Source organism: Leiobunum rupestre, chromosome 1 (assembly GCF_980474605.1).
Source record: "Leiobunum rupestre chromosome 1, qqLeiRupe1.1.hap1, whole genome shotgun sequence".
Taxonomy (NCBI): Eukaryota; Metazoa; Arthropoda; class Arachnida; order Opiliones; family Sclerosomatidae; genus Leiobunum; species Leiobunum rupestre.
In genome coordinates, this window is record NC_143384.1 from 13,548,314 (window position 1) to 13,670,209 (window position 121,896).

At 37.5% G+C, this 121,896-nt stretch overlaps 5 protein-coding genes and 2 long non-coding RNA genes across 11 annotated transcripts; 6 read left to right on the forward strand and 1 right to left on the reverse strand.

The window, feature by feature from the left end:
• The first annotated feature begins 24,528 nt into the window (after window positions 1-24,528).
• On the forward strand, window positions 24,529-25,821 carry LOC149961132 (uncharacterized protein F54H12.2-like). Its single transcript, XM_090158945.1, has one exon. It carries the CDS (start codon window positions 24,529-24,531, stop codon window positions 25,819-25,821), a length of 1,293 nt encoding a protein of 430 aa, XP_090015071.1.
• A 10,944-nt stretch (window positions 25,822-36,765) lies between these two features.
• Window positions 36,766-42,342, forward strand: LOC149961133 (uncharacterized). Of its 2 annotated transcripts, XR_016479876.1 has the most exons (4): window positions 36,766-36,881; window positions 37,518-37,639; window positions 37,699-37,806; window positions 42,300-42,342. It is a non-coding gene; the product is annotated as an uncharacterized LOC149961133 (long non-coding RNA). The 2 variants fall into 2 exon arrangements; XR_016479874.1 differs by lacking the exon at window positions 42,300-42,342 and having other exon boundaries at window positions 36,778-36,881; window positions 37,699-38,079.
• A 2,966-nt stretch (window positions 42,343-45,308) lies between these two features.
• Window positions 45,309-65,686, reverse strand: LOC149961134 (uncharacterized). Of its 2 annotated transcripts, none has more exons than XR_016480868.1 (7): window positions 65,436-65,686; window positions 53,803-53,943; window positions 53,486-53,725; window positions 48,411-48,475; window positions 47,653-47,774; window positions 47,486-47,593; window positions 45,309-45,362 (listed from the first exon to the last, which is right to left on the reverse strand). It is a non-coding gene; the product is annotated as an uncharacterized LOC149961134 (long non-coding RNA). The 2 variants fall into 2 exon arrangements; XR_016480870.1 differs by lacking the exon at window positions 45,309-45,362 and adding an exon at window positions 45,855-45,913.
• LOC149961135 (uncharacterized) lies at window positions 54,385-62,974 on the forward strand. 3 transcript variants are annotated; one of them, XR_016480866.1, is made up of 6 exons: window positions 54,387-54,484; window positions 56,657-56,724; window positions 58,449-58,556; window positions 60,388-60,483; window positions 60,692-60,793; window positions 62,825-62,974. XR_016480866.1 is itself a non-coding variant. In XM_090175032.1 (5 exons), exons 1-4 carry the CDS (start codon window positions 54,451-54,453, stop codon window positions 60,451-60,453), a joined length of 333 nt encoding a protein of 110 aa, XP_090031158.1. In that variant the 5' UTR covers window positions 54,385-54,450; the 3' UTR covers window positions 60,454-60,483; window positions 60,560-60,666. The 3 variants fall into 3 exon arrangements, 1 of the variants encoding a protein (XP_090031158.1); XR_016480865.1 differs by having other exon boundaries at window positions 54,390-54,484; window positions 56,600-56,724; XM_090175032.1 differs by lacking the exons at window positions 60,692-60,793; window positions 62,825-62,974 and adding an exon at window positions 60,560-60,666 and having other exon boundaries at window positions 54,385-54,484; window positions 56,600-56,724.
• Window positions 65,687-77,246: 11,560 nt separating the features above from the next.
• Window positions 77,247-82,178, forward strand: LOC149961136 (uncharacterized). Its single transcript, XM_090168414.1, has 6 exons — window positions 77,247-77,392; window positions 78,800-78,924; window positions 79,545-79,652; window positions 80,845-80,940; window positions 81,247-81,348; window positions 81,980-82,178. The coding sequence occupies exons 1-6, from the start codon at window positions 77,359-77,361 to the stop codon at window positions 82,025-82,027; spliced, it is 513 nt and encodes a 170-aa protein (XP_090024540.1). The 5' UTR covers window positions 77,247-77,358; the 3' UTR covers window positions 82,028-82,178.
• Window positions 82,179-108,424: 26,246 nt separating this feature from the next.
• LOC149961137 (uncharacterized) lies at window positions 108,425-113,179 on the forward strand. The gene is made up of 6 exons (XM_090168534.1): window positions 108,425-108,503; window positions 110,362-110,486; window positions 111,138-111,245; window positions 111,953-112,048; window positions 112,361-112,462; window positions 113,011-113,179. Exons 1-6 carry the CDS (start codon window positions 108,470-108,472, stop codon window positions 113,056-113,058), a joined length of 513 nt encoding a protein of 170 aa, XP_090024660.1. The 5' UTR covers window positions 108,425-108,469; the 3' UTR covers window positions 113,059-113,179.
• A 2,982-nt stretch (window positions 113,180-116,161) lies between these two features.
• LOC149961138 (uncharacterized) lies at window positions 116,162-119,652 on the forward strand. Its single transcript, XM_090168653.1, has 5 exons — window positions 116,162-116,268; window positions 117,064-117,188; window positions 117,707-117,820; window positions 117,876-118,071; window positions 119,470-119,652. Exons 1-4 carry the CDS (start codon window positions 116,211-116,213, stop codon window positions 117,978-117,980), a joined length of 402 nt encoding a protein of 133 aa, XP_090024779.1. The 5' UTR covers window positions 116,162-116,210; the 3' UTR covers window positions 117,981-118,071; window positions 119,470-119,652.
• Window positions 119,653-121,896: the final 2,244 nt, after the last annotated feature.

Here is a 121,896-nt window from a genome sequence, read left to right on the forward strand (position 1 = left end):
ATATATCTCGCGTTCAATAATACCTAGCTTCAAAAACATTATCGCCCCCCCCCTTTTTATTTTTATGGCGCTTAGCGACAATTACCCCTTTTGATCCTTTATTCGAACCTGACATGGATTGTGCAAATGTTTAAACTCTTGTATAAACCTAGATGATAACAACATTTCTTTCGTAATGCATATTAACCCCTTGATGACTTAGGCCTAAGGTGGTGACTTGGGTATTAACCTAGCTGATTATAATTATTATTAGTTTTTTATCGTAAACAGCGATGACCACGACAATTATATCTCAAGTTTTTACCATAATTACCACCATGATTTATCTCGTAACCCGCAATAACCTTGATGTTTTCTCGTGTAAAAATACGGTGACCAGGACTATAACATCTCGTAAACCTCTATGAACAAAATGTATTGTAAACTATGGGATGAACACAATGTTTTCTGTCGTAAATCAAGCTTGCCACGATGCGTTTTCTCGTAGACCATGAAGAACACGATGTTTTCCTCTGAAACATCACTGGCTAACAATGATTTTACGCAAAAATTTCAAAGGTTGCGATGCCATCTTTTGGAAAACAGGATCAAATCGACATTTTCAAAGCTGGGTTGAGTCAAATACCATCTGAATAACAAACAGGGACGCATCTCAAACGTTTTAAGAACACATTGATATCAACACCGTTCCAAAGACCCTACCAGAGAAGCATTTTTTCCCTACGCCCTTATCGCTATACCAAAACAACCCTCGGTTGCTCTAAATTATAGCGTTATCTAACGTTCAGGACTATTGCAGAGTTTCGTAGATTTTATGTCACCGACACATGAATCATTAACTATACGACAAGGAACAAATGCAGTTAACGTTTCGGCTAAATAATCAAATCCGTTCAAGCTGAGATTCATAGAGAAAAATCACATTCGTAAAACGAGTTAGAAATCAAATTCCGTAACTAACCAAAGAATCTTTTTATTCGGATATAGTAGTCCGTATTCCTACAAATTTAATTGTTTTTATCTTCAGATTGGACGATTTGAATTAAATTCATTTATTGCATCCAAAATGAACGAACCTCGGACGGATTGAATTTTGGAAACCCGAATCCGTCCAGGGTCGGATTAATCCAATCAAAATCCAATCCAAAAATTTTTAAGAGGTGAAAATCCGTAACCGACCACTTCGTCCAATTATTCGGATACATTTATCCGTAATCCTACGGATTGGATTTTTTCACAAACTGTATTATATTAATTGTTCAATCAGACGGTTCGGATTAAATTTCTTACGGTTTGAACGCTTACGGATTATATCCGAAGAGAACGGGTCACAGACGGATTGGATTTTGATAATCCGAATCCGTTTAGGATCGGATTAATCCAAACAAAATCCAATCCGTAAAATTTTAAGATGTAAAAATCCATGACCGACCTATTTATCTATTGTTATGGATTACTAACCCATAACCGTACGAATTGGACAGATCGGATTTTTCACGGAGTATCCGCAATCCGTTCAGGCTCTAACTGCTTTGTCTGCCGTAAAAATTATTTTTACATTTAAAGCAAACGTCTTTCGATTGGGCCATGAGAATGTAGGAAGACTAGGGCGCGGTACGATAGAGTATCCTAGTCGGATAAAAACTCGCCGGGGAAAGACACATCCGAATAGTATATACACTTCCTATGGTAAATGATAATTAAGATAGGGGAGTAGTAGATCTGCAAATAAAATTAAAATAGTAAATTTAGTCACATCTAGAGATATGACTTTTGAAAGTTAGCAGTTCACCGTCACCAAGGAAGATATCTATAGCTATAGTTATAGAATATATAAATAAGCTTAGGAGTGATTGAGAAAAATGTCTTCGCGAAAATATTTTAAATGATAATAGATATATTTCTTTGGAAGATGTAAATATCAAACTTAAAAATTCCAAGCTCAAATTTAAAAGTTGATGGAATCAGTTAAGAAATCAATGCCACTTCTAGAAATTTCATCTGCATTTTCCAGTACATATATGAAAATCTATTTCGAGAAAATGACGGTAATAATTCTTACCAACAAATAAGTTGGACTTTAGTTTCTATACACATTTTAGTAGGCTTAATTTGTCAGCATATTTCAATAAACTAGTTAAAGTGGTAATCAGTTATTACTAAGTAAGCAGAAAAATCATTTTTCTATTTTAAGTAGGTAATTAATTGGTTTTTAGTAGTCAGATAATTACATGTTGGTTTTCAGTTTGGTTTTAATAAATATTTTGGCTGTCCCAAATACAAACTTAAAACCAAGTTTAAGTAGTTCCTAGATAACGTTTTTTTTTGGTAAATGAAAATTGTCTTCGCGAAAACATTTTAAATGGCAATAGATATTTTTCTTTCGGATATGTAAATATCAAAATTAAAAATTCTAATTGGAAATTTAAAAGTTGATGTAAATCAGTCTTCATCCCCTGTAGCACATGAAGTCGTTTTAGAGTCGGGGTACGGTCGAAAAGTCGCTTTATAGTCGACAAAAAAATGGCGACCTTAAAACGTCCGAACCTTTTTCGACACTAAAACCGTGAATCCTTTTTTGGGACCATTTATGGTCGGTATGCCAACCATTATCGGACTTAAAATAGACCTTACATTTAATTATTGGATTCGACATTAACTTTAGGAAACACATCATATATGTATTTAGGAAAAGGGGATATTTTAATTATTATCTGACTTTTTGATGATTTTCTGAGATAATTTTTAATTCACTTTCATTTTTTCTTCAAACTAGTTTGTATTCGAAAAACGCGGCATCAAATAATTCGATCAGTTTTGTGTCGGAAATAAGCATTAATATAAAGTCGGCCCGATGTCGTTTCGGAGTCGGTTTATAGCTCTATTAAAAGGCGGTAATGAGTCCAGTGCCGTATTTCCGCCTAGGCCAACCTAGGCCGTGTCCTAGGGGCCCTCCAGTGACCGTTATTACTGTATTCAAAGGCATACATCTATAAAATCAATCGTAATTTATATTGGAGAAATTCCTAGGTAGAAGATTTTGTTTTAAAATTACCAAACTTTCTGCCTGGCAGTTTACGGACGCAGCCTTAAATCGCAATGTTGCATAATTATCGCATATTTAGTCGACGATTGTTAAGAGCTTTTATTTAGTAATACAACCTTAGAGCTCAGACTTCTACGCTGATGCAGGGGAACTCCGGCACAGCCTAGTTCCAGGGAAAAGAGTAAATGCAGCGCGTGGAAAGGGGGCCCAGACTCCTTATATGCCTATGGGCCCAGGACCTCTAAGTCCGGCCATGAATGAGTCTACGTTTTGTAGACGGCCGACGATCGGCCGACCCTTTTACCCCTAGGACATTTCGACCCTAAATCCAAAGGTCGGCCGAATTTAGTGTTTTAGTACCTTTTGCCGACGTCGGACGGACTATAATTTGCTTCAGGGGAAAGTTAAGAAATGAATGCCACTTCTAAAAATTTCCTCTGAATTTTCTTATGCATATGTAAAAATCTACTAACAGTAAAATCAGATACTGCCTAATGTGTACAAACCAACTGATTAGTTAATGTGAAACCATAGTTATAGAATAAACAAATAAGCATATATTATTGTTGTTAAAAGTGTTATAGACTACGTTCAGTAGCTTGCAAAAAATGAAACGTTGCAGGATTTCGGAACCGGTTTTCTACTGTACGCTTTTTTTTCCATTTCCGGTGTGACGTAAAGTTGCTGAAACATTTGAACCTGCTCTTCTAGCTCTTTTACTTGTTTATTATCATGGCGTCTAGTCAGTCGACTTATTTTCCAATGAACTTTACAAACATTTATTTAAGAGATTCAAAGGGCAATATTTATTCTATTGAGGTGTCAAGCGAGGATTACGATAGAATAATCAATGGTAAGTCGAATTATGTTAATTTAATTATATTCCTTAGGCTTATAAGTTTTAAAACTTAAAAATTCATTAAGCCTTTGCCTTCACGTGTATGAAAGCAAAGCTATTGATAACACAAAAGAGTAAGTAATAAAGCGCTATTTTATAATTAGAACCATATTTCGCTACTATGTGCCTTAATAAGGCTAAAGAACTTAGAATAGCTCCCGAATCTTCAAAACAACCAGAGTTAAATCAGTCTATGGAAAGTATTTCTATTACTGCAGCAAGCCCTAATGTTGTTTCAGAATACCTTTCTGATAATGAAGCTCTTAACGAAGATTCCAGTAAGTTTAATTAACTTGTGTTCAATATTTATAAGTAACTTTTATTTTCTCAATTAGATAATGGAAAGAGTTCAAACCTACAAAGAGGAATTTGAGTCAAGCAGGAGAAAAAATATTTGGGTTAAAATAAGTACAGAATTAAAAGATAAAGGCTATATATTTAGTGCAGATCACTCTGACAATAAGTGGAGAAATTTAAAAAATAGGTCTGAATACTATATTAATCTAGTACTTATTAAGGTTATAATGTTTGCTATTTCAGTTACAAGCGTGTGAAGGACAAAAGTAATAAAACTGAGAGATGGAAGAAAAATTGGGAGTTTTATGAGAATATGGATGAAGTTCTTTGTACAGAACATTCAATTAATCCCGTTAACTTCCGGTTCTCCTCCAAATCTCCTTCAGGTAATATATTTTAGGTTTAAAAGTTGTGGTAAGTTCAATATGCCGAACAGTATAAGTAAAAATAATGATTAACTTCGTTAAATTTGCATATTGAAAAAGATCAATGTTTATTTACAATGATGTGTCTAACCGGTTTCGAAACGCTTCGCATTTCATCCTCATTATTTTTACTTATACATTAGGCAGTATCTGATTTTACTGTTAGTAGATTTTTACATATGCTTAAGAAAATTCAGAGGAAATTTTTAGAAGTGGCATTCATTTCTTAACTTTCCCCTGAAGCAAATTATAGTCCGTCCGACGTCGGCAAAAGGTACTAAAACACTAAATTCGGCCGACCTTTGGATTTAGGGTCGAAATGTCCTAGGGGTAAAAGGGTCGGCCGATCGTCGGCCGTCTACAAAACGTAGACTCATTCATGGCCGGACTTAGAGATGCTGGGCCCATAGGCATATAAGGAGTCTGGGCCCCCTTTCCACGCGCTGCATTTACTCTTTTCCCTGGAACTAGGCTGTGCCGAAGTTCCCCTGCATCAGCGTAGAAGTCTGAGCTCTAAGGTTGTATTACTAAATAAAAGCTCTTAACAATCGTCGACTAAATATGCGATAATTATGCAACATTGCGATTTAAGGCTGCGTCCGTAAACTGCCAGGCAGAAAGTTTGGTAATTTTAAAACAAAATCTTCTACCTAGGAATTTCTCCAATATAAATTACGATTGATTTTATAGATGTATGCCTTTGAATACAGTAATAACGGTCACTGGAGGGCCCCTAGGACACGGCCTAGGTTGGCCTAGGCGGAAATACGGCACTGGACTCATTACCGCCTTTTAATAGAGCTATGAACCGACTCCGAAACGACATCGGGCCGACTTTATATTAATGCTTATTTCCGACACAAAACTGATCGAATTATTAGATGCCACGTTTTTCGAATACAAACTAGTTTGAAGAAAAAATGAAAGTGAATTAAAAATTATCTCAGAAAATCATCAAAAAGTCAGATAATAATTAAAATATCCCCTGTTCCTAAATACATATATGATGTGTTTCATAAAGTTAATGTCGAATCCAATAATTAAATGTAAGGTCTATTTTAAGTCCGATAATGGTCGGCATAAATGTATCCGAATAATTGGACGAAGTGGTCGGTTACGGATTTTCAGATGGTATTTGACTCAACCCAGCTTTGAAAATGTCGATTTGATCCTGTTTTCCAAAAGATGGCATCGCAACCTTTGAAATTTTTGCGTAAAATCATTGTTAGCCAGTGATGTTTCAGAGGAAAACATCGTGTTCTTCATGGTCTACGAGAAAACGCATCGTGGCAAGCTTGATTTACGACAGAAAACATTGTGTTCATCCCATAGTTTACAATACATTTTGTTCATAGAGGTTTACGAGATGTTATAATCCTGGTCACCGTATCAAGGTTATTGCGGGTTACGAGATAAATCATGGTGGTAATTATGGTAAAAACTTGAGATATAATTGTCGTGGTCATCGCTGTTTACGATAAAAAACTAATAATAATTATAATCAGCTAGGTTAATACCCAAGTCACCACCTTAGGCCTAAGTCATCAAGGGGTTAATATGCATTACGAAAGAAATGTTGTTATCATCTAGGTTTATACAAGAAAATATCGTGGTACCATGATTAAGGAGAATATACATAATAGTAATCGTGGTTATGGTCACCGTGGATTACGAGACTAAACATTTGCACATTCCATGTCAGGTTCGAATAAAGGATCAAAAGGGGTAATTGTCGATAAGCGCCATAAAAATAAAAAAGGGGGGGGGGGGGTTACTTTTTTTTAATAAAAATTCCGAAATTTAAAATAAAGGTTTTGTAACCTCTTTTAATTATCGATAATGTTTTTGAAGCTAGGTATTATTGAACGCGAGATATATGTTTCGGCCGTGAGAGGGGAGCGCGAAGTGGTGTTACTTTCTATCGAGTCGCATCGTCGCCATTTGTGTCTTTCTTCGGGTTATATTGTTGCAGGAATGTCCTCTGCCATCCGCGGCAAAATTTGGTAATCGACGTTGCAGTTACATTGTCGGTGTGATAAATATTAAACGATCGTGCCTCGAATGCTAGAGTTTTGTTAAAAGTAATTTGGTTGATTACAGATTGCCGTGATTTGTTTTAGTAAGTTAACTTTATATTATAATTCATCAAGGTTTCATTTTACTGTTAGGAAGTAGACCCTTTTTTAGATCAAATTTTCGATTTTTGTTATTTTTTTTTGGCTATTTGCTAAATTGGTGACGGTCATTACTCATTGCGATGTGTAATAACATCAGTAACATAATACCACTAAGTATAACTATGGGTAAATGTTTCAGAACCTCCTTCGCTCACGGCAACTTCCAGGAATTCGGCGCTAAATTTTAAATACCGCTATTTTAAAGCTTAATGCGTATTTATCCGCTTTAACTTTACAGCCAGAATATTAACTTCAATTATTACTATTAATTTAAACTTATAGCCATTGTATTTTAAAAACAAGTACGCTTGGTTATGAGGGGAGGAGGATTTCAAAAAGTTTATTTTTTGCGTTACGTTATTTGTGAACCGCCCCAAATTAGAAAAAATAAAACCTAAGTATTTCAATTAACTGGCATAAGACTGAGGTAACCCTGACCCTCTACGAATGTGATGTGTAATATTAAGACTGTGGTGCATAATTCGTCGCCGTTAAAACAAAACCACGTATTAATTCGGTGGCCTTTTTGAGAAAAATATCTTTTTAATTTTGCATAGACTTGTGAAATCGCGTGTGAGGTTTTTACACGCGAGTTAATTTTAGAGTTAAATAATTTCGTTTCAATATTGAATTTATGAGGATTTTAATTTAAAAATATTTTGCTAAAGGGGAATTTTTAGAGATACGTGGTTTCGCGTCATGAAGTGAGATAGGAGCTGTAAATAAGCAAGATAAGTTGTGAATATCAAAGATACGTTTAAAAGTTTTCTCGATTTATAATAAGAAATTCAATTGCAACCTATTAATGTTGTGAATGTTATATACGTAAATTGGGGTGTAGAATCTAAATATGTCAATTTTTACAAAACCACGTATCTCAAGTTACGTGGTTTGGTTTTAACGGCGACGAATTGTGCGTAAATGGTGCGTTTGATTGGTTTACAAATTAATGTGAAAAAAAAAGGAATTGGAGAAGCTAGGGTTACCCCCTTAAAGTTGTTAACTCTATCCGAACCCCACGCGTGCGTAATGAGGGTACTGGTGGTGCGTAATGTGTGTCTTTCAATTAACTAGTTAATTCGTCAAAATGACGATGGGGGGGTGGTGCAACTAAGCGATCATCCTTTGAAATGAGAAGTGATGCAAGCACTGGTTTTAGAAAGCTTTTCACACTTGGGGAAACAACTCTTAAAAATGCATCATCAACGAATTAAACTAAATTTACGATATTTGCATGCGGTATGATATTGAAAACACCGATGCATAATTAAAATACAACTTGAGTGTGTCGTGTATTCACATTTTATTTCTTCCTGATACAAAATTGTGATTTAGATTCCTCGTTTTGAGGTCCCAGTTTTTAACTATGGATACGGGAAGTAACTCGGCAGGTCCTGAAGAGGAAATGTTGGATAGACAATCAGAAAATTCATTCGCATTAAATAAAAATATTCTGGAAAAAAGTTTCTTGCAGTCACCAAGTGATTTTGAATTTACTCAGAAGCAAGCCAATGGAAGCAGCCGGCCTTCTAAGTGTTGGGAAAATTTTAAACTTGTGCACTACAAGGGAAAAGAAATCAATTACGCTAAGTGCAATTACTGTTCATCGTTTTATCAATGGACCTCTGTTGGTGGAAAAACAACTTTAACTCAACACACCACAAAATGTAAAGGAAAATCAAGTTTATCTAAAAGTACCGGTACGAATGATATTTTCAAGACATCAATTGCTCTGAAAAAGCAAATGATTAGTGCCGCATCCAATAAGACTATTCCAAAAGAGGTAGTAGATAATTTAAATAAAACCATTGTTGTGGGTCTAGCCAAAGACGTTAAACCTCTCAATACGGTAGAGGAATGTGAGTGAAATCCTTATATACAGGTTCGGAGGAAAACTCAAGTGTTTTCCATTAACAATTGTATATTTTACGAGCTTAATAAAATGGTTCTGATTAATATGAGATTATCTTTTGAAGCTATTTAAAATACTTAATATTCTTTAAAAAGAAATCCACTTTCATATTTAAAAAAGAAATCCACTTAAACCGCGATTCCACCATTCGACGAAGACATTGGAGCTATTTAAAATACTTAATATTCTTTAAAAAAGATGCTTCAAAAACATTATCTTAAACTCGAAATAAAAAAAAATGATTATGGTGAAATACATTTATTTGTTAAGTGGTGGTTTAATTAAAAGAAGATTAAATATTATCGGTATATAAGGCTCATACAAATTCTCCGTTTTCTAGATTTGAGGTTTGCTTTTAAACATCACTGTAATTAAGAAAGAAATATAAAAACATAATGCAACTAATTTTTTTTTAGCTGAGTGTAATACCATGAGGATTGAGTTCTTTTATTTATCTGTACACCCACCGTATGCGGAAAACGCGCTCATATGCGGAAAATATCGCAGAAAACGCGTTCGCATGCGGAAAATATCGCGGAAAATGCGTACGCATGCGGAAAACGCGTTGGTACTCGGAAAAATCTCCCGTCAAAATCATAAGCTCAGTCCCACCTCAATCCTACCTCCACCATGGAAGAAAAGACTTAACATATCGTTTTAAGGAATTGGTCGCGTCAAATATAACGTAATCCCTTTGATCATTGTATATAGGTAAATGTAAATTTTTTCTGAATATCTGAGAGAAAATTAAGTAACAGTCTTCGTTCTCCATTGTTGGACTAGATCTTTAAGAGTTGTTACGTGGAGCCATGTTTCCCACTGAACTTTGAATTATTTGACGCTATACAATCGGGACGGTTAGAGTAGAAATTCTTTTCTTTTCTTGCTCCATGTTTTTCTGTACTATTTCAATCTTCTGCAGCGTTCATTGTACATACAAAGTAAGTATTTTTCATTAATGTTTATTGTATTAGTCAGTATTTGAACTTTAAGGCATATTATACTAAGTATGCTTAATTTAGGCCTACCCGATAGGAATATGAATTAGGGTTAAAAATTAATTTTAATATTTTGTTTTAGGCAAATTAATGAAATAATTATCGTATAGAAGAAGTGAGTAAGACAAACTAGCTGATTACACATTAGGTAAATTTAGGACTAGGGTGAAACATTAAGATTTCCTCCCGTGGGAACCCCGAAACAGGATTAATTTTTATCAAAGTTGTATCAGAAGTAAATTAGGGCGAAGTAAGCGCAATGTATTTTCAGCTATTCTAATTTGCCTAATTTAACACGTGACGAATTTTTTATCGCTAACCGATGAGCAGTAACCTCTATTTTTGGTTATGCTTTACAATCTCCCGTGACGTCAATTTGTTTCAGCCAAGGAGAAATCAGGATTTACTTGTAGTTTCGAGTGTTATTTGATCTCTAGATATACGACACAGCGTTCTTTTAGTTCCTGGACCCCCTCGAGAAAAGACACGTAGATTTTTGTGCTCCGTACGCTGACCTCTCGACTCTATTTACAGGCAAAGGCTTAAGGATTTCCGTAAAAGTAAGTGACTTTATTATTTTACTGTAGAGGGAAATTAGGCCTTGTTTAAATTGAAAATGTAGCGTATTTGAAGTAAATAGACTTAGATTCTAGTCAAATAGTCTTAGAGTCTAACCAAAATAAATAGAAAAACATAATTTATTGAAATTTAGGCTCAACCAATTAGGCTTAAGAATGTCTGCAATAGCTTATAGAAACTATCAGTTTTACAGTATGGACATCGAAGCGTATCGACTTGAAACTTTTTGTCACTGGAGAAATCCACACGTCACTAACGAACAACTAGCGAAGGCTGGATTCTACTATATTCAACGGGGCGATGAAGTACGATGTTACAAATGCCATGGAATCTTAGAACACTGGAAATCAGGAGACGTACCAGAACTTGAACACGCTAGATGCTTTCCAAACTGTTCGTCGAGGGATAATTTACCAACGGAAAAAAAGTACCAGAGAATTAAGCCTCACTTTGGGATCCCCCCCATTCCCTGACACCCCCCTTTAATTTATGGGATTAAAAAAAAATTAATTTATGGGATTTTTTTGAAAATTTTTTTTAAATTTTTTTAAATTTTTTTTCAACTTTTTTTATGACGTTTCATGGGACTTTTTTCATGGACTCGATTTACGGGATTTTTTTTTTTATGACGTACTATGGGACTTTTTCGTGCACTCAATTTACAGGATTTTATTTTTTATGGACTCGATTTACGTCTGTTCCCGGGTAACTAACGCCAACGTATTAGACTTATGGCATTTTGTATACGATGTAAGCTTGACCGAACTATGATATGTGAAATAAGAATTTGATTTTAAAAAAGTTATGCATTTTTATTGACAGCTAAATTGATTTACTAATAATAATAAGAAATAAATAAAAATATGAAATAAAAATATGAAATAAAAATATGAAATAAATTATTTTAATTAATAATACACGCGAAGAACTTCGTCGATGCTATAAACCTCCTCTGGGAAATCCCAATAATATTGGACCCTCTTTAGAAAGGCCACTCGCCCAACGAAGGTAGAATTAGGCGGTGCCACCCTGTAGAGACAACAATAACGTACTTATAAAATAATAATAATAATAAATAAGTAACCAAATGGGAATTTACACAGGAAGCCAAAACCGTTGCCCATCTTCCAAGGCGATTCTAGTTCTATTAAGAAGAAAAAATTAAATAAAATGTAGGAAACTAATAGCTAAATGGTAATTTACGTAGGGAGGTAAACTCTTTCTCCGATTGCCAGGGAGAATATGGATCTATAAAAAAAAGGTATAAAATGTAGAAACAAAACGTCAAACGGGAATTCAAAAAATTTACCCAAGCACCCAGAAATACTCGCCCGCAGCACAACCTTCCGGGAGAGTTGTAAAGCTAATGTATTAAAATAATTGTTTAGACCATATAACTAATAAACTTAAAGCATGATATTATTTAAATAAAATAACTTACTTGTTATATAGATAATCCATGCCGTAATAATAATAAATTTTTTGGAATAGATAGAAAATACTACAACCGGAGCGAATAACAGTCTGATCTAAATTGCGGGGAGTGTTTCGCCAACAGCCGCTAATGGGACCTATCATATGGGGGGTGGACACGGGGAAACATCTGCGTCAAGCATATCCCTCGATATTAGGTTACACCTCACCCAGACCCGCCATATGTTAAAGAAAGAATCTTAAAGATGAGCGGGCAGACCCCCAATCCTCTTAGAAGAAATCGTTTTTGTGAAAACAGAACCAAATGTTTATTAATAAAAAAATATATTTATTATCATTATTATATATAAAAAGTAGGTAAAAATATTTTTTAAAGTATTTAAAGTATTTGAAGAGAAAAACGATGAATGGTGGCGATTAATTCCTGGGTAATCAACCTGGTCCAGTCTTCTAATTCGGGCCTCTCTCGAATAAAGTCTCGAGCCTGATGGTAAAGCTCGGCTGTGAGACTGAATATTTAAAACCACAAATTAGTCGTTTGTTACGGATATTTTAGAATAAACATTTATTACCCCGCAATTAGACACTGCATACAAGTACCAGGTTGAAGAGGAATACGTGGACAGAATTGAGGTCTTTTTAAAGTTAAGGGAAAAAAGCTTTAAATATATACGAATACCGAAAAAATAAAATATTTAAACTTTTACAATTGATAGCGGAACGGTTGATTTTCCCGGTAATACGGCGGGTTCCGGTGCCCGGGATAATGGCGCTGATGATGATGGTGGTGATGGTGGTGTTGGTCGGGGTCTGGCATTGGTGGGCTACGAATAACGTTTGTTTGATATATTTTTTCGTGCAAACGGGCCATATAAATTCAAAAATGGATTAAAAATAAGTACTGACCTCGCGGTACCCAACCGTTCGGGTATTTCCTCGACGGAAGGAGCCGGTGAAGGAGTCGCGGGGATAGGAGAAGGAGAGCGTGGAGCGTACATCTTTCGAGTGTTGATAGTATTAATGAAATGAGGCACTGATCATGGGTAGACTGAGCTGTTGGGGTCTGTATAGGTTTTTTTTTTAATGAGGGCGTTCTTAATATTGAGAAAACCATTCCCACAAGTTTAAGACATTTTTTGCCTAGCCATGTTTTTCGGTCTTGACGGCGTTAGGATGTTCATATCCAATTTCATTTGACAGATGTTGGCAGATGCTGACCAAGATCACCTCCTCTTAACGTAATTTGAAGAAAAAAGTCAAGCACTTGGAGGATTTTTAGAATAGGCGTTTATTATACGCAATATAGTTGCCATGGTAAAGTTAAATGAGGGCCGTAGAATTTTGGAAAACCATTTTTCCCACGGAAAAGTTGTTTACGAAACATTATTTAGTCAAGATGTTCTCTGAGTAACTTCCCCCCGACATTTGCTTATATACAAGCCTAAAACCAAAATTATTTAAGTTCATTGGAAAGGACAAAATTCCTAGTGGGCCCCCGCGAGTCAGTGGGGAAATCATTCCCACGCTAGAATTGTCGAGGAAAATAGTTTCAAGACACTATTTACACTGTCTCTTGTGCTAGCCTAAAAAAAAATCATAAGTATTTAGTTTCAAAAACCTAATGCGAAAAAAACATACATAGGCCTAAAATGACTCATAAAATATAGACAAGAATGACACGTGCTATATTTCATACGCCATATGTGATTTTTTTTTTTGAGAATTTGCATTAACAGGCCCAGGACGCGTTTGGGGATAAAAAGGCCAGCCAAAATCATGGCAACCATCACTTGGAAACTAGAGTTCCGAGAGTCTTAAACTTTTCTAATTTGTTCCAGAAAAAAAAGTACTAGAATGTCGGCAGAACAGCTCTTAGCAGATTTGCGATACTTTATTCGGATTCGCCCCGTAAGTTTATTTTATTTGTACAATTTCTATTTTAATCTGGCGTCTCTAACGCGTTGTTACGATGATTTGACCAATTGCGTACCGAACTGCGTTACTGATAGTAATTTAGTTGAAACGTTTCGAGAAATAATTGAGTACCTTGGCCAGATCCCTTTAACACCTTTTAAATGCAATAATCGTAGCGAGTTAAATAATTTAATTCAAAACACCCCGACCTATGCTTTAACACCCGAATTCGAAATACAATGTCGGGACAGGAATGATATTTTATCTGAATTGGGAGATGATTTTGAATTACCGATTGATTATAACACGGCTGATTATTTCGCGGAATCAAACGCTAGGAACGAACAACATAACAGCCCGGGTTTAGATTTGCTTGCCAATGATTTTGAGTTACCAACCTTATACAACACTGATATTAACAAGGATATGAGTCCACGCCTCGCCCCGGACGATTCCAACGGAATTTATTCTATTGATCAATTCCCGTTTTCAGACCATAACTGGTTGACACCCGCTCGCGAAATATCTGACACGGGCGAGTCAGACTTATCGCGACACTGGGTAGTTACGCCTGATAATACGCGACTAGAATCCAACGCGGTAGAGAGAATAAATCTGGAAAATAACTCGGCCAGGAGCGAAGAGGAAACTTCAAAATTCTCTACGAGCGCTCCGGAGGACTTTGATATTTTAAACTCGTTTACGGAGAGCCTATCGCCATCTATCGGCCGAAAGAGAAAGCGCGCACGCGAGATTTTTGACACAAGCGAGTCAGACTTATCGCGACACTGGGTAGTTACGCCTGATAATACGCGACTAGAATCCAACGCGGGAGAGAGAATAAATCTGGAAAATAACTCGGCTAGGAGCGAAAAAGAGGAAATTTCAAAGTTGTCTACGAGCGCTCCGGAGGACTTTGATATTTTAAACTCGTTTACGGAGAGCCTATCGCCATCTATCGGTCGAAAGAGAAAGATGGATGATTTTAACGTTAAATCAAACGAGTCTGATACAGGTTCTAGCAATGATACATCTCCGGGAAGCAAATCAATTCGATTAGAGCCTATAGGTTCGCCAAATAACGCGAAACGGGAAACAATATGGTCAGGACATGATACTGGTTTCACATCGAACGCCGATACATTGTCAATAAGCGAATTCGTTAGTATAAACGCGTGTAACAATGTTTATATGGACCATAACGCGTCTCAGCCTGTTAGTATTCAGGGCTCAGCCGCATCGACTGTATACCCTGATGAGGATGATAATTCTCAATCCGTACGGGCCGTAAGGGGTTCAACACCATCTCTCATACTGTCCGCTATGTTTGAAAATTCGAGTACCTCGCCTAGTAGTTCTTCGGGCTCTAATGAAAGTATATCTAGTGATAGTTCGAATCATACACCATCACCACCGGCGCAGCAGCAGCCCCAACATGGTGGTGGTGGTATGGCCGTAAACGATGCTGTTGTGCAGCTGGAATTACCAGCCCAATTTGAAATTATAGACGATGGTGAGAAAGCTTATCCAAAATTTAATTTCACGGGTAGATATCTCACGGTACGTTTCGTTGGTGATGTAGAGTTAGGTATAACGCAATTTGTTACGTACATTTTCGAGCAATTAATGGACGACGACCAGGTTCAAATAACTTGTACGTCAGAAGCGTTTCCGAGTAAAGTCTTGGAAATTTCTTTCCGTAAAAAGTCCCAACTTGAGCCCGGTACCGTATACGATCTTTTAGACGGGGAGATTTACGAAGATGAGAAAGAAGATTTCTGGGGCGCTCCCGTTTTTTTCACTCTGAACGTTGTCCGATTACCCCACGGTGGGGCCCGCCTAAGAAATCGCGGCTTGAAACAACACGTTCGATATATTCGCGATAAACGTTGTTTCATTTCGATTAAAAATAGAGATAAATTATGTCTAGCACGAGCGCTCGTAGTCGCGATGGCTAAACTCAAAGTAACTCAAAATCCGGGCGTCAAGAACTTTTATAACGAATATAAAAACATTTATAAGACCAACTCGGTTCATCAAACGACCAGGGCTGAATCATTATGCCAGGAAGCGGGTGTTCTTAGGCAAGAGTGCGGGAGCTATAATAGCCTAGTGCAGTTTCAATTTATTCTTTCCGATTTTCAAATAATTGTCTTCGAAATAAGAAACGACAAACCCGAAGTCCTCTTTAAGGGGGAAGATGGGAACCTTGGTAACCCGCTTTATTTGATATGTGAAAATAACCATTACGATGTTATATCAAAATTAACGCCCTTTTTTAGTACTAACTATTCGTGCCCCATTTGCTTAGTGGGATTCGATAAAAAATCACGGCATTCCTGCGCTGTTTATTGTAAATTATGTTGCCGGGCTATAAATTGTCAGGGTGACTTAATTCCGTGCCCACAATGTTTGCGATCGTTCCGTGGTCAGGATTGCTTCGACGCCCACTTGCAGTCCACGTCCACTAGCGAGCCTCTTTGCGCTAAAATTATGTTTTGCAAAAAATGTCACAAATACTTGGATTACCGGTATAGGAATACTTTACATCAATGTTACGAAGTCTACTGCGTTATTTGCAAAGCTTACAACCCATACCCTCATCTTTGCTACGTCCAGCCTATAAAGGAATCTCATACCGACGTGACAATTCCGAGAGCCAGGGGGACATTTCAAAAGCCGAAATATATATTTATATATTATGATATCGAGAGTATTCAAAACAAACGCAGCAAGAACAACACTATGGCATACGAGCATGAGCCGTTTCTACTGGTTTCGCAAATGGTCTGCGGAGAATGTATCGATGAGAAAGATTCGAGCTACGTTTGCCCCGTGTGTGTTCGGTATAGCTCTCGGCAGCGAATCTTTTTAGGCGAAGGCGTAGTGAACCGATTCGTAGAATACCTACAGACATTAGCCGATATAAAAACGATTTATTTACTAGCGCACGCGGCCAAATGTTACGATCTGCAATTTGTTTTTAGATCTATTCTGAAAGTGGATAAAAAGGTCTCTCCGTTTAGCATTATAAACGGGACAAAAATTATATTTCTCAAATGTTTTAATTTTAATTTTTTAGATTCTTACTCGTTCTTGCCAATGGCTTTATCTAAATTTAACAAGACCTTTGGTTTAGGGGCCTCATCGACAAAAGGGCGGTTCCCTCATCTATTGTTTAACTGCGTCGAAAACAATTTCAACCCTGAGAAACCCGAGCAGACCAACTATACTACCGCCAAGGGTGACCCTTTCCCGCCTTTGGAAGCGTACGGTGTTAATCAACTCGGTTTAAACGAGCGAAAAGAGTTAATGCAATGGCACGCAGACTGTATCGCTAATGGGCGTGGATTTGACTTTGTAAAAGACGCTATAGAATACTGTAAGAGCGATTGCAACATTCTTAGGCTCGGCTGTAGCGTTTTCCGGAAAGAGTTTATGGAAATATGTAACGCCGACCCCTTTAGGATCGCCATTACTCTACCCGGCGCTTGTAATTACATTTTTAGGAAAATTTTTCTAAAACCAGATACAATAGGCATTATACCTTCAAATGGCTATAGACTAACCGATCGACAGTCGGTTAAAGGATATAAATGGTTAGCGTGGGAGGAGAAGAGACAGGGAATAAGAATAGAAACCGGTATGCGTGCTAAAGAATTAAAAGTCGGTGGTATTAAAGTTGACGGTGTTTACGGCAATGAAATTTATTTTTTCCAAGGCTGCTTTTTTCACGGTTGTCCAACGTGTAAGAAAATAGGTCGTGATGCCCCGATACACAGTGACCCTAATGTCACGTATAATCACCGTTATCTACAGACTCTCAAATCCGTCGAAATTCTAAGAAAAATGAACAAAACAGTGACGGAAATGTGGGAATGCCAGTTCGATTGTATAGCCAATGACCCAAAAAACAAGACATTTTTCGAGGCCGTTACCAGGAAAATCGTTTCACCGCTCAATCCGCGGGACGCGTTTTACGGCGGTCGGACTAACGCTACGCGGCTTTACCTGAAAATTACCGGGCTTGATCGTATATTTTTCGGAGACTTTATTTCATTGTACCCATCGGTAAATCTTTACGCTAAAGTCCCAGTTGGGCACCCGAAAGTGCTGATCGATCCGGAAGATTTACAATCTCTAGATTCTATAGAGGGTTTGGTTAAATGCCGAGTTCTGCCGCCCCCTAAACTATTCCACCCTGTTCTCCCTATGCACGTGAATGGTAAGCTGGTGTTTTCGCTCTGCCAGCGTTGTAGCGTAGAAATGAATCAGGAGACTTGTCGCCACGACGACCCCGATAGAGCTTATATCGGTACTTTCGTTTCGGACGAATTAAAACTGGCCGTCAAAATGGGCTACAGAGTTTTGGAGATATACGAAGCGTGGCATTACGAGACTACGACTTGTTACGACGTAAAAACGGGCGAGGGGGGACTATTCGCGGCTTACATCAAAACGATGTATAAAATTAAAGCGGAAGCTAGTGGTTTTCCACCGGGTGTTAATACCGACGAGGAAAAGCGGAAATACGTCGAAGATTTTGAAAAGGTCGAAGGTATCAAACTAGACTTTGACAAAATTCAATACAATGCCGGTCGGAGAAGCGTAGGAAAACTCATGGCTACATCGTTTTGGGGTAAGTTAGGCCAACGTAACAATTTGGTCAAGACAGAAGAAATTCGCGATAGAGAAAATTTTTTAGAATTTTTCAACGACCCCAATATTGAGCGTAAAAGTGTATTGCCGATTGATGACGACACTATTTTACTCAAATGGGAACACTTAAAAGAAATTGATCCGGCTCTGAAACACGTAAATGTCGTTTTGGCTTGTTACACCACCGCCTTCGCCAGGATGAAATTGTACGAGGTCCTGGATAAGCTCGGAGAGCACGTAATTTATATGGATACGGATTCAATCATGTATCACAGCCCTGGCGGTCATAAACTATTAGAGGAGGGACCCTACTTAGGTCAAATAGCCGATCAATTATCGGAATACGGCCCAAATTGCTATATAACCGAGTACTGTAGCGGGGGTCCTAAGAACTACGCGTATAAAGTATTAAACCCCGACACCGGAGAAACCCACGAGGTTATTAAGGCTAAAGGACTCCGTCAGAATTATTCTACTAAAAATAAAATATCTATGAACTCCTTTAAGGGAATGATGGGGGTAGATGTTGACGCTCCTACTCTACCGATCGAAATTGAAATCCCACATCACATTTGTCGGTTAAGAGATCACACGGTAGTAACCGTTAAACAAGTAAAAAAGTATAGACCAGTCGTTAACAAATTACGAGTAATCGATAACTTTAAAACTCTACCCTTTGGCTACCAAGAATGGAGAGAATGAACTATCAAAAAAAAAGGTCATACGCGAAGGTCATACGCGAAGGGTCATACGCGAAGGGTCATACGCGAAGGGTCATACGCGAGGGGTCATACGCGAGAATCGCGATCGCGCTAGACTTTTTACGCGATCGCGATATTAAATTTTCGCGGCGGCGGCGGCGGGGGGCTGCCCTTAATTTTTTTTTAAATAATAATAATAATATCAGTTAATGAATAATAATAATAATAATAATAATAATAATAATAATAATAATGGGTTGATAAAAAATGTTAGGGGGGACGCTGGCACTATGATGAAAGAACTCCGGTGGTGTGGTCTCTGTTACTAGTTACACCGGGTTATAAATTCTGAGTGTCTATGCGACAGTTTAAAAAAAAAAAAAAAAAAAACTGGGGGTTAACTATAGAAATTTAAAAAAAAAAATTAAAAAAAAATTAAAATTAAAATAAAAAATTAAAATTAAAATTAAAAAAAAAAAATTTAATTAAAAAAAAATAAAAATTAAAATAAAAAAATTAAAATTAAAATTAAAAAAAAATTATATTAAAAAAAAAATAAAAAATAAAAAAATTAAAAATTTAAATTAAAAAAAAAATTAAAAAAAAAAAAAAAATGGGGAAGTAGTTGAGCTACAACCAGTGTCATTCGGTGTTGAATATCGTTAAACGATGTAAGTGGAAATGGCAGCATCAGTAAGTGGAAATGGCAGTATCAGTATACGGGACAACGACTTGACGCGATAGAAGGGTAATAGGGTGTAGACGCGAAAACGATTATACCTTTAAACTAGATCGTAAATGGTTATAAGAAAAATCGCGCACCAAAATTTTTACGTTAAAAAGCAATGACCTTTCGCGCGCTATTTCATTTAGTATTTAATCTTTAGTCATGTTACCTCTATAAGGTCCGTTCTCTCTAATTATTAGTGGCCCTTCGGCTTCTGGGAAGACTTATCTGGTAGAGCGCTTGATCAAACATCGTTATCAAATGATATCACCGCCTCCATCAAAAATATTCTGGCATTATAACGAATGGCAGCCTCTTTATGACGGCATGAAAGACTTTGTGATTTTCCGAGAAGGGGCTCCGGAACTAGACGATTACCATGGTAATGAAAACGAACACATTCTTTTGATCGCGGACGATCTTATGCACGAAAACAACGGGCAAATCGGCGCGTTCTTCACGAAAGGAGTGCACCACAGAAACCTAAGTTTCATCTTCATTACACAGAATATTTTCCCGAAAAATAGAGAATCTAGGGAGATTTCCATCAACGCGCAATATATTATATTATTGAAGAATCCGCGGGATCAGCTTCAACCTCAAATATTATTCCGTCAAATCAAAGGGTATAATTCAAAATATGCCATTGAAGCGTATTTGGACGCTACCAAAAAACCCCACGGGTATATTCTTATAGACAATAGGCAACAGTGTCCTGACGAACTCAGGTTACGAACGGATATTTTCCCTGGTGAAACGGAAATAGTCTACGTACCCAAGAAAAAGAAAAACGTATAAAACTCGGTGCAAAAAGATAACCCCGTACCATTTAGTTAAAATGCCTAAACTGGTTGCGACGCATAAAGATTTTCTCTCCGCTCTCGCGAAATCGAATCGTAAACAACGACGAGCGTTCCTTCAACACGCTTCTAAGCCTCTTATAGACGCCATCTCCGAGTGTTGTTACAATACGTTAATTGGTAACTTAAAATTAACCCCGGCGCAGAAACGACAACTCTGTAAACATAGAAAATCTCTTCGACAAATAGCGTCCAAGAAATTAGCTTGGCGTAGAAAGAAATCTATTTTAGTTCAACAGGGCAACGGAATCTTAAGTTTTTTAATCCCCACTGTTTTATCTGCTTTAAGTGGTATTCTAGGTTGAATACATTTTTAAATAAAAATGTACTCGCAAAAATTAGCGTTAGTCCCCGCTGACACTTTAGGTGTAAATTCGAGTGTCAGGGATTCACCCGTTTTCCCCCACCCTCTCGGTTCATCCATCGGAGGGTTAAATACTGATATGTACGAGGTACTCAATTCTAATAGCGACGATCGTGATAAAGTTAAACTTTTTACACAAATGTTTCAACGTTATCAAAACATTCACCATCTCTCGACTAAGCCAGAAAATAAAATAAAAATTGGACAAGATAGCGCGTTTTTAAACGTCATTCCGATAGAGTTTAGGGCTAGCGCGAAACAGCTACTGAAACAATTGGTAAGTTTAAATCGAGTTTCGTGGTCTTCCGACGGTGAGTTGTTCATTGACGATAAACCGATTCCCGGGTCAGACATTGCCACTTTGGTAAGCTACGGCGTTGGAGCCATAAACAACAATCAGGGAACGCGCCCTCCTATTGGCTGGTCGGAGTTCTCGTCTTTAATACCCTCGCCGCTAGTGCAAATATCGTCGTCCGCTAATCCAGTTAGCGTTAAAAAGAAAAAACTGTCGCCGATAATAAAACGATTTAAAAGAGCTTCGATCGTCAAATCACCCATCAGTATAAAACCTAGAACCTTATCAAGCGGTTTCATCGAGAGAACTCTTAAATCTTACGCTAAGAAGAATACGAAGAAGAAGAAGTCAGCCCCCGTAAAACAACAATGGGCAGAATTCGGAACACCGTAGCTAGTCTTCAATAAGATTTACTACGATTCTAAGCACCCTGCCAGCCACGACTAATCTGTATTACAACTTGGTGTCTAACCCCCCCAGGACTCTCGCGCTATACATCAAGGTGCGTATCGATATTTCCAAATTTTGTGTCTTGTTATTGTTATTATTATTATTATTATTATTATTATTATTATTATTATTATTATTATTATTATTATTATTATTATTATTATTATTATTATTATTATTATTATTATTATTATTATTATTATTATTATTATTATTATTATTATTATTAATATCCGGTATCATTTCTTGGTGTGGTAAACAACCATGGAACGAATTCGGAATCACGAGCTCGTCTTGAAGAAAATTTACTACGATCCAAAGCATCCGGCCAGCTACGACGGGGTGGCTAAGCTATACAACGCCGTTAAAGAAAAGGGGATTTCCAGAGAACAAGTCGTAAACTGGTTGTCTACTCAAGACTCTTACACGATACATAAAGGTGCGTATCGAAATTTTAAAAGAGATAGAGTCTTTGTTACTAATATCGGGGATCAATTCCAGATGGATTTGGCTGATATGCGAGATATTGCAAAATTCAACTCTGGTTTCAACTATCTACTCGTGTGCATCGATACGTTTAGCCGAAGAGCCTGGGCTATCCCCATAAAGTCCAAAAAAGGGGAAGACATCGTAGAAGCCACCAAGAAAATTTTCGCCGATCTTACGCCGCTAAAAATTCAGACTGATAAAGGAACCGAGTTTCTTAACAAAAATTTTCAAGACTTCCTTAAAAGTAAAAACGTTAAATTTTTCACGAGCGAGAACGACGATATTAAGGCTTGTATGGTTGAGAGATTTAATCGAACCCTGAAATCGAAGATGTACAAATATTTCACGGGTAACAATACGTATCGGTATTTGGACGTCCTACCTGATTTGCTCCAGAGCTATAACACCACTATCCACTCAACTATTAAGATGGCCCCCTTAGATGTCAACCCCGACAACGTACTGAAAGTTTTTAAAACGATATATATGAAACAGGGGAAAAAACGACCCAAAAGGCGACGGCCTAAATTCAAAACCGGAGATCATTGTCGAATGAGTAAAAACAAGGGGAAGTTCGAGAAATCTTACCCTGGTAATTGGTCGAAAGAAGTTTTGAAAATTGTCCGGGTGGTGAAGGCCGACCCACCTCTTTATATACTCGAAGATCTCGCGGGTGAACCGATAAAAGGAAGATTCTACGAGGAAGAATTACAATCTGTGGCGAAACCCGAAGCGTACCACATCGATAAAATACTAAAGACGAGAAAACGAGGAAGCCAGACAGAATACCTAGTTAGTTATATTGGATATCCACCGAGTGCTAATTCTTGGGTAAAGAAGCAAGATGTATTTGACATTGCCGTCTAACGCGAGTATGAAGATATACAAGGACAATACCATGGCCTCGTATACGACCAGGTTAGCGAAACCGGTGTCCGTTGTTGTTCCGATAAACACGGCGATAGATAACAAACCGGTCACGGTTGATACGACGGAATCAGGCATACCCGTTAAATCAGTCGCGAACGAACCAACCAGTAACGCGCCCGTAGACGATCAAACAAGTGAAACGATCGAGATCGATAAAAAACGTGTAAAGCTTGATTTCGCAGAATACCAAGACGAGGCGCCTTTTGGGACTATCAATACACGTGTTAATCAAGGTGGTATTCAACGTAAAAAGAAACCGCCAGAGAAGACGGAACTTACTATTGACAATTCTATAAAATTATCAGAAGTAAATAAATGTGCACCTAAATTGACGGGTTCGTATCATACATTCAAGATACCTTACGGTCACTACACTTCCATGGGACATTTAGTGGAGAAGATTAACGGGAGATGCCAAAGCGTGTTAAAAGAATTGAAAACGTCTTTTCAATACAACGAGGTTACAAGATTCGTCACGCTGAAACCCACGAAAGTTCCGAATACAATTATTCAAATACATAGGAGTCTCGAAGCGATCCTCGGGTTTAAACAGGGGGCCTTCGATCTTAAATATGGGCAACGCGGTAATAGACCCTCACGGATCACGGTGAATGAGCCCAAACAGTTGTTCGTGTATACTGACGTGGTTGAAGATCAGATAATTGGTGATACGCTAGCCCCACTCGTCAGAATAGTTCCCGTAGAGGGTTCTTTTGGTAACAATGTTGGCAAGATATTCGATATGCCGCATTATGTACGAGTTTCAAAGAGGTATTTCGATACAATTAGCGTGCATATAATGACGTCGCGGGGTAAACCGGCGCCATTCGCATTCGGATCTTTGACTGTTAAACTACACTTTAGAAGGAGAAGAAATGCCTAAACCAGATATTCTACAAGAATTATTATCTCGATCAGGCTCAATCCGGAGGGGCCGTGTCTCATTTCTTTCAAGGAACCCCCTATCAAAAAGGACACGGTCTCGGTAGTTTGTTTTCGGGGTTGTTTCGATGGGCATCACCCTTCCTAGTTAAAGGCGCTAAGTATGTTGGAAGACAAGCGCTGGGCGTAGGGAGTAAAATTCTAAACGACGCCGTCGCGGGGGAAAACATCACAACTTCCGCTAAAAGACGTTTCGGCGAGGCTATACAAGGCATTACTGGCCAGAGTGGTTCGGGTCGAAGACGAATTAAAAGAAGAAAGAAAACTACTACCAGCCGAAAAAAAAAATCTACAACCAGTCGACGAAAAGCCACGCCTCGACGAAAAACTAGAAAAAGGGTGACTAACCGGAAACGTGGCTCATTAGCTCGAAAGACTCGTAGACTACAAGTGCGCGATATTTTTTCCGTAACCTAAAATAACAAAAAAAAATGTATAAAGTAGAAGCTCTAAAATCAGAATTGGATCTATTTGCGACGAAACCAGTTCAAACCGGTGTTGAAAGCGCGACTACGACGTTTTATAGACCAATCTCGACTCTTAAAAACGATTCTCAAATCGAATTCTGTATTCCAAAATCGGCTAAATATACCGATTTGGCATTGACTCTACTTCATATCAAATGTAAAGTCACGAGAGAAAACGATGCGAATATAGACCCCAACGCCCGAATAACGATATGTAACAACTTTATGCATAGCCTATTCGACCAGATCGAAATTTTTCTGAACGATCACTTGATTACCCCCTCCGCCAGTCGATATTGTTACAGAGCCTATCTGGAATCGCTTTTGAATTACTCCAACGTGGCGAAGGAATCGCATCTTACTAGCTGTATTTACGCTAAAGACACCGCTGGCAAGTTTGACGAAGTACTAAATAACCATGGAAATAGAGACAGACAAGCGTTTATGAAGGAATCAAAGGAAATGAGTTTAACCGGAGCAATATACGCCGACCTTTTCAATATACCCAAATATCTTTTAAGCGGGGTGGAAATTAAAGTGAGATTCTCCCGAACCAAACCATCCTTTGCTCTTATCGGGGAACCACCACTGAATGTCGATAATTTCAGAATCTCCATAACCGACGCGGCTTTAGAAGTAAGAAAATGCAAAATTAGCCCGAAAATAATAATCGCCCACGAACTCGCTCTACAAAAAGCCACCGCCAAATACCATTTCACCAGAACAGAGGTTAAAACGCACGTTTTATTGAATGGGGTATCAAATACGAGCTTGGATAACGTGTGGCTCGGAACTCTTCCTCAACGTGTTATTATCGGTTTAGTTTCCCACCAAGCGTGTTCCGGAGATCTAAGTAAAAACCCGTATAATTTTCAACCGTTTGGGTTAAACTTTTTGTCGTTATACGTCGACTCGGAAGCGGTTCCATCCAAACCCTTCCAACCCAAGTTTTCAAGAGGTCAATTTGCACGTGAATATTATTCTCTATTTACCGGTACTAACATCCATTTTAAAGACGACGGAAACAATATATCGTTATCCGAATACGATAAGGGCTATACGCTATACGCCTTCGACATAACACCCGATCTCTCGGCCAGTGACAACTCGCATTGGAACCCTGTAAAAAGAGGTCAGCTTCGTTTAGAGCTAGGATTCGAGACCCCATTGACCCAATCAGTCTCGGTCATTGTTTACGGAGAGTTTCACAGTTTAATGGAAATTGACAAAGATCGCAACGTTGTCGTTGATTATTAAAAAAAAAAAAAAAATGAACCCTATCGAAATTAATAACGCGCTTGGGCATGTCCCCGGCTATAGGGGGGCATTTCCCTGCGATAGACTACCAGATCGTATTTCTACATATCCCGCTTCGTTAATTATCAACCTCGACCCGCATAACGGTCCGGGCTCTCACTGGGTCGCTATATATCTCGACGGTTTCGGTCGGGGGGTATATTTTGACAGTTATGGTATACCTCCTACCCTCCCAGAGATTAAACGCTTCCTCGCCGAAAATTCTACGAGATGGAAGTACAGCAGGCGTCGATTACAAGCCCTGACAAGTCAAGTTTGCGGGCAATATTGCGTTCTTTACGTATTGCATAGATACAGAGGGAGGAGTCTCGAATCCTTCACGGATAGGTTCACGAGGAACCAATTGAAAAACGACGCCCACGTGGTGTACCTCTTTAAAAAAGGAAGTAAAACCAGAATCAAGAGTCGTTGAGAGAGTCATATTAAACATGGACACATCAGCGGTGGTTGTGGACTTTGAATTTTTGCTCGGAACGAGAAAAGAATTAGTAGTAAAAGAACTCGCCGTAGCCACCGTCGCTGAAACACCGATCGTAAAAAGTTTCGTTATTAAAGCCCCCTATCGCTACCGCGATCTACCTGACATAAGTATATGTAGTTGTACCCCGCTGCTCCGCCTTAAGCACTACAGCGGCCACCTAAAACAACCAGCCCCGGACAAAAGTGCGCTTTGCGAAACAACGTTCGGCCAGTGAGACAGCCATTTTGACCGCCTCACATATAGCAAACAAACGCCCTCATCACGGCCCAACAAAAGGCGACACCATGGGCTGCCCGAGACCCACCCTCGCACAGCTGAGGACTAGAGTGACTTCCTCTTCCACTGCAAACTACCCTCCTTAGTAGGTCACAGAATGACGAGTGTGGAACACCCATGAGGTTCCAGTGACCCAGCGCCCCGATCACATGACCTTGAGAGCCGGGTATGGAGCCCCCCACAGGCTCCAGTGACCCCATCACACCACTAGATAGGGACAGTGTAATACGCCAGAATTGGTGGGTGATAGACAATTTACACGGTCTCCAGTGGAATCACGGGGAACTGAACTATACCGAACTGTTGCCGCATCTAAGTGTTCTCCTAGAAGGAGTCGAGCGCGTGTATCTTAAAGGAGAGGAGAAATGCCTCTTTCTAGGGAGACTTACGCGTACTCGCGCTTCGGTTTTCGAACTAGGAGAGAGAGGATGTCCGAAGGCCAAGGACATAGCCACGGAGCAGAACTATCGATGCCAACGACATCGAACGGGCAACCAAGGACTTCTTTGCGCCCGCGAAAAGGCTGGCAGGTTGGCCGTCTGGATGCACTCACGATCGATCGCGGAGAACCAGGCGGCGGAGAACCCGGTGGATGCGGACGAGGGTATAGTGATGGTCATTTAAATTTTTTTTATGTAAAAAGACTTTATATTTTTCGTGTTATATATAAATATTATACTAACATTAGTTTTCGTATTATAATTTCTTACCGTCATATTTTTTATATTGCATTAATCACCATTATTTTTAAGTCTTTTTTTTAAAAAATGTTATAACGTATTTTTTTGCGCCATGTATTACCATTATATCATTTTAAAAAAATAAACGTTTTTAACATATACACTGTATTTTTTTATTTCTTACATACTCGCCTGGGCTTGCCTTTCAAAAAAAAGAGGCCTCTTTAAGAGGTGGTGGGGGTTTCTTTCTCTAAGACGTAGAAAACATTTTAGCAGTCAGTCGACTAGTCGAATACGTATGCGTAAGAAGTGCTATCTCTTTAGCTCCTAGAAAAATGAATTTCGAGAGAAATAGGGTAGAGAGTTTCAACTATAAGTTTCCGGCAACGTTTTTAAATAAAGCTGAGTTAGCAAAAGCCGGGTTTTTTTACACCGGACATAGAGATTATGTAATGTGTTTTTCTTGCAATGGTTTAGTTGAAGGATGGACGAAGGGTGATGTGCCATTACTCGTTCATATTGCTCGCTACCCGGCTTGTAAATTTGTTAACGATGAAAATACTAACAATATTCCCATGTATCGCCAAAAGAAACCCGATGACCCGTTCAACTTGGGACCGATGCGTTTCGAGCTAGCACGGAAAAGAACTTTTACGGCAGGATTCCCGGTAAAGTTTATACCAGTGGAGGAATTTACATCTGCCGGTTTTTTCTACACCAATCATAAAGATTGCGTGAAATGCTTCTATTGTGGTGGTGAATTACTAGCTTGGGAGAAGCACGATCGTCCTCGCGAAGAACACGCTAAACATTATCCTAGATGTAGATTCATCTCTAATACAAAGTATGATTGCGGTAATGTACCCTGCTCCCCCGTTTTTCAAGACGTTTATATTGATAGCGATGGAGACGTCGTCGATTCACCTTCAACTCCTGCATCGTCGAATGAATCACCATCAAATCAAGTACCGTCAAATCAATTGTCATCAAATCAAACTCCATATTCCAGCACGAACGAAAAAGCGCTGGTATATTGCTATGTTACCGATTTAATTCAGGGTTTGGAAAAGGAGCAAAAGGAAAGACAATCGAAAGGATTTTGTACTATACTCTGATGAAGAAACAAGTTAAATTCGACGAAATACCGGTAATTTTTTTTATTGAATACGAAGACAGAATAAATTATCATTTACTTAACAAATTACATTTTAAATTTCGTATCCACATCGCTAGTTTAATTTTAGAGCCCGTATTAAAAAAACACCTAGAACATCTGAATAAAAAAAATATCCTGTTGAGACCAGTTTCATCCCGCTCTTTTTTTAAAAAAAAAAATAACAAACCCCCCTCCAAGTAATCTAAATTTTTTAACTCCCCAACAGAAAAAAAATATTATTTAAATCGGTCGTTTGCTCGTTAGCTCTTAGGGGGTAGGTGGCTGAGCATCAAGAGTGTCATACTCCAGATTCAACGGTCCATGGTTCGATTCCCGGCGACGGTAAGTATAAAACATTTCACTTAAAACCTTCTCGTTATAGGTCCACCTAAAGCCAAATCAACCACTCTACATCTTCCCCCTATTTTCTTTTTAAACTCAGCATTAACTCCATATCAACTCCGCATTAACCACGTAGATGGCGCCACGTGTAACGGCTGGCACGTTATTTAAACTCTAATATTTTATGATGCAATATAGCAACACATTTCAATAAACCCCCCGCCCACGATGTAACACGAAGCTAGAATCCCCTTTTCGAACTTGTTTGGGCAAGAATATTCTCCCCCTCTTTCACCAGTTCCGAGTAAAACGCCACGATATGAGAGCGACGCTTCTCCGTCATTGCCACTTGAGATTTTCAACCATCAAGATGTCTGACGAAGTAGGAAAACGAAAAGCCGATGGAGCCACCGCCTTCCATAGAAAAATTAACTACAAGTGGAAACTAGGTGTGAATTCTACTCTAGGTTTCGGCCTCAAAGGAGAAGACATCGAAATTTGTTTCTACAACGATGTTACGTTTCATTCCACATTCGGTATGCGACCCGCTGCGTGGAAACGCTTGTACGATAACTGGAATCTCGTCGAATCCCACACGAAAAAAGAGGTTAAAGACAAATATTCGCTGGAACTAGACAAGGCCTTTGGAAAAACGTACGAAGTCGTCGCCGCGAAAGGAGGGCTGACTTTTCTAGCCTACAAACCATACGGTAACAAAGAAGAATTCCAACTGGGTGAACAAGAAATTGCATCTTTAAAAGCCTGTATTCACGCCGCCAATAACCACTTTATCGAACTTGAAAAACAGAAACCGTGTATCGAGGCCATGTACGAAATTCTTAAACAACATATTAAGCGAATGACTGGTAATTCCGAAAATGACGATTTCGAAGAATTAAATTTCGGGATTGATAACACCGAGGTTATAGAGGATATACTCCGCAAATTCGGTAACTATGGAAATCCATTTCACGTCATTCAAGAATTTAATAATTTAATCGAACGACGGAATTTAACTTGCACGCTACAAACTTATAATCTTTTCTTTGTATGTTTTACGCAACTGCCATATTTAGTGTACTATCGACAATAAAAAATGAATAACTTTTTTTTAAATCAAATTCTTATTTCACATATCATAGTTCGGTCAAGCTTACATCGTATACAAAATGCCATAAGTCTAATATTACGGCATGGATTATCTATATAACAAGTAAGTTATTTTAATAATATCATGCTTTAAGTTTATTAGTTATATGGTCTAAACAATTATTTTAATACATTAGCTTTACAACTCTCCCGGAAGGTTGTGCTGCGGGCGAGTATTTCTGGGTGCTTGGGTAAATTTTTTGAATTCCCGTTTGACGTTTTGTTTCTACATTTTATACCTTTTTTTTATAGATCCATATTCTCCCTGGCAATCGGAGAAAGAGTTTACCTCCCTACGTAAATTACCATTTAGCTATTAGTTTCCTACATTTTATTTAATTTTTTCTTCTTAATAGAACTAGAATCGCCTTGGAAGATGGGCAACGGTTTTGGCTTCCTGTGTAAATTCCCATTTGGTTACTTATTTATTATTATTATTATTTTATAAGTACGTTATTGTTGTCTCTACAGGGTGGCACCGCCTAATTCTACCTTCGTTGGGCGAGTGGCCTTTCTAAAGAGGGTCCAATATTATTGGGATTTCCCAGAGGAGGTTTATAGCATCGACGAAGTTCTTCGCGTGTATTATTAATTAAAATAATTTATTTCATATTTTTATTTCATATTTTTATTTCATATTTTTATTTTATATTTTTATTTCATATTTTTATTTATTTCTTATTATTATTAGTAAATCAATTTAGCTGTCAATAAAAATGCATAACTTTTTTAAAATCAAATTCTTATTTCACATATCATAGTTCGGTCAAGCTTACATCGTATACAAAATGCCATAAGTCTAATACGTTGGCGTTAGTTACCCGGGAACAGACGTAAATCGAGTCCATAAAAAATAAAATCCTGTAAATTGAGTGCACGAAAAAGTCCCATAGTACGTCATAAAAAAAAATCCCGTAAATCGAGTCCATGAAAAAAGTCCCATGAAACGTCATAAAAAAAGTTGAAAAAAAATTTAAAAAAATTTAAAAAAAATTTTCAAAAAAAACCCATAAATTATTTTTTTTTTTTTTTAATCCCATAAATTAAAGGGGGGTGTCAGGGAATGGGGGGGATCCCAAAGTGAGGCTTAATTCATTAGTACCTTTCGCTAGAATGGAACATTCCACCGACGCCAAAAGTAACTACGGTCTCTGACAAATGCATCTCACCTGTACCTGAAGAAGACGACGTTTGTGACTGTCCCTCGTATGTCAGACGATACTGCTGCTAAACACTACAAATACGTGAGTTAGAACTTTTAATTAAATTAAGTTGCAGGAGATCGTTTCACCCCTTTAAATGAAATTGTTTATATCCGTTTCGAATTAATTAATTACGATTTAAACGGATTATATATAATATCGGATTAGTCATAGAAACAATTTTACGTAATCATGTAATTAAAAGTAAAATAAAATTGGAAATGTATATTTCTTGTTTTTATTGCCTATAGATTAGAAATTAAGGGGTTCGGAAGCGATAGTTTATATTATGGTTAACTCGGTGGGGCTAAGAGTAGAGAGGTGTAAATTCCATCCTCCATAAATCTGCACGAGGAAAAATCTTGGCGATTATATTTCGGCGAATGGGGGGAGGAAGCAGAGAGAGGAAATCTTGCTGTTACCGTTGGGGGATTGTGATAACTCGGAGGGAAGCAGAGAGAAAATCTTGCGATTACCAATGGGGGGATTGGGGGAAAGCAGAGAGAGAGAAAATCTTGTTGTTACCGCTGGGGGATTGTGATAACTCGGAGGGAAGCAGAGAGAAAATCTTGTGGTTACCGCTGGGGGATTGTGATAACTCGGAGGGAAGCAGAGAGAAAATCTTGCGATTACCATTGGGGGAATGGGGGAAGAAAGGGGGGAAAGCAGAGAGAGAAAATCTTGTTGTTACCGCTGGGGGATTGTGAAAAGATATCAGATTCATTATCTCAATCCCCCAGGGCTAACCCTTCTCTCTACCGTCGATGATGGTACTTGGACCGTCGATGATGGTACTTGAACTGTCGATGATCGAACTTGGAATGTCGATGATGTAACTCACACCGTGGGTGATGTACTTGCACCGTCGGTGATGTACTTGCACCGTCGGTGATGGTACTTGAACCGTCGAGGATCGTACTTGGAATGTCGATGATGGTACTCACACCGTCGATGATCTTACTTGAACCGTCGATGATCTTACTTGGACCGTCGATGATGGTTGTTGGAATGTCGATGATGGTACTTGGACCATCGATGATGGTACTTGAATCGTCGATGATGGTACTCACACCCTCGGTGATGTACTTGCACCGTCGGTGATGTACTTGCACCGTCGGTGATGTACTTGCATCGTCGGTGATGGTACTTGAACCGTCGATGATCGTACTTGGAATGTCGATGATGGTACTTGGACCGTCGATGATGGTACTTGAACCATGAATGATCGTACTTGGACCGTCGATGATGGTACTTGAACCATGAATGATCGTACTTGGAATGTCGATGATGGTACTTGAACCGTCGATGATGGTACTTGAACCGTCGATGATGGTACTTGGACCGTCGATGATGGTACTTGGACCGTCGATGATGGTACTTGGACCGTCGATGATGGTACTTGGACCGTCGATGATGGTACTTGGACCGTCGATGATGGTACTTGGACCGTCGATGATGGTACTTGGACCGTCGATGATGGTACTTGGACCGTCGGTGATGGTACTTGAACCCTCGATGATCGAACTTGGAATGTCGATGATGGTACTCACACCGTCGGTGATGTACTTGCACCGTCGGTGATGGTACTTGAACCGTCGATGATCGTACTTGGAATGTCGATGATGGTACTTGGACCGTCGATGATGGTACTTGGACCGTCGATGATGGTACTTGGACCGTCGATGATGGTACTTGGACCGTCGATGATGGTACTTGAACCATGAATGATCGTACTTGGAATGTCGATGATGGTACTTGAACCGTCGATGATGGTACTTGGACCGTCAATGATGGTACTTGGACCGTCAATGATGGTACTTGGACCGTCGATGATGGTACTTGGACCGTCGATGATGGTACTTGGACCGTCGGTGATGTACTTGCACCGTCGATGATGGTACTTGGACCGTCGGTGATGTACTTGCACCGTTGGTGATGGTACTTGAACCCTCGATGATTGAACTTGGAATGTCGATGATTGAACTTGGAATGTCGATGATGGTACTCACACCGTCGGTGATGTACTTGCACCGTCGGTGATGGTACTTGAACCGTCGATGATGGTACTTGGACCGTCGATGATGGTACTTGGACCGTCGATTATGGTACTTGGACCGTCGATTATGGTACTTGAACCGTCGGTGATGGTACTTGAACCTTCGATGATCGAACTTGGAATGTCGATGATGGTACTCACACCGTCGGTGATGTACTTGCACCGTCGGTGATGTACTTGCACCGTCGGTGATTTTACTTGAACCGTGGATGATCGTACTTGGAATGTCGATGGTGGTACTCACACCGTCGGTGATGTAGTTGCACCGTCGTTGATGGTACTTGAACTGTCGTTGATGTTACTTGAACCATCAATGATGGTACTAAGACCGTCGATGATGGTACTTGAACTTTCATCAGAATTATGCTTTTCGAGTTTCGCTCAGAAAATTACAGGGAATAGTTACTTTGAAGTTGTTTTCTATAATAAATAGGAAACTCACTCGTTAGTGTGGTGTATTTTAGATAACATGATACTACCATGAAACCAAAATCTACTTTTGAAACAACAGTCGAAATGATTCACCGTACCCACGGTGTTGACCGTGCGCGAGATGGTAGTCGGTCATGGCCGTATAGGCCTATCTCGCGCACGGTTGTCCAGGTAAATCATTTCTACTACCGCCTTAAAATTCGCTCAGTGGTTCATAGTTTTACCATGCCATCCAAAATACGCCATAACAACGAGCTAGCTGCCTATTAATTATAAAAAAACCACCTTAAAAGTCACTATTTCCTATACGTTTTAGCGCGAAACCCGAACGGCAGAACTATCGCCGGGAGTGAGGTTTTTATTGCTTTTTCAAATCGCGCTCTGACTTGTTATTTATTAAATACATATAAGGCGTTAAACCGAAACAAAATCTAAATAAAATTTCTAGAAATATTTAAAATTTTCCTATCAATATTTTTCGGCATCCCGTGAGAAAGAGAGAGAAAAGAACGTTATTATTTGCAAGTTTTGTCTCGAAATATACCTCATGGAGTAAATGAACAAGGTGTCACGGACATTTCCGTACACACAATCCCGCTGACTTTTTAAGAAAACAGTCTTAGATAATACATTTACTCTGTACAAAAAGTCACACCAAAAAATACCAAACATAATAAATAATTACAGCCGGATATAGAAAATTCACTTAGTTCAAAAAAATCGTATCAAAAGAGACTACTCAATTGCAATACAGTTCAACACAAACAATTTACCCTGTATATAAATTCGCATTAAAAGTCTCACACATTGTTAATAATCACAGACCGATATAAAAAATGAACCCTGTCCCAAAATTTGCGGTTGGAAGTACTCATCATAGAATACAGTCCAACTTTAAACATTCACCCTGTATAAAATTTCATAGCAAAGAGTCCCAAACAGAGTTTATAATCACAGCCCAAATATAATACATTCACGTGATTCACTAATTGCGTAACCACGCGTGATCTTCGTGAATATTCTTGTAATCTTTGTAGGCAAACGACGTTTCAATAAATTTCTTATCGAGTGCCGTTGACGAGCACTTCCCGACCTCGACGTAGCTTTTGCTTTTGGAGGACGAAAACTACTACGATTAATAACAACGGCACTGCTTTGGCGTAGTTATACAGAGGAAAATAATACCAATCGAAGGACGTTTAAATTACATTTTTATTGAGTGCCGTTGAGGTGCAATCGACTTTTCACTAACGACGTAAGTCCTTTCGGAGCTAGCTCACCGCTAACGACACCGTAAATTACACTGAACACCGTAAGAGTGAAAATATCTGATTAAATTCCTCTATAACAAGTGAAACTAACAATCCCTCATTACCAGAATGGGTGAGGCTAACAATTCCTCTATTACAAGAGTGGTGAGGCTAACAAGTCCTCTATTACAAGAGGGGTGAGGCTAACAATTCCTCTATAACAAGAGGGGTGAGGCTAACAATTCCTCTATTACAAGAGGGGTGAGGCTAACAATCCCTCTATAACAAGAGTGGTGAGGCTAACAATTCCTCTATTACAAGAGTGGTGAGGCTAACAAGTCCTCTATTACAAGAGGGGTGAGGCTAACAAGTCCTCTATTACAAGATGGGTGAGGCTAACAATTCCTCTATAACAAGAGGGGTGAGGCTAACAATTCCTCTATAACAAGAGGGGTGCGGCTAACAATCCCTCTATTACAAGAGGGGTGCGGCTAACAATCCCTCTATCACAAGAGGGGTGAGGCTAACAATCCCTCTATAACAAGGGGGCCGAGGCTAACAATCCCACTATAACCAGAGTGGTGAGGCTAAAAATGGATATAGGTATAACCATAAGTGTATAATATTGTTTTTACATAAGTGTGACACTTCCTATTCTTCACCAGCAAAGGTTTTGCTGAGAGCTATTCACAAGACAGACTGCATAAAGGGCTTCGTCGGCGTTTTGCGTCCGCTTACTAACGCGTCACACGTAACCTTTGACAGCGCCTCGATAGAGGAAGATTTTCTTCTTGTGATGACGTCACTCGGTTAGTAACTCTCAGTAAAATATTCTCCAAAGGGACAAATTTATGGACCAATATTATAGACTTATGGTATTACGACTAAAGTTTCCCGAAGTGAGCTGACCAGTAGTTAGTAGAAGAATTGTGGTCTGCCAATATGAAACCGTTAAAAAATAAAGATTGAAATGCTATTAGAGATCTCGCACAATCTTTCCTAAAGTAATTCGAACACTAAAGACGTAATATGTGGTATGAAGATGACAAGATTGAAGAATGACCCATTTTCAGGACACCAAAATAAACTAGCGAGGATAGCACTGTCCACTAATTGGTTAGTTATAATAGTTGGTTAGGCTTTATTTTATTTTTTAAACGTTTATCTCGTCAACACTATGTAGCCGTGTGAGTTAACTTTGTTCGCCGTGACGTCGGCAGCTGCATGCGACCCTGACGCCTATTTAATCCGTAGCGACATAATCCAGCTCAGAGAACAATAGGAGAGAACAACATTTCCCTCTGTTCGCGAAAAACACTCGTCGTTCGAAAGAGGTAGCTCATGAACGCCACGTCGAAATGATCGGAATAGACCCCTCTCGGCGCGGAAAGTGCTAAATGTAAAAAATAAGCCCTCCGCTCGCGCTAAGCTCGCTCGTCGCGCCGTAAGTCAAGCTGAGGTTAGAGAAAACACGCTCTGGGTAACGAGAGCGACCCGCCTCAGAGCGACATGCCTCTCAGTCGCGTTAAAAACGCTCTCTTAAAAATCGGCTACTCATGTTCACGCGAAAATTTAGGAGTATTGTAGTTTTCGCTGTTACCAAGCTTAGTAAAATATATTTATGTTTGCTTACTTTTTGAGTAAACGTGATAAGGATAAGATTTTTTTATCTTAATCTTTAAGCTACATTATTTATTTATGAACACTCACATCTTTTGCCCACCTCTGGAAATGAACGCGTACACGCTGAACGATCTTATTCAAAGCGGGAAATGTCGGTTTTCTGTTCGTCAACTGAAAAAAATTGCTTAATGATTATTAAAAGAACGTTTAATTTTTAACAAAAAAGGTGTAAATTATTTTACGGCACTTTGAATTGACATTAATATTCACTTTTTGTTTCGTTTTTAGGGAAAGATAAAGGCACTAAGGAAATTAAACGGTTCGTAGATTGCGTTTCGTCTAAAATGCCTGAAGTGAGTTTGAGAGTGCGGAAAAATACTCGTTGCAGACCGGTTGAGTTAAGCAAATGTTAAAAAACACAGTGCGTTCCGCAGCAATCATGTCTATCCTCAGTTTGTAAAAGACTGCGCTCAATCTTCTGCCTAATAATAGTTATTGAAGGGAGCTGTTGGCTCGACTGCCACGAAAAGCTTGCCACCAACCTCCTACGCGGTATAACCATGCCACCTGAATTAATGGTATTAAAACTCGGTAAATGACTTAGGCCTAAGGTGTTGCATTGGATATTACCCTGACATAGATACAATTTTAAGCTTTACCTCGAGCGAAAGATATTTATTTTGTTGTTTGCCTCAAAGGATAATTCGGTCATACGTTTACCGAAATAGTTGGATTTTATCTAACTTTTAAAATGCCACCATTATTTGAAACAGTTTAATTTATTAAAATATATCTATTACAATTTATTTAAACTGTAAATTAACGTACAATTACTATTTTTACAGGTTTTTTAAGCTTATAAAGTTCTTTTAGATAAGCAATTTTAAAATCTAACAGCTTTTATCTTTTTATTTTACGATAGTTTTTAAAAATTGTAAATTTGAAATGGTCTTTGTATTCCTTAACTAATGTCTTTTTTTTCCATTCAGATGGATAAACAGATATATGAATGCGCGAAAAAGACCAAATATCCTTTGAAAAATAAATCGCAAAAAGAAGATGGTCTTAAAGGCAATCACTCGGGGCTAACAGTGAATATGATAAGAAACTAGTAAGTTTAAAATCAGCAAGAAAAATGGACTAACGAAAATAACGACATTGTTTTCATAGATCAAGCTATTTGTTTGTTTCATTAATACGAGATTAGGAAGAGCGATATATAGCCGAAAAATTATAAACAGCAAGTCGCCGTATTGGGGTGATTTATTCAGCATTCGGGTAAGAGTTTAATTAACGCTGCATTTTATTATTTCATAATTCTTTAAAATAAGCGATTAAGAATTCAAACTGCGAAATTGTACAGTGGATTACTGATCTTACGACTGAAATTTAATTGATGTTTAATTGTTAACTAGCCGAGAAGCCCACGAGAATTTCCGTGACAACTTTTCCCCCATAGTCGAACCACCACATAAAAGCCCCCTCACCCCTTTTTTCCCTTGCCATAATATCCGTGGTACCCTTTTCTCCATAGTTGAACCACCGCAGTAAGCCACCCCTGCCCTTTTTCCCATGTGAGAATATCTGTTGTACCACCATTTCCCTTTTTCCCATACGAAAATTTCCGTTGTAATCCCTCCCCTTTTTTCCCATTCAAGAATTTCACGGTACCCTTCCCCCCGACAAAAAAACTCAACTCACCTTTCTCTCTCGTCCCAATTCCACAACCCCAGTACGGCACCCCATCGTCCTTTTTCCCATGCGAGAATTTCCGTTGTACTATTTCCCCCTTTTTCCCATTCAAGAAATTCATGGTACCCTTTTCTCCATAGTCGAACCACCGCAGTAAGACCTGCCATCTCCCCCTATCTCCCCATGCTATAATTTCCGTGGTACATTTTTCCAAATAGGTGAACCACTCCAGTAAGGCCCGCCTATCCCCCTTTTTCCAATGCGAGAACTTTGGTAACCTTTCCCCCCGCCAAAATAACTCAAAACTCGCCTTTCTCTCTCGTTCCAAACCCCCTTGTACCCCTTTAAATCCCCTGTATCCAATGGCTGATTAGTTCCACATTCATGACGAACAGAGAAATACGCCCCGAGAGAGCCGCGTAGAGAGAGATTTACCTCCTTTTCGCCTTGGGCCAACGTGACCTAGTATTAAGGCGAAGCGCGAGGACGGCGGCTTATAGACGAATAAAGTATCAGTAGAAATTATTCGGCGATGCCACGTTAGACGGCAGGGGAAATCCCCGACGAAAGGGTCTTTTAGTTTTATAATATAGATATTTCACCGTCCCGGAATTTTTAAGACTTGGTAAAAGAAAATTTACCGTCGTTGATGTATTGCGCCTAGCGATACATGTTTTAGTATCATTGTGTGTGAATTTGTAGACCCCTGCACCGTTGATTAAAAACATAACAGGGGTTTAAAGAGCCCACTTAAGGGCGAAAAGATATAGAGAAAGCGAATGTCGGAGCGGGAAAAACACCAGTCGCGTACATGCGCTAGGGCAAAATGAATAAAAGAGAAATAAATAAATAAATAAAATAAATAAATAAATAAATATTACAATAAATAGGACGAATAAATTAAGACAAGATAAGTTATTGGGAAGGTGGGGGAACCAGGCTGCATAAGTAAGATTACGAATCGGGAAAGATAAGATCAGTATGGCTACAAATAAAGAGCCCAAGTTCCCGAAGAGAAGACAGTCCCATTGGAGTGGAGACTAAAGATGAAAGACTGGGAATTGCACGATCGACTATGCCTTCAGTGAGAGGACAGTAGCGAACATAATGGAGGGAGTCAGCGAACTCGGCCCCGCAGGCGCAAGAGTGGGTCGGGAAGTGGCCGAGCCCGTGAAGATAATTGGGAAATTTACCATGGTTGGATAGAATTTGTGATAGATAAAAATCGGTGCCAGGGCCGTCGGTAGCGACCGTGGGAAAGAAAGAATGGGTGAGACGGCCGGTAAGCCCAGAGTCCCAAAGCCTCTGCCACTCGCGTATAGACGAGAGCGCGAGAGAAGTGGTGAGGGACTGACGAGTTTGAAGGAGAGGTACGATAGGCGCGTCGGTATTGGTCGAGGCCAGTTTGGCGAGGAAGTCGGCCCGCTCATTGCCAAAGGTGCCAACATGAGCTTTGGTCCAAGAGATAGTAATGGAGGGGTTGCGGAACAGATGGTGCTTTACCTGCACGATGGAGGGATGAGTAGCGGATCGATTACGCAGAGACATCACAGTGGAGAGACTGTCAGTGTAAACGCAGATAGGATTGGAGAATTGCTGGGCTAATAGCCAGTCTAAGGCTTGAACTAGAGCCAAGACCTCCGCGTCAAAGATGGAACAGTAGGTGGGTAGTCGAAACTGAGCTGAGTATAGCTCAACGTTGTTACGGAAGACCACGAAAGCGCACCCGCCCGCGTCAGCAGTCTTGGAGCCGTCTGTGAAAACTTCAAGACCAGTACCCGTCGGGGCGACCGTAGGACAAAGCAGATAAATCTTAAGGGCAGGATGGATTGCATGTTTTAATGTGTCGTAATGATAAGGGAAGCCCTGAAGGGCAGTATCGAAGTGGGTGGAGGGCTGACGCAGGGTATAACTGCGGAATATTAACGCCTCTTTGCTAATCGTGATGTTTAGTGGCAAGACGCCCGTTAAGACCTGAAGGGCGGCCGTAGAAGTGGTGCGGTACGACCTTGCGATGCGGAGCAAAGCGATCCGCTGTATTGAGGAGAGCTTTCGAATCATAGCGGAGTTGTTCGTCTCGCGGAACCAAACGCCACACCCGTAAATTATGACGCGTTCGACCCCGGACTTGTATAGAGCTTTGAGGGCCATGCCCTTGACCCCCCAGGTGTTTCGAGCGATTAGGGCCATCTGCTGAGTAAGGCTCACAACTTTGGTGCGTATCATGTCGAGGTGGGGTAGAAAAGAACGGTCGCTGTCAAAAATGACACCGAGAAGCTGTAGAGAAGAGACGTTTCGGACGTTTTGGCCAGACAGGTGAAAAATAGGTGGCCGATCCTTGTTGCAGCCAGGCCGAACAAAAGTAAGGGCATTAGTTTTTTCAGGCGAAAATTTTAGTTTATTTTTAGAGCTCCAGTCTACGAGAGAGCGGTCCCAAGGGCCTCTAACTGACGACGGGATTTGGCCCAAAGAATCCCGAGTAGGTCATCCGCGAAGCCCTGAATGTCCGTCTGATGGTGAAGCGGTAGGTCGAACACTGAGTCACAAGTGACATTCCAGAGAATCGGGCCGAGGCAAGACCCTTGAGGGACGCCCCGCTCAAGACCCTTGGAGAAAGAACAATTTGGGGTGGAGCAAGCTATTTGACGATTAGAGACATAGCTCTGAATAATCTGGTAAATATTTTTAGGGCAACCCTTGAGTCGAAGAGAGTGGAGTATCGACGGAATCCAGACATTATCGAAGGCTCCTTCGATGTCAAGAGATATGAATGAGGTGTGAAACCCCTCACGTTTATTGGCAGGTATGAAAGAGTCGGCGCGTGATAGGGCGTGAGTAGTGGACTTCCCCTGGCGGAAGCCGAACTGACGCGAGTCCAAAAGATGGTTGGATTCGAGGAAGTATGTAAGACGTTCCGTTACAAGCTTGTCAAGAATCTAACCCAAGGATTCAGGAAGACAGATAGGCCTATAGGAACGAGGATTGGTAGGATCGCGACCAGGCTTGTTAAGCAAGAGAAGCCTGGATGACTTCCACTGGGCAGGGAAGTAGTGGGTGCGCAAACAACTATTGTATAGGTGAAGAAGAATTTCTGGGAGAGCCATGTGGATCTGTTTGATGACCTCTATTTGAATAGCCGACAAGCCCACAGCCCGGTTGGAGGGCATGAGGTTGAGAACTTCAGAGATTTCGTCAGAGGTGAACGAGCGGTCGTCCAGAGTATTGGGAGGGTGCAAGACTGAGTCGCGAACCAAGGTATGGTAAGGCAGATCGTCCGCAGGATCGTCAGAAGTGAATATTGTGTCCATAATTACCTGAACGGTTTCAGTAATGTTAGACGTTGTGCTACCGTCGGAACGACGAACCGTGGACAAAGAAGTTGGACCGCGAATTCAATGGGTGCAGATTTTGTAGGGGATGGTGAACGGGTTAGCCACATCAACCTCAGAGCAGAAGGACTGCCAAGAGGCCAGTTTAGCTTGTTTGATAGCAAGCTTGAAGCAAGCAGCCTCGCGCTTGTAAGTCGACTTGTAAGTGGCGCGTTGGGCAGGGTCAGAGCAACTTACGTGGTCTTCGCTAACCGTCCGTACAAGTTCCATACATTTAAAGAGCTTCAAACTAGATTTTATTGAAGAATTGGTTTAATTGCAATTCATAAGTTAGAGTAAAGCCATTTGGAACAGCAACGGCACTGATTCAGATTGAGAATAAGGGAAGGTAACGACGACCACCACACAAACACTTTGGCTAGCGCGATGGCTCCGCTGGAAATATATTTCGATGTGAAACTAACATTTTGATTAATGATCCGGTTTCTGCCGACGCTGCCGTTTACATTTCTGTACCTTTCTTGGTTATCTCCTTTTTAACACAAAGCTGCAAATATTTAAATTAAAAGTTATAAAACCGAATACAAAACATTTAGTTCCACAAATCAATTTATTGGATACAAATTTATTTATTTGACAACTTTTAATAAACTTAAATTAAACCATGGTATTTTTAAGTTTATTTCTTAGTTATCTGTTGATATTATAAGATGTTACAATATTAAACATTATTATTTTATGTTTTTACAGAAATTCGATCCAGATTATTAACAATGTATCGAAGGCAGAAACAATTTAAAAATAAATAAACAAAAATTATTTAACATTTAACCCACTTAAATCGTGATTTATCAATATAATAGTAATTAATTCGATCTTCGTAAGGGATATAAACAATTTCATTTAAAGGGTTCAAACAACCTTCTGCAAGTACGACTTCTATTAATTATTAAAAGTTCTACCTCACGTATTTGTAGTAGCGTCTGCCAAGTGAGATGCAGTCGCGGACTACAACAGTAGCCCTTGGTGGTGCTGGAATGTCACATTCTTGTGACGGGTACTTTTCAGGAGGGGAATTATCCCTCGATGGACAGTTTTGAAAGCATCTGGCGTGTTAAATTTCTGGTACATCTCCTGATTCCCAATCATGTAAGACGCCGTGGCACTTGAATCATCGTACATCATCCCTACGTTGTATAGGTTTAGTAAAATCCGGCGGCTGCAATTTATTCTTTGGTGACGTGTTGGTTTTTCCAGCGACGAAAGGTTTCTAGTCAAGTTTCCCCTAAATTTCAAGATTCGAGATATATTAATTTTACGTTAGTTAGAGATATTGCACAACGACACTCAATTCGACTGGAATTTCCCTAAAGTGTTTCTACATACGATCAAAGGTTATAGCATATCGAGATTAAAACCAAAACAAAAATACGCGTTTTAACTTGAATATGGTTACCCATATCGTGAAATTTGGGTACTAAGAAAGTTTACGTGTACTTTGTGCTTAATGTAAATCCGTTTAATGTTATCACCCGTTTTTTATGATCAAAACGGCGGGAACCGATTCACTCCTATCTTTGAACATTGGAATCCGCCCCCTTACTGTGATCATCGTCCCGCCTATTGTTATCTCGCGATTTTTTTATCTAATGAAATTGAGATTGCTTAGAAAATGTAAACAAGGACAGAAAAAGAAAGAGAGGTGGGAAAGACGGAGACGTAGATGGTGCGCTAAAAGAATGGTTTATAAACATAAGAGAAAAAGATGGTCGGGTTAACGGACCGTTGTTAAAGCAAAAAGCTGAAGATTTTGCAAAACGGATGGGGAAAGAAGACTTTTGCGCGACTAACGGGTGGCTCTACAGGTGGCAAAAGCGACATAATCTAACTTACTGTAAACCACACCGATCAACCCGCCGCAGATCGTTGGATGCGAGAGGAATGGCCACTTTTAATGTCTGAATTTTCTCCTGCTTATGTCTATAACGCGGATGAAACTGGACTGTATTACCGCGCGTTACCCGAGCATACTTACATTTTAAAACATGAAAGCGCAAGTTGCTAACTCTGAAACGGAAGATGACGCCGATGACAACCCTCCATCCCATAACGAAATTACAGCTGCAATGCGAGTTTTCCGAAGAGGTGTTCAACATTATAGTGATGACTTCGATTTACATTATAAATACGAGGACTTTATTAAGTCTATTTTACTAAAATCGAAACGTCAAACAAAAATCGTAAACTTTTTCCAACAACAATAAATTGACTTTTATTTGACCAAACAAATTTTGATTTTTTTCAATCCCGTATACTGTTATCACCCGCCTATTCTTATCATTTTTACCAGGTCCCAAAGTGATCACCAAAAGCGGGGCCTACTGTAATAAAATGACCTATTATCTGCTCTTCCTTCAAGGGTTTAGTAAATTACTTTTTATTTTGTGGCTTTATTTTAGATTCAATTGGATTTTTGACTACGTTACTTAAATTTAATGATCAATTCATGATTTACTACATTAAAAAAAGCTCCACGCAGTGGTTTGTCACTACATCATGGGATTGAAGTTCCAGCAGGTGTAGTTGAAATGGACTATACTGGACCAGTTGGCATTATTTGAATCAATCACGGGAAAGACGATTATAAAATTTCAAGGACTGATAAAGTAACGCAACTGATTTGTGAGAAGAAAATCTATCCATCAGCCGTGATATGTAACGTAAGTTTAACTACCCTCCTAACTAAATTGAATATCCACATAATCTTATACCCTATTTTGTTACTCAACAGAAACTAAAAGAAACTGTAAAAAGATGTCATGGATTTGGTTTTAGCGACTAACACATATCAATGTTCAATTATAATCTAATTTTAATACATTGTTTGTTTCTTTAAATGGTTTGATTTTTCTCAAAATATTTTGTTTAGTGATTTACCTTTAGGGAAATGGTAGTTTATTGGTAATGAACCTTATCATTTTCTACCCTTTCTTATCGCGCATGATAAAAATAAGATTTAAAATAATCCCACTTATGTTAAGGTCCAAGGAATATATTTGACACAAAGTACACGTAAACTTTCTTAGTACCCAAATTTCACGATATGGGTAACCATATTCAAGTTAAAACGCGTATTTTTGTTTTGGTTTTAATCTCGATAAGCTATAACCTTTGATCGTATGTAGAAACACTTTAGGGAAATTCCAGTCGAATTGAGTGTCGTTGTGCAATATCTCTAACTAACGTAAAATTAATATATCTCGAATCTTGAAATTTAGGGGAAACTTGACTAGAAACCTTCCGTCGCTGGAAAAACCAACACGTCACCAAAGAATAAATTGCAGCCGCCGGATTTTACTAAACCTATACAACGTAGGGATGATGTACGATGATTCAAGTGCCACGGCGTCTTACATGATTGGGAATCAGGAGATGTACCAGAAATTTAACACGCCAGATGCTTTCAAAACTGTCCATCGAGGGATAATTCCCCTCCTGAAAAGTACCCGTCACAAGAATGTGACATTCCAGCACCACCAAGGGCTACTGTTGTAGTCCGCGACTGCATCTCACTTGGCAGACGCTACTACAAATACGTGAGGTAGAACTTTTAATAATTAATAGAAGTCGTACTTGCAGAAGGTTGTTTGAACCCTTTAAATGAAATTGTTTATATCCCTTACGAAGATCGAATTAATTACTATTATATTGATAAATCACGATTTAAGTGGGTTAAATGTTAAATGATTTTTGTTTATTTATTTTTAAATTGTTTCTGCCTTCGATACATTGTTAATAATCTGGATCGAATTTCTGTAAAAACATAAAATAATAATGTTTAATATGTAACATCTTATAATATCAACAGATAACTATGAAATAAACTTAAAAATACCATGGTTTAATTTAAGTTTATTAAAAGTTGTCAAATAAATAAATTTGTACACAATAAATTGATTTGTGGAACTAAATGTTTTGTATTCGGTTTTATAACTTTTAATTTAAATATTTGCAGCTTTGTGTTAAAAAGGAGATAACCAAGAAAGGTACAGAAATGTAAACGGCAGCGTCGGCAGAAGCCGGATCATTAATCAAAATGTTAGTTTCACATCGAAATATATTTCCAGCGGAGCCATCGCGCGAGCCAAAGTGTTTGTGTGGTGGTCGTCGTTACCTTCCCTTATTCTCAATCTGAATCAGTGCCGTTGCTGTTCCAAATGGCTTTACTCTAACTTATGAATTGCAATTAAACCAATTCTTCAATAAAATCTAGTTTGAAGCTCTTTAAATGTTTGGAACTTGTACGGACGGTTAACGAAGACCACGTAAGTGTTAAATTTGAAGTGAAAATGATTTTAGCGGCCCTATTGGAAAACGATTCAAGTCTCCATGAAAATAGAATGTCTGCGCGGTGACTTCCTTCGGGCCCGGGCCCTCATTTTTTTATTCAAACGTTTATATACTTTAAAATAAAGCGAAAAAATTAACGATTCTAAATCTTAATAATTTTATTTTCTAAAAAAGCTGTCTCTAATCTAATTTATCCGGCAGTAAAAATAAATCAATAAATTTCTTGTTTCGCATTAAACATTAGATTTCGGTAAAAACAATGTTACGGGGAATATGATCGAGCCCGTTTCTTTCACCGTTTAAAAACACAGTTTCAACTGTCATATATGCTGCAGGCTGTCGGGGCGCTTGTCCGTAAAATGGCGCGTATTCGAATTTATCTCCTTACATGCTAATGTTTTTCTTGAACCATTTACCCCAACAAGCTCGAGCAACTATTTTAAAATTCGTGATACTAAAACATGTATCGCTAGGCGCAATACATCAACGACGGTAAATTTTCTTTTACCAAGTCTTAAAAATTCCGGGACGGTGAAATATCTATATTATAAAACTAAAAGACCCTTTCGTCGGGGATTTCCCCTGCCGTCTAACGTGGCATCGCCGAATAATTTCTACTGATACTTTATTCGTCTATAAGCCGCCGTCCTCGCGCTTCGCCTTAATACTAGGTCACGTTGGCCCAAGGCGAAAAGGAGGTAAATCTCTCTCTACGCGGCTCTCTCGGGGCGTATTTCTCTGTTCGTCATGAATGTGGAACTAATCAGCCATTGGATACAGGGGATTTAAAGGGGTACAAGGGGGTTTGGAACGAGAGAGAAAGGCGAGTTTTGAGTTATTTTGGCGGGGGGAAAGGTTACCAAAGTTCTCGCATTGGAAAAAGGGGGATGGGCGGGCCTTACTGGAGTGGTTCACCTATTTGGAAAAATGTACCACGGAAATTATAGCATGGGGAGATAGGGGGAGATGGCAGGTCTTACTGCGGTGGTTCGACTATGGAGAAAAGGGTACCATGAATTTCTTGAATGGGAAAAAGGGGGAAATAGTACAACGGAAATTCTCGCATGGGAAAAAGGACGATGGGGTGCCGTACTGGGGTTGTGGAATTGGGACGAGAGAGAAAGGTGAGTTGAGTTTTTTTGTCGGGGGGAAGGGTACCGTGAAATTCTTGAATGGGAAAAAGGGGGAGGGAGTACAACGAAAATTCTTGAATGGGAAAAAAGGGGAGGGATTACAACGGAAATTTTCGTATGGGAAAAAGGGAAATGGTGGTACAACAGATATTCTCACATGGGAAAAAGGGCAGGGGTGGCTTACTGCGGTGGTTCAACTATGAAGAAAAGGGTACCACGGATATTATGGCAAGGGAAAAAAGGGGTGTGGGGGCTTTTATGGGGTGGTTCGACTATGGGGGAAAATTTGTCACGGAAATTCTCGCGGGCTTCTCAGCTAGTTAACAATTAAACATCAATTAAATTTCCGTCGTAAGATCAGTAATCCACTGTACAATTTCGCAGTTTGAATTCTTAATCGCTTATTTTAAAGAATTATGAAATAATAAAATGCAGCGTTAATTAAACTCTTACCCGAATGCTGAATAAATCACCCCAATACGGCGACTTGCTGTTTATAATTTGTCGGCTATCTATCGCTCTTCCTAATCTCGTATTAATGAAACAAACAAACAGCTTGATCTATGAAAACAATGTCGTTATTTTCGTTTGTCCATTTTTCTTCCTGATTTTAAACTTACTAGTTTCTTATCATATTCACTGTTAGCCGCGAGTGATTGCCTTTAAGACCATCTTCTTTTTGCGATTTATTTTTCAAAGGATATTTGGTCTTTTTCGCGCATTCATATATCTGTTTATCCATCTGAATGGAAAAAAAAGACATTAGTTAAGGAATACAAAGACCATTTCAAATTTACAATTTTTAAAAACTATCGTAAAATAAAAAGATAAAAGCTGTTAGATTTTAAAATTGCTTATCTAAAAGAACTTTATAAGCTTAAAAAACCTGTAAAAATAGTAATTGTACGTTAATTTACAGTTTAAATAAATTGTAATAGATATATTTTAATAAATTAAACTGTTTCAAATAATGGTGGCATTTTAAAAGTTAGATAAAATCCAACTATTTCGGTAAACGTATGACCGAATTATCCTTTGAGGCAAACAACAAAATAAATATCTTTCGCTCGAGGTAAAGCTTAAAATTGTATCTATGTCAGGGTAATATCCAATGCAACACCTTAGGCCTAAGTCATTTACCGAGTTTTAATACCATTAATTCAGGTGGCATGGTTATACCGCGTAGGAGGTTGGTGGCAAGCTTTTCGTGGCAGTCGAGCCAACAGCTCCCTTCAATAACTATTATTAGGCAGAAGATTGAGCGCAGTCTTTTACAAACTGAGGATAGACATGATTGCTGCGGAACGCACTGTGTTTTTTAACATTTGCTTAACTCAACCGGTCTGCAACGAGTATTTTTCCGCACTCTCAAACTCACTTCAGGCATTTTAGACGAAACGCAATCTACGAACCGTTTAATTTCCTTAGTGCCTTTATCTTTCCCTAAAAACGAAACAAAAAGTGAATATTAATGTCAATTCAAAGTGCCGTAAAATAATTTACACCTTTTTTGTTAAAAATTAAACGTTCTTTTAATAATCATTAAGCAATTTTTTTCAGTTGACGAACAGAAAACCGACATTTCCCGCTTTGAATAAGATCGTTCAGCGTGTACGCGTTCATTTCCAGAGGTGGGCAAAAGATGTGAGTGTTCATAAATAAATAATGTAGCTTAAAGATTAAGATAAAAAAATCTTATCCTTATCACGTTTACTCAAAAAGTAAGCAAACATAAATATATTTTACTAAGCTTGGTAACAGCGAAAACTACAATACTCCTAAAATTTCGCGTGAACATGAGTAGCCGATTTTTAAGAGAGCGTTTTTAACGCGACTGAGAGGCATGTCGCTCTGAGGCGGGTCGCTCTGAGGCGGGTCGCTCTCGTTACCCAGAGCGTGTTTTCTCTAACCTCAGCTTGACTTACGGCGCGACGAGCGAGCTTAGCGCGAGCGGAGGGCTTATTTTTTACATTTAGCACTTTCCGCGCCGAGATTGGTCTATTCCGATCATTTCGACGTGGCGTTCATGAGCTACCTCTTTCGAACGACGAGTGTTTTTCGCGAACAGAGGGAAATGTTGTTCTCTCCTATTGTTCTCTGAGCTGGATTATGTCGCTACGGATTAAATAGGCGTCAGGGTCGCATGCAGCTGCCGACGTCACGGCGAACAAAGTTAACTCACACGGCTACATAGTGTTGACGAGATAAACGTTTAAAAAATAAAATAAAGCTTAACCAACTATTATAACTAACCAATTAGTGGACAGTGCTATCCTCGCTAGTATATTTCGGTGTCCTGAAATATATATCAAACGGAAAATGGGTCATTCTTCAATCTTGTCATCTTCATACCACATATTACCTCTTTAGTGTTCGAATTACGTTAGGAAAGATTGTGAGAGATCTCTAATAGCATTTCAAGCTTTATTTTTTAACGGTTTCATATTGGCAGACCACAATTCATCTACTAACTACTGGTCAGTTCACTTCGGGAAACTTTAGTCGTAATACCATAAGTCTATAATATTGGTCCATAAATTTGTCACTTTGGGGAATATTTTACTGAGAGTTACTAACCGAGTGACGTCATCACAAGAAGAAAATCTTTCCCTATCGAGGCGCTGTCAAAGGCTACGTGTGACGCGTTAGTAAGCGGACGCAAAATGTCGACAAAGCCCTTTATGCAGTCTGTCTTGTGAATAGCTCTCAGCAAAACCTTTGCTGGTGAAGAATAGGAAGTGTTACACTTATGTAACAACAATATTATACACTTATGGTTATACCTATATCCATTGTTAGCCTCAACCCCCTTGTTATAGAGGGATTGTTAGCCTCACCCCTCTTGTAACAGAGGGATTGTTAGCCGCACCCCTCTTGTAATAGAGGGATTGTTAGCCTCACCCCTCTTGTTGTAGAGGGATTGTTAGCCTCACCCCTCTTGTAATAGAGGAATTGTTAGCCTCACCCCTCTTGTTATAGAGGAATTGTTAGCCTCACACCTCTTGTAATAGAGGACTTGTTAGCCTCACCCCTTTTGGTAATGAGGGATTGTTAGCCGTATCCCTCTTGTAATAGAGGAATTGTTAGCCTCACCCCTCTTGTTATAGAGGAATTGTTAGCCGCACCCCTCTTGTAATAGAGGAATTGTTAGCCTCACCCCTCTTGTTATAGAGGGATTGTTAGCCTCACCCCTCTTGTAATAGAGGAATTGTTAGCCTCACCCCTCTTGTTATAGCATTTTATGCTTTCCTTACATAGTCCCCCATCAAAAGCTGCTTAGAGCACCAACTTCAGTAAATCCAGTACTGGTGTGACGGCCACTTTTGAGGCGCTTGTTAGATTAGGGGAACAAGGTATTTTAAAGTAACTTTTATTTAAATCGTAAAAATCTTAAATAATTTTAGTTTAATCGCAAATAAATTTTTGTACAGGCTGTGGGCTCGACCTATTAAAATTCCTTCTCTGTTAAATTATCCCCGTGTGTCATTCGTTTCGGTCGTTGCCTCTACATCCCTTTGGCGCTGGCCGCCGAGGTTTGGGTTGGAATAGGTTTTTTAATTATAACTAGATAGTTAACAGCTTCAAGAAGTTGTTTTAACCATGGGATAACTCAGACAAAAGCTCAAATATTTCCAAGGAATAACATGTTATGTGGTAGATAGTATGTTTTACCAATTTAAAATTGGTAATTTTAAATGGTAAAGCCTTTTATGGAGAGTATAGAATGTTTTATTAATTACATCAATAAAAAATATTAAATTTTCGTAACATGAATATCTTTATTATTTAAATTTTTTAAAAATTGTAATTTTTTCTAAACTAAATTTGTACTAAAAGCTCATTTAATTGTTATAGCCATAGTTATATTTGGACTATATAACCTTCTCACTAATTATTTAGTTAATTGTACAAAATTGCTTTGGTACATTTAATTGAAATTTGAGACTCCTTGAGAAATACAAGTGAGAGTATTAATTGAAATTTTGGATTAAGGTCCTTTAGAGTATATTGAATAGCTCATGTAATAATTAAAAAAATGTTCTAAATTTTATGAGATTTTAAAAGTAAAAGTTTAGGCAGCGACATAATACTATAGTTAGTATTTTATTAATACTGCTATAAGCATCGCCTATTACTCCGATAAGTGTCACACTTATTTGTTACTTCAGGTCATACGTTGTTAGCATCGCATATTTTTCCGATAAGTGTCAAACTTATTTGTGACACACTTATTTGTTACTTCAGTTCATACGTTGTAAGCATCGCGTATTACTCCGATAAGTGTCAGACTTATTTGTTACATTTGGTCATATTAGAACGGCCTCCGATAAGTGTCACACTTATTTGTTACTTCAGGTCATACGTTGTAAGCATCGCGTATTACTCCGATAAGTGTCACATTTATTTGTTACTTTTGGTCATATTAGAATGGCCTCCGATAAGTGTCACACTTATTTGTTACTTCAGGTCATACGTTGTAAGCATCGCGTATTACTCCGGTAAGTGTCACACTTATTTGTTACTTTTGGTCATATTAGAATGGGTCACACTTCTTTGTTACTTCAGGTCATACGTTGTAAGCATCGCGTATTAGTCCGGTAAGTGTCACACTTATTTGTTACTTTTGGTCACATTAGGATGGCCTCTGATAAGTGTCACACTTATTTATTACTTCAGGTCATACGTTGTAAGCATCGCCTATTACTCCGATAAGTGTCACACTTATTTGTTACATCAGGTCATACGTTGTTAGCATCGCGTATTACTCCGATAAGTGTCAAACTTATTTGTGTCACACTTATTTGTTACTTCAGGTCATACGTTGAAAGCATTGCGTATTACTCCGAAAAGTGTCACACTTATTTGTACTTTTGGTCATACGTTGTAAGCATCGCGTATTACTCCGATAAGTGTCACACTTATTTGTTACATTTGGTCATGTTAGAACGGCCTCCGATAAGTGTCACGCTTATTTGTTACTTCAGGTCATACGTTGTAAGCATCGCGTATTAGTCCGGTAAGTGTCACATTTATTTTTTATTTTTGGTCATATTAGAATGGCCTCTGATAAGTGTCACACTTATTTGTTACTTCAGGTTATATTAGAACGGCCTTGGAAAATGCCAAAGATAAATTCACGACCTCCGATAAATGTCACACTTATTTGTTACTTCAGCTCATACGTTGTAAGCATCGCCTATTACTCCGATAAGTGTCACACTTATTTGTTACTTCAGGTCATATTAGAATGGCTAACAATGGCGAGATATGTACACTCGATATTTAAATTTTCAGGATGTTATTTCGCAAGACTAAAAATAATACATGATATTTAAATTTTCGCGGTCAAGATGGTATTTCGCGCCACCTATCAATTAGGTCTTCCAATCTATATCAATTTGACACTAGAAGGTTTTTAAATAACGCACCATATTATATGGGATTTAAATTTTCGCGGTCAGGATGGTATTTCGCAAGACTAAAAATATTACATGGTATTTAAATTTTCGCGGTCAAGATGGCATTTCGCGCCACCTATCAATTAGTTCTTCCAATATATATCAATTTGACACTAGAAGGTTTTTAAATAACGCACCATATTATATGGGATTTAAATGTTCACGGTCAGGATGGTATTTCGCAAGACTAAAAATATTACAGGGTATTTAAATTTTCGCGGTCAAGATGGCATTTCGCGCCACCTATCAATTAGGTCTTCCAATCTATAACAATTTTACACTAGAAATTTGAAAGCATGTTTTACGAGCTAGAGGATGGCGTAGATCATAAAGGTATTTTCGAAGCGGGGGGCGTGAGTTCGAATCTCGGTGACGACGGTTTTTTTAAAATTGCCTCTTCTGGTAAAATCCGGTAAGGGATCTTCCCTTGTGGTCCACCTTTCCCCTTCCTGCCCCAAAATCGGTCCTACAGCTGGGAGCGGCGGCGGCGGCGTGACCCTCTCTAATATTTCACTACCATATATATGAGGCAATGAAATAAAAATACGATAAAAAAATTAAAAATTCTTTGGTAGTAGTACGTTTCACCTTGGGGTATTGATTAATCACGGTAAAACCTGTTATAAAATAAACTTAAAAGGTTTTACCATGGGATGTTGAAAAGTTTTATTGCTTATTTTTAATGATATTATTTTTTTCATTAATAAAATATTTGTAAAAGGTGTAAAGTAAGTTATTAGAATCTAGAAATAAAAAAAATTAAAATGAACCTTAATAGGTTCTGTTAAGAGGAACCACCTATGGACTGCATTGTAAAGGATTATATAATTAGCGAATAAGTGGATAGGATAGGTTCTACCATGGGACAGCCGAATAGTACATATAGGCCTAAAATATTTTTGTGAAACTAAAGAATGTTTAATAACAAAATTTAAAAATATAGATCAATAATATCGCCGTCTGCTGCGATGCACATCTGTGCGATAAAGCATACTTTGATAGAATTCCGGTATCACAAAGATGGCATGCTTCTTCGATCCTCAATCGGAACTGATTCAATCTCACAACAGGCGTCTGGTACACGTGCTACTTGGTGAAGTCGGAGTGGAAAACTTCCATTGCCTTTGAGTCCGTAGAGCGTTAAGATTGGACCATTCCTTCTAATTCAACGATGATGAAACTCCGTGAAAAGATACAACACAACGTCTCGAAGTTGATGAGCTGGCGCATCATCCTGATGAAAACAAAAGTGTCAGAAAAACCGCAGTCGTAGCTTGCAATCACGAAAAAACATCATATAAGTAGAATTACGATATTATTATTCTTAGACCATTTAGTTGACTTCTATTTAATTACAGCCCACAACACACGCTAGGTGGTGGGTCTTAATTGGAACGTTCATCAAGCACCGCTAAAAAATAGAAGCAGGAAAGCCCTCTAGTGCACCGTCGTCTGTAAAAAGAAGTTCGAATTGTTTAGCTATAAAAGTGCTAAGCGAAGTGAGGTACATACTCCAGTTAAAAAAAAAATCGTGTATTAAAATTATCAGCTATGAAACTCGTATATGTCATCCGACCACCTGCTTCGACGTATAACGACGTCAGAATTCCGTAATCCTCCTACTGACTTATTTACCATTGAATTATCAATCCAAGGACAGGTTGAAATAACCATAACAGTTTCAGTTTTTTTACTTCTTATAATGATAAACAGCCCACATTAAAATTGTGAAGTTCCGTCCATTTCACCCACAAGGTGAACTAGAACATTGTTTCCTGCGACAGCTTCTTTGATATTAAATCAATGTGATTTTATTGACGCAAAGGTAAACAATGCTAGTTCCCCGTTTCAAAGACAGAAAGAAAATGCAGTTTCCTTATATATATAGGGTACTATGTGAAGCACATTTATCACGTAGACTATAACGACGTTGAAACAAAATTTGAAACTTAAGCAGAAATGAGAGCTACAATCACATCAACTTTTCTTTTGGGTATGTTTTATAATTTAATTTTATTCACGAATCATGTGATTGGTCATTTCTTAAATAACGGGATTTAAAATCGCTATCTTATTTTTAAGAACTGAGATTTATTTAATGATTTTTAATATTATTTTAAATATTATTTAGTAAATATTTCTCTCTTATCAACCGTCTTCGTAAATTTTTATCTAGGCATCCCTAGAACTAGCCTTCGTAACCTTGTTAAATATTAGTAGACTGATTCCGTCTCACCTTGCCTTTCATATAAATTTTATTTCTTCGGTTCTAAATAAGACTGCGTCAAATTGAGTGCCAACCTCTAATGCTAACGTCTTTCAAACCTATGCAATAAAAAAGCTCTTTTTTATCGTCTTTAATACAGGGCCTTATTAAGGCATGTGCCAAGTGTGCTTTGGCACAGGGGCCGTCGAGGTCAGGGGGCCCCCACCTTCGAAATAAATGTTTTCCATTTGTCTTATATTATTATTTCAAGTGAAAAAGTAATCTCTGAAATTTTTTAGAAGCCCCAAATTCTACTTTGCACAGGGCGCCCAATAGTGTTAATCCGGCTCAGTTTTAACTATTTTCCCCGCTGTTAAATAAATTTTTAACGAGCCCATCAATTTTGGAAATCTGTGCCCAATATTCCCTAGTTGACATTGGAAACTTGTAGGCAAAATAAATATAAATTCATTGTCGGCATCATGGCCTTCGTATCTACAAACGTCTCGTCCTTTTGAGTTTTAATTTCAACACTAGTCTGGGAGGCTATTCTGTGAAAATCCAAAATGACAAAATTGACAACAAAATCATTATCCATCCAAAATGACAATGCGCGTGTGCAGAAGAGGCTGCTATTGAATTCGAAATGTCAAACTATTGATAGTATTGGTCAAATTCAAAATCGTGGCTGTCTGTAATGCCGACGTTAGTGATTTTAATGAAGCGCTTCGACATACGGGCCAAGGGTTCCAATTTCAGTCTTCGGCACCAAAAATAAACAGATATTTGTCGTCCGCTTAAGCATTTAGTTAAGTTAGAAGAAACCACCTATGGACTGTGAGAAGGATGATAAAATACTCGAAAAAGTAGATTAGTCCATAATTAAAAGGGATAATATAGCTAAATCCTAAACAAATTTGAAGAAATTTAAAAACTTATTAATAAATCCTACCGATAGGTCTTCGAGCAAACAAAAAACGCGAAACTCGGATCAAATAGATCTTCGAGTAATAAACTAAATTAAAAATAAATGAAATAGCCAGAAATCTGACTAAAATACCGGTTATAGCCTAATATATTGCCACTACTGAAAATTGAACTTACACAATCGCTAGTTTGATATTTCGATATCCGGCCCTTCTCCACACGCGCATTGCAATTTTTGACGGATCGATTGTGTAAGTTCAATATTAAGTAGTGGCAAATTGTTATAATATATCCGGTATTTAAGTCAAATCATAAACTAAATGCTTAAGCGCACATAAAATATGTCGAAGCATTTCATTAAATTAACTTACGTCAGCATTACGGACCTCCACAATTTTTCATTTCACCAATACTATCGATAGTTGGATATTTCGATAGCAGTTTCTTCGACACACGCGCATTGTCATTTTTGATAAATCATGATTTTTTTTAATTTTTAATTGAAATCCCCCGACTGCATAAACGATACGGCTTATCTATGACTCATTATACACCCGACTTATATTAATTTATCCCCGTAGCCAATGTAGTAGTAGTAGTAGATACGGAACTAAACGACTTGTATTTTACTCTGCCCTCGTTTTATTAAAACAAGTTCGCCAGGAAGGCGATAATATTATGTCATTGCGCAATATAAAGTGTTCTTTCACACAGAGTTTTCCGCATAATCCAATACAAATACGAGGCAAAGACACAAACTTAACTTAAGTAACATAATAACTTTAAGTATAACAATTAATTCAATGTAATCAAAAGGATAAAGCTGAACTACCTGAAACACCAATATGGCACGGATAGCAAAATTGTTTCCTCCCCAAAACACAAAAAGTGTCAAAACAACTCGTTTTGAGCTCTATTTTATTAAATTTATATTTGATTTTATTACTTTAGTTAATGTGAATTACATTTCCAAAGGTTTCTTTTTGGTAATTCATCAAATATGGGCTCAGAGTTTGTTTGTTGCACCTACAGACGCAGCCACCGATATCGATGCATTGTGCAAGGAATTAACTCAAGACGATTCGGCCGTGGGAAATTTGGTAGGAAACTTCTAACTTTTGGGTAGAATATGATGAAGCACTAATGGATTTTCTAATAATTATATTATGTTATATTATTAGGTAGCGCCAAAACTAGACGGTTTTATTGTTTTAATAAACCAGCATGTCCTTCGTGTTTTTATTTATTATTTTGAAATATTATTAATTACTACTAATCAATAAATTATTAGTTATTATAATTAATCGGAGCTAAACGGAGAAACTATCAAAATTATTTAATACATTTATATAATAAAATATAATATACAGGGTGTTACGGATAAGAGTACCGAAACTTTCTATATGCATTCTATGGGTCTCTTTAAGTAAGAAATGTCTAATAAACATGGGTCCTAAAGTGCTTCGTTTCAGAGATATGGGCACCCAAAAAACTACCCCAAAAACCCGGACACAGCCTTAAAACTGGCAAACAATATTCTTCCTTGGACCAAATTGTTTTCATTAAACTATCAATTGTTTTTTATCTGTGAGGCGAAAATCCATAATAACAAGTGGCAAAAGTTCATTAATGTCCTTTTAGAAGTAAAATGAGTTTGAAGACAAATACAAGCCATTTTAATTTATTGATACGATTTTAATAATTAAATTTAAATATACAAATTTATTGTATTTATCTTAGCCGTCTATCTACAGACTCAAACGGCAGTCGATCTGACACCAGTCTTTTGGGAATCTACTGCTGGTTGAATCTTTGACCTTCTAACCCATTTTTCTCGAGCCCGTCCGTGCAATAAGCGTTCTTGGACCAATGTGCCATTTTAGCTACAATATTAGACAATTTCAAAACCATTCCTTTAGAATTTTTATGACATTTGTATCTTTAAATTTAATTATTAAAATCGTATCAATAAATTAAAATGGCTTGTACTTGTCTTCAAACTCAATTTACTTCTAAAAGGACATTAATGAATTTTTGCCACTTGTTATTAAAGTTTCTCGCCTCACGGATAGTGAGGCGAGGGCACTAACAATTGATAGTGTAATGAAAACAATTTGGTTCAAGGAAGAATATTAATTGCCAGATTTAAGGCACCACCTTAGGCCTAAGTCATCAAGCGAGTTATTTATGAGCCCATATCTCTGAAACGAAGCACTTTAGGACCCATGTTTATTAGACATTTTTACTCATAGAGACCCATAGAATGCATATAGAAAGTTTCGGTTCTCTTATCCGTAACACCCTGTATTAAAATAATGACTGATATTGTATTGAAATTTATGTAATAAAGTTATGACGGGTATTGTATTAGATAATAATATTAAACCAAAGTCAACACATTGAAAACCATGGTTACCATACGTAACACCATCTTTATCCATTTGACTAGTGACTTCGATCAGTGACATCAAAACTCGATACGCGTAAAACCGTTCAGTAAGTCATGTGAACTCAACGGTGAATTCGTTGAGCGTTACTGAACACAGCCCTTATTACTAAACAGGTTTAACACATATACCATTCAAAAATTCATACTTATCAAAAAACCCCTCAAATGATTTTAAAGGGAATTTTAAAGAAAATAGAGGTTAAGAGCTTTCCAGAAAAGGCGTGTTTGGATCATGTAGCGTAAACAGTCGACGCGCAATTCAAACTCAGTGACTAAAATCCTGAAAACCTTCGACGCCTGTCAAAAATCCGAAAGAAATGTATTTCAAAATGACGTACATTTTATCCCTCGTATCATTATGTGGTGTAATTACAGACGGTGGGCAGCCCTTGCAAGATTACCTGTCTGAGCGGTGCAGTTCAAACCACGACCAATCAAACGGACGGAGAATACTGTGCAGGTACCAGTGACGCCCCCACCTCGGTAAGAACTATCTCTACCGGTAATAAACACACTCTTCTGTAGACTCTGCGTTGCCGGCAAGGGTGCCTATTAGAAATTGGCCTCGTCAGTTTAGATAATAATAATAATAATTATCAGGTAGGCTAATACCGAAGGCACGACCTTAGGCCTAAGTCATCAAGCGACTTTTAAAGCCATTAATTCAGGTGGCCGGGTTACAATGCATAGGAGGGTGGTGGCAAGCCGTTCATGCCACGCGAGCCAACAGCTCCCTACATGAAACCACTATACTCAGTTGCCGGTTAAGAAGGCAATATATCTAGTACATTTTCCGGTAAGATACTAGAACGAATTTATATTAAATTCGCGGTGGGAATTTCGAATTTCGCCTATTTTCTGTTGAATTCCTAAAGGTTCCTGCTAAATGAGTTAGAGTGTGCAATAGCTGGTGGCTTTACCGGGTAGTCGGGGTTCGGCTCTTGTAACCCATAAGGGTGGTGGTGCACTGATCAAATGGTCCTATCTCCACCTCCGACTTCGGTCAGGTTTTGGCTGGAAACTGAGCTTCGGCTCAGGCTAACGGAGAGGGTCCGTGCAAACTGGCCACCTCGGCGGATTGGGTAGCCTGCTGTGGGGTGGCGGGCCTCTATATGAGGGCACGATGGTCCTGTTTCCCGGCCTTTTTGGCAGCCCACCGGGATCTCCAGTGCCACCTGTGCCGGGTTATGTGGACCACTGTGTGCCCGTCGTTCCCCTTTAGGAGCTCTCTCCAAATGGTTTGCCTATTTACCTACGTAGGTAGGGTGTCGGCTGGAGATGCTACAGCATCCACTCTTAATCCCACTGCTGTGTGCGAAGTGGGGATTGGTCGTCACATTGCTGCACCTTCTGCTGGGTTGAGTGGCTTGCGTCAAAGGTGCGACCATCAGTTGTAGGGTTCTACTTTCCATGCTGGATTTGTCACCTGTCCGGGCTTGTGGACGCTGGCGTAGGGCACTATGATCATAGACCTCCGGTGGTATGGTCTCTGTTACTAGGTACACCAGCCTATAAATTCTGACACACTGCACTTGTTATATTAATTCATTTTATAAATGACTATTGCGTAAATTTCAAAATGTTCAATAAATATTTAATATAGATTATTATTTTTAAGCTTTATTATGGCGTATTTTTATTATTACGCTCCTAAACAATCATAAAATCGCGCGTTTATGTACGTCAACGTGATAGTCTCGGTTTTACCTGTTCTATACTTACCCTGGAATCACCAAACGGAATTTTTTTATGTATGCCTCACTTTTAGTACTAAAAATAAATGATTACAATGGTTTTTAAATCTTATCTATGTCAATAATTTCGGTAATTATCACATGGAAATATAACGCAATAGATGGTATTTACCAAAATTAATGCGCGCAGGTATATTTAGAAATTCAACCGTAAAAAGGTCAAATTCGGAATTCCCGCTGCCGATTTACCGGAAATTCGTTCTTATACCTTTCTGCCAAGTGTACTAGATATTTTGCCTGTTATGGCAAAACACTGTGCACCTGTTTAACAGACGAAAAACCACCAGTTTATGAGAATCTCGTGATGGCGCTACGTGGCACTTTTTCAAATTGAAAAGGCTTATTAAACACGGTCTAATTTTTAAAGAAAGTATGAAGTAGAACGTTCAAAGCTGGATCAATCGGCCAAAACAACTTTCATACTGTAAGAAGTGCGTTTTACGCGGAGTGTGAAATGGGGATTAGAATGTCACTTCCACCCCCCATTTACACTCCCCAATTTTAAAACACTTTATACTCCCTTTAAAATGAATTCATTTTAATGATGGCTTACATTTTAGTTTTGTTACAACGGTAAATGTCTAAGGAAATTTGGTGACGAAAATTCAGACCAAGGGAAGATCTGAGTGGCCCTCGGACTGAAATGGCCGGTTGTGGTAAGGAAGTGGCGTCTTGGACAAATAAACTAATAAACTCGAGTCGTAATCAGATCTTTCCAATATCGGACACCAGGGTGATACAAATGGCACTTCTCTAAAAGAAACAAACGCTCCATCTATATGCGGCTCCAGTAGTTTGTTTGTCCACGGTGTAATATCATTATTTTAAGACGAGATAGAGCTAACCCGTTAATTCTAAACTCAGAAGCCGAATAAACCGTGCACTATCCTGTGCATACCGGAAACTCGAACCAAAGGCGCAATTCAAGAGGCGCCGAACAAACAAGGAGCCACTTGTGTACAAGGGGTAAGACTCATATCCCATAACTTGAGTTCTCTAAGGCCGCCTTCACACTAGACACTTTGAAAACGTTTTAAAACGCTATCTTAAGATCAAATTGTAAACTTTAATGTCGAATGTATTTATCGTAAGCCTATTAATACATTTGACACCGAAAATGTTTAATTTTATCTTTCGAAACCATTTTAAAACGATTACAAAGTGTCTAGTGTGAACGAGGGTTAAGATACCAGTATTCAATGCGTGTGGTTGCGACAACTGATTTCGTTACTGTCCCGTTTGTTTGAAGGCCAAAATGAAGTGGCACTGATAAAATGTTTACAGCGTAATAGTCGCCCTGACTTGTTTATCGTTGAATAATTTTCTTAATTTTCATTGGCCATTCGTTTTCCACGCACCCATTTAGTTTCACCTTTGCTGTATAGCGCTTCTGCATAGCTTACCAATGGTCACTCTAGTTATAGTCATAGTTCCTATTTTTGTAATAGTGAAAACCTTAAACGACTCTTTTAATGGTCAAAATTTTAACAAACCGGAGCTGTCCGGTGTCCATTGTAATTCTGTATTTTATCGCTAAAATCATTGAGGCGACGCAAAAAACTTTCCGATAGGCCTAAAGTATTTTTTGCGACCAAGCTCTCCCTCGTTGCGTTTTTGCTTTAAGGCTCATAGGCATATAATCTATCGAATGTTTTGTCGAGATTTACACGAACGTAAGCCAATGAGTATTTCTAAAAAGCAGTTTTTTCACGAAACAGGAGTGTTATTGGGGAACGTGTCCATGTTGCGGTTGCGGTCCCCGATTGACATTATTGTCGGTATCCACCCAGTATCGGATTTACTGAAGGTTGGGCCCGGGGCCTAGGCAGATTTTGGTGGGGGCGTATGTAAAGAAAGCATAAAAACGCAAAAATCCATTGATTTAATCAGTGGTTCCGGACTTCTGTTGGTAGGGTCCCATGGGCCAGTGCCTAGTAGACCTAGTCCTTAATCCGGCACTGTGTCCGTCCCTCTCGTGTTATCCCGCTTTCGGTCTTTCTGAATAAATATAAAAATATATTCGTGTATTTTAATAGTGTCAGCTTGCGTGTTGATTCTAGTTTCCGCCATGGATTGTCCATCGTCAACAGCGCTCACGCACCTCGTATACTTAATAATCCTAAATACATTACTCGTATTCTCTCTATTAGCACTCCTCGAATTAAAGCTCGGGTTTTTATTAAGAATTATTATTCATTTTATTTTATTTTATCCAATACCAAAATTGATCCGAATTAATTTTTTTTGCATATTTCATCGATTTATAACCGCGGATAATATCCACAAATAAACAGTTAAATGAAATTGTTATGAATAATCGAAATTTTGGCGGTTAATTTATTTGTTCGGCCGAGCTCTACCTCGAATACGTAGCATTTTGGTTTAAGAACTAAAATATGAAAGTATCCTTAGAACCCCATAACCTCACGAAATATAATGACGTATTGAAATAGTTATTCCATTCGTATATGACATCATTAAAAATTATCTACAAGAGCATCTTCTCAATAGGCTTTAAACTGCCAGAGGGTGCTGACCGTGCACTCTCCTTCCGATGTCCCAACTTTTATTAAAAAGTCAATGAACTAAAACGACACCTTCACTGAAGAAGATTAATCAGAGATATTATTCCAACCATTTTCAGTAGCGGTTAGCCTTAAAAATTATCTATCATTTAATTAGGCCTTTCTATAGAGTATCAATGGCCTTCTTGTTTAGATGTTGCTGCTGCGTCACGGGTGACGTATCGATGACGTTTTAATTGGAAAACCATGTTTTAACTGAACTTATACGTGACGAATGAGCTATAGTTGAAAACTTCCAGTTGATGAGCTCCTACCCTTATAGGCTGGTAGTTCAATGTATGGCATTTCGAACCTGATTAACAGACCCTCTTTGTAGCTTTGTATAGGTTCGTCTACGACTAGGCTGTAGTTGATAACAAATGGTCCTTAATACGTTTCAGGACCCTGACCCTATATCTTTACATTTTTGCAGACCAGTAGAGGACAATGCGTCGGAACCAGGTGCTTTAGTAGTGCTTAACGACTCGGCTCACAACAATGAGAAAGAGATAGTTTCCATTACTCCATGTAACATTGTAACGGATAAATGAATAAATAGAAATAAAAAATCACCAGAATAAAATCTGCATACAAGTTTATTAACAATTTTTTTTAATTGCCAATGGAAGGCGCATTTGGCATCGCTGTCACAGAGGCCGTAAGAGCTCTAATCCTTCGCAGTTTTCATTAGTTTAAAATTAACGAAACGTATTTTTTAAGCAAAAGACCATAGGATTTAAATAGTGTGCCCTAATTTTAAACTTAACCTAACTTAAACCTAAATTAACCAAACCACGGAAAAACTGAGCCTAGCCATCGCTTCACGTAATCCAAAGAAAAATCTTTCTTCTAAATTTCGAATAATTTTTGTGGGAGTTCATTTTTTTTAAACGTGCTGTCGCGGATTTCATATTGGTTGGGTCCAGTGGCGTAAATTACGAACCCACGTGGCCCCTGAAGAAGAGTAGCCCCCGACAGATTTTGTTAAAGACTGATGCGCATGATAGAAAGGGGCTCTTCCTCTTCAAGGAATTACTTGGGCAGGACCCATAAACCTTTTAGTTGCGCAACTTGGGCCCTAATGAGAAACCTAATAAAAATTAATGATGAGCACACATGGAAAACAAGCAGAACCTTTAAAAAAAACCCACATGACCGACGTGACGTCAATAACGTGTTGCTATGTGCCAATAATGGCACGTGAGTTCCTTTGGAGTTTCGGCGGGTTTATTAGCTCTAGCTTATTGAGCTTTATGTAATTGACCTCTCGGTCGGTGGTGCCTTCTCACTATAATGACTGTTTCTTCTATGAAAGGGTGAACAGTTCGAATGATCCTTTACCTGTCCTATCAAAACTCGCTCGCTCCTTCCGCATCACTTTCTTACCACGGATGATCCATTCACCACCTCCGTTCCTCTTTTCGATCAATTATTTGCGAAGAGCTTGGTCTTCCCGCTTTTCTAATTTTCTGAGGTCTCTGGAGATAAAATTCGGTGGCCCTTGTAATACTCGTAAGTTCTTTGACGCGGCGAGGACCTTGTTTCGGCTGTGAGTGCCGTTAAGATTCAATATTAACGGACGCGTTGTCCCGTTTCTTTTCTCTCCTTGACGATAAGTTCGAACTACCGTTACATCTACAACTTTAACTTTAATTTCTAACCATTGCTGTATAACGGAGTTCTCAGCCGGGATGTCTTCAGGCAACTTAAAAACAACAACATTTGCTTTTCTCTCACGTCGATTATTAAACTTATGTCGACGTCCTCTTTCTTAGTTTTGTGGCCTGGCAGTCTAGCGACATCTTTCAAAAATTTCTTCTGAAACTCTATCAACATCCGTTCTCCGTTACTCTCCACAGCATCTATCTTCTTCGTCATACGGTTTTCGCCCTCCAGTACCGCCTGGTCAATTTTTTTTAATGACTGTTGGTGCTCTTCGAGCTTCTAACCAAAAATAGCTTCCATCCGTAAAAGCAATGCCTCCTCCATCTGCGGTTTTTGTCGACACCCCGACACTGCCGAACCCTGGCCGACAAAAACACAACCTCCCAGTGACAGAACCATTTCATTCTTTAATCCTCTTCGAGTGCTCAGTATAGGGACTCAGATACTTTGACACATTTTAAATTAAACTGAGAATCACCCTCCGCATACTTTATTTTCTTGGCCCTCTGCGTAAACTGAATCTCACAACAACGGCGCTTCATCATCACCGCTAGTAATTCGTTTTCCAGAATCTTGACTCATATTTCAAAAGCACGCCACGCACCACTTTTTAAAAATTAAGCTTAAATCTTCTTTGCAACGATTCCAAGTTTCGGTAATTGACGAGTAACTAAATAAAATAATTCTTCAAAAACGGGGAAATACCTTCCAAAAAAACTCTCTCCACCATCCAAAGAACATTTCAACAAATAACTTTTATCGGAAAGCAGAAAAATTCACTATTAATTTATCTTTATAGCACGGCGGTCTCTTAGACCTGTTTATTTCGTAGTGGGGGGGGCCAAATATGGCTTATTGTGACGCGCGGAGAAGGGGTTCGGGCGGATGACCCCTGCTTGTTTCCGGTCAAAATCCGGCCAGGCCTCTTGGGGGGGGCTATAAATACTCCAAATAATTTTTATGTTTTTTTATCATCTTGGGGTCTTCTGAAAGACCAAAATTTTGTCGAATCCGAAAGGGAACAATATTAGTTCACTCCGAATGATCCAAGGTGGAGGGAAATTGTATTGTAAATAAATGTTTTTAAGTTTTCAACTGCAGAGTTTTATTCCTTACAATCAAGTTCAGTTCAGTTCGTTCGCGGAAATATGTAGTCGGTCCGTAGAAAGTTAACTTTAGAACTTTAACGTTTTTTCAGTCGGGTGTTAGGGTAAGTGTCCACCGAAATTAGCTCTACCGATTATGGTTAATGTTTAATTTAGTGTCAACCCGAGCTACATCCCGCAACAGGGGCCAATATAACCGAGATTCGTGGCGACCATAGTTACACCACTACTACCATAATGGAAAACTTAATAAAAATGAAATGATAAGCCTACCCTTTTAGAGATATTAGTTGACCATCATGACGTCAATAACGTTCGCTATTCTCTAAAAATGGCACGTGATTTTCTGCCTGAGGCCGAGGTATTGAACCGGACTACATTGGAATTGAACGTCGTAATTCCGCTCGTCTTTAGGAATTTTCGTTCTCTTGTGAACCTTCTGCCAGTGATGGGCATTTTTAACAATACAATCTAAACTCACAAAAGGATCTCCTTAACCTGACATATGTGTATCTTACGCTCTTCTCAAGAGAGGTTCAAATAATTACTCTCTACAATATTCATCGAATTGATTGTAAAGAATTGATATGCGTAGAGGCATAAATTCGTATGCAAATTATCTTATCATAGTTTTTTAGTACTTAAGATAAAATATATAAATACAACAGCAATGGATATATTATGTATCATATCGACCAGATTTACATGTAACTACGAACGTAAATAAACTTGTATTATTATGTCTTAAATAAGTTTCTAGTATCTCGAGTTCTAATCTGAACAATGGCGACACGCCTGGGAAAATCCGAATAACGCTACGAAACAACGAATTAAGCAATTCAATACAGATTAAATTTTCAATCCACGAAATTGTCGTCCACCCAACTGTCGTATCCACCAAATTGTCGTCCACCCAATTGTCGTCCAACCAATTGTCGCCCTCCCAATTGTCACTCTCCCATTTGTCGCCCTCCCATTTGTCGTCCAACCAATTGTCGCCCTCCCAATTGTCGTCCAGCCAACTGTCGTCCACCCAATTGTCGCCCTCCCAATTGTCACCCTCCCAATTGTCGCCCTCCCAATTGTTGCCCTCCCAATTGTCGCCCTCCCAATTGTCGCCCTCCCAATTGTCGTCCTCCCAATTGTCGTCCTCCCAATTGTCGCCCTCCCAATTGTCGTCCAACCAATTGTCGCCCTCCCAATTGTCGTCCAGCCAACTGTCGTCCACCCAATTGTCGCCCTCCCAATTGTCACCCTCCCAATTGTCGCCCTCCCAATTGTCGCCCTCCCAATTGTCACCCTCCCAATTGTCGCCCTCCCAATTGTCGTCCTCCCAATTGTCGCCCTCCCAATTGTCGTCCAACCAATTGTCGCCCTCCCAATTGTCGTCCAGCCAACTGTCGTCCAGCCAACTGTCGTCCACCCAATTGTCGCCCTCCCAATTGTCGCCCTCCCAATTGTCGCCCTCCCAATTGTCGCCCTCCCAATTGTCGCCCTCCCAATTGTCGCCCTCCCAATTGTCGCCCTCCCAATTGTCGCCCTCCCAATTGTCGTCCAACCAATTGTCGTCCAGCCAACTGTCGTCCAGCCAACTGTCGTCCACCCAATTGTCGTCCACCCAATTGTCGCCCTCCCAATTGTCGCCTTCCCAATTGTCGCCTTCCCAATTGTCGCCCTCCCAATTGTCGCCCTCCCAATTGTCGCCCTCCCAATTGTCGCCCTCCCAATTGTCGCCCTCCCAATTGTCGCCCTCCCAATTGTCGCCCTCCCAATTGTCGCCCTCCCAATTGTCGCCCTCCCAATTGTCGCCCTCCCAATTGTCGCCCTCCCAATTGTCGTAGACCCGTACAGATCAATGGACGATATACGTCGAGCGTCTCGATTTGTTCTTCATCGGCCACGGAATAAAGGAAGTCACAGGAGCAACTGCAGGAAACAACGAGGCCGTCACAGAAAAGAAGCGAGCCGTGCTTCTTACAGGCTTGGGAACATCGACGTACTGTCACTTTCACGTTGTTGTGGACACTCATCACTCCAAAAAAAAACCCAACGAAAAGACGTATGTTGAAATTAAAGAAATACTAACGAAATATTTCGAACTAATTCTTTCAGAAATAGTGGAACGTTGCAAATTTTACAAATGGGTTCGGAAAGCCAAAGAATCTGTGATCGATTATGTGGCCACTCTATGGAAGGAAACGGAATTTAGCAATTTCGGAACCACTTTGGACGAATGTTACGAGACCGAATACTGTGTGGCATCAATAAGGAACACATCCCAAAACAACTATTCGCCGTAAAGGACATAGATCTCCAGAAGGTGATTATCACAGCGCAGGCGTTGGAGACCGCGGAACACGATGCCAAAGCGATCAAAGGGCAGGAACAAGAAGATGTATCAGTAAATCAACTAGGTCACAGCCGATATCCGAGACACGACGGAACAAGCCGGGAAGCAACATCTCAAAGGAACGATCGAACGGATATTCCACAGACACCTTGCAGTCTTTGCCATAACACGCAACATGTCGAATGGAAATGTCCATACTCTAACTATAATTGTCGCAAATGAGGAACGAAAGGTCATTTGGCAAGAGCTTGCCGTAAGAAATCAAACGACCCGCGCAAAAATGAAGGGAGACCATCAATAAGTTATGAACTGAGTAAATTCCAGCCGAACTATATTCGAGACGACGACCAGAACAGCGTTAAACATTACAACATAAGTGACGATGCCTACTCCAATTGGATGGAATAGACCTCACGCAATCTACCTCCTCGGAAACCGTGATCAAGTGTCTCCGATCACACATGGCTCGTTTCGGAAGAATTACAAAGCTGGTTTCTGACAACGCCACGTGTTTCACCAGTGAAGAATTCGAAACATTCGTAACAACGAATGGAATAGAGCACTTAATATCGGCTCCAAACCACCCAACACCAAACGATCAGGCTTAAAGATCAGTGAGTACGGTCAAGACGACATAAAAAAATTACTGGTTGATTCACTCCTGAACTGGAAATCATCAACACTGGATTAGTCAAGTACGTAGAAGGCTCATTGGACTTACGTATAGCTAGAGCTCTTATGAATTACAGAAGAACACTTATCAATGGCGTACCAACTCCGACAAAAAGGATGCTAAATCGAACCATCATCACCAAGTTGGATTTATTCAATCCAAAGAAGCGAGACACAGACGGTCGAACACAGCCAGTATATATTTTCAACTAAATCTGTCTGTTAAGAAGAGTTATATTCGAGTTAAAAAAAACTCACTTTAGTCAATCTTAGGAAAATTGTATTAAGAAGAGTAACATATACTAATTTTTGTAAAGATATACCGAGCCGGGGAATAATACAATCATTTGCATTTCATTATCTTTATAACCAAAGGTACAACTACAGGGTATCAAGAACCTGTTAGAATCCAGTGGAATAAAAATTATTTCACAGTAAAATAATTGATCAGTCATTTTAGCCGAAAATTGGGCTTACCTTAGAACAAACACATTTTAGATTTGGAGACGCTCTTTGACGTGGAGAATTGTTCCCCACCCGGGGCTACCGCCACCATCTTAGAAAATGGCGGCTCAAATTAATAGAAACTGCTATAAAGTTTATCGTATCAATGATACGAGCTCCATTTCATTTCCGGCCACCTGTTTAAGGCATAATAAGTCACTAGATGACTTGGGCCTAGCTGATTATTATTTATTATTTTATTTATTCTTTGGGTTTTTGAAACACATTCCTGATGTTTGTGTAAAGAATTATTTAAGTATCAGTGATATTAGTAATTTGCACCGAAATATATTTAAAACGTCAGTTTTCATAAATATTCATTAATTTAAGGTATAAAATTATTACTTTTGGTCATTTCCACTCTAAGTTATCACGTGCTTCAATTGAATCTTCCCAAAAAAATGTACTTTGTTAAAGATTCAGCTAATTCTCGTTAGCTGTCGCCACTTACCACTTTTGAAAAATTAAATTATCGGCTGTACCCATATTGGTGCATCCCTACTTTCTGCGAAAAGTCTGCGGGAGATAAATTATCAGCAGCCACCCTATTCAATTCATCGGCTTATTCGTTTGCTGTAATTTAAAAACTTTCGAAACTAGTCTCCTTGAACTCGATTAAAAATTCAATCATCAAAGTTGATCGATCTCAGTAAAATTATTGTACCATATGCATAAAGTTGCGGAGAATTTAAAGCTTCTAATTTCCTTCGCAAGACCATGGTTTATACATTATTTTTTATTTAAAAAATAATCATTTTTGATAATGAAACAGGTACATCAAATGCTGATTTGGGATTTCGTTGAACTAGAAGTTTGTTATGACAAATCTATGCGGGTATGGGTGTAATTAAGTCATTTCTAAAATTTAAATAAAATTTTACTGTTTATTGTGGTTTGCTTAATTCCATAGCGGCCCAGGGGGCATCAAAATGTTTAAGATTGCTTAGGGCAGCTAAAGGGATTAATCCGCCTCTATTGTTTATTATAGGTGAAGTGCATTGTCCTCGGGAGTTTTTTATTGTAGCTAATACCTTCATAATTTTTATGATAAACCAAAACAGGTATACTACCAGTCCACCAGGTAGGGATGCAACGGTTCCACTTTTTTGGACTATCTCGGTTCCGGATCCGGTTCCGGTTCCTAAATTTTTGTTTTATCGGTTCCGGTTACGGTTCCGGTTCTTAAAATTTTAATTTATCGAATCCGGTACTCAAAATTTAGAACCGATCGGTTCTGGTTCCTAGACGGTTCCTATACGGTTCCAGTGTGTTTAGTATTACTTAAAGTTAAATACACAAGCAATTCAAAAGAAGTTAAAGAGAAATAAAATCCACCACATTTATTTATTTAGAACATAAAATTTGTTTTTGATGAATTTTATTTTAAAAATAGTAGCTTTCTCAGTGACGTAGCTATGGGTTCGGGGTCCTCCAGAGAAACTGTTTTTGGGGTCCCTTATAATCATAAAGGCCGAGTCGTGATTATCGCCATCTAGAGTTAGGGCTAACATGTATCGCCTTCTAGAATTAGATTTAAAAAGCACTTGCATGTTAAATATATAAAACGCTTAAAAATGGCTTTAAGCCCTAAGTGAAACGATTAAGATAAATCACGGCAATCAGCGTATGCAGTATTAAAAACAAATGTTCTGGTAGAACTTGGAAGTCTGGAGTTCTGACTCCCAAGTCCGACCAGAATCACGATCTAGATGATTAATGCAAAATAATTATAAAAAATTATTGCTACTATTCTCTCGTAGGGAACTCATGTAAGCGCGTTATTTGTTTATTCAAAAAAGTAGGGTAAAAATTAAATCTTCGATTTGAAAATTCCCACGCTTTCATCGTTTCAAGATGGAGGGGGGGGGCGAAACGATGTACTTTCAAGTTTTGGGGAGACATTGCCTTCCCTTCCGCTCTTCATTTCAGGGGCGTAGGAACGTTTTCAAAGTTGGAGGGGCAAAGAGAAACGAAACGGGGGTCTAGGAGCTTAGTCCCCGATGTAGAGTGAGTAATCGGTCGCGAATGTCATTAAGGCATTAACAGTAACAACAGTTATCATACGAAGTGTATTTTAGTCTTTAGAGTCGTTTATTAATTTAAGATACACAAATCCACAATAATAAAATGAGAATGGTTTTGAATTTTTAAAGGAGTCAAACAGTAACACATGCACACGGTGAACCGTGTGCATGTGTTACTGTTTAACTCTTATGTACAATTTATAAATTGGCGGGAAAAGACACGGTTGAGCTTCTATAAGCTTTATATGCTTTTAAATTGAGAATTTGAGCTTTTGAAGATTTCAACTGACCAAAAAGTTGAAGGGGCAATAACATTAGTTGCCCCCAGCAAAATTCTAGGGAGAGGCATTGCCCCCCTGGTTCCTACGCCCCTGCCTCATTTCATTGAAAAATATAAAGACGGGATTTCTATGACTCGTTTTTAGTTCAATTGAGTATATCGTTCTAAATGGAGTTGATATTATTTCGTTCAATAAGCATTGTCATTTGTGAAATGTAAGCAAATCCATAAGTTGAAATTTTAGATTTTCTAGACAAAAACTACCCAGGCCAGCGATTATATTATGCAAATGAATTAGCCTTACCTTTAAAACTTTAAATTCAGAAACACAACTTAGTTATTAATTTACAAGGTTTAACGATCTGCTATGCATAAAACACGTGTCTCGATACTTTTCAAACTTCAGTATGTTACTTTCATTATGTACGTTGTTTGGATATTTATGCGATGGTTATTGTGGTTGTATTTATAAAGTTTTGGGCGCGCCTGTTGAAACAGAAATATTTGAAGCAAGTAAATCATTAACTTGAGCTGACAAGAGAAAAAAGTAGACGAGGCCTCGCGTGGTTGGACTGTACACCGTTCCATAGGCAATTAGGGGGCCCCTCGATGGAAGCATCCCCCCCCCCGCATTGCGGAGTCTGCCGGGGCGTTATTTTTCCGAAGATGTGATTTTCTTATGACTTTGCTTACGCCCCAAGTCTCAGTGATGTAAAAGATATATACTCCAAATTTCAAGAAAATTGGATAATATTTAGGGGTTGCATACATTGATCACTTTTATCACTAGTTGGGGCTCATCAGTACTGTGTAGGTATCTTGAGAGTGACTTACATCGCGATCTTGAAGCTTAGCCTAATATTAAATAAATATCAGTCCATCGGTGGTTAGTATTCACTTTTACTATCCTATATTCTCATCTACACCCCCTCCTTCTTTCGACTATCTGTTGCTTCGGCGCGTGTTTTGAAATTTGTTTAATGTTAGGCCTAACTTCAAGATCGGTTCGTAAGTCGTTCATCAGATACACAGCACTGATGAGCCCCAACTAGGGCGAAACCGGTCTACTGTTTTATTTTCTGACATTTTAAGTATTTTTTTATAGTTTTTCACTTGAAGGCCTATGTGATCCGAGTTCCGCGCTTTTGATTTTTGCTTGCAGACCTATCGGCCCGAGTGTTTCGCCTAGTTTTTTAATGTTTCCAAATTTGTTAGGGTTTAGCTTTCTTGTACTCTTTTTGATGGACTTTTTATAATTTGACGTCTTGTTATACCAAATTTTAGTCCATCGGTGGTTCGCAGTGGCGTAGCGTGGGGTGCGGTGGGGTTGCAATGGGGCCATAGGGGCCATGGCCCCGGCCGGCTTAGAACAAGAGGTACAAATTACTATTGACCATTTACATTAAAGAGTTCGCGTTGCAAAAAAAACACGCAGAATAAATTTTTAATTTTTAAACGTCTTAAATCGTTTGGGCAATTAACGGATAAACAGAGTCTCACAGAATTTTGACCGAATTTTTGCCGACATGTAGTTGCAAAGAAAGCAGTCGGCGAATTTAGGGTTGGCCCCGGGTGGAATAAATGCACGCTACGCCACTGGTTGTTCATATTCACTTTGATTAATATAACACATGTTTTGCCTATCATACTATCTATTAATCTTAGTGTCTAGTTTTAATATTTTTTTAAGTTTGTAATTTCTAGTTTTCCCAATAAAAGTAATTAACATTGAAAAATAGTATTTTTTGCCTACTTTTATAAAACTGATCAAAGTGTGCAACCCCTAAATATTATCCAATCTTCTTGAAATTTGGCATATATATCTTTTACCTCACTAAGACTAGGAGCATAAGCAAAGTCTGCAAAAATTTTACATTTTATTTTTTGACTCACAAAATGAAACACCCTACAATATACCCTTTAAAAGCTTTTGAAATCATGAAAACGACAAACAAAATGTTTCTAGCTTGATTTCTTCGCTTGAGCCCGTCTGCTACCAAATCGATGGAAAACGTCACAGGCAAGTGTTGAATGAAAACGACACGAAATAAAATGTCGCTTCTGAAAATTTTAAATATTGCACGCACGGGCCTTGATAAATAAAGGAGGCTATGGTTTATAGAATCTACACAGGCTGGAGCTCGTGGAACCTTCGTACTTGCTAGCGATTAGATCTCCTTATTTTTTACTGCCTGCCAACCCTGTTCCAGACTAATCTTTATAACATACAGGAGGGGCATATATAGCTAACTAATTTATTTCATATATAAATAAATTGGTTAAAAATAATTTGAAATCTAAATACAACAAAGTTTCACCTTTTTTTATTTAATTTATATATTTCCAGAAGGACATTTAAAAACTGAGAAATAAATCCTAATAAAAACAAAGTAATTAAGATTATAGAGAAAAACAATCCACATGTGCAGTGTTGGGCACCGCTCATCTCATTGTGAGCGGATTTGTTATTATGAGCGAAAATGAGCGGTAAAATATCTTTTTAAAAGAGCGTAAAACAAAAATGAGAGGAGCGCCAATTTTACCGCTCAAAAAAGAGCGGAAAGAGAGGAGCGAAAATTTTGCCGCTCAAAAAAGAGCGGAAAGAGAGGAGCGAAAATTTTTCCGCTTAAACTTCTGTCTCCTGTATGTCCGATTTCAAAATAATTAACAATGGTGAAGAGGGTTTTCGATACGTGAAACTAGTACACGATAATCCCTATACAGTGGCGTAACTAAACTTACGGTCACCCGGGGCAAAAAAAAACTTTAGCCCCCTCTCATACAATTAATATTAATTAATTAATAATTATTTGAATAACTTCAAGTATTAATTAATTAATTGACGAATTAATTCATTATTATGGCAAATGAACTACAAATATTATTTGCTTTGGTAATAAACATTGAAATTAAACTTAAGACTTTACTGAAAGTCTGAAATACAAGGAATAAAAATGATGTGATAATCTGCGACCGACCATTCAAAACCAGTGATGGGCACCGCTCATCTCATTGTGAGCGGATTTGTTATTATGAGCGGTAAAATATCTTTTTAAAAGAGCGCAAAACAGAAATGAGAGGAGCGCCAATTTTACCGCTCAAAAAAAAAGAGCGGAAAGAGAGGAGCGAAAGTTTTACCGCTCAAAAAAGAGCGGAAAGTGAGAAGCGACAATTTTACCGCTCAAAAAAAGAGCGGAAAGAGAGGAGCGAAAGTTTTACCGCTCAAAAAAGAGCGGAAAAAGAAGAGCGACAATTTTACAGCTCAAAAAAAGAGCGGAAAGAGAGGAGTGAAAGTTTTACCGCTCAAAAAAGAGCGGAAAAAGAAGAGCGACAATTTTACCGCTCAAAAAAAGAGCGGAAAGAGAGGAGCGACAATTTTACCGCTCAAAAAAGAGCGGAAAAAGAAGAGCGACAATTTTACCGCTCAAAAAAAGAGCGGAAAAAGAAGAGCGACAATTTTACCGCTCAAAAAAGAGCGGAAAAAGAAGAGCGACAATTTTACCGCTCAAAAAAAGAGCGGAAAAAGAAGAGCGACAATTTTACCGCTCAAAAAAGAGCGGAAAAAGAAGAGCGACAATTTTACAGCTCAAAAAAAGAGCGGAAAGAGAGGAGCGAAAGTTTTACCGCTCAAAAAAGAGCGGAAAAAGAAGAGCGACAATTTTACCGCTCAAAAAAGAGCGGAAAAAGAAGAGCGACAATTTTACCGCTCAAAAAAGAGCGGAAAAAGAAGAGCGACAATTTTACAGCTCAAAAAAAGAGCGGAAAGAGAGGAGCGAAAGTTTTACCGCTCAAAAAAGAGCGGAAAAAGAAGAGCGACAATTTTACCGCTCAAAAAAGAGCGGAAAAAGAAGAGCGACAATTTTACAGCTCAAAAAAAGAGCGGAAAGAGAGGAGCGAAAATTTTACCGCACTGCACATGTGTATCTAGGCTACGGCCTAATAATAATATTTTTAAAACGGAAGCTTAAGACACATTCCAAAATACAATTTTTTTAAATTTTAATAGTGCTTTAGGCATTAAATAATTTGGAAAAATAAAGAATTAGTATAAACAATATATTTACCTAAGGTAAAAATGGAGGTACAAATTTTCGACTTCACACAATAAAATTTTATTTATATATTTGTAAATAAAATTTTAAAAATTTTATTGTGGAAAGTCGAAATTTGTACCTTCATTTTTACATAGAATATGCACAAGGCAAAAAACGTTTATTTTTACTTAAAGGAAAAGTCCAGGTTGGGTAAAACTTGGATCTATTTGAAAGATCATGTTAAAATATACTCAATATCAGTCGTAAAATTGTATCTTTTTTTTATGATGATAAATTAATTTTTAAACGAGCGAAATTTACCCGCCAAGCGATCTGCCATTTTCTTTCGCGGTGACGTTTTAGGACTTTAATCACGGGCTGTTCGCGCTATACCAGCGCTCTGTTCCCTACGCGTGCTTGCTCCGCGTGCGGTCTGCGGAGGGAAGACGGAAGAAAATGACAGCTCACTTGGCGGGTAGATTTCAATCGTTTAAAAATTAATTTCTTGTCATTAAAAAAAGATACAATTTTACGACTGATATTTTTGAGTATATTTATACATGATTTTTCAAATAGACCCAAGTTTTACCAAACCTGGACTTTTTCTTTAATATTTACCTTAGTTAAATATAAAATTCAGAATATCTTCGCACGAATAATAAACCACCGGAGTCGGAGTCCCGAAATAATTTAGTGGAATTGTATCACTAGTTTCCGCCAGATGGCGCTTCCGGCGCCAGAGTCTGATTTCAATTTTCTAAACGCGGAAGTAGCGAGTAATGGACCCTCCTGCTACTCACTAAAATGCATAGGTGACATAGTTGGCATAGTTCCGGCATAGGTCGATTTACTACCGTAAACGTTGCTACTATAGCAAGTAAATCAGGGAGCGAAATCACTATTTATAAGGCGTTTTGTTTTGTATCAGGCATAGCTCTTTTTGTCGAGATTCGTAGGGATAAATACATTCCACGCCCGACTTTACCTGGTGCGTAAGGCTTGGTGCTGTCCTCTAGGTTGCGTTATAGATGGCCCATAGCATTTTTTAGTATGGGGTTGGAGGGTGTCGTGCGCCCCCGGCGCTCGAGCGAAGTGAGTGCACGTCGCCGTCAGGCGACATTCCTCGGCGAAGACTTATAAACCGTGGCTAAACCAGTTGCTTCAGTTTTCCATTTCGGGTCATTTGAAGTTACGGAAACGTCAACTAAAGCATCGTAAGCGTCACCCAGTTGAAACCGGTTAACATCAACGCTTTCAACTCTACGTTTATATCTTATGTCAAATAAAGCCAAAACAGTAAAAGTGTTAAGATATTTCAATGTCACATTAAAATTTTCTTATCTTTAAACGAACGGGTACATTTTCAACAATGAGTTTCCGTTGCCAGAAAGCAATAGCACAAACATTATATTTGCTACCAATAATTAGAATTTGTGTGCCACTCTCCGAAAGGTACTGACCCTTAAATATCATCTACATTCAATACTCAATCGCCATCGGTAATTAAAATCGTCAGAAACTGTACAGTTTTCCTCCACCGTAATCTCATCCTTTCATTTTCAGAAAGTGAAAATGTTCCTGAGATAGTGCTTAAAAAAACGACCTCCAAAACCAGTAGACAGCCTTGAGACTAATAACATTTATTTTTCCCGGAACTGTTTCATAAAATGAGCAGTTGTTTTTTTATCAGTGAAACGATAAAATTAATAAAGAGTGGCAAAAGTTCATTTTGGCGCTTTAAGAAGTAAACAGGCTAATCTCGAATTAAGCAGGTGTCATTTTACCCAATATATATTGACTCTTTGTACTATATTAAGATTTCCATATATACAGGGTGTTACGGTTAAGTGTGTATAGAGTACTATGGTATAAAAAAAACGATAAATTGTGTTTGGCTTCTTGTGCCAAACTCAAACTACTCTATTTATTGAATACAATATATAAAAAGTATAAAAAGCGACTTACGCCCAGTTCGCCAATATTGTGAATAAATGAAATTATCTCCTATTCAAGGAGATACTCGTGACACCAGAACTACACCAAATCCTAAAACAGCCAAATGACGAATCTCTCATCGATTTTAAAACATCCTACTTTTTAATTGTCTGACTCCGTTCGGTTCTCCAACAAGCTGCTATTTCCTACATGGCGGATTAATTATTATTAGATCGAACTGATTTGCTTGACGCGAGGGCAAATAACTGCTATAGTTCCCCGTTACAATGGAAGGAAATTTTCCCTATATATACTCAGCAAAGCGCCTGAAACGAGAAAATACATTTCTTACGTAAACTTTTACGACGTTCAAACGAAATTCAACAGAAAAACAGAAATGAAAGCTATAATCGCACCAGCTCTTCTTCTGGGTATGTTTTTAACATAGTTTGTTGAATATATTTTGATATTTTAAAATACGTTTACAGTTTTAAACTACGATTAAGACTCAGATTTTTATATTTTTTAAAGACGGGTTTTGATATTTATAAGCAGGATTTATAGATTTTGGGTCGATATTTAGTTTGAAATTATTTTCGACTGATATTTAGTTGGTTTTTAAGTCACCTTTGTCTGTTTAAAATTTTTTTAAAGCTTTGTTCAACCATTGTTAAAAATGAATGTTGAAGGAAAAAGGTATAGCTAGCGTATGTGCACAACCTGAAAAGGCCGAAAAATGGTTAAACCGTAGTGCGTTGATAAACGCTCATTTTACATTTTCTCAACGCGTGCGATACTACACAATTCCAGAAGGCAATGACTGCGAAATCACGAAATCCAAAGTCAACAAAGACCATATTACGCCAGTGTTGATCATCGGTCCTCCTGAAGAACTTTCTTTAGTCCCTATGCCATTTCTAACCTAGGAATTTAATCTTCTGCTTATGGCCTGCGTTCAGCCGAAGCACCGGAGCTGTACGGAAGGTAATGAAAAGTTCGGTACGCCGTTGAATGACATTTTTCCCTTTCGGTTTCTAAAGTCCGGTCCGTGCCCGGTACGCACCGAAGAGACCAAAATTAAAAGCAGGTTCGCTCAGTTTAGTTCCGGTACATTCTCAGTTCGGTTTCCCAACGAACCAAACGACGTGGAGCCGTTTCTCGCTGAACGCAGCCATGGTTAAATTAAAAACTATTATAATAGGCTAGGCTAATACCCAAGGCACCACCTTAGGCCCAAGTGATCTAGCGACTTATAATGCCTTTAAACAGGTAGCCAGGTTACAATGCGTAGGAGGGTGGTGGCAAGCCCTTCATGCAACGCGAGGCAACAGCTCCCTACACTAACTATTACCGTTAACCTCGACAAGTTTTTATGGAAGGGGAAAACCCCTTTAACCAATGGGGATAGAACTTGCCAACTCAACCCAGTGCCACAAGTGCTGCGAGACGAAAGCGCTAACCACTCCTCCACCCCACTTATTCTGATCCCCTTTTAAACTAGGAGTTCAACTCTGATACATTATTATAGAAAGTAATTAAACCATTTTTCAAACCGTGAGGTCGAACATTTCGTTAAATTTCCGGATTAAATTAAAATCCTTGGAGTTTGTATTGTTTCTTAAAAATCCTTAAATTTGGGAATTATCTTAAAAATAAGATTTAAAATTTTTTAAATTAAAAGTACTTTAAAAAAACTAATTCTAAATCTCGTACGGAACAAGGCAAGTATCCGAACCACTCGTTTTGATAATTCTGTATTAAATTTAATTTTTATTTAATTCTTTAATATCAGACATTATTTATCCTTCTAAAATTATACGTGAATTATATTTTCTAAGGTTTCATAGCGGTTATTCAACAAGTACGGGCTCAGCACTTGTACGTGGCACCCACGGATTCAGCCGATGACATAAACAAATTGTGCCGGGAAAGAACGCAAGACGATTCGGCTGTAGGAAATTTGGTAGATAACTTTTTACTTTATGTGCGTTCAGTTCCAATAAGTATGTATTCAGGGTAGGTGAGTGAAACAAGAAAATTAAAATACTTATTATGGTCAAATTATGAAAACGATATTATGCAATTATTCTGAAATAAACTGAAATTAATCTAATTTTTATTTAAATAAAATAATGATGGGAAAATAATATTAGGGTCAAGATAATCGACTAAACTTCACAAGAACGTCCCTCAACCTGATCTTGCTCTAAACAGTCAGAGTGGAAAGCAGCTATAGTTTTTACTACTGTACAATCCTCAACTCGTTTTCTAGCTCATGCTTAACCTCGTTTTAAATCCAATATTCAACGAAACAAGCTAAACAGTTAACAATTCCCAAAATGTTTGACGAATCCAGTCAAATAAAGTTCATAAATTCAAGAAACCCGAAAAAACAAAAATCAACATATTCACAAATTTAGCAAAAAATTTCGAATTCAAGAAAATAGGTTCAGTAGAATTATCAACTGAAAAAAAATTCAAAATATAATAAAATTTTTTAATCCTGAAACTCCAGATCTATTGAAAAACCCAAAGAAAAAGTACTTCTATATTTCGTTCTTTTAAAACTTCGTATCGTTACAGAGTCCAGCCAACCCTTGCAAGATTACCTGTCTGAGCGGCTCAAGGCAAACCACGACCAACCAACCGGACGGGGAATACTGCGCACGTACCAACAATGCCCCCACCTCGGTAAGAACCGAATTGACGTGACATAATCATGGTGCCATTCTACAAACTTCTTAGTCGTTTCAGTTAACATAGAACCACCAAAGAAGTGCAAACACGATTTGTGATTACAAAACACAAAGTACCTGTCTAGCTGACAAAATACCTTCAGTTTACTCGTGGCTCTATTTAAATTGAAAAGGCTAAAGGGTGAAGGAATGGTTTCGTCGGATAAAAAATGATACTTTTTGAAGGTCTAGTCTTTAAAGGGAATGTAAAGTAGAGTTTTCAAAATGGATCAATGGTCCAAAACTCCTGTCATACTGTACGGAGTGCATGTTACGGGGAGTGCGAAACGGGGATTAGCATTTTAAGTCACTCTCCCCCAATTATTATCCCTAATCTTAAAAACACTTTATACTCCCATTAAAATGAATAAATAATAAACTTCGGCCGCTAGTATAGTACTTCCAACTAATTCTTAGAGAAACGTTGTGTTGTCTGATCTGAGCTAATAATTTTGACAAATCAGATCTAATTTACGATATTGTCAAATCAGATATATCATTCTAGAGTAAAAGCGTGCATTTCGTAGCGTCCTCCAATGCGCATTTTCGAGGGGGAAGAAATGATAACGCGACGATGTACTTTCGACGGAAGTCGTTTGAAATCTGTTTCCTTTTGTAACGGTTGCTGTTCTTACGATAGGGATTTTGAAAATGACGGTGATTAGTCTTAACGACTTGGATCTTCCAACTGATTTTAGGAAGACAGTTACGACCTGAGCTTATAATTATGACAAATCAGATATCAGACTACCTGTATTTAAGTTCAGAAAATATCAGATCACAAAAGTAGGGTGGTGGAGTGGCTAGCTCTTTCGCCACGCAACAAGAGGAGCCGGGTTCGATCGCAGATGGTGGCACTGGGTGAAAGCACGGAAAAACTCTTACTGCGTTAAGTTTGCAAGTTCTCTCACCGCTGGATGAAGGTGTTTTAGTTCGAGTCCTTGGTTTCCTCTTTCTATAAAAGCTTGCAGAGGTTAACGATAATAGTAAGTGTAGGGAGCTGTTGGCTCGCGTGGCATGAAGGGCTTACTAAGACCCTCCTACGCATTGTAACCTGACCACCTGAATTAAAGGCCATAAATGTCGCTAGATGATTTGAGTATTAGCCTAGCTGATTATTATTATTAATAAAATGGCGTATATTTCAGTTTTGTTTCAACGGTGAATGTCTAAGGAGATTTTCTGATGAAAATACGGACCAAGGAAAGGTCTGCTGGTTCCTAGGTCTGAAATGGCCTGTTGCGGTAAGGAAGTGTCGTCTTGGACATTTAAACTAATAAAGTCAATTATTGGAAACGCATCGCCCACCAGCACTTCTATCAAATTCAACGCGCGTGAGTAAAATGTCAATCTAAAATATATTAGACCTAACTTCCTTCGCTTAGTATACCACGCACGGATTCAATATTTGAGTGGTCATCTTTCCAATATCGTGCACGGTGGCACTTCTTTTAAAGAACCAAACGCGCAATCTAATTCTGAGTTAAATAGTTTGTTTGTCCATTGCGTAATTTCGTTGTTGCAAGCACTAAACTAAGTCTTTAATTCAGAAACCAAATCAACCGTGCACTATCCTGTGCATGCCGGAAACTCGGACCAAAGGCTCAATTCTGGAGGTGCCGAACAAACAAGGAGAAGCATGTTTCCTAGGGGTAAGACATCAGCCCAACAGCAGTTTGTTAAGAAAGCAGTGTTCAATTTTGGACGGAATCTATAGCGGATACGCGTTTACCAACGCGACATTTTTCTGTAAAGATTTTAAATTTACGAATCTAAAGGGAACCTACTTTTTTCGGTCAATTTAAAGGGTCACCGATAACATTTTTAAGGCGTTATAGTAGCCCTGACTTGTTTATTTATATATTTGACTTAATTTTCATTGACTACGCTCATTTAGTTTCGCCTTGCAGGCTCCCACCTCTAATCCAGTTGATAAGTTTCTTAATCTTACTTTCGAGTGGGTCTTCATACGTTCGAATTTGAACATATTTGAACCTAGAGCTCGGCGTTTAGATAAGAAATAATCACTTAGTTTATTTTATCCACAAACGAAAATTATCCAAAAAAATCCGATTATTTTAAATGTTAAATTGCTATATGGCCGTGGATAATATCTATGGATAAACAGTTAATCGTAATTTTTATGGTTCTAAAATTGAACTTGATTTACAGCGCATCTGCGTAGGTTCGTCTATGACTTAACTGAAGTGGAATACCCATTCAATAACAATAGTGTCCATAGATCGTTTCCTACCACTGACTCGCTTTCTTTCCGTTTTGCAGACGAAAAGAGGACAATGCCTCGGAGGCAAGTGCTCTTCAATTGGTTAACGACTCGTTTCACAAAAAAAGAACAAGATGGTATAGACATTTAAAAACGCAATCCCTCGATGTATTAAATATATTTGAATTATTATATTTAATTTTGATCCAATTTTCAATCATCTTGTACTTAATAAACCCAAGAGGAATTTTATCGGAATTGTTTTTCTTTTTGAGTTACCTGTACTTAGAAATAAGGTAACGAAACGCGAACACCGTAATTCAAATTATTTTTTAGGCTCTGGATCCTTTTAAGTGGACATCCTGTATACTCGGTGAAGCACATTCCTCACGTAGAAATTCGAAACTAAAGCAGAAATGAGAGCTACAATGTTTTATATTTATTATTATTCACGAATCGCGTTGTCGGTGAAGTACATTCTACAATCACATCAACTCTTCTTTGGGGTATGTTTTATATTTAATTTAATTCACGAATCTCGTTGTCGTACATTTCTTAAATAACGGGATTGAAAATCGCAAACTTATTTTTAACATCTGAGAATGATTTCAAGATTTTTTAAATCAATGTTGCTAATAAAATTAAAATCGGTTTTGAGTGACAGAGCTCCAAATAATTACTACTACATCTACGTGGAAAATTTAAGTTTTGAGTCGGTCCTTAAGCCATTTTATTTATTATACTATCAGAAGTATAACATTAGCCCCTTCGTTGACTACATCCGGGCCTAGATGAGTGAGCTCCTCTTTTGAAAGAGCCCCAGGGTTATTTTATAGCGCGAGCTCAGTCACTGGAAAATAAAGATAAGACTTGGGAGATCGCATGCGCAAGCCCGAGAGATAAGAAAATATCTACTAACAAAAGACAGCGAAGTTTTAAAAACGCTTCGTTCACGAATCAAGTGGTTTTTTCTTAACGTGAATTCCCCGGCTCGGTGGGTCTCTGGCAGAGGGCGCCACTCATTACGCTGCGTGTAGGAGAAGTATAATACTCGTAGCCCGCGACGAGGACGGTACAATTCTAAAGTTTGACGATTCTGTCCAATTATTTTTGTGTGGCAAACTGACAATTTAGCGGGAACTTTGGCACTTAGCCAATGATGGACTAACAGGTGAGGTCACGTTGACCAATTGCAGGAAGGATTAAAGAAAGAAGAGTGCGAGCTGCAGCTCTTAGAAAGGAAATCGCGAGCCCGAGCTCCAGATCTCTATCTAAAAGAGAAAATCGCTTCAATTTATATATTTAAATAACAGGGTAGCCACAGTTTTTTCACAATCAAATTCCCTGTCTTTTCCAAGTTTTCCCTGACCATCTCTGGAGATTTTCCCTGACTTATTTTGCGCTAAGATATTGTATTTAAATTTTAAACGCATATTTTAGTAAAAGTTTCTTATTTTCAACCGAAATTAAATTCCCTGACTTTTTCCTGATTTTTGGACTTCTTTTTAAAATTCCCTGACTTTTTCCTGATTTTTGGACTTATTTTTAAAATTTCCTGATTTTTGGAATAATTTTTAAAATTCCCTGACTTTTCCCTGATTTTTGAACTAATTTTTAAAATTCCCTGACTTTTTCCTGATTTTTGGACTTATTTTTAAAATTCCCTGATTTTTGGACTAATTTTTAAAATTCTCTGACTTTTCCCTGATTTTTGGACTCATTTTTAAAATTCCCTGATTTTTGGACTAATTTTTAAAATTCTCTGACTTTTCCCTGATTTTTGGACTTATTTTTAAAATTCCCTGATTTTTGGACTAATTTTTAAAATTCTCTGACTTTTCCCTGATTTTTGGACTCATTTGTAAAATTCCCCGACTTTTTTCGGATTTTCGTACCCACATTCAAATTCCGTGACTTTTCAAGTAATTCCAGTTTTTCCAGGTACCGTGGCAACCCTGAATAAGCCTTGATATTAGCTGTAACTATGAGAGTGTTTTTAGTCTCAATTTAAACTCCAAATTTTAATCGTTACTGGGCATCTAAAGATCCCCTAAGATCCGATGCCATTAGTGTCTGCTCGCAAAAAAAAACCTAAAAATTTAAGTGATAATTTAGTCTTAATCTAAATTAAAAATAAGGTTAGATTAAGTCCGAGTTTAAGCTGCACATTTAGGTGATAATTTAATCTGAATATAATCTACAAAAATAGGGTTTAATGATTGAAGAATGAAATAACCACTTTGTTTACGCAATAAATTTTCAATTATCAAAAAAAATAATTAAAAGAGACGACTAGTTTCGCACTCACTTCGGAGGCATCATCAGTTCTGGTCTTAGGAGCACGTATACAAATAAAGAAGTAAACTTTGTACATATTAAACAGAACAATTTTATCAATTTAAAATAGGGTTTGTTTCAATCTGAAAATGAACTGCAAAAGGTGATATTTTAGTCCCAATGAAATAGGCATATAGTTGTCTTATTTTGACCTATAATTTAAATATGCCGAGCTTAAAACATTTCAATCTACATACTTTGGTTTAATTAGAGTGAAAACTAATCAGTAACTAACGATTTATAAATGTATATAATAAAGGGAATAATTGAAATAGGAATTTTTAAGAAAATGTATTTCATTAATTATAAAAAGAAAATATTTCAAACAATGACAATTTTTTTCATCGGTCACTTATTCACTAGAGGGCATTCAATTTGTGAGGCGTCTTTGATCTTCCGTTTTACCGCTCCACATTTATTGTTCACTATTCTATTGAACTCACTCTTACTAATTTCAAATTTGCCCAATTGTGGTTTTAATATATACTGAAAATAATTAAAATGAGTTTAGTATTGTCATCGATTATTTGCAGTGGCGGCGTAAGGGGGGGTGAGGGGGTTGGTCCGCCCCAGGTGCCCTGGTAGCTAGGGGTGCCATTTGCCTGATACGGATGACAGCAACTTTTACCTTTAATCGCATTTAGTACTTGCTCCGGTATGCCTTTTGTCCCCCGTTTTCCCTCTGAGTAAAATTCTGCAAGTTGTGGAAAAGGATAAAGTGCATCCAAAATGAGTCTCATCATTTTCCCTTCGTCTTTAACTCCAAATACTTCTGTAGTCTGTTTTTGACTTTCCGAAATGAATACGTTATATCCTGGAACAAGAGGAACCTAATTCAGCAAAGCAAAATTCGTAATTTTTAATAGGAGAAATTTTAAGGTTGTTTTTAAACACATGTTTTCTTTTTTTCTTTAACGAAATATTTTACAACGCTTGGAGACGATAGTTGTGAGAGATTAGATTGGCCTCCCAATCCCATTTTTAAGGGGAAGACTAATGTGGCCATTGTTTACTTTCGCACTTTTTCAAGTTGAGCTCTTTTAATTTTGTATTTTAACTTATAATAAGGCATTAGAAGTCGCTAGATGACTTGGGCCTAAGGTGGTGCCTTGGGTATTAGCCTAGCTGATAATAATTATTATTATATATTCCCACATATATGTACGTAGTTATAAATATTCAACATATTCCTTGTACAAAATCCCTTATTTCACTTATGCAAATAACTTATGATAAGTATTCTGATTTAATATTGTTTTCAGTAATTTCGCGCATTTTTTCAAAACTGTCGAAAAAAAATAACTTTTCCCTCATACATGTAAATATTTGTAAATAATCTATATGTCCCTTGTACTAAATTTGAGATACTTTAATCAAAATCGTATTGTTTACAACCTTGTAGGTTCGACTTGTAACTGTTGTTGTACACATTAAACACACCATTTCATTTCATTTCATTTAATATTTATCCGTAGAACAGCCTCTTGTTTAGTGATTAAAATAATTTTGACAATTTGAAATTTATGAGTAATTAAGTTATTACGTTTTAATTTGGACCCCCGGAGTTAAACAAGTTGGGTAAGCGCCCAAACTACCCTTTAGTAAGGACCATATATCTCGTTAACTATTAATATTAGAATTATCAAAATTATTTTAGGCACTAGAGGAAGGTTCAGCTTAATATTAAAAATATAATTAAATTATGTAATTGTTAAAACAGAAACGCTCAGCTTGAACGAAACGAGGCTTTTACTGTATTCCTCCCCCTTAAAACTGACAAAAACCTTTCCATATGTTTTCCGGAGTTATTGTGAAATGATGTTTTAATGACTATAGTTTTAATAAAAAAGTTTGAAATATATCATACCAGTACTGACGATAAATTTTATTTCTTCTTCAACAGAGGAGCAGTTTCTAAATGATATATTCAGGGCCGAATCTAGGATCTGTAGACCCCTAGCTGACCTGTGGTGCGGGCCCTTCTGGGGGAATCCTGAAATCGTATTTTAAAGAAATTTTTATGACTAAAAACCTGATAAGACTATCAAAGCTTTTTATGAAATTTTTGACATTTTCCTTTTGTGGTGAGGGCCCCTTTGTGGTGCGGGCCCCTAGGCTGCAGCCTAGATAGCCTGTGCGTAAAAACGGCCCTTGATATATTAAAGAAAATAATTTTTTTAAGAAACCCTATCTTTATCGATAAATACCTATTTATTGGTGAGTATTCCGTATTATTCGATACTTATATTTCACTAGATTTTTTTTCCGCACGAGTGGCTCGAATCTAAATCGTAATAACTGGTCCTTGGTTCGAAAACAGTTTCAGCATCTCTCCTTATTGAATCAGGCTGGAGTTGTCTAGCTGACTTATGAAGAATTATTTTGCTTAAAAACATAAAAATATCAATCTATCTATAATATATTAAACTAAAACCATGTACTTAGTACAATTTTCTGGAACGGCGTCTAACTGTTTTGGATTATCATCGTTTAAAATTTCTTTCTATATGATATATTACGTATTTTGAAATAATTATACAATTGAAAAAGATTTTAAATTATATCTGTACTTCAGAATTTCCAATATTTTGAATTTCATTGTTAGCACTAGCTACCAGAATCGTTGGGTCAAGGATAGCTTCCGACAGTACTTTACTGTAATGACATTCAACATTTTCCGGCAGGGAAATCATATTTAAGTCCAATTGGCTTGGGCTTTGCCACATATCATGGATGTTATTAATATTAGGTACTCAACTGTCCCTTTTTGCAGCAATTTTCGCTTTTATCAAAGCTTTGCTCTGAGGTTTTTGGGGTAATAGGGTCATTTGTGACATCAGTTCTTCTACATATTTCGCTTCTTTTGATATCATTTCTTTCTCTAGTAAAATAGGCCTACATATAAAAATTACGTTGCTTCCACAAAATTAAATATCAGGATCGAGTGAAAAATGCGTTTATATTAATATTATTTATTCATTATTTACACTGTGAGTAATTATTTATAGCTTTGTACATATACTTCAATAGATAGCGCTTAAAAGATAAAAGGGTTATTTTAGATGCGAACCGAGTAGATGCGAACCGAGTAGATGCGAATCGAGTAGATACGAACCGAGTAGATGCGAACCGAGTAGATGCGAACCGAGTAGATTCGAACCGAGTAGATTCGAACCGAGTAGATTCGAACCGAGTAGATGCGAACCGAGTAGATGCGAACCGAGTAGATGCGAACCGAGTAGATGCAAACAGAGTAAATTCAAATTCTGTTTACATCAAATCTGTTTATAAATATAAAATAGTTCGAAGAGCTTTTACCTTTCGTCGCGTATCCTACTGTACATTGGCGCAGAGAAAAATTACAGCCAAAAATCTTATATTTTATGAGGAAATTTTTAATGCTAACGGATTTGCAACGTTATGGTTAAATATCAGCTCTATTTTACGGATTATTCGTGCTTTTTGAGAGGAAATACAATATTTTATGGAATATTTTGGTACTTGAATTGAGGAACTCTAGTTAAATTTCAAATTTTAATTGTTTTTGCTTTCTGGGTTAATAGAATTTGAGATATACTCTTTTTCCGAATTATATCATTTACTACTAAAAAATAAAATAATTACAAATAATATTATCGATTATCGTTCTTCTCGATGTAATTATAATGTGAAAAAGAAAACGATACATATCTGGACCTAAGTCGTATATTGTTCCCTTACATTGGCTGTTTCTCCATTTGATTAACGCTTTTATTCCAACTTTTCGGTCTTTAACCTTTACATGTCTTATAGGCACTAAGGCATCACAGTTACTTGCTTTGTTTTTTCCCAAAAAATTAGCACATGCGTAGCCTCTGCATCACTAGTTAGGGTTCGAATTACTCTCTAATAAACCTCTGACTTGTTCTTTAGTCTTAATCAAACATAATTAAATTTAATTTAGAACTCAAGAAGAGTATTCCGCGTGCCCTTTCTGTCTTGCGTTCCCTAAGAGTCTAAATCTCTACTAGTCCAGAATTCAGTGTTGCCAATGTTCGAAAGTCGAAATTCCCATTGCTGGATAGTAAGTATTCCATGTATTCCCACACCCCTATTTAGCCCTGCCACATCCCCTATCCCCGAAAAATCAACGGAAAACATGGAATGATAATTTACAAAATGTTTGGAAAATGAACTTTTTAAAATAAAGTTTTATTTGAAATAACAATTTTGAAACATTGATTGATTGTAGTATTAGGAGGCACCTCCTTAATATTATTTATAAAATCCCGAGATTCACGAAAATACACTGCTCTAGATAATTTTGAGCTTCCTTTTGATAGTCAAATTAACAAAAAAACATAGAATAAATACCCGCAGACATTAAAATTCCCACAAAAAAAAATCATTTTCCCACAGACAAAATGGACCCCAAAAATTCCCACAATATGGGAAATTACCCACAATCTGGAAACGCCTAGTAGTCCTCTTTCAGGGCTTCCAAATGCAACGTAAGCTTTCAACCGCTATAAACTTACCCTTTTTTTGCTTTTGTTCGGGGTCACCAGGTCGGCCGAGGTCGCTACAGTGGACAAATTATTGGACGTATAGATGAAGGATGTATAAAAAAACTATATATACGCTTCGCTTACTAGACAGGAGTCTCCATATAAAAACCTGTTAACACTTTCGAAACACGGGAGAAGCTTCGGACCAGCCGTTAGAGGCGCCACTAGTAGCACTGCTAAAGCGCGGGGAAAGTTTGACCTTCATCTGCTATCGTATGCAAGTTGAGCCCTTGATCACGCCAGTCGTGGAAACGCAACTGCGAATGCTTAAGGATATAAAAATTGTTTAGTGTCTGGTTCATAGGAACTAAACTTTAATACTAATTTTATCAGCCCTATTCCAAAAATGATAAAAAAGGGCAGACGACGCTAGAGTTAGGAACTGCGTCAGCGTTGCCAGACGTACGATAATTATCGCACAGTGCAATAATTTAATAAAAAATTTTAGGGCGTACTATAATTTTCATGGCGTACGATATCGTACCATTATTTCGATAATTCTGCCTCAACGTACTATAATGTACGATAATCTTTAGATTTTTTTAAAAACCTACGAACGATTTATATTTTATTATTAATTTATATAACTTTTCTACTTAAAAATGAATGATATACATTTTCTGTACGCGTAGTATTACTCCTAGCTATTACCGCATTTTTTAAAACATTTTTAAACATACTAAGTTCAGTTAATAATGATAATAGACATTTTGTTTATTTCCCTGAAATAAAACTCCTGTAGTGCTTTAAAAAATCATCTAAATTCAACGCATTTATGTATGAATTAAAATTTATCGCCAAAAAGAAATGTACGATAATTTTCCAGGAAAATCGAAATTTTTTTGGCTTAGATACGATAATTTCAGATTTTCGATCTGGCAACGCTGAACTGCGTAGTTATCAGTCATGTAAAAGCTCACTAATAAAGATTATTATTATTCATAACTAAGTGTCAGTTTGATCGATAAGCACCGACATTACAATGGCGACGGAGCTGTTTCGCACCGACATCACATTTAGTAGTCACAGTATCTTCTAGAAGGGCAAAAACTACCTCTTTTCGGTGTATGAAACTTTTGTAGAAACAGTGTTGCTATAGAAATCTTGAAATTTTGAAAAATGTTTTTCCCGATAAAATGCCGATAAAAGGCAACAATAGTTAGGATTCCGTTCTCCCTGTTCACGGTAAATGAAATGTGTATCGGTGGTTGGCATAATTTCGAGGCTGAAGACAAACATATTTATAAAAATTAAAAGGGAACCATAATTTAATAACTTTTAGCAAACTATTTAAAACCAACTGGGTGTCATCAACCAGTATGCGTCAGTAGCAAGTAGTTTGGAAAACATACCGAAATCAACCAAATATCGCCATCTTAAGAAAATTCCTGGTAATCCAACCGCTCATGATGATAGGCAATCACGAAGTAAGAAATGTTTTCATGGCCGGATAAAGACTTTATGAGGCCCTAGGCCCAAGTTAATTTTGGTGCCCCCCTTTCAATAGCGAGCGAAGCAAGCTAGGCGCTTCCTCAATTTATAATTGAGAAATGGAAGGAAAATTCATTTCGCTGCCAGATTTAGTATGTCCGTCAGAGAATGTGACAATCAAACATTTTTGGTTCATAGGGGTGGCCGCAGTTACTAAAATTACTCCGGAAAATATTTTGTGAAAAGCAAATGATTAAAGTTTTGTACATTTTCGAACCCTCTTGGTGCCCCTTGTAGGCTTGGTGGCCTAGGCCCAGGCCTATTCGGCCTATTGGTTAATCCGGCCCTGAATGTTTTGATAAATAAAATAATACTCCAATTAATTTTAGGTTGCTTGTTTTATTTTAAGTTATTCATTGAATTTCTTATATTATTAAATAGCGGGATCTAATGATGAGACTAATTATTTACTGGGATATCAAATTATAAGTTTAAATGAAACTTACCACGAAGTAAATCAGGAAATGCAGCAAGAAGAGATTGGAATATTTTGAAATGAATAATCCTAGCGATTCTAATGTTCATAATGGTGGTAATGACAGACCTTGTCAAGTAAAAAATAATTGGGAATATCCGGAAATCGACGAACCTATGAATTATATTTCGGACGAAGAAAATAACGTGGAGAATGAAGCTGTTGTTGATGATGGGAACACGCCATTGTACCCGAATTCCTCTTTAAGCGTTTGTGAAAGTTTAATAGCGGTATTGTTATTTATTACTCGTCACTCTTTAACTAGACCTATTATCTCTCATTCATTAACATTGCGGTCTACCAAACTTATGTAAAACAACATTGTACCTCTTTCATCAATTTTTCAAAAAGTTTAGCTTTCCACATAAAACACACAAATTCTGTTATAAATGCCTAATTGATGACTACGACGAAAACCAAGTTTGAAAATTGTGTAGAGCGGATTTAAAAGACGAAAGAAATATATCGCATCTGGTAGAAATTAATTTTACTAGTCCGCTATCTACTATGCTTAATCGGCGCGGTGTTTTTCGAGATCTGCAACATAGATTTAACAGAACTGCTAATACCAGTGGCCCTTATTCGCTGGAGTTTGTATATGTCCTGAAAAGCCCAATATGAACATTACCTTTAATACCTTTCACCATTTATTTGAAAAACTTGGTAGACTGTTATGTGGCACTTGCGAAGTGTATGTTTTTGAACATGACTCATTTTATTGGTGCTCTTGGTTGCCCCAAATGCTCCCAGAAAGGCAAACCGTTATGCCACGTTTATCCATTTGATAAGGTAAAAATAGATAAGCCATACAGAAGCCATAACGAAATGGTTGCAGCTCATGAAACGAGTAGAACCATATTAGGAGTAAAAGGACCAACTGTTTTGTCAAGTCTGGTCTCTGATATCATGAATTCCACCGCGAAAGACTCTATGCATACTATTTATTTGGGAGTAGCCAAAAATCTGTTTGGTTTATGGTTTGAGCCACAGTTTTCAGAATTTGCATTTTCAATATATAAAAAGAAGGCAGAAATTGAACCAAACCTTTTAGAAATAAGACCTCCCGATTTCGTTCAAAGAGTTCCTAGAGCTCTATCCGAATCAAGCTACTGGAAAGCAACGGATTGAAGAAACTGTTTTTTTTTTATTATTCTTTACCTTTGTTATATCAAATATTGCCTCAAGAATATTTAGAAAATCATATTCTTTTGGTCAAGGGAATTTTCATCTTGAACCAAACCAAAATAATTGTAGATGAAATTAAGCAAGCTAAAAAAATGCTGGTGCAGTACGTAATGGATTATGAAAAGCTCTACGGTAACCAATTTATGATGGCCAACGTTGCATTTCGCAGATTCTGTTTATTATTTAGGACCATTATGGGCCACTTCTTCTTTTTCTTATGAAGATAAGAAAAGGATAGTGTTAAATTTTTTCTTAGTCAGATTGCAAATGCAATTAACATTTTATTGCATATTCCATCGTTTATGGAAAATATGAATCTAGAGTCAAAAGTTTATAACTTTTGTACGAAACTTACAAGGAAAGGGAAGAATTATAAGATACTAGCTTTAATACCCGGGATCTTAGTTTTAATGGATTAGATCTGATTTGTACGTAAGAAAGGTAAACGCTGTAGCAAAAACCCAACACGCGTAGCAAAAACGTAAAACACGTAACACGCGTAGCAAAAAGTCCTGAACTACTTGAAAATCCCAACTAAACCTCCCCTTCTAGAAGTCCCTTTCTTTCACACAACTCCCCTTTTACGAATTTTAATTAGAAGTATTGTTTTATATGCTTTAATTATTTAAACACATAATCTAACTTTAACTGCAGCTAAAATAAACAGAAGCATTTAAGACCTTATTAAGTCTTATTTTAGTGTAGCATTTATATTCAAAAGTCAGTATTGTCAAGCTTTATTTAAGACTATTTTAAGGTTAAATATAGAATATTCAAAACTGTATTTTAAATGTACACCTAGGAGTAATAAGTTCTAAACTTTAAACGGTATTTAAGACTCATTTTGGTCTTATTTTAGTGTTATTTAAGTGTCAATTTAATCGAATATGAGACTGAAAGGAATAGCGCTATTTAAGAGTAAAATAAGTCTTATTTGGGTGTTAAATTTAGTCTTAAAATACATGCTTTATATGAGACATATTTAAGGTACAAACAAGTTTTATTTACAGTTTGTAGAGTCTATTTTCTGCGTATTTTTATTTCAGACTAAAAGCTTGCTTTAGTCCCATTCGACCGAAATCCCATTCGACCGAAGGCGGTTTTTGAGGTGTCCCATTCGACCGAATTCCGCCGAAACGTGCGGTTTTTATGTGTCCCATTCGACCGAACGCTTTTATGTGTCCCAATTTTGAAAATAAAATGGAATGAGCATGAATTATATTTTTATCTTCACCTAGTCAAGAAAAGTAACTGAACCAAAACTGAAATAGTAAACTTAACCAACTCTAACCTAACCTAACCTAAACTAACCTAACCTAACCTAACCTAAACATGGATCTTCGATAGTACATACCTTATAAATAAAATACCAAATCACCCCGCCAATTGGGCTACATTTTAAAATTCTTTCGGTCGAATGGGATTCGGTCGAATGGGATTTCGGTCGAATGGGAATAAACGAAGAGCTTACCTCAAAAAGACTTCGTACTTTTTTATCCTTATTTTATCCTTAAATAAGACTTCTTTTTTGGTAATTGTCGCTTAGTTGCTACAGTCAAAATTCTGGATGATAGGACTCCGTAAGGCCGTCCGAAGGTGCTTGCTAGGTGTTCGACAACAGGCGAAGACAGTCACTCCAGGGCTTCCACATTTGATACCTAAAATTTCGCTCTTGTGATAATTTCGTTAAACTAAAAATCCCTTTTTTCCCTTTTTTGACTTTGAAATTCCCATATTTTATCCCTCGCTATCTGGGTTGGAAAGAGCCAGCCAGACTAGTTTAAAACACCCTTGTTTAAGCCTGATTTAACCACCGAATAAAATCCATATTTAAAACCACTTTTTTTATTAAAAATATTTTAGAAATATTTTGAAAAAACTAAAACTTAACCTTCACTTTTTGTCGCAAGTAATGTGAGCTAGATATAAGCAATTAGGGGATATTACAACTCATTTTGCGCGTGAAAATACGCCGCCATGTTAGGGTATAAAAGCGGGTAAATAAGTCTGCTATACCTCACAATGTAACGGTACTGTCACTCGCAAAAACGTAATTTTGAAATCGGGCAATTTGAGCAATGAGAGCTAGATATAAGCAATTTGAGCATTTTTTATTAATGGTTTTAACCGTTTTAAGCCAACGGTTACAACCGGATTTATCCATACTGGATTTTTAAATTTTTAAAAAAGCCGGTTTTTTGCCAACCCTGCTCGCTATATTTTGAGTTTTTAATACTATTGTATATAAATATTAACTTTAATTCTGAAAAGTAGTCCACATATAAGGTTTTATTACTTACATTTGAATAATTTTGTAAAAATATATCCTCAAAAGCCGCAAATGGATATTTATATCATGACTTTCATTACTATCAAGATGACAAGCATTTTAGGAACGCATTAAAAATGTTTCTTTACATCTGTAACTTATAACATATCCATGGACTAAATGTATAATTAGAGTATACTAGAAAAGGCAATGTTATCAGAAGCTAAAAAACCCCTTTCTTCCCCGTTCAAAGAACAGATTTCCCTCATTTTCCTCCGCAATAGGCGGTTTTCCCTCACTTTTCCCGTTTTCCCTCTTAAATTGCATTAATCCCTTTTAGCATTTCGGAAGGTTGAAAAATCCCGGAAAAGGGAAAAATTCCCCGCATGTTGAAGCACTGATTCACTCAGCTCATGGGCGGGGTCGATTATGTAGGGCCTTTCAGTCTCAAGGTCATGAAGGGCCGAGGATGCCGATCTTTCAAGGACTACATCGCCATATTTGCATGTTTCACAACACGTGCGTTGCACCTCGAACTTGTCTGTGACATGTCAACTGCTGCGTTCCTGGCCGCCTTCAAACGCTTCGTCTCCCGAGTCCCGTCGAGGCCAATGCACAGACGTCTACAGTGACTGTGGGACAAATTTAGTTGGCACCAACAAAGAACTTAATTAGTTTATCAAAATAGTCACAACCAACACGAAGGACCAGACCATAGCACGCTGGATGAGTGACGAAGGTATCGTTCCGCACTTCAATCATCCGGCGGCTCCTCATTTTGGTGGACACTAAAGAGAGTCATCGGTGAGACCAGACTAACCTTCGAAGAGATGCAGACCCTTCTATGTCAAGTCAAAGCCTGCCTGAATTATCTCCCTTACCAAAATGGGAGTCTTACTTTAGTCGCTAATTAGTCTCAATGTAGGATCAAGGATTTTTAAGTATTATGTAAGCATAAAAAACTGAGACCAGAATTGTGGGTCCTAAATAAAATCTATTTTAGTCTCAATAAAAGAGTTTTATTATTATATATTTAAATTAAACTCATTTTAGTCTCAGTTAGGAAGACTCATTTCTGGAGACTTGAAAGAAGCTTAATTGAGAGTTGATTATGAGTTACAATATTAGATAAAAATAAGAGTCATTTGAGACTTCAATTTAGTCTCATATGGGGAGACTAATTTCTAGGGACTTGAAAGAGGCTTATTTGAGAGTTGATTATGAGTTACAATATTATATTAAAATAAGAGTCATTTAAGACTTCACTTTAGTCTCATATTTGAAGACTCATATTTTGGGACTTGAAAGAGACTTAATTGTGAGTTTACTATGGGTTAGAATTTTAGATAAAAATAAGAGTCATTTAAGACTTCACTTAAGTCTCATATGGGGAGATTCATTTCTGAGGACTTGAAAGATACATAATTGAGAGTTGCTTAGAGGTAACAATTTGAAGTTAAACTAAAAGTAATCGTAAATTTCATGTTAAACTTCCGACTGGATCCTATTATCTAGCTATTTTGGTAGTGTTATCTAAAATGAGTTTCCCTCACGTGCCGCGCAATTGATATAAATATATGTACATTTGTCCAAACAATACACCAAATATTTCATATGATATACTGTACTATACTTTTAAATTATACTTTTAAAATTATATTGTAGTAAAGTCCAAACCATAGATAAAATAACTTCGTATATAGATGGGAAACTTAATGTTGTAGAAGTGACGCCAGAATTTTGGTCGACATCTGGTGGCGGCACCGGAATAATATTATTTGGTGAAGTTCGCACTACTCGAAGTACGTACTAGAACCTTGGTGTAACGCAATCCCAATTGCAAAGGCTTAAGCGAGCTATATGTATTAAAAGTACTTTTTCTTGAACTGAGAGAAAATTTAAAAAAATAGCACTAAAGAAATAGCATTCAGTAAAGATTTCAAGTTTGTTTTAAACGCTATTTCTGGTATATTTGAAGACATTTACCTTGCAAAATACGTTTATTCCCAAAACTCCGACCTCAAATTTCTCAATACGTTCTACGCTCTTGAGAACACAGCCAACTGGCGCAGTCACTAGATGTCAGGGCAATCTCGTGAGAGTCAGTTTGCCCCATTGAAGTTTCCTATCTATATACGAAGTTATTTTATCTATGGTCCAAACAATGGAACTCATCATGAGTTCAACTATAATGACCCCTTAAGATGAATATTAAACAGGTAATGGATTTGCAACTTGCATCTTGAAGCTTGGTTACAAAATGGTCATACGGGATTGGCTGGCTATATTTGGTTAAGCTAAACTTACTTGAAACCCTCACATACTTAAAATTCAAAATTTTATTATAAAATAACAGTTTAAAATTTTTAAGTCTATTTACTAAATAATATACTTGAAATTCTTCAAATAGGATATTTCATTTCAAGTAAAATTAATTCTAAGTATGAGTGTGTAAAACAACTGAACATCTGAACTGGGTCAAAAATAGCCTAGCATCTAGCACCATCCTTGAAGTCGGGAGATTTTTAAACTTGCAATCCAGCATGGCAGCTGAACAAAGTAGTCATTTTTGATTCAGAATTTGAGTAGCCAGATAGAGGGTCATTATAAAATTAGATATTTAGAATATTATTATTTTTAAAGGACGCCTGAGCGTAAAAACTACCTGCTATATAGCGATCGCCATGCAATAATTGGTGAAGAATTTCACTATAGATTTCAGTGGACTGCTCACATACAGGGCACCCTGGATGTATATTAGTTTTACTGATATCGGCAGATTTCCAATTATAGCTAGAGTTCCCTTACTAAAATCGTGACTGTCTCTTTTAAACTTATAAAGGTTTTATTTAAAGCTGTTACAGTTCCAAATGCAGCCTCAAATCAGATTTAATTCATACTTATTCTGAGACTAATGAGAGTCTTAATTACGGTTTCAAAAATCTTGTAAAATTAAGTTTTAAATACGTATGCAAGAATAAACACATTTAAGACTTTATTTAGACTCAAAACAAGTATGAAATAAGTAATAAATAAGGATCGATGTATTTGGAACTGCGGCTTTAAGACTTGATTTAGACTCAAAACAAGTATGAAATAAGTAATCAATAAGGATGTATTTGGAACTGTGGCAGCTTAAATTAAGTCTTAAATGTGTTTACTCTTGCATACTTATTTAATACTTGATTTTACAAGATTTTTGTACCGTAATTAAGACTCTCATTTTAATAATAATAATAATAATCAGCTAGGCTAATACCCAAGGCACCACCTTAGGCCTAAGTCATCATGCGACTTTTGAAGCCCTTAATTCAGGTGGCCGGGTTACAATGCGTAGGAGGGTGGTGGCAATAATAATAATAATAATAATAATAATCAGCTAGGCTAATACCCAAGGCACCACCTTAGGCCTAAGTCATCATGCGACTTGTGAAGCCCTTAATTCAGGTGGCCGGGTTACAATGCGTAGGAGGGTGGTGGCAAGCCCTGCATGCCACGAGATCGAGCCAACAGCTCCCTACACTAACTATTACCGTTAACCTACACAAGTTTTTATGGAAGGGGAAACCGAAGAACTCGTGACTGTCACGATTTTGGTAAGGGCTTCCACTCACTCCGATGACGTCAGATCCAACCGACCTAGCAGAATTGACTCCTGGACATTTCCTGATCGGGGATTCCTCGAAAGCCATTCAAGAACCCAACCTCACGTCCATCAAAATAAACCGTCTTTCTCGGTGGCAACTCGGACAACAACTACTTCAACACTTTTGGCGACGCTGGCAATCAAGAGTTCCTCTCTCGACTCCAACAACGACTGAAATGGACTAAAAATACTCGTAACCTACAAGTCGGTGACTTACGACGTTAGTTCTACTTAAAGAAGAGCTACCTCCAACCAAATGGAAAATGTCCAGAATCATCCAAGTACATCCTGGCGAAAATCAACTAGTACGCGTCGTCACAGTAAAAACAAGGAGCTGAAACGACCTGTCACAAAACTTTGTAAAAGTACCTTTAGTACTCAAGTTAAAATCCGACATTGTAAGGCGGCCGGAATGTTCAGTCTTAGTTGTTTTTTGAAATTTGTTATAACAATATCTAACGCTTATATAAGGTCTTTTTGTCTAAACATTCAATAAGATATTTTTAGAACTGTATATAAACCCTATAGGATTGTTATTATCAAACAGTTCAACCTTGTAAATAATCTTTTAAAATTAAATAAATAAGTTCAGTATTTTTGGACCGTCGTCAATTCTTTTTGGTATTCTATCACGAACACCTTCTGAAAAGTTTGTTCAAGTACAGAAGTCCAATTCCTTGGCTGTGATTTGCTTAGTAATTAATGAAGTGGTTCGAACAAAGTTGCATTATTTGATCAGAACTTGTCATAATAATTAAGTAGTCCCAATTTGGGACTCCCAAAAAAGGACCTCAACTGTTTAACCGAATTTAATTGCTTTAAATTTTCCCTTCTGCGTACGTAATACTCTAGCGTCCAATTGATATGACCCGAAAAATAAATCTCCGGATTTAAAAATTGACATTTGTCCTTTAGACCGGGAGCTAGCGACGAAACCCTCACGTCATAGTCTATAAAAATATTTACCAGTATATACTAAAGATATTATAACAAGGTTTAAAAAAAGGTTTGTCTTACTTAGCGGACCGGGGGCGTACGCCCCTGTCACCCATTTCAGCAGCGCTACTTTCTGCCCTATTTAATCCCACAAGATATATGCAGCTTTCTTTCTTTAAATTGTAGGTGCGAATCCCCAAAATAACATGCAAAATAATAAGATATAAATTTCAGGGGCTATCACAATTTAAGATAACTGTTTTTAAATTAATTTGTTGACAAAATTTATCCCATTAAATATATACGCAATTTTTTTTTTAAATGCTCGTCTGGACATCCGGAATAAGAAACACAAGAGTAAGACAAAAATTTCGGGGAATTAAGTGCTTTAAGACAAGTATTTTACCACCATGTACCGAAATTTTAAATATAACCTAATACCACAGCCAAAGGCAGTAAACGTTGATTTCGCTTTACAGTTAAAACCTGTTCCAGGATTTTTCACCAAACATTTAAGTTTCATTATTTTAATTTATAATTAAATTATGGTAAATTAATAGTTAAATTACTTTAATGCAAATTACAGTTCAATTATGGAAAGATAATTTTTTAAAGTTGCCTAATAACCCCTAACCACAATTTTTCAATGACTAGACACATTATATTGGAACCAAAAATATTTTATTTAGTAAAGAAAATTAGTCATAATCTGATTCGTCAGAGTCCGAATGTAGCAATTGTTCGGTTTCTTCTTCGTCCCGGTCGTCTGTTAAGCACTCTTCTAAAGTTGGAGGCGCACACGGACCTTCAAACCAAAGTGGTTTCAATCCTTCATTATCGGTATTTTCCCAACCACAATCGGTAGGAAACAAGGGAGAAACAGGATTAGGTTTTTCTGGATTGTTCCAAATCCTGCAGATGTAGTTGCATCTTTTCACTTTTTCCTTCAAAACCTTTCTACATGGCGGAAAGCAGCTAGCCTCAGCGGTTTGTATTTTATCGAATGGTTTTAAAACATTCTTCGGAGCGTATAGGCGTTGAAAAACATTAACACGAGCTTCATTTACTGAATCGCAACGTCGTTCTCCGTAGATTAAGCAAACGAACTTTTCAATTTTACTCATAACCGAATCTTGAACTTCTATTTCGTTTCCAAGAGAGCTAAACGCTTGCTGGATGTCAGGGTGCTTTTCAAGAAGACTGAGAGGTCGTATCTTTCCTCTGCGCGCAAAAGAAGCCGTGTAATCACATCCTGTAAATACATGGAACCCTGGAAGTGATTTGCATAAAGCTGATCCCATTTTCTTAGCTATTAGTGTTAAATCGACAAATCTCCGATTATTTTTAACACCAACATCCATCCATACTGCAACTTCAGGATTTATGGGATGCAAATTCCCCAGAAAAATCACTATGACATCAGTGTCTGATGAACGCACCACTAAGTTTCCCGTTTGGTCTTTACAAAAGTGGGAAAAGTGGAAAAACATTCTAGAATCTGCTTCTTCGTGTTTACAAAGCAAATCATTTCTGAGTACATTTCCTTGCCAACTATATTCGTAACAAAGTTCATCAAATGCAGCGTGTAAAACTCGATTCCTTAGAGTTTCACGATGTTTTTCTAATTTCCAATCTTCAACTAAGAACTTAATGAACTCTTCTTTGAAACTATCGTTTTGAAAGGCTTTTTGTAAATCTTTCGGACGCTGTTGATCTGGGCCTCTTATAACGTATGTGGCCATATTTTCTTGATTAGAATTCCATCTTCTTTTACGTCTTTCGTAATCTTTTATCGAAGGGCTTTTATAAGTATCGAATACTATTGTAACTGCTGACGACCCCAAACTGCACAGCCGTATCAAAATACTTGCTGATAAATCTCCGAAAGTCAGTGGTAGGTTTAGAGGAAGACAATGAAGGAAAAACATGCCATCAACTATCGTTAAATCAACACGTGTAGGGCCTTCAGATTCAACTCGCTTTTCTAGGGAATGCAAAAGCTGCGATTTGTCAGTTTTTTTAAGTGAGCCATCGAGATGCGCTAATGACAATGGTATAGGTGAGAGAGGGTACTGTAAAATGACTGAGATATCAAGGTTCTGCTTTAGCGATAAACAGCACATTCGACCGAAAATACCACTTGTCATCTTCACTTCCAGAACTCGATCTTTGCTTCGACATTTAGCCAATATTCCCTCCGATGCGAAGTTCAAAACCTTTTGACGCTTGATGGGTTTTTCAAACCGCGAGGGAGATAATTCACATTCACGTTGAAAATCAAGACGTAGTTTTTGACCCATGTTTCTTACATTGAGTAAATAATCTTTGGTATTGGAAGAAGCTGCTTTTCCAGTGCAAATGTTATAAAGATTATCGTCTACCACGTCTAAACCGAATGGGTTAATAGCCGAGTCTGCAAATTTTAAAATATTTTTTAGATCTTTAGTATCCTTCAAAATTCTAGACGATCGTAGTTCTGAAGTCACGTCTTCTTTGTTATTTAACCCAACCATTTCTTTAGCTGTGTTAACAATTTTGGATCTTGTGCTTCTTGTGATTGTCCATCGCAATCTAGCTGAAAACGAATTGGTGAACGAGGCTATCCCGGTTAATCTACTGGCCGCGTCTCTATTGACAGTCTGTTCCAAAGTTTGATCTGTAGGAGTTCCTGAGAACGGAACATTAGTACGTTTCACAGAGAGACCACCACTTTTAAACATTTCTTTAAGTCCTGGATGCGTTTCATCAATGTTTAACAGATTGCAATAATACCGTACCATCCATCTTGCGTAGTTGTGGTGATTAGTAGCAAAGAAAAGGTTGGTCATCTGAGGTAGACAGTACGTGAACAATTCGACATCTGCCAATCTGACAGCTCGTGACATTTTTAGGTACAATTTAACCAAATCTACATATTGTATAAAGAACTGAGCCGTCGACCCATGCTTTCCGGTTCTTGTTTCATTACTAAACTCTTGGTATTGCAGGAAAAACGTTTTGATAGCTGGCTCTAAATTTTCATCCAGAGGATTAGCCGAGCGAGTGAAACTATCTTGTAGATAATGACTTAGTTCATCTGGAACTTCGTGCATAGAAGCGAATTGACGGATATGTAAAATTTCGAGCGCAGCGGCCAGGATTGGATGCAGTCTTTTTGCACGATTGAAATGACGACCCGACTGAAAGCCTTTTAATGATCCTTCGGCAAGAACGCCAGTTTCGGTTAAATAATGCGACAGACCAGACTCTTCCATTAATTTTCCAATAGAAGAAAAATATGCCATAAATAAATGGAAAGCTCCGAAATTAATGAAGAGGTTTTCAAAACGTGGTGATTCCATTTCTTGAATCATGTATCCTGCTTTTCTAACTAAATTTCCAGGGTTAGAGGATTTAAGTTTCTCACGCAATGAGATAATTGCCGATTCCGAAACTATTTCTTGACTGTATATAATACTTTGTTTTGGCTTTGAGGAGTCAATTACAATTTTACCCGAGAAGCGCTTAAGAAGTTTATCTTTAAGATGTTGAAGCTGGTACTGACCGTTGTAAGGTTCATCGTTAAATTCTTCTTGTAGAAGCGAAATATAAAGAGAGTGTAATTCGTTTGCTGAAATTACACCCTTTTCGTCAATTACTTCTCTTTGTACTTGGTCTACAAGAAAGGAAAATACTTTCTGATGGGTTTTTCGAGATTCGTGCCAATTTGAAGTACCATACTTGGGATCAGTTTTCTTTTCATGGGCAATTTTGGTGCGTTTTGAGTACGAAGCGTGACAGTAAGGATGGTAACATACTTCTGACGCTACAAAGTCGCGGTCACCGACAAATGTAAGCAAATTGTGATCATTGAGTTTATTTGCTGCTTCACGTATGGATAATTCCAAGCATTTAGTGCAACACTGAATCAATGGTTGTTTCTTGTAGTTAACTTTCTTGTTAAGTTTCCTGCAATAAACACAAACTCGCGGCAAAACTCTATCACCATTGATACTTTCTTGGAAATCGTTATTGTTTTTTTCCCTGGATGAACGTTTGTGAGATACTAAGGGGTTTTTCTTACTGTTGCCTTTGTTTATTACCGCACTGGTGGAAATCGCGGGAAAGTTTTTGTAACAATGGTAATGGTAACCATGTTTGGTGTTGGCAACTTCCGGAAGAATCTCTAGTATCTTTTTATACTTGGAACTTTTCTGCTTCTGACGAATTGAGGCACAGTTTTTAACTTTTTCATAAGATGTTGTTGTAAACTTGAGCACTTTTTCTTTTTCCGAATTATTTCCGATATGTAAAATGCAAACACACTCTTCCTGGTCACTACCGAGTTTTTCGAGAACCTGCTCCATTAATTAAACTATATTTTCATACTATTTAAAAATATTGAACATAGCTACATGGAAAAGAAAAACTATCTAGCTTGCTGCTGCAGTTGCTCGAATAACTTCCCAGAATAAACTGCCGTCCGCTACAAAAGGCGATTCAAAATTTTGGAATGTGGGAAAACCACGTGCAATCGATGCCCATTGTCCAGCGGTTTCTTAGAATAAAGGAGAAGTCTTCTTTCGAAATAAGCCCTTCTGGTATTTTCCAAAGAGTGAAGAGATAGATAGATAACCTATGGGTTCCCGCGTGCTGTCAATTGAGAGTGAAATGCATTGTATATTGAAATGGTAAATTTCGGTACATGGTGGTAAAATACTTGTCTTAAAGCACTTAATTCCCCGAAATTTTTGTCTTACTCTTGTGTTTCTTATTCCGGATGTCCAGACGAGCATTTAAAAAAAAAAATTGCGTATATATTTTATGGGATAAATTTTGTCAACAAATTAATTTAAAAACAGTTATCTTAAATTGTGATAGCCCCTGAAATTTATATCTTATTATTTTGCATGTTATTTTGGGGATTCGCACCTACAATTTAAAGAAAGAAAGCTGCATATATCTTGTGGGATTAAATAGGGCAGAAAGTAGCGCTGCTGAAATGGGTGACAGGGGCGTACGCCCCCGGTCCGCTAAGTAAGACAAACCTTTTTTTAAACCTTGTTATAATATCTTTAGTATATACTGGTAAATATTTTTATAGACTATGACGTGAGGGTTTCGTCGCTAGCTCCCGGTCTACTTATTTAGTTTTAGGCTTGTCCAAAATTTTCCAATATTTTTCAACAGAAGACCATCCTAATAGTCTTAAAATAGAGATATATGCTTTTGGTCTCGAAATAAGGTTTCCATTTGCCACTGAAAAATTACTGACGCCGATGCAATACCAAACGTTAGTCAGTTCAACTGGTAAAGAACCTTGGTGGTGTTCACTACTACACTCTTCTTAGATTCATCGTGTAAACCAAGTGGGCTGTATGATTCCCGTAAATATAGCCTTGAAATACTACGCTGCCTGCTTACTTGGCAAACATGTCGTCTGTTCTTGGATGAGGATATTTTTCTACGTTTTTAACCCTATTAGCAGCTAGGAGCAACAAACACAGCACACCACACAAGGAGAACGCAACCCGTCAAAAGTCGTGCATTTTCTTGTGTACAGTTTTCATTGGTTAGACGCTTTAGCGCCTGCTGCCGTGGGAACTGTACAATTCGGAAATCGTCTTACCCCCCACCCCCGCCCGTAAAACATTCAGCGTAAAGGCTCGTCCAATGGAATTTGTAGACAAGACTGCGTTAGCGTTTTTAAAGGCTAGTTGCGTTCTCCTTGTGTTTGTTGCTCCTAGTTAGCAGGGATTTTGGAGTCACCACAAATTATCACATTACCATTAGGTGTCAGTAAGGGTGCATATCCAGAAAGTGCAATAGGAGTTATAATATTTTCAGCTTCCAATCCTGACAATTAACAATGACCGCCATTGCATATAGAATTGGCCTCTGCTTGTAGAATCTAGGATGCGCGTCAGGCTTTACATATAAGTACACTATCCATTGACTTATAATTGGCTTAGGAGGTATATTAGTAATTTGCAAATTTTACATCTACAGTATATGAAATAAGCCATACTCTGTGGGATTTGTTATAATTTTGATACTGGTTATAATAATATGAATCTGCACAGTGGGTGTCATTAGATATGTGATGCGAGTTTCCCTTGTTAAATTGGCTGAGGTTATCACGTTGATTTAAATATCCATAATGGTAGAACTGTTTTCGTTGATTAGGGTTGCCACGATTATTAAAATTATCATGTTGAATAAAATGTCCACGTTGGTTTACAGTGTTTTGCTGGAAAGGTTTTATTCTTGTTCTATCTTTAATGGTTTTATTCTTGTTCTACCATTCAAGGTTTCATTATTTTTCTATCTTTTAAGGTTTTATTCTTGTTTTACCTTTTAAGGTTTTATTATTGTTCTATCTTTTAAGGTTTTATTCTTGTTCTATCTTTTAAGGTTTTATTCTTGTTATATCGTTTAAGGTTTTATTCTTGTTCTATCATTTAAGGTTTTATTCTTGTTCTATCTTTTAAGGTTTTATTCATGTTCTATCTTTTAAGTTTTAATCTTGTTCTTTCTTTTAAGGTTTCATTTTTGTTCTTTCTTTTAAGGTTTCATTTTTGTTCTTTCTTTTAAGGTTTCATTTTTGTTCTTTCTTTTAAGGATTCATATTTGTTCTTTCTTTTAAGGTTTCATTTTTGTTCTATCTTTGAAACTTTTATTCTTTTTTGTCTTTAAGGTTTCACTACTGCTTATTTGCTTATATGTGTACAGTACCATTGCCAAACGTCTCTTGATCCCAAGGCTAAAGGTTTTACATTAGTGAAGGTTTCAATTCACTATGTTTTGTCATATTTATAATAATCCCGATTCCGTCGCCAATGTTTTGTTTTTTTCTTCTAATTAATAAAGACTTACTTTTAATACAACAGTTGACTTTACAGTACCATTGCCAAACGTCTCTTGATCCCAAGGCTTAAGGTTTTACATTAGTGAAGGTTTCAATTCACTATGTTTTGTCATATTTATAATAATCCCGATTCCGTCGCCAATGTTTTGTTTTTTTTCTTCTAATTAATAAAGACTTACTTTTAATACAACAGTTGACTTTAAAGATTAAAGTAAAGATTTTACAAATTATGTTTCACTTGTTTCTAAACAGACGATAGCCTATCGAACCATCTAGAAATGCGCCTTCGGGTAATGAGAGCAATGAAACTGAAATTATTCTAGGGCCCTGTTCAGTGGCGCCACCTTTAGTTAAGTGTTTAACTTACACAATATGAATTTAATAATTTACGCAACAAAGATTTAGCTTTGGGAAAAGTAATGGTTCCGAAATAGAAATAGTAAGAACTTAAAGTTTTGTGTTGAAATCTAATCCATTCAAGTCGTCTAGCAAATTGGCCAAAATCCTACAGCTGTTGAATAAATCATTTAACGTTTTTAAAATTGGAATGTTAAGTTGAAATCCCAACTTCTCACTAAAGCTTTTCATATTTTGAAAACGTATTTCTTGGTTGACAAGGAGCGCTATGAAACATTAACTGGATAAATTGTCTCCTTATCGTGAATAGGTTCGTGAGACGACTCGTAACCAAATGGGTTTTAACTCTTTCTTCGAAACGTCTGCGGGAGAGCAATTATCAGCAGTAACCGTTTTCAATTCATAGCCTTATTCGTTTGCTGTAATTTAAAAACTTTCGAAACTAATCTCATTGAACTCGATTAAAAATTCATTCATCTTTTCAAATAATTTTAAGGCAGTTTTTAAATTTATGCTAGGTCTTTGAATCACTCAACTAACAAAGTTAATCTTAGTAAAATTATTGAACCATATGCATAAAGTTCTAATAAAGCTTCTAATTTCCTTCGCAAGACCCCAGTTTATAGAATCTACACCGGTTGGAGCTCCAACTGTATCTTCGTACATGCTAGCTATTAGGTCCCCTTATTTTCTACTGCCTGCCAACCCTGTTCCAGACTAAACTATCTATGCGCCCCCTGTATGTTATAAAGATAACTAATATGTTTCCTATATAATTGATTTAAAATTAATTTGAAATCTAAATACCTATTTTTTATTTAATTTATGTATTTCCAGAAGAATAATTGAAAACGGAGAAATACATCCTAATAAAAACAAAGTAATTAAGATTATAGAGAAAAACCATCCACGTGTGTATGCTAAGGCCTAACAATAATATTTTTAAACAGGAATCTTAAGACACATTCCAAAATACAATTTTTTACATTTTTATTAGTGTTTTAGGTATTAAATTATATGGTAAAATAAAAAATTAGTATAAGCAATACATTTACTTTAGTATATGAAATTCAGAACACTTCGCACGAATAATAAACCACGGAAGTCGGAGCCTTGAAATAATTCAGTGGAATTGTATCACTAGTTTCCACCAGATAGCGCTTCCGGCGCCATAGTCTGATTTCCAAATTTCTAAACGCGGGAGTAGCGAGTAAGTGGACCCTTCAAAATCCCAAGCAAACCGTTCTACATTTCGAGTCATTTGAAGTTACGGAAACTTCAACAAAATCATTAAGTAGAAACCCGTTCACCTTAAAGCTATAAACTCTATGTCAGATATAGCCATAAAAATAAAAGTTGTAAAATATTTCTGAATACTTCAGCATCGATATGTTGAATCTGAAAATTAAACGCATTGTCACAAAATGTAGGAATTTAATTCTGTGGAATTTCCTACTTTCATTGTTAGAAAGTGGAAAATATTCGAGAGATGTGCCCGAGGGGTCGGACATTTGCCTGTTTTGTGTACGGGATTTTGGATTTTTAAAAAATCCAAAATTTTTTATTGTGGATTTGTCATACAAAGTCTATAGGAGCAAAATTGGTGGATTTTGGATTTGTGGATTTTTTTCCAAATTTTGTACGGGATTTCGCCAAATGTCCGACCCCTCGGATGTGCCTTCCAAAAACGACCTCAAAAATCCGTACACAGCCTTAAGACTAACAAAATGTATTCTTTTCGGAACTGTTTCATAAAATGAACAGTTTTTTTTATCAGTGAAGTGATAAAATTGAAAACAAGTAGCGAAAGCTCATTTTGAAGTAAACAGGCTAATCTCGAAGTAAGCAGATGTCATTTTACCCAATATATATTTACTCTTTGTACTATATTAAGATTTCTATATATACAGGGTGTTAGGGTTAAGTGTGTCTAGAGAACAATGGTATAAAAAATAGATAAATTATGTTTGTCTAGTTGCGCTTGCAGCACCGGTATATAAGTTTACTGAAACACTGTCTGCTTGTGCATAAGTTCACTAAAACTACGGTATTTATTGAATACAATATTTAAAAGGTATAAAAACCAACTTAAGCGCAGTTTGCCAACATTGTGAATAAATGAAATTATCCCCTTTTCAAAGAGATACTCGTGACTTCAGAACTACACCAAATCCCAAAAAAGCCAAATTACGAATCTCTCATCGATTTTAATAAACATCGTACTTTCTAATTGTCTGACTCCGTTCGTTTCTCCCACAAGCTGCTATTTCCTACATGGCGGATTAATTATTATTAGATCGAACTGATTTGCTTGACACAAGGGCAAATTACTGCTAGTTCCCCGTTATAATGGAAGGAACTTTTCCCTATATATACTCAGCTTAACGCCTGAAACGAGAAAGTACATTTCTTACGTTGACTTTAACGACGTTCAAACGAAATTCAACAGAAAAGCAGAAATGAAAGCTATAATCGCACCAGCTCTTCTTTTGGGTATGTTTTTAACATATTTTGCGTTTCGGATTTTGATATTTTAAAAAACGATTACAGTTTAGATTTTTTAGATTTTTTAAACTACGATTAAGTCTCAGTCGGGTTTCGATATTTATAAACATAATTTTTAGATTCGGGTCCGATATTTAGTTGGTTTATAAGCCGCTTTTGTCTGTTTAAGAATTTTAAAAGCGATGTCCAAACATTGTTGAAAATGAATGTTGTACAAGTGAACTCTGAAAAATATTACTACATGTACTTAAAGCCTTTAAATTATACATATTACCAGGATACTTTCATAAACCCAATAGCTCGTTTTATAAACTAACGTGGCCTTCTTGTTGAAATGTTGCTCTTACGTCACAGTCTCTTACTTTCACAAGCCTACTAGCGCGCGCTACAGTCGCGAGGAATATAGGTTTTTTTAGCGCGCGTGCAAATCGCTCGTGCGAAGTATATACTAATAAAGCTGCGTCTTGTGACGTAAGAGCAAAATTTTAACAAGTTGGGCAACACCACTTTTTATTTTATAAAATCAACTATTAAAATCAACTTTGTTTTTTTAAACCTAATTTTTTACCGGTTCACAAACCACCCATGAAAAAGGTATACTTATTCGCGGATGTGCCTAACTTGAAAAGTACGAAAAAGGGTCAAAACGTAGTGGGTTGATAAACGCTCGTTTTACATTTTCTCAGCGCGTGCGATAATACACAATTCCAGGAGGAAATGCCTGCGAAATCATGAAATCCAAAGTCAACAAAGACCATATTACGGCAGTGTTGATCATCGGTCCTCGTGAAGAACTTTCTTTAGTCCCTACGCCATTTCTAACCTAGGATTTTAATCTTCTGCTTATGGCCTGCGTTCAGCCGAAGCACCGGAGCTGTACGGAAGGTCATGAAAAGTTCGGTACGCCGTTGAGCGACTTTTTTCACTTTCGGTTCCAAGAGACCGGTCCGTGCGCGGTACGCACCGAAGAGACCAAAATAAAAAGCAGGTTCGCTCAGTTCAGTTCCGGTACGTTCTCGGTTCGGTTTCCCAACGAACCAAACAGTGCGAAGTGGTTTCTCGCTGTACGCAGCCATGATTTAGTTCTGATCCCTTTTGTATCTCATCCAGGAGTTTAACTCTGATACATTATTATAGAAAGTAATTAAACAATTTTTGAATCATGAGGATACAATTGAGTGAATGTAAAAAATTCCAGGTCACTAAAAGTCCTTGAATTTTTGATTTTTGGTTAAAACTCCTTGAATTTTTGATTTTTGGTAAAAACTCCTTGGATTTTGTATTTTTTGTAAAATATCCTTGAATTTTGTATTGATTCTTAAAAATCTTTGAATTTGGTTTTTTATGTTAAAAACCCTTGTATTTTGAATATTTGGTTTAAAATCCTTGGTTTTTTAATTTTTGGTTTAAAATCCTTGAATTTTTTAATTTTTGTTTAAAATCATTAAATTTTGTATTTTTGGTTATAAATCGTTCATTTTTTGGAATTTTGTATTTTTCTTAAAATCCTAGGATTTTGTATTTTTTGTTAAAATTCCTTGGATTTTGTATTTTTTGTTAAAATTCCTTGGATTTTGTATTGTTTCTTAAAAATCCTAGGATTTTGGAATTATCTTAAAAAATAAGATTTTTGATTTATTTTATTAAACGTCCGTGGATTTTAAACTTTTTAAATTAAAAATACTTTAAAAAACAATTTTAAAAATTCAAAATCTCGTACGGAATAAAGCAAGTATCCTTTATTAATTTATTATTTATTAAATTTGTATTTGATTTTATTCTTTTAATATCAGCTAGACATTTTATTTATCCATCTAAAATTGTAACGTGAATTACATATCCTAAGGTTTCGTAACTGTAATTCAACAAGTACGGGCTGAGCACTTGTACGTTGCACCCACGGACTCAACCAATGACATCAAAAAATTGTGCCAGGAACAAACGAAAGACGATTTGGCAGTGGGAAATTTGGTAGGCAACCTTTTACTTTTGGGTGCGTTCAGTTCCAATAAGTATGTATTCAAGGTAACTGTGTGAAACAAGAAAACTAAAATATTAAAAATTTACTAATTATGAAAATGATATTATGCAATTATTCTAAAATAAACTGAAATTAATTTTTTTTTTTATATTTAAAAAAAAATGACGAAAAAAAAATATTATGGTCAAGATAATCAACTACACTCCACAAGCACAATAAACCTGATCCTGCTATAAACAGTCAGAGTGGAAAGTAGCTATTTTACTCCTATTCAATCCACTACTCGTTTTCTAGCTCATGCTTAACCTCGATTTAAATCCAATGTTCCACGAAACAAGCCAAACAGTTAACAATTCGCAAAATATTTGACGAAATCTTTGACGAATTACAAAAATCTCCGAGAAAACCCTTTAATTAATTCAGTTAAATATAGTGCATAAATTCACCAACCCCCCAAAAACAAAAACCAACATATCCAGACATTAAGGAACAATTTTCGAATTGAAAAGAAATATAAAGTGAAAATAAAATTCAAAATACAATAAATTTTTCTAAAACTGAAAATCCCAATCTAGGGAAAAACCCAAACGAAGTGTACCTACATCAATATTTCGTACTTTTAAGGCTTCGTTTCGTTACAGAGTCCAGCCAACCCTTGCAAGATTACCTGTCTGAGCGGCTCAAGGCAAATCACGACCAACCAACCGGACGGGGAATACTGCGCACGTACCAACAATGCCCCCACCTCGGTAAGAACCGAATTGACGTCACATAATCGTGGTGCCCTTCTACAAACCCCTTAGTAGAGTTTTCAAAGATGGATCAATGGTCCAAAACCCCTGTCATACTGTACGGAGTGCCAGTAACGGGGAGTGTGAAATGCGGATGAGCATTTTAAGTTACTCTCCCCCAATTATTCTCCCTATTCTTAAAAACACTTTATACTCCCTTTAAAATGAATGCTTAGTCTTCCAATAAACTTCGGCCACTAGTATAGTCCTTCCAACTGATTCTTAGAGAAGTTAGAGAAACGTTGCATTGTCTGATGTGAGCTTACAATTATAACAAATCAGATAACAGACTACCTGTATTTAAGATCAGATATTATCAGATCAGAAAAAAAGGGTGGTGCAACAAGAGGAGCCGGGTTCGATCCCAGATTGTGGCACTGGGTGAACACACGGAACTACTCCTGAGTAACGTTTGCAAGTTCTTTCTCCGCGGGATTAAGGGGTTTTTCCCCGAGTTCTTCGGTTTCCTCTTCCATCAATGCTTGAAGAAGTTAACGGTAATAGTAAGTGTAGGGAGCTGTTGGCTCGCGTGGCATGAAGGGCTATCCACCACCCTCTTACGCAATTTAACCCGGCCACCTGAATGAAAGGCAATTAATGTCGCTAGATGATTTGGGTATTAGCCTAGCTGATTATTATTATTAAAAGAATGGCGTATATTTCAGTTTTGTTACCACGGTAAATGTCTAAGGAGATATGATGATGAAAATTCGGACCAAGGAAAGGTCTGCTGGTTCCTGGGTCTGAAATGGCCTGTTGCGGTAAGGAATTGTCGTCTAGGACATTTAAACTAATAAACTCAATTAAAGAAATCGCATCGCCCACCAGCGCTTCTATCAAATTCAACGCGCGTGAGTAAAAATGTTAAATGTCAATCTTAAAGATATTAGACCTAACTTTGTTCGCTTAGTATATCACGAACGGATTCAATATTTGAGTGGAATTTTTTCCAATATCGAACATGGTGACACGTAAAAGAACCAAACGCGGAATCTACTTTGAGTTAGATAGTTTGTTTGTCCACTGCGTAATTTTGTTTTTGTAAGCACTAAGCCGTTAACTCTTTAATGTAGAAACCAAATCAACCGTGCACTATCCTGTGCATGCCGGAAACTCGGACCAAAGGCACAATTCTGGAGGTGCCGAACAAACAAGGATCCGCCTGTTTCCTAGGGGTAAGAAAACACCCCAACAGCAGTTTATTAAGATAGCAGTGTTCAATTTTGGACGGGGTCTATAGCGGATACGTGTTTGACAATGCGAACTTTTTCTTTAAAGATTTTAATTTTACGAATCTAAAGGGAGCCAGGCATGTCATTGCGACCGACTGCTGTCGTTTCTGTCCCATTTTAAGGCGTTATAGTTGCCCTGACTTGTTTATTTATATATTTAACTTAATGTTCCTTGACTACGCTTATTTAGTTTCACCTTGCATATTTGAACCTGATTTACAGCGCTTCTGCGTAGGTTCGTCTACGACTAAACTTAAGTGGAATGCCACTTTCAATAACAAATGAGTCCCACCTCTTATCTAGTTGATAAGTTTCTAATCTTACTTTCGAGTTGGTCTTTATATGTTTGCAATTTGACATATGGCGCTTCGAGCCAGATTTACAGTGCATCTGCGTAGGTTCATCTACTACTAAACTGAAGTGGAATACCCCTTTAAAAGTGTGCTTAGATCGTTTCCTAGCACTGACTCACTTTCTTTCCGTTTTTGCAGACGAAAAGAGGACAATGCTTCGGAACCAGGTGCTTAGTAAGTTATTAACGACAAGATTCACAAAAACGAACAAGATGTCACGGACATTTTAATACACACAATCGCCCGATGTATTAAATATATTTTAAATATTAAATTTAATTTTGAACTAATTTTCAATCATCCTGTACTTAATAAATCCAAGAGGAATTTTATCGAAATTGATTAATTTGAGTTACCTGGTTTTAAAAATAAGGTAGCGAAAGGCGAACACTGAAATGTAAATTATTTTTTACGCAAACCGAATTTTTGAAGTTAAGTGGCTTTGGAAATATTTTAGCGAAATGCGAACTGTTATTGGAGTTAGATGGCGCCTGTATCAATTGGTACGAAATTCAAATATCACAACTTTGCGTAAGTTGAATGTTGGATACCGCGAGTTGGCCAGAAATCTAACTTAAATTTTTTTTATACATTTTAATTCGAAAATCTTCTAAAATTATTATATGGGCAAATTACCAACTTGTGGGCCCCTTAGTGGCCAAATAAATATTTTGCTCTATTGATGATCTTTTTTTTTTCTATCGATTGACATATCAATGACCCTTCTAAACATTATAATTGAAGCGTTATGTCAGATTCGGCGGATAATTTCCATTACTCCGTGTAACATTGTAACTAAATCAATAAAAAAAACTTTGAAAAACTTCAAATAAGAACAAAATCTGCAAGAAATTGATTAATAGATTTCCAAGAAGCAATAGCTGTAAACCTTCACTTGGACACACGTCCAGCACCAAGCATGTGACTTGATGATTTGTTATAACACCCATAGCTCAAGATGTCTTTTAGTGCCCTCCACCCTGGAGTTTTTTCTATATCCGCCACTGCCTTCGACTTGAACTTACCACTTTAAACTTTGGATAAAAGAGCATAGTTCACATGAAAAAAGAAATTATTTTCTTAAAAACGTGCTTTCGCGGATTTCATATTTGTTTGGGCCAGTGGCTTAAATAACGACACCGTTGGGAACCAGAAGAGTAGGGCCATGGAAGAAGTAGAGAAGGAACGGCGGCCAGAATAGGAAAGTCGGTTCCGAAAATGTTGTTGTCTTCCCTCATTTCAACCCCCTTTTGGTTAGGGCACTCCGTCCTTAATGCGCATTATTCGACGCGCACCACGTCACGAGGCGGAGTCTAATCAGCTGTAAACATTACAATATATCTTTCGCGTGTTTGTGTTGAGCTTCACAAGGCGCAAAGGCCTAATTTATTTACTTTTTTTTAAATAGTTTTAAGTTTAGCTATATATATAACCATTATAATTAAAAGTTAAATCAGCAATTTAATTTGCCCTAAACTACCTAAGGATGATAAAATATGCAGAGTCCATAGGTGGTTTCTTCTAACTTAACTAAACTACCTAAGCCTTACACATGAAAAAATATCCGTTAAAATTTTAAAAATAGTATTATAGTACGCAGTAGATGACCAAACAAATAAGTTGTACCTTACTAAAGAGCATTGAATACAGACATTCAGACCAATAACATAAGGTAGGATGCGCGTGAGGGTTGCGCAAACGAAACTTGATGCCGGGTAAAAGTATGGGGGAATGAACAAAAAGGGGAATTTCTAAAGCTTTTTGCGACAGGTTTTTTAACATGAGCCCGCCGTTCCTTCTCTACTTCTTCCATGGTAGGGCTACCTTTACAGATTTTGTTACCATGATAAGAAGTGGACCCTAAACGTGTTTCGCGGGCAGACTTCAAAGACCTTGGTTACGACACCAGAACAAGAATACAAAGCCATTAAAAATTATTTTCAAAAAACAAACAAAACAACAGGTAAAAAATTGCATTAGATATATAAACGATGAGCCCTCGTGGCAAACAAGTAGATCTTTACAAAAACATCACATGACTGTCATGATATAAAAAAAAAATTGCTATTGGCCAATAATGGCACGTGATATTTACACCTTTAAGAATTTTCTTCCATTTATTTTCACGTTGTTATGAATCCAGCTCAACACTAGATCATCGTGTCACTACAACTAAAAGACCATTATTACCCTTTTAGCGGAAATGTTTTTCTAAACCAAAACGGGAAAATGACAATCGGATTTCGTTTACGTTTCTGCATTACGATTCTGCTTAATTACGTTGTAAGAAGACGTGGAAATACAAATCCGCTTTTACTTCGGCTACCGTTTTCCACTGGTGTTCGACCAGGAAAATGTGTTGAATCGCTTGTTGGGTTAAATAAAAATTGTATTGTAAAATACGTCAAACGTCTGTTTTTATTCCATTTAATGATGTTCGATTTAACTTTCTATTGACGCCAATCGTGGGATATCTATTCCTTTTAACTGGTAAGCTAACTACTTCGTATCAAACAAACAGATCCGTTTATTTTGAGCTTAACAACACTTCGTAGTTGTTTAGATACTGAATCCGGCTTAGGTGGACTTTTCTTCTATTTTTATAAATTTTACGATGTCTCATCGCATTTTCCCATGATAGACTATCCCCTTCTGGAATCAAAACGGCTATGGTCCGACAAGTACAGTTTAATTATGAAAGGAGGTCGTACGTTGAAGTTCAAGTATTTTAAAGGGTTTAAATTTATTTTTAAAAATTTTCGTATATCTTAACAACCTCATTGAATTGGAACGAGGGGTGCTCCATGACTTGCAGCTAAAATGGCGTTGTAAGTATTTCTGTTTTATGCTGACTATCTGATCCAAAATCTCGGTTGTCCAAAATTGCTCGATCTGGGAAATTTTTTCACTAAGTTGTGAGGCTATGGAAAAAAAGGTTAAAATTTTCAAAAAAATTCGTTTAATTTTTTCAAACCAACGATATTCTTATGTTTTCGATGACGCTCTACAAGTTTTCCATTGACAAATTAATTCCAGCACCTAGAAGTGAAAAATTATGTTTTGGAAAAACGTGAAATAGATTAAATTTTGTCAGCTAGTGTCCTACGGCATGCATAACGTACCATAAAATTGCAACGTTCTAGAAAGCATAGTATAAAAACCAATAACGTTTTCAAGCAAAAAGACAGCCTGTAAATCAACGGTAAAACCGTCGTTAGACTTCATTTGAGACGAAATGGCCGACAGTGAACGCTAGGAGCAGCAAACACAAGGAGAACTCAGCCCAAGCATTTGCAAAGCAAGAGGTATTAGAAGATATCTTTGCAAAATCCACAATCATGATGATCAGTGTCGCTGTATTGCTGGCCGTAGTATCTGTGCTGGCCACAGGAGGAGGTAAGTCTCTTTGAATTTTAAAAAGTTAAGGGGCGTTCAGACTTTACTCTTTTAGGGACCAATTAATTGGCCACCAAAACTACTTGGCAGTGAATTCAGCAATGCGAATAGCACAGTTGTTGGCGAACCACAACGGCCAATTGGTTTCGGGTAGGTGACCAATTTTTGGGTGCATGATATGTTTGGATTTACAACTATTTGAAAATGATCCTATAAAGTTAAGGTTGTCCAGGACTTCGACCAGTCGTCGGCTTTTAAGATCGCTATTATCGAAAAAGCGGACATGACCGGCTCTAAATTATAATTTTCATACATAACAGAATACAGTAAAACATAAAAATAAAGACCATTGAAATCATAGCAGACGATAATAAAAAATACTGATAATTCATTGGTGGAACCCAAATCTTTAGCAATTGTCGTGCTATTGCGATCCACAAAAATTGAATATAAGGCCTTTATTGGTGGAAAGATGTGAACAGCGTACAATTTCCAATTACCTGGTACATCGGATATCAACAACTAATATGACACCAATAAAATTGCATAGTCTGAACGGTACTTAATTCACCGTAACTGAGAATACGCAGGCGCTACTTTCGTGATAGTATCCGCCTACTGGAGCAAGGAAGAACCTGCTTCTACTAGGGGAGCGGTGGGTCTTCAACCCTTCAGCTGCGAAAGAGTTGTGGGTTTTCTTCGGAAAATCACGAGGTGAACAGGGTGGTGCCTTATATTATCACTTCCCGGTAATTTATTCCTGGTAACACACGCGTAACAACCTTTGAAATATAGTTGGACAAAAATCACCAGTCCTTAAATTGACCAACAAGCCTGAAATTGCTGAACAGTGCAAGAGAAGCACAAACGGGGCCCTTAGAACCGCAGTCGCGCAAGGGATGAAAATTGAGGGAGATGTGGTAAATATTATTAGCTTTTTCATACTTATGCCTAAATAACAGGGTTATTCGACTTTTAGGAGGCTAGATTACGACGCTATTCCAGTAAGAGATAAAAAGTCAAATATAATTTTCCTCGCTTGGGTGAAGTAGGGGGATTTTATGTTGATTTGTCAACAGCAATATCTATTGCGGATAAACAGAATATCGTGAAAAATATAAAAAAAACAATAGTAGGGACGAATGGGTATAAAAATGAATTACCAAATTTGTTTTTATAACTTTGAAAATAACTAAATGTTTTTAGTAAAAATGTAAAACTATAATAATAAAAGAAGTGTTAGCTAGGCAACGTACATGGCCTTCTCAGTCAATATATATTAAAGAGACTGGGATCTGACTTATGAGAAACTATTTAAAAGCTTGCGTAATAAAACCTCCCAAAATTGAATAGCCTTGATAAATCTTTCCTTGTAGATTTGATGAAATAGCAAATACGAGTGTGTTAATTTGAACTTAACCATATTAACATCCAACAGTCGGATCTAGACCAGTGTAAAATCGACTGTTTGATAACGGATGAAAAGAAGAACAAGAAGACCAAGATTCCTAACTTGCCGAGGGATGACTTCGATGCTTGCGAAGGTGGACAGGTATGCGAGTCCAAACGAGTCGAATAAGTAGCCCTTCTAATTGAGAAAAACGCAGGGTTGCCTGAAAGGAAAATGCGTAGCGACAGACGATGATGCCGTGAAAGCTTGCAAACAGCGGTTCACCCGTTATAGGCGAGCCAGATTCTACCGCCCCCAATAACTGCAAGGCCAAATGCACCATCAAGGGTGTCGACGCTCAGAAAACTTGCGGAAAGCCCAATCTTGCTGAAGGCACCCCGTGCAATACTAAAGTAAGTGTTCCACCGGAAGCAGCTCGTCGTGTATCAATGTATCCAGTGACGAATTAACTATCCCCCTGCCGTTGTCTTGAGCTGTATTAATTCCCCTTGACCTTCAACTGGCCTCGTTTCGGAGCCCCCTTTCTCTGGGCAAGTTCCAAGTTGCAAGGCATAAACTTATTGGTTAATCTGCCAAGGAATGTCTTAGTTTCGACGTGGTGACGTAATCGAGGAATTACGAAATAGTCGCTCTGCAAAGTCCATCTCAAACATTTTTTAAATCCCCATAACTTGATAAGATATCTCTTACTTGCTTAGTATCCAGCTAGGTCTTTAAAATGAAAGAAGTTTCTTTGCAGACTCTACGCTTTTTACATTAGGTGTACACAGCATTAAGGCTTAAAATTATCCCCTAGTGAAATGCCAAAATCACACTCCTTTCCATAGGAATATTTATATCAAAAACCTATTTTATCGATCAAGAAAGTTTTATAAAGTTTGTTATGTTTGCCCAACACTCATTTTTTACCGACAGATCTTTTGGACGTCTGCAAAGAAGCATGTTTCAAGCGAATAACATTAGCCCGATATAAAGAGATGAACATTTCTCTTGTAGTAGATATATTAAACGCTTTTGCTACGGCTAATGGGGCAATTCCCTCAGACACTCGTTAATTCTTCGAAATCAGTGTTACTCTTTAAACCCAATCAATGAACCGTTTCCGATTTATGGCCGAATTTGTACTGAATCGCGTGGCTTTTTCTCTAATATGAAAAAAAAAATCCCAAAATGTTAAATTTAGCAATCCGGTCAAGTTGCGTATCGTTTCTGTAGTATGTTTTAACGTTGAGTCGAATGAGACACGCCGCGGATTGCTGGGACTAATAGTTTCGGAGGTATGACCAAAAGTACACTAAATAAAGGTTTTTTTTCGGAATTTCATTAATGTTGAAAAGGTATATCAACCATTTGGCCAGGACCAACCATACTTTCGGATCGTACGTATTATTTTGTGCCGAATCGAATGAGACTGCAATTTCGTAGGATGAATAGTTTCCGAGCTATAACGAAACATGTGCGAACCATAAATGGTATTTTTTTTTCAAAAAGTTCGAAAATATTCATTTAAACCACCCCCCGTGTTTACAAATTTCTCCCCGGACGACCACAATGTATTCATCTTACATACTACTAAGTGCTGAATCGAATGAGACCAACCGCAGCACCGTGGAATGAATCGATAACGAGTGATGACGGAATTTACATCAGATAATTGACATTTAATCCTCAAACAGGTTCTGAAAATGTGTTTTTTCTTTTTTTGCCCTCAGACACTCGTTAATTCTTCGAAATCAGTGTTACTCTTTAAACGCAATCAATGAACTCATTGTTTTGTATTACTTTTTTAGAGCGCTTCCGGCTTCACGTGCCAAAGTGGCCAATGCTCAAACAAGCCTACTACCGCAGCAGCCACCTCAACCGCAGCAGCCACCTCAACCGCAGCAGCCACCACAACTAAAGCAACAACTTGAAATTAATGTAGCATCACTCAGAAATTTCTGATCTATTTCAATAAAACACGAAAACAGCAATCTTATTTTTATTTTTTTAGAACTAAATACTTTCTACATTTGTTCCTTAAATTTCTGTTTACAAAATTATACACCAGGACGTACAGTTTATTGAGGTTTCTTCTCTGTCCCAATAGTCAACAAAGCTTAACATACGTTTCTCAAATTTTTATTTACGGTGTTGAACTCAATCACTTATCGTATTTGAAAACGTGAGAGTTCGAATATGGGTTTGCGGTATTCGAAGTTTAGTAATTGAGCCCCTTCTGGGGTTTAATTAGCTTCGATCCGACGAAGACCATTGCCGTATTCTCTCTGCCAAAGCTGGTCAGAGTCAGTGCGTGCGCCAAGGAGGGAGGCAACCTATGCTATAGCCTATTCTGCAACATTACAAGAAGTCAGAAAATCCTGCCAAGGGACTTAAAAATATTTAAAATAAAATAAAAAGTTTGAAATGCAGAAGGGGGAAAAATTCACAATTTATAGATAAATGCTTACTGAAAATTTAGTATTAGACTATAGTTTTATGTACAAGAAGCTATTAGAATTGCGATTTCCATTTATTTCTTTTCATTGGTGTAAAAATTGAGAAGCTACTTTTATTTATTTTACCTCCATAATCATTTCAATCGCAAAATATAAATACTTTAATTTAACCTATAAAGACGCTCGATCCATGTCAATGTAAGCCCCCCAGAGGTCCTTTAATTCCTATAAAATCCTATATTATCAAAAATGTCCTATAACATCCTATATTTTTAGAAAAATCTACAAAAAGTCTTATAAAATCCTATAATTTTGATATTTTGCTCATTTAAAATTCCGCCACTCACGTCGTCAGTTATATTGCTAGGATAAATTCTGATACAAAGTCATTCTTGTCTATACTTTGGTTATTGTTAACACGGTTAGCTACTAGTATATTTTTGTGGTAAAATGTTTAAAGTTAAAGTTAACCAAAGTTTTATTTAACTAAATGTAGATTTGTATTTTAAATGCATAAAGTTAGTGAATCCTAGAAAATCCTATAATTTTGAAAAATTGTCCTATAAAGTCCTCTATTTTTAGAAATATAATCCTATTTTTCCTAAAAAAAATTAAGATTTGAGTGGGGGCCCAGCGGCATGATCAACACCTTCAAAATATTCTGCTACAAAAACGGCAAGATGGATACAACTATTTACCATTATCAGTTACCACTAAAAGTATGAAACAGCTCACGCCCCAGAAAGTAACCCAAGTGGTATGATAGATGCATTGAAACCCGAACCTTAACAGAGAAAAAAACCGTTTGAAATCATCAACCAAACAATTAGGAATTTGGAAGATAGATTCAAATGTCCTGGACTATAATGTGAGCAATCCAAAGTTCGTCAATGGCGAAAAAGATTTTATGGAGAATTCATGAGGGATTTTTACACTCTAGAAAAGACCGCGCTTTAATCATGTAAATATAGACTTTTACATTTTAACTTGATCAAACCTACGCACTTACAATATCTTCTTTCCCCGAATCAACCTGTATGTAGGCGTGATTGTAGTCTTATATGTGGAAAATTTTCTCGCGGAGCGAGTTTAAATCCCTTATGTTTAAAACCGGTTAAAACCACGAATAAAAAAAATGCTCAAATTGTTTATATCTAGCCCCTTTTACTTCAAAAATGGTCAAATTGACCGATTTAAAAATAACGTTTTTGCGCGTGACAGTACCTTTACATTGTGAGGCATAGCAGCCTTATTTACCTGTTTTTATACCCTAACATGGCGGCGTATTTTCACGTGCAAAATTAATTTTAAGATCCCGCTATTGCTTATATCTAGCCCTCATTACTTCGTAAGACGACGTAGCTGATGACAGAAAGTGAAGGTTAAGTTTTAGTTTCGTTTTGAAATAAAACATGTAAAGTATTATATTCTGCATTTTTTATTTGAAATAAATAGTATTTAAAATTTTCAATATTTCTAATTCATTTCTCAATATTTTTTTTAATAAAACAAAAGTGTTTCGCCAAGGAAATTTTTTGGTGGTTAAGACCGGCTTAAACTAGTCTGGCTGACTCTTGCCAACCCTGGTATTAGGAAAGCCCAAAAGTTAAGGGTTTTTGTTAGAATATCCTAAGCGGAAAATATATGAAGGCTGCAACTCGTTGGAGGCTATTTGGTTCCTGTGTTGCGTTAAACAAAATCAATTATTTTAATCCAGGTTATAATATAATATAAGGAAAAGGTAGAAGACATGATTATAAATATGGTATGTTTATTGGA

What these genes read in the sequence shown, in the direction of transcription:
- LOC149961132 (XM_090158945.1), top strand. Translation starts at nt 24,529, where the DNA reads ATGTATAAAGTAGAAGCTCTAAAATCAGAATTGGATCTATTTGCGACG.
- LOC149961137 (XM_090168534.1), top strand. Translation starts at nt 108,470, where the DNA reads ATGAAAGCTATAATCGCACCAGCTCTTCTTTTGG. An exon ending in CGCACCAGCTCTTCTTTTGG is followed by an intron (nt 108,504 to 110,361) that starts GTATGTTTTTAA and finishes ACATATCCTAAG; the next exon opens with GTTTCGTAACTGTAATTCAA. An exon ending in ATTTGGCAGTGGGAAATTTG is followed by an intron (nt 110,487 to 111,137) that starts GTAGGCAACCTT and finishes GTTTCGTTACAG; the next exon opens with AGTCCAGCCAACCCTTGCAA.
- LOC149961135 (XM_090175032.1), top strand. Translation starts at nt 54,451, where the DNA reads ATGAGAGCTACAATCACATCAACTTTTCTTTTGG. An exon ending in ATTCGGCCGTGGGAAATTTG is followed by an intron (nt 56,725 to 58,448) that starts GTAGGAAACTTC and finishes GTGTAATTACAG; the next exon opens with ACGGTGGGCAGCCCTTGCAA. An exon ending in CCAGTGACGCCCCCACCTCG is followed by an intron (nt 58,557 to 60,387) that starts GTAAGAACTATC and finishes CTTACATTTTAG; the next exon opens with TTTTGTTACAACGGTAAATG.
- LOC149961138 (XM_090168653.1), top strand. Translation starts at nt 116,211, where the DNA reads ATGATGATCAGTGTCGCTGTATTGCTGGCCGTAGTATCTGTGCTGGCC. An exon ending in TGAAAATTGAGGGAGATGTG is followed by an intron (nt 117,189 to 117,706) that starts GTAAATATTATT and finishes AACATCCAACAG; the next exon opens with TCGGATCTAGACCAGTGTAA. An exon ending in ATGCTTGCGAAGGTGGACAG is followed by an intron (nt 117,821 to 117,875) that starts GTATGCGAGTCC and finishes AGAAAAACGCAG; the next exon opens with GGTTGCCTGAAAGGAAAATG.
- LOC149961136 (XM_090168414.1), top strand. Translation starts at nt 77,359, where the DNA reads ATGAAAGCTATAATCGCACCAGCTCTTCTTCTGG. An exon ending in ATTCGGCTGTAGGAAATTTG is followed by an intron (nt 78,925 to 79,544) that starts GTAGATAACTTT and finishes GTATCGTTACAG; the next exon opens with AGTCCAGCCAACCCTTGCAA. An exon ending in GAGAAGCATGTTTCCTAGGG is followed by an intron (nt 81,349 to 81,979) that starts GTAAGACATCAG and finishes TCCGTTTTGCAG; the next exon opens with ACGAAAAGAGGACAATGCCT.